The sequence below is a fragment of the Rhamphochromis sp. 'chilingali' genome, assembly GCF_963969265.1.
Source record: "Rhamphochromis sp. 'chilingali' genome assembly, chromosome: 17".
In the NCBI taxonomy this organism is placed as follows: domain Eukaryota; kingdom Metazoa; phylum Chordata; class Actinopteri; order Cichliformes; family Cichlidae; genus Rhamphochromis; species Rhamphochromis sp. 'chilingali'.
The window spans coordinates 31,411,529-31,555,707 of record NC_137944.1 but is presented as its reverse complement, the minus strand read 5'-3'; the positions used below and the strand labels follow the sequence as shown (position 1 = coordinate 31,555,707).

The 144,179-nt window shown below is 40.9% G+C and overlaps 4 protein-coding genes and 1 long non-coding RNA gene across 18 annotated transcripts; 2 read left to right on the top strand and 3 right to left on the bottom strand.

Annotated features, from left to right (window-relative positions):
* The first annotated feature begins 21,807 nt into the window (after nt 1–21,807).
* On the top strand, nt 21,808–49,076 carry rxrba (retinoid x receptor, beta a). 11 transcript variants are annotated; one of them, XM_080863668.1, is made up of 17 exons: nt 21,811–22,156; nt 22,937–23,085; nt 25,971–26,122; nt 26,546–26,686; nt 26,911–26,989; nt 27,516–27,689; nt 31,748–31,983; nt 32,504–32,657; nt 32,751–32,930; nt 35,692–35,712; nt 37,514–37,674; nt 37,916–38,045; nt 39,032–39,164; nt 41,776–41,811; nt 43,603–43,694; nt 43,830–43,935; nt 44,746–49,076. In XM_080863668.1, exons 7-17 carry the CDS (start codon nt 31,834–31,836, stop codon nt 44,891–44,893), a joined length of 1,311 nt encoding a protein of 436 aa, XP_080719794.1. In that variant the 5' UTR covers nt 21,811–22,156; nt 22,937–23,085; nt 25,971–26,122; nt 26,546–26,686; nt 26,911–26,989; nt 27,516–27,689; nt 31,748–31,833; the 3' UTR covers nt 44,894–49,076. The 11 variants fall into 11 exon arrangements, with proteins under 11 accessions (XP_080719787.1, XP_080719794.1, XP_080719791.1 ...); XM_080863665.1 differs by having other exon boundaries at nt 26,908–26,989; XM_080863667.1 differs by having other exon boundaries at nt 26,863–26,989.
* On the bottom strand, nt 27,825–29,763 carry LOC308384997. Its single transcript, XR_013969431.1, has 2 exons — nt 29,212–29,763; nt 27,825–28,422 (listed from the first exon to the last, which is right to left on the bottom strand). It is a non-coding gene; the product is annotated as an uncharacterized lncRNA (long non-coding RNA).
* Nucleotides 49,077–68,383: 19,307 nt separating the features above from the next.
* col11a2 (collagen, type XI, alpha 2) lies at nt 68,384–108,429 on the top strand. Of its 4 annotated transcripts, XM_080863650.1 has the most exons (66): nt 68,384–68,655; nt 68,776–68,924; nt 79,675–79,836; nt 81,840–82,050; nt 82,247–82,409; nt 82,546–82,668; nt 86,163–87,029; nt 88,262–88,381; nt 89,739–89,954; nt 90,823–90,876; nt 91,807–91,848; nt 91,937–91,999; nt 92,146–92,220; nt 92,570–92,656; nt 93,002–93,058; nt 93,161–93,214; nt 93,360–93,413; nt 93,653–93,706; nt 94,004–94,057; nt 94,162–94,215; nt 94,309–94,353; nt 94,851–94,904; nt 95,583–95,627; nt 95,811–95,864; nt 96,032–96,076; nt 96,866–96,919; nt 97,017–97,061; nt 97,220–97,273; nt 97,385–97,429; nt 97,595–97,648; nt 97,840–97,947; nt 98,345–98,398; nt 98,487–98,540; nt 98,667–98,711; nt 98,915–98,968; nt 99,256–99,300; nt 99,404–99,457; nt 99,600–99,653; nt 100,059–100,112; nt 100,277–100,474; nt 100,594–100,647; nt 100,935–101,042; nt 101,130–101,237; nt 101,379–101,432; nt 101,559–101,612; nt 101,836–101,943; nt 102,077–102,130; nt 102,232–102,285; nt 102,468–102,521; nt 102,605–102,658; nt 102,773–102,880; nt 102,986–103,039; nt 103,205–103,258; nt 103,475–103,528; nt 103,928–103,981; nt 104,222–104,329; nt 104,463–104,516; nt 104,664–104,825; nt 104,925–104,978; nt 105,087–105,122; nt 105,220–105,273; nt 105,355–105,640; nt 105,791–105,900; nt 106,208–106,276; nt 106,430–106,666; nt 108,156–108,429. In XM_080863650.1, exons 2-66 carry the CDS (start codon nt 68,807–68,809, stop codon nt 108,300–108,302), a joined length of 6,186 nt encoding a protein of 2,061 aa, XP_080719776.1. In that variant the 5' UTR covers nt 68,384–68,655; nt 68,776–68,806; the 3' UTR covers nt 108,303–108,429. The 4 variants fall into 4 exon arrangements, with proteins under 4 accessions (XP_080719776.1, XP_080719777.1, XP_080719778.1 ...); XM_080863651.1 differs by lacking the exon at nt 88,262–88,381 and having other exon boundaries at nt 68,384–68,924; XM_080863652.1 differs by lacking the exon at nt 86,163–87,029 and having other exon boundaries at nt 68,388–68,924.
* Nucleotides 108,430–111,601: 3,172 nt separating this feature from the next.
* On the bottom strand, nt 111,602–115,620 carry hsd17b8 (hydroxysteroid (17-beta) dehydrogenase 8). The gene is made up of 9 exons (XM_080863696.1): nt 115,541–115,620; nt 114,446–114,648; nt 114,253–114,369; nt 113,938–114,033; nt 113,081–113,166; nt 112,920–113,004; nt 112,618–112,660; nt 111,876–111,950; nt 111,602–111,782 (listed from the first exon to the last, which is right to left on the bottom strand). Exons 1-9 carry the CDS (start codon nt 115,584–115,586, stop codon nt 111,763–111,765), a joined length of 771 nt encoding a protein of 256 aa, XP_080719822.1. The 5' UTR covers nt 115,587–115,620; the 3' UTR covers nt 111,602–111,762.
* A 3,065-nt stretch (nt 115,621–118,685) lies between these two features.
* On the bottom strand, nt 118,686–127,348 carry brd2a (bromodomain containing 2a). Its single transcript, XM_080863656.1, has 12 exons — nt 126,095–127,348; nt 123,286–123,589; nt 123,062–123,199; nt 122,697–122,847; nt 122,408–122,607; nt 121,806–122,288; nt 121,587–121,715; nt 121,272–121,463; nt 120,918–121,177; nt 120,517–120,827; nt 120,286–120,411; nt 118,686–120,129 (listed from the first exon to the last, which is right to left on the bottom strand). Exons 1-12 carry the CDS (start codon nt 126,124–126,126, stop codon nt 120,002–120,004), a joined length of 2,454 nt encoding a protein of 817 aa, XP_080719782.1. The 5' UTR covers nt 126,127–127,348; the 3' UTR covers nt 118,686–120,001.
* Nucleotides 127,349–144,179: the final 16,831 nt, after the last annotated feature.

Below are 144,179 nucleotides of genomic sequence, written 5' to 3'. Positions count from 1 at the left end.
TGAAAAACTAAGTTTTGCAACAGAATTATTAATTGCAGTTCAATAGGGATGAAAGAACTGAGTATGACTTAAGGAGAAAAAAGAATTTGAGGAATAAGCAATTAGTCAATTAGACTCTATTGAAACAACATAGAAGCAACATAGATTCCCTACAATGAAAGAAATCAGGACAGGATTCCCTTGAGTCTACACACTGGTGGTAGTGAAGATGAAGAAGGGGGAGGCTTTGATAAGGCTGTTTAAGTGACCGTGATGAAGTGGAGATGCGGAGGATCACATGAGATGACAGTCTGAAAGGTGTAACGGTGACAGAAGAAACCTTACATTGAAACCACACAGAACAGAGGCTGATTGGCTCACCAAATGCAGTGAGAAAATGATTGGACTACAGTAGTGATGAGGGAGTTTGACTGCATGGAAAGTCATGAGGATGAACAAGTATGAAACACAAATGCCCAGGAATGCAGCCAGAAAAGTGACTAGAGATCTTCTTTGTTAAACCTGCAGATAAGTGTCATAAACAGGAAATAAAATTATCTTGAGCACATTCTGAAGAAAACAAGTAAATACCTGCCTTATTCTAGTTATTCTGGTTGAATGTGCTGCTTGGTTAGCCAGATGGGCATTTTTCCAAGTCTGCAGTGAAGAGGTGGAGATTATGGGGGTAGGTCATGTGATACCGTGCAAGCAAATGGTGACATTGTGGAAAAAGGTAAGACAATAAGGCTCTGGTATGTATATAAAGAAGAAGTGCACAAGAGAATAACAGGGGGCTGTGTTTCTACCAACCAATAAAATTATAATGAAATAAAAAAGTTGCGGAGGAAGCTGATGAATTAAAAACACATGTACAGCCACCAAAGATATATGGGATCATAAAGTTTATAATAATTCTGTGCAAGGATTAATGATACTTTGAATAAGAACAAGATAAAGAATGAAGTCATTATGTGATATTGTGTAATCATGACTGTGATAGTTTGAATTGTTTAGAAATGAGTCTTTATTCAGGTAAACATGCTTCACCTACCATATTTCATAAAACCAGGAAGCAGTCCTACATTCGAGACTCTTATCTTCAACGCCACACTTTTCCACAACAAAATGAAGACGTTTCTGTTACTCCTGGGTTGTTGTGTTAAATTTGCAGATATGATCACATTTTAGACATTTCATGTGCACTGTGTGTTTGTGTGTAAGTGAGTTTAAATGTCAGGAACACTAAAATCCTTAATTTAACACCTATTTTAATGGATGTAGCAGCACTGGCCACAGCAGTAGATTGTGCACCATTCCTTCACCCCCCCCACACAACTTGTGCATGTGTATGGATGTGCTCATATGTGTGCATGATCTTCTGTACAAGGCATCATTACTAGTGCATGTGGAAAGGTGTCAGTGAAAACAGGTGGTAAAGACCCTTTTAAGATGGAAGCCTTGAGTCAGTACGTGTGATGAGTGTTAAAACAATCTTGTCTTCAAAGGTTTGACATCAAAAACATCCTCCCCTGTAAACCTTTGCATCCCTTCTGTTAACAGATGTTCATGAGGAGATTGTACCAACAGCTATCTATTATTTGTTAGGGTTGAAAAGCCATGGATGGGAAATGTAGCAGGTTAGTATGGGACTTGTTTCAAAAGGGCTTGTCATCAAAATCACCCCTCCCGCAGGAACATGCAACAAACTCATGTTTTCTCTCTAAGGTAGATACCAAAGTACCAAAGCACCCACCACATGCAAAAATTGATAAAGTTGTTGAAATACTTTAAACAGTAGTCCTGTCATTATTTTTGTTAGAAATGTATGATTTATGAAGTTGCGTTAAATAAGTACATTTTTCTTCCCATGCCACCATGTAGTTTAACATTATAATTAAGATGCTCTGAGGCCAAATCAGAGGTGTGTGCATTTTATTATGTATTCTCTTTATAGAAAGCAATTTTCCTTAAAGGAAATCATTTTCAGGAAGGCCTGTAGTTTTGCCTGTGAAACAGAGATCACTGTCCTAAACATTGGGTTCAATGTGGTCTCACTTTCCATTATCCGTATTGCTCATGGTTTAACACTCATTTTCATAAGATGACTTTTATGTCTAGAAATTAAAGTATTTAATTTTCCTTTGTTTGTTTTTAGCATGATACATCAGTTTCCATCCCAAAAATCGAAAAACTCTAAGAGTACCTCTTTTGTTTTTCTTTTTCAAAGGTTTTAAATCATAGAGTGAGCTGTAATACAGTTTTTGAGCGCTGCAGTAGATTTTTCTAATGTACAGGTTGTGATCAGCTGATCTGGGCTACTGTTGCCCTGCTGTTTGTAAATGTCAGGGGTTGTGTGTGGAGGCGAGGAAGAGATGACCCAAGCGCTGGACTCACGGTGCAGGATAATGGTGTTTTATTGTAGGTAGGCTGGATGAACAGAACATCAACTGAAACGACTGACTGGGTGACTGAACTAACTGGCTGACTGGACTGGACTGGACCGGCTGGCTGATTGACTAAACTGAACACGCATGCGGAAAGTCAAATGAGTCATTGATGAACATGCTCTACACCAGCTGAACTTAATCAACAAGTGCAGCCACAAACTTGGGAATACTCTGAGCTCCAGAGGTTTCAGTGGAGAAATACTTCAACTAGTGTTTCACTGTAAAATTATAAAATCAATGTGACTTTGAATTAGGAACATTGTTTTTATACATACTTTCTTGTAGTATAATTAAGGAATATTTTTGTCATTAACTATTTAAATTAACTTGGCTTTTCACTCCAGACAGTTTTCAGTGAAACATTTGTTTTGGGTTATAATCATTAAAAATGAAATATTTCTGTATTATTCATTGTGGTAATCATTCAGTAACCCGCTAAATGCTTTTGATGAATTAAATGTGTCTCCATAACAATGGTGTAAATAAAGTTGCATTTTAATCAGTCACAAATTACAATACTAAAACAGGGCTCTATGTATACAGTCCACTCAAGTAAACCTGACTTTTCTGGGGCTGATTACATTTTCTCCACCTTGAGAATAGGTAAATACAATTTCAGCACCTCATAGTAAAACTCAAAGTCTTACAACAAAATTATTCATAGTAGTTCAGCATGGAGAGACCATTTAAAAAACTGAACGTGATTTAAAGAGAAACAGAATTTGAGAAAGGAGAAATTTGTTAATTAGACTCTAATGAAGCAGGACAGGATCACTCCAGGTGATCTGGGATTTCATTGTGCCTTTCTGCTTTACTCTGCTGGTCTCTCACGTGTCCATGTAGTTCAACAGATGGCAGGTTGGGAATGTAACGATGAGACCGGGGATATTATTGCTCATCAACAGTACAGTTATGATGGAGAAGCCTTCATATCTTTGGCCCTGAAGACTCTAACATGGATTACTCCAAGGCTGCAGGCTGTTGCCACCAAACATGACTGGGATGGAGATAAATGCAGATATGAATTTTAACTTTTTTGTGAAAAGCAGATTGTGTTTACAGTCACATGAATATTGAAATATAGGAAATTGGACTTTTTCTTGCAACTGTACGTACTGTAATTTGTTATAGACATGATTCAGAACCACAAACAAAGACTTTTTCAGATTTGCCAGTAGTTATTACCCCACTAAACACACAATATTAAACAATGACATTATATCTTGATCATATAAACACAAATATCTTTATTCTTTCAATTTCTCTGAATCTCCAGTTCCTCCCCCAGTGTCTCTCCTCCAGAATACTCCTTCCTCTCCAGTCAGCTGCCATGCTGTGTCAGGGGTTGCTGAGTGGATGTGGAGAGAAGGACTCAAACGCGGGACTCACGGTGAAGATGCAGGGTGTTTATTGTGAGGGAGGAATGACGAAAACAGGAGATGGCTTGCTGAACGGCTGACTGATCTGGACTTGGAAGGCAAACATGGGGCATAGACAGCAGTGACAACATTAATGACGCGACGCTGACCAGGAGAGAACTGAGGACTTAAATACACTGGCTGAACAATGACTGATAGGTGACAGGTGAGTGAGCAGCTGAACACAATTGAACTAACGATGCATGGAATAAGAACTAGAACATAATGCACACAGAGTAACGTAACACAAAACAGGAAGTGGAACGTACAGAGGATAAACAGTGGACATGAACTGAAAATACTGGGTCACCGACCCAGGAACCCTGACATGCTGCAGGTTTCTATCCTAACAGGGTCGTGATGTTCTGGAGGAAAGATGGTGAAGAGATTAATGATGGTGTGAAAAAAGGAGAAATAATCCCAAACCATGATGGGACCTTCTACACAAGTGTCGATCTGAATGTTTAATCGGTCACATCTGAAGACAGGAGAAGATACCACTGTGTGTTTCAGCGCTCTGATGACAACATCATAACCAGACTTGACAATGAAATGATCAGAACAAACTGAGGTAAGTCTAAAATGAGATTTAGCAGTCTTTAACAATGCCAATGTGTTGTTTTAGTTCAACAGAGATCCAAACATTATTATCCTCATCATTGTTGCTCTGGCTTTTCTTATTTTCATCATCATCACTTTCAGAGTCGAATTGACAAAAACAAAGAACAGTAGGAGACAGTTGTGTTTAATTATTTTAGAACTGTGTCTAAAACAGTCTACAAGAACTAAGTAAACTAACAACAGAGTACTTATGATGGAAGATGGGAAAATATTTTTTGCATTTCCCCAGTATTATCATTAGGCACTACTTAAAATGACTTATGTTGTACTTAAAATTATTTTCAGTATAATTTGTGTTTCCTTTCCTGTTAAAGTGGATGTGTTGCATTATTTAAAATTACTTACGCATGATTTAAATTTACCTATATACCTATATTATTTAGTTAGTTAGTTTTACCCCCATATTCTACTGTACTTACCTTCAGGTGTTTGTAAGTTAATAGAATTAGGTATAATTAGAGGGGACTTAATCCCTCAGTCACAGGCCACATTACCAAGTGTTACCATGAGGTCTCATCGTTGTTTATGATAATAATCATTTTTGATTAATATTGTTTTTAATATTGTCACCAGGGTCTCAGAACTTTCAAGCAAATCAAATACTTTAGTAATTTTAAAGTGAGTATCATCAGTATCTTTACAGAGGACAAAGAGGAGTGTCTTCACTAACACTGTGTTTCTGCCTTTACAGCTCCTCACAACAAGGCAAACGGACACTCCAGCCTGCATACCAATAATTAATGCATGCTGAGATACCAACTGTGTACACTTTTGTTAAACAACTTTCATAGTTAATTTGTCAAACTGTTACATTTTATGTGTTTTTTGGTGGGGGTTACGTTACCACAGCTCACACATCACAAACACAATATTCTAACATACTTCCCACCTTCATCTTTGAAGAAGAAAACTATAAATAGCCAGAGAGTCTGTGTTCACCCGTAACGAGTTATTCACAGGTGAATGTTGAGTGTGGAGATGTTTCCATCAGCTGCCTCTAGCTTTATTCCAGTTTTACTACATTTTTAAAACATTATTCATTTGTTTGTATTGAACAATGACATCTACTGACTTTTTTTAGATTTTAGACTTATTTTAAGCCCTGTAATTTTGACTATTGGACTTTTGGAGTCACTGTTTTCTAATGTGTAAGTGCAGTCTGGTTTTATATTATTTTAACTGAAATGTTAAACTTGCTATGTGGATTTCTGATACTTCTCTTTTACTCTTTGACTTCCCAATTATATTTTTCAAATTTCATCTTGTTCTAATATGATGCATAATCAGCTGATGAAAATAGATGTCATGAACAGAAACACACTAAATGTGTGAGAGTGAATGAAACCTGTAACAAACACATGCCACCCGACAATTTTCATTTAAATGAATCCTCAGGCTCAGTGTGTGTTTTTCCATGTTACCACCAGAGGGCAACACAAATCCGACATCTCTGCCATAGCGAAAGTCCCAACAGAGGAAACAGGCTGTCAGTGTGTTTCCACACCTCTGGCTTTTCAGAGGGTTTATGTTTTTTAAGGAAAACATTCAATGTGGCACTGAGATTAGTCTTTTATTGTTTTGTTGTGTTTTATTCTAGGGGAGTTATACCTATCAGAGGAAAGGTAGCTTCAGTCTTCTTGTTGTGAGAATAATGATCCAGTAAAATAATAAGTAGATATTCATCTATATTTGCTGATATATTTAGATTTAAAACTGGGGAAAGTAAATTATTTAAGTTAACATGATTCCGTATAAGTTGGAAAACTATCTCAATCAAACACAGACATTCATGTTTTCTTACTAGAAGAGCACAGATGTAGTTTTTTGTGCCTTTGAACAGTTATTTTGTTGCTTTGTTTTTTCCTATTGATTTGCATCAATCTGATGAGTTTATGTGCTGATAAACATCTTAATCAGTACAGCAGCTAAATACTTTCATTCCACAATTTTATACATTTTCTGGAACAAAAATATTACCAATTACATTGTGTTTGTAGATAGCTACATAGATAGAGATAGATTCTCTTCTCTCTGGTTGTACTCACACACTCGTAGTACTGTTATTAGTTTTAGGGCTATTTTAGTCAAATCCAAAGTGTAGTTCAAACACTAAAAAACAATAAATGTTTTTTTCATAGTTGGAGAAACACGGGAAAGACAGATGTCAGACGCACTCCCAGACAGACAGACCTTTGAATCAATCAATATCCTTGTCACTGAGTAAAGTCTACTTCAAGTTCACACGTTCTCAGGGGCGTCTGCAGCCGGCTGCTCATTTTGTCCAGGGGAACTCCGCTGACCCCTGAGCTGCTGCTGGGGATTGTCCTGATGCAAATCAGGAGGGAGAACCAATTCATCGCAGCACAATTCGATTAGACATCTGCATATTGAGCATCTGCACCCCTCGAAAATCTGCCAATACCTACCCTCCTCCCCCTCGCTGGCCCCCCATGAGGGTAGCCCCCACGACCCCGGGGCCAGCCTGTGTCCCTGCTCCCCACCCACCTCCCCTTGTCTCCCTCTCTTGTCCCCTCCTGACCCTGTCAGGCCCGGCTACAATACCTGACCCCGCCCCAGAGACGGGACAAGTGGAGTTCAAGGTAAATGTCCCTTTCTCTGCGTCCGTCTGCGGCCTGCCCTGTGTGGCCTCTGTCCGGCCGTTGTCCGATAATCACATGCACCGCGCTTTTTTTTTCATGCTTTCTCACACACAGACACACACACACTCTTTTTTTTTTTTAGAAGACATGACTTCATGACATGAAGGCTTTCCTTTCTCTGAAGCTCTTCCATTGTAATCATTTCTGGTTGCTGGCTCTTATTCAGACATTTCTGCTACTCTTTTTTTTTTTTTTTATTGATTCATCAGCCTCTTTCAATGCTGAGGAAAAAAAGAGTGAGGATGTCAAGAACTGAGCCTTACCACACACAACGCATACCTTAAAATCTATTAGACATTAAATTATAAGTTTAAGCTTTTAAAGAAAGCAAAGCCTCAGAATGCATTCAAAAGATGATCAGATTTATTCACATTTACTGTTTCACACACACAAAAAAGAAACTTTAGCTCTGTGGTGCAAACATGTCGCTACATGATGTGATACTCTGTGTCCACAACAAACTTTTACACTAAAAACGATAAATGAATCTCTGAAAAGTCCAAAAGCTAACCATCCACGTGATGGTAACTTACAGACTGTGTCTAGATTTTAAGGTGTCCACCCTGATAATAAATGACTTTTGACTACTGACATATGAAATCATGTATGTGGCCAACACGACAAGGATCAATTTGAAAATAATTTCCTTGATATTTAACAGGGATGTTTAGGTTTAGATCTTTTGAATTTTTTACTGATGAAAGTTTTATTCCATCTTTGAGTCTTTTATTCTGCAGTGCTGTAGGATGCTGTTGTTGTAGAGGGGAAGAGATGTATGGTGTGAGCCATGTGCAGCAGACAGTTGTTCAGTTCAGATATTCCTTCCCCTCCTTTGTGTCTCTGATATGGACGCTGGGGTCAGTGCTGACCTGTATGTATGTCTTGTGATTTTGACATTACATTTTAAAACTGAAGCTGGAACTTGACACCACAGGCAGTGACTCTTATGTAACCTACCAGAGACAGACAAATGTTTGCAGGTGCATCGTAACTCTCCCAGCAACCACAGCAGTCTCTGTGGGTATATAAGATAAAGTCTTTATTAACTCAGTCTAACAGCCAGTCCAAACAGACAGAGACATCTGAGAGGACTGACTCTGGTGTTTAAAAATATATTTAAGATAATGATAGTAAATTTACCTTTTGCCTCGACCAGAATCAGGACAGTAGAGTTACTTTCTTTGTATCTGCGCAAAATTAGTTTTTATTTCTCTGACTGTTCATTAGGTCTCAGACTTGTTAAGCTTTGATCAATACAAAGACTCAAAGGAGAGGAAAACTTCAGCCTTTCTTCTTAAAAAGTGGAAGTAAAGGTTGAATAAGCTCAAAAACTTGGGTTTTGTAACAGAAACATTTGTTCCTGTGTTTTAATTTACTTTTTACAAAGAAGAAATGTAGTGTGAAACATTTATGCTGACAACAGCGCTCCAAGTCAGCAGAGAGGAACTCCACAGCCAGCAACAAATGAGAACAGGAAAGTCACTCTGAAAACGTGTTTAGTTTTGGTCATAGAAGCATTAAACACCACTAATGAAACAAACACTTGAATTTATCATGCAGAATTCAAAGTTAAATGAATTGAATACAGATCCCAATGGATATTTAAAGGCACTGGTATCACCATATAAGGTATAACAATGTATTTTATTTTTTAAAATAACTGAATATTAATGACTTTCTGCAACTTTCACACTTTGCACATCCATCCAGCAGATGGATTGGAATGATTGGCAAACTGGTTTTAGGACTTTAGCCATAGGTTAGAGACATCACTGCTGCTGTTTTTAACCTACTCTACTCATTATAAATGATTTATTCCTTAATCAATGAATGTGTCCCTGTGACTGATGGGCTTTTGAAGACTCGGGACTCGCTTCTATAGGACCAAAGAGCAGGCATGGACTTGTTTCATCCACCTGTACTTCAGTGAAATTTCTCCAAACATTTATTGTAGGAATTATGGAAGTTTAGGCTGTAGGAAAAACAAGAATGAAGAGGTCGTGTAGCATGAACACATCCATCACTAAATTATAAACACATGAAACAAGTTTGTACGTGTGCGTCATTGCATGTCTGTTGGTATGTGTGCCTCAGATGACTTTGAACCTCCTCTTTCTTATTCTTGGCAGGAAGTGAGCGTCAGCAGCTCTTGGTTGTAAAACTGCTTTTGGTCGCTCTCCCAGAGCGCAGTGGCAGGAGAGAGGACAGAGAATCTCTGTGTCACCTCGCTGTGGCACGGGATGTGAGGAGATCGCCGGGAATGTCAATAATCGCTCAAACCGAGGACGAGCTGCTGCCTGCTCTCAGTGCAACACAACGACCTGAATATCAATATGAGAGAAATTAAAACAAAACATTTCAAAATAAGTTGATAAATCCTGTAAAGGTGAGTCACGTGCCCCAGATTTATTCATACATGACACTAGAGCAGGGGAGGGCAACTCCAGGCCTCGAGGGCCGGTGTCCTGCAGGTTTTAGATCTCACCCTGGGTCAACACACCTGAATCAAATGATTAGTTCATTACCAGGCCTCTGGAGAACTTTAAGACATGTTGAGGAGGTAATTTAGCAATTTGACTCAGCTGTGTTTGATCAAGGACACATCTAAAACCTGCAGGACACCAGTACTTGAGGCCTGGAGTTGCTTACCCCTGCACTGGAGGAAGATCCACCAGAGATCTGCATTCATATTTAAGGGTTGATGGCACCATTGCATTCTTTCTTAAACTTCAATGTACTCTCACAGTCAATGTGCTTGCATTCCTTTATTGAATTTGTGATATGACAAATAGTGACTTTTTTCATATTGATAAACATGAAACATTGTGTTACAATCATGTAACCATTGTGCCCATCCATTTATCCAACCAGGGTCATGGTTGGACTTGGTTAGACGAGCTGACGCTGGGTAAACGGTGGTGTAAACCCTGGACAGGTCACCAGTTTGTCACTGGATTAACAGAGACCTGCAGCAAGTTTAGGAAAACAGAAAACCTAAAATGGATGTGAAAGCACACAAGAACGTGCCATCTCTCCACCGACCAGCACATTCACACCAATATCTGCTGTCCTTCCCTAACTGAACACTGTGTATTTATGTTGCTCCACTCACTGTGGAGCTTTTTAACACATTAAGGTTGATTCTGAGACTGTGGCTGAGTCTATCTGCACATATTTACTCCCCTGGGCATGCAACTATAAATGGAGCAAAACCATATGGTGACTACACAGTATACCTCTTTCCTCGCCTCATATACAGATCACACCTTTATAATTTAAATAGCAAAATTTAACCATCAGACATGTCAGTGTCATTGTAAGCTGTGTGGCAGGCTGGGGTAGGACCCAAACGCAGCACTCGGAGACAGAAAGCTTAGCTAAAGGCAGCAGCTTTATTGCTGGAAAATAAAAACTAAAACTAAGTAAATGACTGATGATAGAAACAAACAAAAGATGAACGAGAACTAAAAATCTTGCACTTGACTACTAACAACTAGATGAGACTTGACATTACATGATGTAGTTTGAGAACATGAAGCTTACCAGGAACGCACAGCAAAAATGGAAAACATAACAACAAACAGAGGATGGGGAACAGATGGGAACACAACTGGGACAAATCTGACACAACGAGACAAAGGGGAAGCAAAAGCACACTGGACAAGGACTATCAAAATGAAACAAGAAGCATGACAAATAGGTAGACGCAGACAACACACGTGAGCTTGAAACTGTGACTGGGGGAATGAAACAGAGACAAGACTCACAACAAACAAGAAAACACTGGACAGTGAAGTAGAAGATAATCACCAAGAGCAAGAAAGTAACACAAGCACAAAAACCGAACCTGATACAAAACCAAGAAATATTACCCAAACTCAAAAACACACAAACCCTGAGTCACCAGGACTGTGACAGTCACTGCCCCAGCTTCCACCTGTGGTCTGCTGCAGGATATTTACTCATCACTCCTGAATTTTTAAAGCAAACATTTAAGGAGAATGATGAACTCAGACCATACATGCCAAAATATCCAAAAATTAAATTCTGTGTTTTTAATGAGCTTTTAAACACAACTATGTATTATGTGAGAGAGAAAAACTTCAAACCTGAAATTACACATTTATGACAGAATTTACTATTTTATACTGTATACTAGGTATCATGCATGCTGTCATTGTGATCCAGTATATGATGTATTTCCTGTGGTGCACAGGAAGTGGTTCTTCTAATGGTTTGGTTGGTTTGGTTGGCTTCTACTCCATACACAATGGAGTAGAAGCCACAAGACAAGAGAAGTACATGTTCCTACCAAAGGATCTGCTCTCACTTTTAAGTAAAGAACTCACATCTCAGAAACTTTCCAATACTTAATAATGTATAAACATCACTATCAGAATCAGGCCTTTGCCGGTGAAGGCATTGTATGGATTTAAATTGTGAAAACGTGTTTTCTCCATTTTGAAAATTGATTGAGTTGTCAAAATCGCCGTCTGTTCGTTTTATCTGCTGTGGACCTCGAGGCTCAGCGTTCTCCCATCAGGACATTTTTGTAGCTACAACACAATGTTCAAAAGCTTTTGTCTCTCATCCTATTGCTGTGATCTGCGTCTCAGGGCTTGTGGACAAAAGGTGTCAAACGGAGCAGTGGACTTGGCCTGCCACGTCCTCCCGAGCCTGCTCCTAATCCTATTAATGTGGGCTGCAGAGGAGTATGGATCCCGCACTCCTTTCATCCCGGCAACTATTAAAGTCTAAAGGGGCCCTATGTGTTTATTCTATGTATTTGTGTGTCTGTGTGTGTGTTCTTGTGTGTGTAATTGCATTGTAAGCGTCTTCTTATCCACGTTGTCATAATGTGTTATCCACTGATGCGGCTCGAGGTTGGCCGTCGATTTCGTTCGCTACGGGGCAGATGGACATTTCAATCTCTCGCTCTTTGCTGCTGCCATAGTTGAAAGCTTATGAGAGTCCAGTTCATGTAGTCCAATTTGACCTCACGTAGGCCCATCTATTTAAAACACTTCACAATGACCTATAAAAATTACAGATACATCCTGAAAATACCATGTTTCATGAATTTACAAACTGGGAATTCTAAGGAAAAAAAGAAAAAGAAAGAGCAATTCCAACTTGGACCTCAGGTTTTCTACAGTCTGCTTCAATAATTTTGAGCTAAGAGTGTCACACACACCTTCACATGACATGTAGAATATGTGTAATCTAAACTAAACAGTTTTTACATCTTCATGTGGAGCAGTAAAGATACTGCTCCTGTGTTAATCATGTTAGCAACACGAACGCCAGGAATAGCAGTGCATTTTATTGAAAAATTGGAGTTTTTAATGACTTGTGTGACCCATCGAGTGAACCAGACTGGAGCCTTTGGTGGGCCAGTTCTGACCTGTAGACTGTATGTTCACATCTTTCAGTCTGGCAGGTATGTGAGTGGGTATATTTTGCAAGAACAGCTGATTAGTTAGCTAGTTAGCTAGTACAATGTTTTATTTGTAGAAGCTAAACAATAAACGAGTTCATAAAAGTAACATAAGATCACAGACATCTCACACTGGGTTGAAGGCCAGGGGAGTAACAGTGTGTTTTTAAAAGAGCTGCAACTGCAAAAGCATCTCAACACATGCAAACCTTTTTGCTTCGTGTCTGCACTAAAACCAGTCTAATGCCTTATTTGTCCCTGGTTATGAACATGATTCAGTTTTAATAACAGTATTAGTGTATCCCTCTTGGTGTAGCTCTCATTTCATCATTACCAGCTTTATTATCAGACACCTTTTGTTGTGATACAGTCTCACTTTTACAAGATAAATAGTAATAAATACTATGATAAAGGCCTCAGTCTCACAAGGGTGTTTTTAGGTGTTACTTAAAATGTGTTAACTGTGACTTTAATCTATGAAATCAAACATTGAACTTTGATATTTTTCACACTCCAGCCTTTCATTTTAAAATCTTTTTAATGAGAAAATGGGGAAAAATATATTGTTTAAGGTATTTTCACACGTGAACGTCAGACATCATCAAAGTATTGTCCTTTCTGTCATGCAGGCAGCAGGAGAGGCTCCAGCTGAAAAGTTTTCTGACTGTTGAAGTACGGCATTTGGTGCAGGTGAGGGAGCTGCCTGGACAGAGTGAGCTGCCAAGTTAGAAACAACTTCATGACATTTTACTGAGTCGGATATTTGGATACCTGCCTGTTACAGAAAGAAAATCATGGGGTGAAGTTAAAGGTGAACTGTGTGCAGTGTCTATGAACAACTGAAGGTCAAATTATCTTCAGCACTTTCATTTTACATTTTAAATTTTGAGTTTTCCGCCAACACAAGCTCATATTTGAACATTACCAAAGGAAATACAAAAACTTCTGACTGAGCAGATTTTATTAGAAACACATGACATTTGCTAACAAACCAAATTCTCTGGTCTCAGGTTGTGCTTTTCATGTATGCCTTCCTTCAGTATTATTCTCTCACACACATATTTACTTTCTCACAGTTGATGCCAGTAAAATGAGGCTCCAACTGTGCAAACAGTCTTTAACAGATAGTCCTTCACTGCAAAGAAGCCTCCTCATTCGATTTTGATAAGCTTTAATCCATTTTTTTAACTTTTAAAGGTGCTGCTGGCCGCTCGCTGCAGTACATGGGCAGCAATTTGTGCATGAAAGAAAAGTTCTAGGTAATGATATGAGATGGGAAAAACATGTAGAAAATGGTTTTCCCATGCTGAGTGAAAGTTTGATTCATTACCTCCCTTCAGTTTGTCTCATTGTCTGCGAGCAGTTTTGAGGCCTAAAACGAAAGGAATGAAATGTTGTCCAAAGGGCCTTTTGTCTTTTTTGAGGTATCACTTATCCGGGTAAAGTGCAGACTGCGGCCACACAGACAGACACGCACTCACATGCAGCCGGCCACATCCTCTCAATAGTCGCATTTGCGTGTACATTGACCAGAGTCAATTGCCTGTCAAATGCAATGTGCGATTAGACACCAGTAAGGCCGAATGCAGCGCTGCCTCCCAGAGCCTGGACGCTGTGGGAGCCCTACTCTGTGAACCCCACAGCCCCTCTCACTCCCTTCATCCACAGCGACCCCCCACCCCTCCGCCTCCACCTTTTTATCTCACCACCCCAGTTCAATGTTAATGTCCACTGGTGTCCACTCTTCGGATGTCTCCTTCTAGAGTGAAAAAAAATGAGAGAAGAAAGGATGAAAAAGAAAACGAAAATCAAACCTTCGCTCCTTCTTTTCTCACCCTGGCCTCCTCTTGTGTGCTGTCCAGCTGGCTGTGACCCTTGACCTCCTGACCCTTACTCCTGACCCCTGGACTCGTTCCCACGCCACGCCTTTTTGTGTCCACCTCGCCATGGCAACACCTTGGTCACCACTGCTGCCACGGTAACAGATGGACAGGGGCCTGGAAATAACTTCATTCAGCCCCGCCCGGAGGGGTGAGTACCATGGACAATCTGCCCGCACCCCCTTCCTCCCCTCCCTCCCATGTCTGAAACACATACACATCCTCAGACACACTCACTCACACACACACACACTCACTCTCTCTCGCACACACACACACACACACACACACACACAGCGCGCCCCAACCCAACTCTGCCACCCTCTGTGCCACATTCTAACACCCCAATCCCTTTGGATCCTTTCCCTCAGCAGGGGCCTCTGGGTATCAGGGCCTGATAGAGTCATTAACACAGAGATCCCAGATTCACCCTGGCATGCACACAGGACATACATGAGAATAAGAATAAGTTTCCGCTGTTGGCACAGAAAAGCGTGTAAAAAGACATCCTAAAGTCACCCACATATCCGATTTTACACCGGCGGTATTTATGGTTTTGGGGCGTAGGAGCGCAAACTTCTTTGCCGTGCTGTAATTATCTCTGCTTCTTTTATTAGCCCCATTGTTTTCTCACATCCTTCGATGAGAAAAGGGGCTCGGGGAGAGTTGTAAAGACACAGAGCTGAGCAGCGGGGGATCTGTTTGCCAACCCAGAGACAAGCGACAAACTGAAAAGAATCGCTGAAGAGCTCAATAAGGTGCACCGGGAAAATGAACTGCAACAGTTTCTGTGCTAATCAGTAACTAACCTCTAAACAAGGTTGCATGTGTTGTGACTTCTTTTATTTTGGGGAGGAACATCTCTTGGAGAGAGACACTGAATAGATGTAAGAGGAACAGTGTAATTACTCGTGCTGAATGGGGCCTGCACTGTGCTGGAGAACAGAGAGTTTATGCTGCTGAAACACACTCTTTGTAAAGAGAGCTCTGATCCCAGCAAAGACACAAATAAACAAACAAAACGGAGACTACTGACACCGAGGTCTCCAATCTCATGGTTATCAAAATGGTATTCATCTGTGGCAATGGTGGCTTTGCAAAAAAAAAAAAAAAAACATTTAAGTGAGGTCAAACTTTAATTTCCCTTTAAAAAAAAAGAGCATTATATCATGTTAGGTTCATTTTTAATGTTTTTTGGTGGAAATTTAGCTTCAAACTTTTCAAATGAGTGTAGTTTGTTTTGTTTTTTTTGTGGTTAGACAAACTAGGCTGAGTGGAGAGCAGGTGAGGGGGGGGGGCATCACAGGCAACCAGCAAAGCACTGACCATTGAGGCGAAATCAAGCAAAGCCACTTATTCAGTTTTTGGGATTTCGTATCCCCCTTACATCCCTGCATAGATCTGCATCCCACTGTCCCTCTACTCTCACACCCCCAACTCTCCCTCCCCTCCTGTGTCCAGCACCCCCTCATTCTACCCAGTCCCCCCAGACCCTTCATTTCTCTCCCCTCCCCTCCTCTCTGCCTCTCACCCATTTCATTGTACCAAAGGAGATTTTCTCCATTGAGGCCCAGTCTCTTAGGTAACCCCAGCGCTGCATGAAATGAGGAGAGGGAGAGAGCGAGAGACAGAGAATGAGAGAAACAGAAAGAGAGAGAGAGAGGGCGGGGAAATTGAGAAAGACAGGGGCGAAGGAAATGTAAAGGCGGAGGGAGGGCCGGACAGAAAGGGTTGAAGAAGGAGAGGAAGAAGGACGCCGGATCAGAGGAGGCAGAGGCAGAGAGAGTGAAAGATGGAGAAGTGGGACAAGTGCGGTCAGACGTCGACAGCGATGCCGCTGAAATTCGGCCCAGAGCCGAGGGAGGAAGACTGACTGGCGGAGATGTCCATCGCACATGTAAGGATGAACGCTCTGTGGCTGTGAGGGACTTCATCATATGCTTTTTGCTGTAATTGGTCATCCAGATTTTAGGCCACGAAGGGTTCAAACACTGGGTGCTACTGCACTGTTGTCTTCTTGATTTTGTGTGCGTTTTGTTGTTGAGTTTTTGTATTTTTCCTTCTTTGTTTATTTGGGTTTTTTGCTGTTTCGTTCCCTTTTTTTCTTACAGCAGATTTAAACTGTTTTAAATTTACACCTGTAAGTAGCCTGTGTGCTAACAGGAGCTGAAGAGCAAAGTTTGGGCCTTCAGGCCTGTTTTAATACCAGCACTTCATGGAGATTTGAAGCACAGTATTTTATTTAAAAGTGTAGGACAAATATTTTAAATGTAGGTATTAGTCAAGGACGATAAACTTTATTGCAAAGTCAGTTTCATGGAAAAAGTTTCAGGCGCTCAGTCTGATGTTAATTCGTGACACAAATCATTTACTTTACAAACAAGACCAACGTCAAATGTTTTTAAGTTAAATATTGCAATATAAAACTCTCTTCCTCTTTATTTCAGCAGTTTAGACCATAATTAACACCTTTTTTTCACTTTTTTATAATTTTACTACATTTGTTGGATTTTCTGGTTTTGTGGTTTAACCACAAACTTTATCCTGAACAGAGACTTCAACTGTAAGGAGAGGACCTTCTGAAACGCTGCCATCCTTTGTGGCCATGCTACTCTGCACCTCAATGGTGGGCACACAGCACATGGGGTTCCCATGAATAGACCAGGCCTCACCAAAGACCACATCATTTGGATAAAGATGGGGTCCCACAGAAAGAGAAAACGCCTCACGGAGCGAATCAGATAAAGAGAAAATGTTGCGTACGGCAAATCAGATTAGAGCGGGTCAGAGCTTTAGTTTTTCGTTTGCAGGCCCTCCCACGTCCACCCGCCTGCATCGAACTCTGTGAAATTTACTACTGCTTCTGCTCATGTGTTTGATAATAATGTGCTCCACTGCTGTGCTGAGTTATCATCTCAGGCTTTTGTCTTCTTTGATCCGTGTGACCGTTGGGGGATTCACTTCTTCTTTTGTACAAGGTCACATCGCTGGCTCCCTTTGGACGGGCCTGCCCCCGGGTGGTGACCCCTTCGTTCATCATGGTGTCACCGGCACAGAGGACAAGCATGAGTTAAAGCTTTCTGTTTCTTTTCTCTTCTTTTTTTTTTCTCTTCGCCTTCCCGCTCATTCCTGTGTGATGGGCTCACAATCCTTTTAGTTTTTTTTGTTCATCCTCCATTATGAAAGTAAAGCTCAACAAGTGGAGAAAAGATTTTTTGGGTGGACCAACACCAATCAGTCTCTGGCCTTAGTGGACTGAAGCCTACTTTAAGTAGGCTATGCACCCGAGTGTCCAAGTGTGCACACTTACGGATGACCAAGAAAAGGATGGAGGTCCGGAGCTGATTGTCCAAACGCAATTCTTGCATGTGCTTTTGTGAAACCAGGAGTTGTGGATGGACATCACGCCCCTGACCTCTGAAAATCAGCGAGGGAGAAACCACCTTTAATGGGCTCTAACCCGGCGGCTTTGCGGGTGGACGAGTGAAAGACACTGAAAGACAAATAGAGAAAGGAGCAGAGTGTGTGTTTATGTAAATGTAAAGCCCGTAAGAACCTCTCTTGACATTTTTTGGAGGTCAGCTTAACTTTTTCCCCCCCACGGGAGCATTATTTAGAAAACTGCTCAAAGGTTTCACTTGTGACAAATGACAAGCTCTTAAATTGTAAATATTTCAGTCAATCTAGGTGTGCAGTGAAGAGAAGCTGGTGAATAATTAATATCATCACTGATTTGAAAAGCACTGGCACCAAACAGAGGCAGCAGGTGGAAAGCAGCCAAAGGAATAGTAAAGAGAAAGAACTTCATCTTGAATTAATCTGGCCATTTACAAAACGCAAATAATGTGCACAATTGCTAAATAATGCAAACTTTCTCGGAGATGTGATTAAATCAATGCCAGTTGGCTGCTGGTGACATTTGGTTTCACTAATATGTATTTTTCTTTCCGCACAGGTGCAAAGTCTAAATGCTTGGAGATGCCTGGCAGTGCAGATCAGGAGGGTCCCATTTTGGAAAGGAGGTAAGAGTCTGTCTGTGGAGCAGAAAAGACTGAATAGCTCTCACCGCGTTAAGTACAGTTGAATGTGTCCGGTTCGCACTTCAGCACCAGAGTCTAGAGAGGGTCCTGCTAAATTTGCACTGGAAGGGGTGAGAGTGACAGAAAAGTAGAATGAATGAGGGGAGGGAGTTTGTGTGTGTTACTCTGCGTGCGCATATGTGTGTGTGTGTGTGTGTGTGTGTGTGTGTGTGTGTGTGTGTGTGTGTGTGTGTGTGTGTGTGTGTGTGTGTAGTCTCCTCCTCTGTGTTTGCCCCTGTGAGTTTGCTTCTGTGTGTTTCCCTCTGTTTGACAAAGTTCGAGGGGCCAGGCTTGGAGAAAGAAGAGGGAAAATGAGTGAAAGTAAAGGATTTGAATGAGGTGGAGGGAGAGAGGGAGCAAGCTGGGGAGTGGGATGAAAAAAGAAGGCAGGGATCTGACGGAGAGAGGGAGGGAGAGAAGGACAAGAGGACAGTTTTTGGAGGGAAAAGAAGAGCAAGCACCTTGAAATCTCTGTGGCGAGTTTGCTCGCTGCTTCACAGCACGAGTGGCGTAAATTGATAAGATTTATAGATTGAAGCTGCAGGAAGCGACAACTCGGTCTGGAAATATGTACGGAGAAAGAGAAAGAGAGAGGGAGAGGCTGAGCGGGAGAGAGAGAGGGCGGGAGGGAGATCAAGAGCGAGGCTGCATTAATATGCTAATGGCCTGAGTGAATACACAACAGGCCCACTGACCAGGCTAATCACTGGTGGACACACACTGAGGCTAATCCCTCATGCAGCACTTACACACATGTGGTCACACGCATGCAGTTGCTCATGCAGATGTACTGTACAGTGCAGGTTAAAATACTGGGACAGTTCGTTTGCAGTGATTTGTCACAGGTTTGAAAGACTGAGCGTGAGGTCAAAGTTCAGGCTTTTATGAGTAATTTCAGGATCTTTTCTACCAGGTTGAATGCTCAGTGACAAAACACGAAATTCTGACTGCATTTAAACTGGAAATGGATTTCTTTTATTGCAGACTGAATGCACAGTCCAAACACAAAAACTGATGAATGTGAAGAGGACTGTGGGACGTAGACGAAGCAACTGAGTGCAGATGTTTTCCAGCTGGTGTTGTAAGTAGATTGACGTGATTTAATTTCATACTATCAGTATTAAATTTCAGATTACAGAGATATACTCAAAACATATTGTGTCACTGTGTTAGCAGACAAAAAAGGAAATCTCCTGAACCACTGAAATGCAGCTGTTGCTCTTATGTGTCTCGTCTGTGTTTTATCTTTGATATCACTGCCATGTGTGTAATTGTATTAAGAGCACCAATAATAAAACTACAATTTAAAAATTTGTCTTTGTGTTTCGATGTGTTTCTTCTTCTGGAGTTATGTGGTAAACTCTTGAGTTAAGTCTACATGTTATTGTATCAACCAATTAAGTTATTTTTCCTGTTGAAAACTGACAAATATATTACAATTTATCTTCACACATAAGTAAGGATAACAGGTTTTGCTGGTTGTTGGTTTTGTCTCATTATTTAAATCACTAAAATTATTTATAATGTTTATGAAGTTAATTTAACTTACAGACAGTAGAAAAGTTCCACAAAGTTTATGAGATAATGTGGCAAAACACATTATTCTCTTAAAAGTATTCAACTGGAAAACAGTATCTGTCAGTGTTGCAATAAAATCTGGAGCATATTTATCACATCATGCTTTTTGTTGTCATGTCATACCATTTTAGTCCCCTTGAGGGTGACAAAGCACCAACAAACTTAAAGAATTCAGCCACAGCAGATGGAAGGAAGAACCTGCTAAATTGGGAATCATGGGTTTTCCATTAGTTGTTTTTGAAACACAGTTTGTGAACACAGGAGCAGGCTTTTGTATAACACTGCTGTATAACACTGGGTTTGATCTCACTGCTGATTTCTGCATTAATAAAAACGGAAATTGTAAAAATGGAGGCAAAACATTCGGATCACACAGTTTAAGCCAGTTTAAACAGGGACTGATTCTCAGTAAATTTCCATATAAATGTACAATCCCCACTGACATCAGGTTAAACCGATGACGTGAAAGGTGAATTAAGAGTGTGTACTTTATATCCCTTCATGCTAAACAGACTTTATCAAATTTGCTGACTACTTTTATAATCCTCGTTAGTCATGCATTAAATACTATTCCAGTTTGATGCCTGTTCTCACCCATTGCTATCATTGCATTCTGATTTTATTTACATTAAGTACATAATGTTCCAACTATTTTGCACTAGAGTTTGTAAATTTGTAACATTCACACACATTCTGGCTCTAATATTTCAAAATGTAACGGATTATTTCTTATATTTTATGTCAAAATGTAAGCAATGTCAAAACTGCAGTTCATTGATGGTATAATTAATTAATCTAGGTAAAATGCACAGGCTGGCAGACCACATGAAAGCAAGAAAAGCATGACAGGGAACGTTTTTCACTCATTCTAAACTAATAAATCTGAACTCAGCCAGTTCAGCCAGCTAGTAATGTCGATACATCTCAGACACAAAAACTAAAAGCTGAGTAAGCTAACTAAACTAAGCTGTTACCTTGATAAACATTCCCAAAAGACTAATGTATGACAGATATATAAACATTAATTTTGGCAAAAGCAACAAAAACTGTGACAATTGTGAGTGCCAGCATTTCTTCACTGATGGATTTCTTCCATCAAGAAGAAATCTTGCATTTAACTAGTGTTAATGTATGAATAGAGGCATCTACGCTTGAGTCACCTTAGCACTGTGAAATCATTACAAATTATGTGACTTCTCCTCAGATCTCATTGCTGTTTCTTTTATGTTTATATAAACTGATTGTAGATGCTTCATCAAGTTCTAAATTTTACATAAAGCAACAGACTTTTCCAACATCCCTTTTTAAAAGGAAAATAGGAAAAAAGATCATCAATAACAGAAAACAAATCTGCTTGAACATTCTCTGTTGTTGCCAATGCAGCTGTTGAGAATATAAACTATTAATAACTTTCACAGCTGATATATTTACAATGAATAAAAAGTACATTTGTGGTAAACACAGCTGAATTTGCATTGTATTGGGACATGCATAGCTTTTTCTTGATAACACAAAGAAAAATCTTTTCTTTTTTACCTTTGCAGGTGCAAAGCAGCCACTAACATGTTTCTTTTTCAACCATCAGTCTCTTCTGTATGCCTTACATATCTGCACCTCCTGCAATAACAAAAGAATATTTTTGAATAATTAGGTAGTTAAGTGTTTTGAATACTGAATCTGACCACAAAGGCTATAAAGGATTATTATGATTAGCATTGATTTCTCAGTGTCTGCCAGTAACCTTTTCATCTATGCAGCTGACATACTGAGCTGAACTAGTCTTGACCTCTTGACCCTCTCGCTGGATGTTGTCTCCCTCACTCAGTGACATGTGGGGCACAACACTCCGCACAGTCCACGTCCTGCTTTAAGAAGCAAGGGAAGCCAGCGTTGAGCTGTGAGAGAGCACTAAGCCAAATCCTCCACCATCATCATCATGTTTTCATCCTTGCAGGGGGAGGGAGGGTTGACTACGAGGCAAAGTGGGGGGGAGAGACAGACACACACGAGGCCTAGTCGCCACATCTTTTCATGCGGAGAAGCTGAGCCGCTAAACCGTTAGTAACTTCCATTTATTTGCACGAAATATTTACTTAAAATATTCAGCATGTTTTTAAAAAGATTGCATAGTTAGGGGAAGAAGGACTGGGTGATGGGGTGGCTTGTTCTCGGTAGTTTCGCTCTCCTTCGAAGCTTTCGTGGTAACTAGCATGCTAGCCAAGTTACGTAGCTAAGTGTAGTTAGCTTTAGCGATAGGCTTGTTTTGCCAACTTAAACTATGCTTTTCACGCAATTTATTACCAGAGCTTGTTAGCTTTAACGGAAGTGTTAATCGGTCTAATGCCACTTGATTTTGATGTAATACAAGCCACTCTGCTTCTCGGTAGTCACAGACATTGCAAGTTAGCTAGGTTAGTTTACGAGCTTTGGCTAGCGTGGAGAAACGATGGGTTGTTGCCATCTGTCTGGGCTCCATCTCATTTGGTTTGGGGTGTTTTATTCACCTCGTTGAACCAAGATAAGATGAGCAGTGTTTTTGGGATCAGCATGCTGCTTATTTGCGGAATATAACACGGGTGTTTCGATCTGTACTGTAAAAGACAATCTTGGCATCAGCTGAGCAGCTGGCTGCTTTAAAACGTCCAGCTGTAACGTTACGTAAAATCACCTAAAATGCATCAAATACGCAAATATTTCTAATGCTAAGCACAGGTAGAATTCACAGCCGTGTAAAGATAGGAGCCACGATAGTTTTGTTTTGCATCTTTATGCCCAAATGGACCCTCTGTGTCACACTCCTGTTTTATACGGTGCTATTTCTTCTGTTGGAATTTCAGAGCCGTTTTTGGGTTCCCAAAAAAACTCCGGCCCGGGCCTCAGTCCGCGGTCTAGAGTTTGATATCGGGCTGTTAGAGACGGAAGCACGTCGGCTTGTAGCTGTCAGTCAGCCCCTGTGCCCCAACCACCATCATGGGAGACAGCAGAGGTAAGCAAAAGGAAGAACTAATGTGCAAAGATTAATCTTTCAGCACTGCAGACAGGATTATTGTCTAGATGACTTGCATCTGGAAACTAGTGTTAATAATAGATCAATGTTACATTATTATCTGTTGTAAAATCGTAGCTATGAAAGATATGTGGTATGAAGGAACAGAAACTAAAACAAGACTTGCTTAAACATCACAGTGCTAAAGCTTAAACAGATGTGTGTGTGCGTGTGTGTGTGTGTGTGTGCGCGTGTGTGTGTGTGTGTGTATGGGTGGATGACTGGATGTGTGAAGCGCTTTGGGGTCCTCAGGGACTAGTAAAGCCCTATACAAATACAGCCGTTTACCATTTATGTGTTACATCTGACACAGCTGACCAGGTAGAAGTGTTTTGTTTTTTGTTTTTTTAAATAAATCAGTGTGTGGTGTCCAAAATATCATCTGCCATTCTTCTAAAAGTAAGTAGGTTTTAATAATTGTTTTACTGTTAAAAATAAAATCTCCCATTTGATTGAATCGGTGTTCAACTTGCCGGTTCTAATGTAGGAATAGAATTAACCAATGTACTATAAAAACATGTCAAAGCTAAAAAATAAATTATGTATATAATTCACTGTGAGGCAATCATAAAGTTGTTACTGTGCTAAAAAGAAGGCACTCTTCACTCTTTGATTCTGTTTTTCATTAACCTCGATCCAAAACGTTTCAGACTATCAGCACTTTGAACCTTTATTCCCAAGCCAGGAAAGTAATAACAACTCGTGCCAGTAATGGGGATTTATTTATTTATTTTCCCCTGAAATACATGAACAGCTGAGAAAGTATGCACCACTTAAAATTAAACACACACACAAATCTGAGTAGGGCTGAACGATATATCGCATTTGCGATAATATCGCGACATGATCAAGTGCAATTTTCTAACCGCAAAGGCTGCGATTATACTCTGGACATGTCCAAATTCATGGGCTGCATCCTCCTGAGGCCGCATTTGTAGACCGATTACGTCACAGCGACGCGCCGAAGGCTGTCCAAATTACTACCATATCCCAGAATTCATAGCGCGGCCCAGCCAAACTCCAGTTTCCAGCAATGGCGGCCGCTACTAAGTTTTAAAATTACTCATACTAATCTTTCTGGGTCACAAAATAAACTTTTAACATATTTTCAGGCGAGAAAGTAGTTGTGTAAACATCGAATATCTGCTCGGTTTATCAAGATATCCCATATTTGCAAAAGTGCTTCGACGTTTTCAGAGGCGTCTGCTACCCACCAGCTCGACAGCTAGCCGGGAGCTCGAGGGTTACTGATGCGGCCGAGAACGGCACAACTCCCGGCACATCATTTTCAGATCACCGCGGAGTTTCGCTGCTCGGGTTAAACGTAATATATAAGTCACTTAGACAACCTAAAAATGTTATTGTTGGGCTTTTTTCAGTGTTTTGTTTGTTCGTGAGTAAATCGGTTTGGCTGAGATTAAAGTTATTAGATTAGATAAAATAAAACTTTATTAATCCCCCGGGTGGGTTCCTCCTTGGTTTTCACACAGCTGACTAAACGTCAAACAGAAAACTTATTAAACAGAAGTATGAGACAGTCGAGAATTTACACCAGTGTCTGGTTATATTTTAGATAGCAAGAAGCAGACGGCCGAGTTTATTAAACTCCACCGAGACAGCGGTGACGCTAATCAGAACTAGCCTTCTGATTAGCTAATCAGAAGGCTAGACCGTCCAATTTCACGCCTTTAAACTTTAAAGGCGTGTTTGTGTGTGTGTTTATACAATTGCTATTATGTTTGCACTTTATGTGTAATGTTACTGACTGCAGAGATCAGTAAGATGTGTGTATTTTTTATTTATTAGTTTTATTTATTTAATATTATTTTTTAATTGAATGACTGTCTAGTAGTTCACAGATGTCGAAAAACTGAGTGTGGTAAAGCCACTGATTTTTTTTATGTATATTTCTGCAATATGCACATTGTACTGACTTTCATTTTAATGTTTACACCAGGGTTCCTTGTCAGCACTTTATGCTCAGATGTTTGTAAGCTAAAAATAAACTATTGTGTATGTTCAAATATACTGTTGTGATTGAAGAAGTTAAATAAAAATGTCAGTCATCAATTCATGCATCACCTCATGTCATCATAACAGAGGTCTGTCTTCCAGGAAAGAACAGTTTAAAATTAATGTAATATAGTATTGGCCATACTATATGATGTATTGTATGGAACTCCAAAGTGTTCAAAATTAAATAAATAAATAGGTCAAGATGAAATAAATAACTATGTGAATAAATAAGACACAGATATGTAATGTGAGAATGATATTGTGAAATCATGGAACACATTTTGAAAACAATGCTCATTATTGTGAAATATATTACATTCTGCTATATAAATTTACTTATTATTGTGAAATATTATTTCATGGTCATTATTTTTCACAATAACAGAGATTATTCCTGAGGCATTTTATTTATTTCCAGCCGTTTTTATTCCAAAATGACCTTTTTTCAAAGTCAGTCTTTATTTCAAAATCCCGTTTTTCCCGATGGTCTATTTATTTCATAATGCGACTTTTCAGCAGAATGACTTTGTCTGTCAATCAAGAGAGACAGGGCGGAGCCAGTTGTGTGATTGGTTGCTCCTTTACTCAGACATAAGTAATAGCACATGAATTGTCGATTTAGGTTTAATGGTGCAATGCGTCTCCTATGCAGCTGGCGGCAGTATGCAGCTCAAAATAAACTTAAGGCACCGACAAATGCAAAACACTGGGCGCGAATAACGTTACAGGTGTATCAATTCTTGTGAAGGGCATGGCTGCAGGAAACAAGTCCGTTTCTGAGTTACTCAAAGAACTTGCTAACCGCTTAGATTGAACGTCTTCACCTCAGTCTGAGTATTGCAGCAGTGTACTGGAGATGAAGTGGTCCCTGGTCCAAGTTCTCATCACAACCGCACAGGGTTAACGTTAGCAAATGCTAACGCTATCACAGCTAGCTCCACTCCACGAAACGCTGTTCAGGGTAAGTAACGATATGTTATTATTGCTTGGTTAGTCTGTCTGTCTGCCAAATATGAGCTTTTTAAACAGTTTAGTCACAGATTTTTTTTAATACTGTTTTTTATCATAGCAAAGAATTCTATAAATTAGGTAAGAGAAAATAATTGTCTTCTGGGTTAATGTCTGTATTACTATTTACATTGTTGTAGGTAATAGTTATTCATGACTGTTTTAAAGTGGCTTATCTTCTGTGCTAATATGGAAGACAAGTAATCTATGTGAAAGAAAAGAAAGCAATTTTAGTTCAACGTAGTGATTTTGTAAGTGGGTATAATTTGAAAATGCTTTTACTAGTATAGTGGATGTTCTTTAAATATTTAACATTTAAAGTGTGTGTCACTTTACAGACTCCAACTTCAGTTTTGGTTTGGTCTCACCGTTGTAGGTCATAACACAAACAAGTCGTCAAGTCAAGCAGCTGAGGAAAGGGCTTAAGGAAACCATGGTATGGCCGCTTCTGACAGAAAGATCAGACATCATTCCTCCTTTCTTACCAAGGGAATCAGAGACTGCTCCCTGTTGTGAGGTAAGGTCAGGTCACATCTTTTAACATCTGAATAGTAAAGCTATTTGGTTAATTTATGAAGGATGAACATTAATTGTTGACACAAAACACCAATATACTGTTTTGTATGCTTGGGTTAGTTGAACAGCTGGGTTACATTTAATAAAAATACACCTAATGTTGCTGATGCTCTTAAGACTACAAGATAAGTAAAGCTATAAAATGACTGTGGCCTGCCACAGAAGATGAAGATGAGGAAGAAGAGGAATGCTCTCGAGGATAAATGCAGAGTGGCAGGTTACCTTCGGTCCTTCATTGAAAATGGTAAGTCTGCTGCGATAGGTATTTTGCCATTGGTTTTCTCTGATTATACTTTGGTAAATTACATACAGTCCAGTGATCTTGGGTCATTAACAAAGTACACTATAGTAGAGCTGGGTGATATGAGATTTTTTCATTTCACGATATATATATATTTTTTTTATAAAAGGACAAGAGCGGTGAGGTCTATCACAATAGTTTAATTTTTCTATTGAGAAAAAGTTATTTCGCAATACATATCGTTATCGTTCTATCGCCCAGTTCTACACTATAGTATAATTTTGTTTTGTTATTTGCTCCATGCAATACATAAGTGGTGGCATTATCAGTTGCACTAGAATTGTATGTAGACTACTTTTAGCTTTGTTAACATAAAAATATCTATAAAAGCTACAACAGCAATTTGAGTGGGGCAAAAATGTCTGGTGCCCTGTATGTAAGTGGTCATCTTTTATGGTATTTCTCTATAAAAGATTCAAAATAATGAATATAGGATGTCATTATAGTTTAAAACAATCTTCTGTTGCAGCATCTTGTGCACAACAAAAAGCCCTCATCAAGTTTTGGACAGGATGGGAAGTCTTGCCGAGAAATGACTGTGGAAGTGGTCAACAGCAATCTTCCAAAGTCTTCCACCGGTTTTGAAGTACTACGTCTTCCTGCACACTACTGTACCTATGAGTCATTTCTAATGGACATTCAGGTGTGTCTCAACTCTACTGACTCAGGTTTTGGTCTGGTTTATGATTGATTCCATAACCACATGGTAAAATTAGACCATTTCTTATTTCTTGCATCACATTACTGTACTCGGTGTTCAAAGAAACGGACAATCTAGTGAGTTCTAGTTCTTTTTAATACACTTGACAGTGAAAAATACACACTACAGGTGTGCATTTATGGCTTTTTTAATATAAACTGATGAAGAGTTCAGATATCAAAATCAGTTGTTCACTGTACATTATAAATTACACAATGTTTTGTTTATACTCGCTACTGATACAAAAAAAATTTCTAGAAAAAATTATTTGAATTAAGATGTTACACTACTGTACTGTGTTCATTGTATTAAATCTGCTCAGAGTTGACATGTACTGTATATCCAACCAAGAAATGAATATCATTAAAGTGACAGCTGTATAAAACAAATCCTGTTTTATAGCCACTCACTGTTTTGTTGAAAATGAAATTGGTTATGCTGTTTTGAGTCAGTATTAGCTACAAAGCTGTAAAAAAAAAAAAAAAAAAAAATCCTCCTGACATAGAAACTGATTAAATGTAATAATGTCTTTCTACAAGTGATTCTGAAGTATTGGTAGCACAGCAGGGTCTTGTTCATTCAGTGCATCTGGGAGCTGAATCTCAGGAATGGTGATCTCATTTGATGGGCGGCGATTATGTTGTCCTGTCCAGTCCACACCATAATCCTCATCAACCTGAAAGAGCATGCACATGTTTTAAATCTAAACTGAAGAGGTGTTTCCTGCAGCTGTTCCTAGATGGACTTATTGAGTCTGCCAGGGCCTATGTGAGTTGCTTAGGCATTGGCTACCAACTAATTATTCATTCACCCATTCTAGGTCAGGATTGGTTCTCTTCAGGTATAACAAATTTAACTTTGTTTAAAGTATTGCCATCTATACCTGACAGGTGGGATAAAAAAGAATGGCTTGGGAGACACACAGCAAATCTCAAAGTTTTCCAATTAATGCTGAAAGAACCAAGGATGTAAATGTATTCTTGTTTTAGCTTTGCCGAAGACACCAGAGAAAGTATATCTATAATGCTGCTGAAATAGACAAAACCATTTCAATAAACTCGCTATTTAACATCAACCTTGTTATGCATTATCAGAGAACAATCAACTGCAAACAGCAATGAAACATTCAACTATGTACTATTTAAAGCACTAATGACCCTGTTGTCTAACAAGATGTGATAAGTAAGTAGACTGTGGAAAGCTGGTGGGTCTACTCTCTGTGTAAAAGGTTCCTACAGGCTCCACTGACCCCAGTCTCCGAGTTAACACACTAACAGCTAACACTGCTAAACGTGTCTCAACGCCGAGATGGCGCCGATAGCTTTAGCCGTAGCTGCCCCACTTTAGACAGTAACAAAAAAAAGTAAGCGATAATAATTCATTGTCAAACGTCATAATTAAGGTCAACATCTAAACAATGCTGTGTACAGAATCACACAGGTGCTCAATTACAGCATAAACTTACCTTAGACCTTCCTCCGTCATTTCCCTCCTAATTGTGCTCGGAGACACAGAAAACGTATCGGCAATTACCCCGATGGTTATCCCGGACAGCACTAAAGTCCTGAGTGCTGCACCGGGATTTCTAGACGTGGACGGCCAACATTTGAAGACTGTTCTTCCTCGGCGTATTCCAAACGAACACGGTGCTGAATTGCTCTTAAACCTTCGACAATGCTGTCATCGATGCTAAGATTTTGAAGAGCAATTATCATCCAGACATTTCAGAAACATCATCTAAACGACTCAAAACAGTATCTACAGGTAAATGATCCCTCTCTGATTTGCTTAAATGAGCAGAACTGGCTGAAGTTCACACCAGTCCGCCATCCTCCGTGACTTTTGACCTAGCACGCTGTTGCTAGCTGTAGCAGCCGTCCGCGGAGCCGGTATCCAGGAAAACTAGTCGATGGTAAACGATAAGCCAATAGGTGCAAAGGTCCAGCCCACTTACATTGATTGACAGACAAAGTCATTCTGCTGAAAAGTCGCATTATGAAATAAATAGGCCATCGGGAAAAACGGGATTTTGAAATAAAGACTGACTTTGAAAAAAGGTCATTTTGGACTAAAAACAGCTGGAAATAAATAAAATGCCTCAGGAATAATCTCTGTTATTGTGAAAAATAATGACCATGAAATAATATTTCACAATAATAAGTAAATTTATATAGCAGAATGCAATATATTTCACAATAATGAGCATTGTTTTCAAAATGTGTTCCATGATTTCACAATATCATTCTCACATTACATATCTGTGTCTTATTTAGTCACATAGTTATTTATTTCATCTTGACCTATTTATTTATTTAATTTTGAACACTTTGGAGTTCCATAGTATTGCTTGTCTTTGTTTAATAATACAGAAGACAAAGACCTTAAAAAATAATCGCATATCGCATCGCAATCGCAATATTGGGGCAAAAAATCGCAATTAGATTATTTTCCATAATCGTTCAGCCCTAAATCTGAGTAATGTAAGGCACAATTCGTTGACTTTGTTGATTTGTTTTTGAAATAACTTTTCTTCCTGGCCTGCAGTAGATGATTTATGAGACAACGTGATTCCCTGATTTTTGTTCCTGGGGGGGAAAAAAAGGGGGGGGGAGTGATTACATCAGACGGCAGCCAGTACATCGCCCACAGCAGCAAGAATGCAGCACAGCCAGCTGTAGAAGGGACAGACTAGTTTAAGGAATGATGATGGGGAAGAACACAATTTACATATTATTTCCAACAATATTTTGTGTCATTGTTTTTTTTAAAATAAATCTGATTGAAATTGCACAGTCAAATAGGGTCTTCAGACAAATGAGGTACATTTATTCATATTAATATTCATATTTTTCACATATTGCACCAATAACATAGAACAAACACACATTTCTGCTAAAACTCATGCAAATTGCTGTAGTAAGAATTTTTATTTCCTTTAGAAATGTAAGGAATAACTACTGAGTTCGATTTGACTTAATTTCGCCCTAAAGTCAATGTTAAAAGCAAAGGGAAATTTATATCACCTCATCCACGATAACACAGGTATCTTTACGTATATAGAAATGGCATATCCTCCTGAGAACCAAAGAAAAAAAGTATCTTTCAGTTTAACGTTTTTTTTTTTTTTATAATTTCCTGCCTCTATGGAGCTAAAAGAGGCCACCCAGTCACACGAGATATCACTGGAAAGGTAAGGATGTCCTAAATTGAGCACATCAGGACTTAGTAGGGTAGCTTTAGTAATAAGTCAAAAGATATAGACCAAAAACAAATTTCCATTACAGAGGACATAAATGAATAGGCTGGGTCTCAGGAGGACATCATGATATAATTAAATGAGATGAGCCTGGGCACATCTGTTGTACGAGTAGGAGCCCCGTGTCTGCATCCAATGATAATTTACCGCTCAAAAAAGGAGCGTCTTCAGCAAGCTCCAACAAAGCACAGTGCTTTGCAAATTATGCAGGGAAGCTGTTCCTGATAACGGTGGAAACCACTTGAGGCCAAAACAAACTGTTGACTACAACCAAGCTGTGAAGGAGTCGATCCTACCTGCTGGTGACGTGTGACCCAAATGTAAACAAGTGACTCAACTGAGCTTTGCTGGGGCACTGATCCTTGCACTCCATATGACAGGAAGAGCAAACGGTGGATGGACATTACTGATGGGGTTGCATGGTTGTAAAGCAGCTTATAAAAAAGCTTGATCCACGTTGCAACATCCCTTTTTAGTTTTGTCATGTGACAATATTGTGGAGCTCCTGATGACTTAAAGGCTTAAGTTACTTTAGGTATTGTTGAACTAAAGTGTTAAGCAGTTGTTTTATATTTTCTTAGTGTAAGCTCTCACGTAATGCAGTTTGTTTTCCATACTTTTCACACACATCTAACTGATGAAACATCACAGAGAAAGCCATCCATAGACTTAGGCATTTTTGCTGTGTGCTGTTATTATGAATAATGAAATTTACTGTGTTGTTCATCTTGCTGTCTCTTATCAGATTCCCACAGCCCAGACAGTTCGTCTGTGTCCTCCCCACCTTCGGGCCAGCGCTCCCCTCCGCTGGTTCCCTCAGCTGCAGCTTCCATGACCTCCCTGCCTCCCATCACCACTGCCGGGGTCAATAGCCCCATCAGCAGCATTGGTTCCCCCTTTTCTGTTATCAGCTCTTCGCTGGGGTCTCCCTGCCTACCTGGCACACCGTCAGTGGGTTACGGCCCAATTAGCAGCCCCCAGGTGACATTTTGCTTTGTTTAGTATGGTTCAGTACATGTGGATGTATCCGTCATTTTGTAGGATTTAGAGCTTGCTCCAGCTAAAGTGATGGCTAAACCAACTTTACTCTGTAAATCAGTGTCATTCAAAATATTTCACGTTGTATATGCTCAACATTAAACACAAAGTATTTAAAAAATGCTGTTTTTGCTTTAGTGTTTGTCTTTGATATCAGGAATGTTTGTTCTTTGTTATGAGCCCATTTATATTGTTTTCTGTTTTTTGTTATTTACATGGAAGATTCTAATAGCTGTCTGTTTTCAACCATATGGCAGAGAGAGAAGAGTAAGTAGGTTAAAAAATTAGTTGCAAAGGGCCCATGTTTCATTTTCAGTGTCCTCTAAAGTTTATAGTGCAGTCTAGATCGTAATATTAAACACAGTCTTTGGATTCTTACAGAGATGAAAAGGGAATAGTGAATAATGTATCATAAAAAGCCTGGTTGTCATTGCATTCTGCATCTTTTCTGTTGCTTTCTCAGATCAACTCAACAGTGTCGATGTCGGGGCTTCATGCAGTGAGCAGCTCCGATGATGTGAAACCTCCACTGGGCTTGAAACAGCTGTCATCTCACAGCCCTGGGCCGATGCTTTCCCAGAAACGTCTTTGTTCCATCTGTGGAGATAGATCCTCTGGTGAGTAGACGTCTAAAATACAGCTACTTTCTTTGTGTTGCCTCTGAGTTAGTTTCATCTATGATTAAAAGCAATTTTTCCCCTTTCTCTTAGGTAAGCATTATGGAGTCTACAGCTGTGAGGGCTGCAAAGGTTTCTTCAAAAGAACTGTGCGAAAAGACTTGACCTACACCTGTCGGGACAATAAAGACTGTATTGTGGATAAGAGACAGAGGAATCGCTGCCAGTACTGCCGCTATCAGAAGTGCCTGGCCATGGGCATGAAGAGAGAAGGTGAGCCAGCAGGAAAAGGCCTTGTAATCGGCTTGTTCTTAATCTTCTCTGTGTTATTCCTGTTTATCCAAACAAGTTTAGGTTAAATACACAAAGAGCCAAATATTCACACACAACATACTTTCTGCATCCTTTACAACTTGCAGTGTCCTAAAATCCATTATAAAATCACCAATTTTTTTTTTTATTTTTTTTTTTAAAGGTTTAAAAGGTTTTTTACTGTTAATAGTTGAACAAGAGTGTTGCTGATTTAGCTTTGCAATCTATTCTTGTATAACAAAAGGCCAAGAGTAATGTCCTCAAAGGCGCTTTCAATTGGCCCAGTGTTGTGTTTCGGCCTTGGTGCCTTTGCTGCAGGAACCAGCATCTAAATTAAGTTCCATTTTAAACTTCCAAAAAAGTCCCTGCCTTGTACTTGTGAAAATGTAATGGGTGGGGTTTGCAGCAGTGATCATTTCTGACTGGTGGAGTAGCCAACATGAAGCAATTGAGCCAGCCCCTCACAGTCACACTGCGCAATAGTTTGTAAAAATCAGTTTGGTTACTTTAAAGTATGCCACAGAAATCTTTGGTTACTGTTTGTAAACACAGCATTGAATCTTGGCCCCTAATGTCCCCATTCAAAGGGTGAGAGAGAGAAATGGAGAGCAGCTTCAGTGAGCCGAAGCACGAGTGAAGGAACGGAGAGTGAAAACAAAGAAGTGAAAAGAGGAAATAAACGTTTTTCTGAAATACAAATAAATAAGCTCACATCTCGGTACAACCCTGCTCAAAACTGGTGCTTTGCCAGATTTTGTGTGAAGTTATCAAAGTGCGCATTTCTTCCATTGTGGTTGCTCTGCTGTGTTTTTGTGTGCATTGTAGTTCAGTCTGACACAGCCTGAACACTACCTCAGACTTCATGCCTTGTTAACAGTTATTAAACAATAACAATGTTAAAATGGATGACATGGCAATTAGCACGAAACATCAAACGCCATTCAGAATTCTCACTGCTGTCCTTAAGAAACCTTTACAAACATCTACTAATCTGTATCTTGCCTTGTACAAGTGTCTTAACACTGAAAGTTAAGTTATATCCATTTCAAGCCGGCCCATCTGAGATTATCTGCTGCTAAGCGTCTTAGAGTTGAGCAGTGTAAGTAAGCTAACCATATTGCACCCTGTGCTTTCTCGTGTCCTATTATTAGATTAGCACTGAATTCCTTAGCGTTGTACAATGCAAATTTTATGAACATTGATAATGACTTAATGCAAGTTAAATGTAAGGTATGTCACCACTGTTGTTGCTGATATTGTCACTGTGGTTGTGGAGTATTAAGACGGCACAGATTTAGGAATATTCGAGGCAGCATGCTTTCTGTGGGACCTAATGTCTGCATAATCTGCAGTTTCTGCAGCCTAACTCTGAGCCTAATTTTTTAACTTTACCCAACATTTTAAGAGCTATGATATACCATCCATCCGTCTTCATCCGCTTTATCCGAGGCCGGGTCGCGGCCTAAGCAGAGAGGCCCAGACCTCCCTCTCCCCAGCCACCTCCTCCAGCTTATCCGGGGGAACACCAAGGCGTTCCCAGGCCAGCCGAGAGATGATATACCATAAAAATACAATTAAACACATCTGCTTTCAAATATTCTTCCTTTAATTAAAGCTGTTTTCACACGTTAGCACTACTCCATGTGGTTTAGGGTGAGAATGCTGCTTAGTGTGTTCAGTAGGCAGCACTAATGACATCATTTCAGTAGAGGTAAATCTTCTGGACTATGTACCGGAGTTATTTGCACATCACCACAGTCCACCTTTTTACAAGGGAAGTGGCAAGCTAACGACAGTGAGTCACGCTCACTGTGTTTGTGGTTTGTGCTGTGAAATAACAATATAGAGAAGTTGAGGGCTGCAATACATGTGTAAAAACTATTTAAAAACACACTTCTGTCTTAATCTGATGACGGTTTAACAAATTGGTCTCGTGCCTGTATAAGAACGCAGGTCAGTTAACAGTAACAGACACGATGGCAACCCCACTAGATCTGTCCAATCAGAGCAATCAAAATGGAAGGCATGCAAAAAATCAGAACCAATTCATATGAGATAACTTTATTGTATATTTTCCTCACCAGTCATAACAACAAAATAAATTATTCTTAACAAGCTTCCATGTGATTCCAGGCATCATTCGGTCGCTGCAAATTTGAGTAAAGCTGCTGGAAATGTTGCTGACGCAAATGTTGTATTTCTATCTGCTGCAGCATGATTGTCCGCGTGACACAAATTTCAACATTAGAAGTTATACGCAAAGCTTTGTGTAGCTGTCAGCGCTCCTTCTAATTTGAATAGAAGTAACTATTCTTCCTCTGTCTGCAGCTGTTTGCATGTACTTCTGCAAGGGAGTGTAATCTCTGCCTGACACTCAGATTAGAGAGCTAATCTCAAATCGTGCTGATTATGGAAAAGACTTGTATCTTAAAGGGACTGTAATGATCTCTTAAATTATATGCAACTTCCTCTGCTTTCTATTCTTGCCTGTTAAATGTCACAAATCATCCAAATCTAATTGATGAGCTTGATAAAGCAGCAATGCTACATATTCCATGACTGGAAAGGCTTTAATATGTGTACGATGGAGGATAGAAAGAGCGAGTAAAGAGTGGTAGAGAGGGAGATGGGGGTGGGTAAGCCTTGTAAACACTAACCCCTTTCCCCCTCTCTTCCTCTTTTTGTTTCCTCTCGATCTCTCTCCCCCACCCTCCTTCTGTAGTGGCCAAGATGAACGACAGATGTAAGGAGAAGAGGGAGGGAGGGGTGTGTGTCTGTGCCTGTATGAGTGAGCAGGAAGCAGAGATATTACATTGCCTATCAATTAGGAGCAGCTAGTTTAAAATATTTTTCCACTGTTTCTTGCCAGTGCTGAGAGGAGGACCAGTGCCAGCCTTGAATTACTTCCCCATGTGTTTTTAACCTTCATGGTTACAGGGAAAGTTTGCTGAGTATGCCCACTCGTTCAGTCATCGTTACACTAGTTTAAGTTACCTATTCTTTGCTCTTAACCAGGTGCAGCCCAGTAGAGTCACACTTACAGAAGAGGTCCTCAACCGTGTGGAAACATTTATTTAAGAATAAACTGATGCTTGGTAGTACCGTAGTAAGAATACTGTGAGGATACGTATCCAGATTCTTTTAATTAGCCAACCAGCTGTTGTCTTGCACTGCAGACAGACGCCACTTCACTGTCTCATACTGGAGCTGGCACTGGTAGTCCCGGTTCTGTTCTGCTCTGCCGCCTTAGTGAGCTAGCCGTAGTGGCAGATAACCAGTCCTCCACCTGCTGCGGTTTCTGGTTTCAGTAGCCTTCCAGCTCACAGCAGATCTCCCAGCAAGCAGAACCAGAACTACTGTCGCCAGCTTTAGTCCAGGATGGTGGACAAGAGAATCACTGGAGTGGCAGCTGAATGGCTTTAGGACTGCCACAACAGCAACTGGTTGTCAGCTTGTACACTTATGAAACAGGCTTTATTTAAAAAAAATCATATTACAAAATTCAGGTCAATGGCATAAATCTGGTACTTTAAACAAACCAAAGCGGCCAAGTCACATAATCTGCATCTGCTGATGTCTGTAGGATATCAGACTGTCAAAACATTTGACTGCAAATCATTTGTAACGGACTATGAATTTGATTATTTTAACGTAATTGTGCATTTATTTCTTTTAAAAAAAATCTGGTTACTGTGTATATTAAAAAACTCCCACAGAAATGGGTCATCTAAAGTGAATATAAAACCATATTTTTATTAAACACAGCTTTTTAATACCTCATGAAAAGGGAAAGTAGAGTTCATGGAATTATATTGATTGTATTTACATGGGCACTGTCTGCAATAACTAGATTGCTTGAATTTTATGAAAATAGAAACCTAGTTTTATTACAGCAGGGATTTAATAGTTCCAAAAACTTTGTTCCAGCCATTAACTGTTAATTGCCTGGAATTGGAATTCAATCTAGGAAAAAGCGCTTACACTCTGAGTTTGATTTCACTGTAATTTCTTCCTTATTGTCTATAAAATGGTTTGTTAATAATTTATGTGGTATGTCTTAATTGGTCTATTTCTGCCTTAGTTGTGGACCTGAAAGAAGTATGAAAGACAGTATGAGAGACTTTTTATGAACTGTGTATACATGTGCCTCTCTCTCCCTGCTGTTTGTTTCTTTTCATATTTCCAAATTCATTTGAATCTTTCTGCTTCTTTCCTTTTGTATGCTCACCTCTTCCTACACCAATCTTTATCCCTCATTGTTCACACATTATCTGTTAATCTCCTTTTCTGCATCTCTCACTTTATTTACCTTGGCTCATTCTTTGTTTATTCTTGTTCTCCACATTTGCCTGCCTACCCAAATCATTTGCTTTCTCGGCCATTCCTCTGCTTGTGTACTTTTCCTCCTCTCATAATAACATACATTCACTCATTTTACCCACCTGCATTTTTTTCTCCTTTCTGCTCTTCCTACTTTTTCCTCCCTTCCAACCTTCTTGCCTTTTATTGTTTTCCCCTGTGTTCCTCTCTCCCTTGTCCTGCAGCTGTCCAAGAGGAGCGGCAGAGGAACAAGGATAGAGATGGTGACGTGGAGTCGACCAGTGCAGTCAACGAGGAGATGCCAGTAGAGAAGATTTTGGAAGCAGAGATGGCCGTAGAGCAGAAGACAGAGCTGCATGCAGATGGAAGTTCAGGCGGCAGCTCTGTGAGTAGCCTGGGGGTGGAAATAAACCCTTTAGATGTTTTTAACAATAGAAATAATTATCAAAGGAAGTCTGAGTTTAAACAAACTCTATAGCAGTTACACGTTTGTGTTTCTTGAGCTTTGCGTGATACAGTTACTGTTAGATGTCAGATTAGTTTTAATATTATTCACAGGCACATAGTAATGCATTAAAGCTGCAATGAAATCACTACCACTAATACTGTAAATCTGCTTATTTCAGCCCAACGATCCAGTCACCAACATCTGCCAGGCAGCAGACAAGCAGCTCTTCACGCTGGTGGAGTGGGCCAAGAGGATCCCTCATTTCTCAGAGCTGCCCCTGGATGACCAGGTCATCTTGCTACGTGCAGGTAAGTCAGACTGATTTGATCCGGTTTAATAACTCAGATGAGATTCTACTGGTTTTACTCTTAGTTAAAACTATCATGATATACTCCAACAGTTTTAAAAATGCACAAATAACAGGGCGGTTGTTGCAAACAATGAACATTTTTTGTGGTTCTTTGTAACAATGGCATTACAGTTTGATCTTCACCATGCATGGATTGATATAAAGTACACCATATGGTCTATCCATCAAAATGTAAACATTTTAATCTTACATAATCTTTAGTTCTCAGGATTTTCTATATTGTCCTGTAACCCGATCTTAAAACTTCCAGTGCAGCTTTTAGCCTCACTTGTGCATCAAAGAAGAATGCAAACATCACTTTTGCTTATTAAAGAAATTCAGGAAACAATTTAACAATGTTAAGTTTAACTCGTTGATGTTATTTTGATTTCATTATTTTGGTTTTCAAGATCCATTGTTACGTCTTGTTCTCAATAAATTTCACACTGTGTCAGTAAAGATTTTCAACTTGAATAATTATTTCATCAATCATGTTTCATTTAAGTGTTCCCATATTTATTTACTTATCTATTTATTGAGCAGTATATTTGATGCAGTTATTACAACAGCAGCCACTACAGCCAAGAAAAGCTAATCATAAACTTGCACACTATTTTTGCAAGGGTATTTGGCATTTTCTGCTTTTTGTGCTTTGTGAAGTACAGTAAATTTGGGTAATCTCTTGTTTCTGATGTGTTGTCACATTGAATGGATCCGTGTCTTTGATTTTGCACACATTTAATGATGAGTGTTCTGCCTGATCGCTCCCATTTTTCTGGGCTTTGCAGGAGCACAGTAGCTTGTGACCCACTGAGGCTGGGTTTGTGTGTCTTAGTCTTGAACTGGGGATCTGTCTCATGTATTAGCCACTGCAGTTTAATGTATTTGTTTTTTAAACATGAAATAAACCTCATTAAAGATACTGAGACACCAACTTTTCAACAGGCTGGAATGAGCTCCTGATTGCATCGTTCTCCCATCGCTCCATCTCGGTGAAGGACGGGATTTTACTTGCCACAGGCCTGCATGTCCACAGGAACAGTGCCCACAGTGCAGGTGTTGGAGCTATCTTTGACAGGTAATGCCACAATGTATGGAAACACAAATGGTGCAACTCTGATACACAAACAACATTTGGGACTCTCTGCAGCTTTAAGGAGAAGAAGGCATGAAACCAAAACATTGTGTTCACTAGAGGGTTTTAGCTTTGTTATATAAGTGCATTTTCAGAAGCCGTTCTACTTTGAATCTCAAGTGTACTACGTCTACATGTATGCAGTATAAAATCATGTACTACATAGTAAAATAAGCAGATCCTGGAAAGCCAAAATGAAATCCCTTTTGGTTTCTCTGGATAGTGAACAAGAATCGAGGTTACAGTGTTCATCTTTGGCTGGCTGCAGCTGCTGTGTTCTGCATTGGCTGTAATTGGCTGAGAGACTTTGCTTCTGTAGTGCTGCCTGTAGGATCACAGCGCATGCCAGGGAGGCTGGTGACTAATACTTAGCAATAGGCATGCATGCAAACTCCTGCACACTCAGTGGCATATCACTCATTGTATAATCTGGTAATGTGGTAATGGCTGGCAAATGTACAATCTTATGTGCAAATATGAAATGGAAATGTCTTTAAAAATATGTGACTATAATTTAATTACTGTGCAGAATGTTTTAGAGGCCGTAAGTATGTTAAAAGGTGTTAAATCTTCCCTTTTTATTATCCCCCCCCCACACACACACAATTTCAGTACGACTGGCTTAACATGCATAAACAGATTTAATTATAAGTTAAAGATGTCAAACTTTATGTTCTTTGAATTATCGGGCTTTAATATGGATGCAGATATACAAACGGACCCTTCTGGCACATTTATAAATGATTAAAGTTCTGGTGCAAACTCCAGTGTGTCTACAAGAAACCATCAGATCACAATCCACGTAGCGTTTATGACCGCAGGCCAAAGATTGAAAAGTTGCCAGCTTCATGAAGGAGGTATATTTCCCCGACTGACCGCCAAGTCGCACCCCAGGCATGTGTGGCTGCGCTGAGCGGGGGTTTTCCCCTCATAGCCGAGAGGTTTGCTGGACGAGGACCCAGAACAAAATGGTGCACTGTTTGTTTGCAGTTGATGCATTTAATACTTAGGTAAGGTGAAATAACGTGTTTCATGTCATGATGGGATGTCAGACGGCTTTTGCCTCGATTTTAAAAAACAGTATGCGTATTGCAGCTCTTGGTTAATCTTATCTAAAGTTTTGGCTTGATCACAGTGTTTTAATTCACAGTAGTTGCACATTAATAGATTACTAATTTGCTACAAATGGTTAATCCTGGCTTCAAATCCAGTTTAGTTCAAATCATGCTGGGCTTGTTGCAAATGGCTCAAAGGTCATTTTCTCATAGCACTGCTCTCTACTAGCAGCAGGCTTCTGTTTCCGCTTGGCATCAGCATCTGTTTGAGTCTACTGAACCATATTTTATGAAAGAGGATGTGGATATTTCTTTGTAACACATTACTCGCTGTAGACGTTTTGCTTTAATGGCCCTGAAGTGTAAAATACCACAAGCTCTTTAAAAAAAAAAGAAAAGAAAGAAACTCCACACAAAACTCAAACTGAAAAACACATCATTTAACTACACGAACTAACGGACAAATTTCAGCAAACACAAAAGCTGAGCAGGTCCAGATTAATACGATGTAGGTTTAAAAGATGTAAGTCTTAATAGTACCATGACTCTGGTGTCTTATTTTGAAAGGTACCATCTTTCTTTTGAGTTTGGACAGGCAGAAAGTAAATTGATTATTGCACATCCTTTCCTGTTTGCTTTCCTGGTCAATGACCCTTTCCTAGAGCAAGCAGACCCAGTCCTTGCCTAGCAGTGTTTCATTCAGTTGAATACTAAATTATGGTCATTGCTGACCTCATTCAAAGAAGCTACTGAACAGTTAAATTTAGTATATTATTATGCTGCTACTGACTAGATGGCCAAGAGGAAAGATGACGCAATGAGCACACACACAGAAAAGAAGCACACAGTGACCTTTTGCCTACATACACTCCACATTTATGTGAAAATAAATCGATGACAAAGGTAGAAAGCATCTCTGCTTTACTTTGTTGTTGTGTTTGTGCTGTTTTAAATGTGTTTTCTGTTTACTGATGTTTTATTTTCCTTTTTTGTGTGTGGTTAATTTGTTGTCCTAAATGTTGTATTCTGCTCGTCAAGCCTCTGTTCTTCATCCAACAGACACAGTTCAGTGACATTTACTCAGGTTACTTTGCAGATCTGTTAACATTTAGCTAGAAAAATCATTTAAACGTTGAAGGGCCCTTTCTGTAAGATGTTTTTCTGCTGTCCTGCATTTGGCTCATAAAATCTGTTACAGCCTGTGCTTGTTTTAATACATGTGCAAATCATTGAATACTATATACACACTATAATGTAATAAAGCACATCACATTTCTACCAGAGGTCCACATTTAGCAACATGTAACAGTACATGCACAATAAATTTTCAAATAAAGCAAACCTTAAACCAGACATCGCATTTAATACAACCATGTCACATCACATGTAAGCGTGGACTACCTGTGCACTACCTGTACAGCTGAAGGGCTCAGAACAGAAAGTACTGTACTGTAACTGTGTAATGACATTGTAATAACACATTGTGATTGAATACACAGGGCGCACAATGCCGAGGTTGGGGCCATATTTGACAGGTAATTACCCCACTACACAAACACTTTCCTTGAACCCCTCCTCTTTAAGTCTACCTTAAAACAAACAAACAAACGACGTGGAAACGTTGATGCTGTCAGACTTTCCTGCAGCCTTACAGCTGCAAGCCAGGTTCTTACAACAGGATACAAGTCTGAACATCACCTACTAAAATTGTAAATGATCGGCGTACTGTCAGACACCATGTGTTGTTTGTGGCTTTGAATGCATCCTGTCACTGAATGTTTTGCACTTTGGCACTTCATTTTCTTAGAACTTAAAGTATATTTAGGTTAGACGACTGCAGAGTGAAACTAAATGTGTGGAGTGCCTTTGTGAACAGCAAATACTGTATTACCGAAGTCCTCGGTTAAAGTTTAGAGCCCCTAATTTATAGTGGAGGTGTTGTTGGCTGTCATCAGATGGGAAATACCCGTAGTATAAAAATAATGACACATACTCTGGGTGTACCCCATAAATTACTCCTCATTTCCTCCACTTTCTCAAGTAAAAAGGGGGGGGAAAGGCATTTATCCAGAGCGCTGCCGTGCATAAAACAATTGATTTGGCAGTGCATCGTAATGTTGGTTAAGGTGGTGTCTGTTTAACAAAAACAACCCTGTCATTAAAAACAGATGTTCGTTTCTGATCAAGGACGATGGAGAAGCAAATAAGCAGTCTCTAACAGTCATCACTTCTTCCTCTTACTCTATAATTGTATCCCATTCCTCTTTCACTCAGTTCGTTTGCCTGGAGGGGAAACGCTTAATAGTTTAGATTGCAAAACGCAACATCTACTAAAGATTGATAAATGCATTGAATGAAATGTTTGAAAATGTTGTTATTGTGACATTTTCATGTTTAGGCGGTGTTTTTGTTAGTTGTTTGCATTTATTCATGCAGTTGTGAAAAATTAAAAATAGCCATTCTACTTTTAATTTTAAGAAATTATTTTAAAAGTGAGCATTTCATCAAAATGCTGGTGACAGTCCTAGAAAAGTAGTTTTTTTTTTTTACCTTAAATTATGTTAAAAGGATTACTGTTAGGAATTACAGGGGATTATTTCCACCTCGGCCTCTGTGCAGCTCCTCAGTCCATCCACTGCCTGAAGCGAGCTGTTTTACCTCCTCTCACTGGTTGTGCCTTTCAAACAGGAGGCTTTAACAGCAGATGGGTGGGTCTGCTGTCCCCACAGCCACAGCTTTGTACTTGAAATGAAGAGTTAAAAAAGAAAAAAAACTGTTTAACAGAGACAACAACCGGATATGTTCCCTTCACTAAATACATTTTGGGTTTATTCTCAAAAGCTTTGGTCCAAATTATGTGTCTGTGTTTGGTAAATGAAAAATATTTTTCTGACCCGAGTGTCTCTGCTCCATGAGCAGTTGAGGGAAAGACACAAATTAAAGTTTTAAACTAAACAAGAAATTACTAAAAACATTTTTATCTCCAGTCATTGTAGATTTTGACATTTGCCAGCCATTTTCATGACAGGACAGATTCAGTCACCGGTGCAGCTGCAGAACCAGCAGTGTTCAGCCATGGCCTAACTTACAGTCATTATATTAATAAGTAACCATAAATAGCAGTGGTTTTGCCATCTGGTCTCTCTGTTTCACTTAATATTGTCTTTTTCTCATGTATTTTCTCCTATTTTTATCGATTTCCCCTCTTTTTTTTTTATTCTTCACTGGCACAATCCTTTCTTTTTTCTCCCCCTCTCTCTCCCGGCTTTTTCCTACTGTCTCCATTTGGGACTTCTCTCTTTGCATATCTCTTGTCCTCTCTTCAGGGTTTTGACAGAGCTTGTTAGTAAAATGAGAGACATGCAAATGGACAAGACAGAGCTGGGCTGCCTTCGAGCAATCATTCTCTTCAATCCAGGTACATGGGCTGGTGCAATGTTGAAAATCATGTGAAAGTGTCATTGGGAAAACTAAAACAGACTCATTAAAGTCTGGAAAACTGAAGAAATTTTAAACTGTTGAAATAATGAAAATATTCTGTTTTTACCTGAAGATGCTAAGGGTTTGTCCAACTCCAGTGAGGTGGAGCTCCTAAGAGAGAGGGTGTACGCATCTCTGGAGTCTTACTGCAAACAGAAATATCCCGATCAGCAGGGAAGGTAAGATATTGCACATGTGACTACAGACAAGAGGTGAAGTCACTGTGGGCTCTGCTGTTTACACATACCCACGTACACTCATCACCGCTGCACAGAGCAGCTGATACAGTCTGCCTTTCTGAATTAGTCTCTGGGCTGTTACCAAACAAACTGAATGTTGTATCTTGATCAAATTTACTTGTGCTCATAGTGTGAAAACAGAAAAGTTATAAAACAGCCAAGAATCCTGGGCAGCATTTAATCAAGTCCTCTTAAATCCACTGACTTTGTTAAAATGAAACAACAATTTATAATTCATTTTTTTAGTTTAGTTGTATGAGATAACTCGGATTGGCATAAAGTAGTCGTATTGCTGATACCCCCAGGGATCAATAAAGTATTCTGATTCTGATCTTGTTACTTGAAACTCAATGCAAGAGTGGGGGCAGATTCTGTGTACTATAAGCATAACTTGAGCTGTACACTGTTAGATATTGTGATTATGGACAGATATTTTATGTATTCCAACTCGTGTTTTAAATGGTAAATGGTAAATGGCCTGTATTTATATAGCGCTTTACTAGTCCCTAAGGACCCCAAAGCGCTTTACATATCCAGTCATCCACCCATTCACACACTGGTGATGGCAAGCTACATTGTTTTCACAAACTGTTAGTTCTGCTTAAATACATTATATTAACAGATTATCCAGGATGCTTTCGTTCTGCAATCTGAAAAATTATTCACAATTTTTCGTGCATTTTAATTGATTTTAAGACATTACCAGGTCAGTGGCCATTTTTGTCCCTCATCGTTCCTTCTGTTATACAGGTTTGCAAAGCTCCTCCTCCGGCTCCCGGCACTGCGCTCCATCGGTCTGAAGTGCCTGGAGCACTTGTTCTTCTTTAAACTGATTGGTGATACGCCCATTGACACCTTCCTGATGGAGATGCTAGAGGCGCCTCACCAGCTCACCTAGAGGAGGAGCCAGCTTTGTTCCGGTCAGGATCCAGTGCACACCAGGATTACCAACACGACCCCTCTGTGTTGGGTCATTGGCTCTTCTTGTTCTTCCTCACTTAACTGCAGCACCTGCTGGTGGACACACAAGAACACACATTCACCCTGGCTAATTGTCTACACACACACACGCATGCAGATTGCAACCATGGATTGACCTATGATGTAACTAATACACAGATAATATGGCTGTGAAAATAAGTTTCCTAATACTGAGACACACAGATTTTCACTTGTTTTCCCATATCCAGTTTTCCTCCATAGGGGTTATGACTCAAGGAATACACGCCCTTTTTATCTTATATATACAGTAAATGTCTTAATTTTAAGTTAGCCTTCCGTTTTCCCATCTTCAACTCGCAGTGGGTTTTTGCTTCTGTGTAACTGGTGTACCTCCCCCGTTTTTACTTGGGTTACTGCCAGTTGCACCTCTGCATATTATATCCATCACTAGCCGGTTAGTTATTCATGTTTGATTTTAGCTTGAAATCAGGTGCATAGCATTTCAATCAACTGTCCATCATCAAAAGTTTTTTTTTTTTTGTCAGGAGGTGCCCTGTAATGGACAGGCAGAAACACCCTCCCAACAAGCTCATCCAATCTTGTAAAAATTGAAATGTTTAATGCTTTTTATTCATGCTGAAACTTGTTTAAGTTTCTATTTTGAAGTACTGTACTCATGAAATGAGAGCTTTTTCCAAGGCTTTGAAATCCAGGAAAAAGGGGGCTGGGAGGACTCTGAACAGCCAAACATGGTCCTTCCCGCCCTGGTGCGCACAGCGGGCTTTGTAAGAAGAATGACTTGAATTTCTTTTCTTTTTAAGTTTTATTTTATCCTTTTCTCTACTTTGGCAGATGGTTTAAACAGCTTGAGGCTCACAGGAAGTACAGCTTCATGCAAAAAAAAAAAAAAGAGTATTCATTTAACTTCCCATTCATTTAACGGCTCCTCTTGCTGGTGGTCATTTTTATGCACTTTTGTGAATTGTAACTGTGTAAATGTTTCTGTTTCCTAGAAATGACCATCTCAGACATCTAAGATGAACTTGAAGGTACTAAGTGTAGGATTTTCTTATTGTTGTGTTATTTTCAAATCCCATGTGGTGATTTGTTATAAAAGTTCGGTCACGTCCTGAACAAATAATAATCAGATTGGATGTTGGATTGGATGCTAACCTCTAATATACTGACTATATTACCGTTACTGTCTTGACGCAGCACAGCTGAACATCTCCATTTGTTATGGGTTTTTTTGGGTTTTTTGGGTTTTTTTTAAAAGCAAAAATATTTTTTTAATCGATTGTGTGTTGAACACAAAAGAGGAAGATGATTTGAATTTCTCCCTGAGCAGTTCTGCATGTAACTGAACGGTCTGTCTAAACTGAGTGGCCTGCAGCTCAGGGAGACTCTTCAGAAAATTAACCCAGCAGTTATTGTAGTTTGAGAGGCATGCTGTGCTGCACCCATACTCTCTGTTAAAGCAGGGTTTGTGCAATACAAAAAGCAGCAGCTGAGATTTGCATAATTTGTCCATTGGCATAATTTTGCAGCCCACAGCTCGTTATAGATCTCGTGTTGAGGATGGAGATCGGTGAAGATGCCCCCATGTTTACAAAGATCCTCGTGTATGTCATGTTTCTCCTGGAATTAACTTGTGATTATATATAATGGAAATCCTACACCTACTACCTACTCTTTCAAAACTTTATTCACTGTGTATGGGCTCGGTGCTTGCAACCTTTTGTACAGTAGATGTAAATAATAGAAAAAATGGAGTCATGTGAAAACAAAGGCCTGTTCACACTTGAGAACGTCAGAGATGTGGCTCCACCAAACAAATTATAAAGCTCTATTTTTAGCTGTTGAATCAACATTGGACTGGATTCCCATGTGACAACCATTAAACCTTCACCATTGAACCTTTTGGAGCCCAGGGCCAAACCACACCTCAATGCTGCTTTTGCACCAACTTCTGCCAATGTTTCCTGTAGTTCTTGGTAATTGGTTGGCTGGATTTTGTTGACAATGGCACTTGACATTTACTGTGATTGAAATTTGTGAGCAACTGAATCTGAGAATTACAGTGAAAAGTCAAATGCAGCTACCACACGATCAGGAGATATTAAAACTATGAATTAAACCGTCTACACGTGCTCAAAGGCGAGCAATACTGGGGTACACATAAAGATTTTCTGCCATTTTTGTTAGTATTTAAAAGAGTGTTGACATTCTGAAGTATGTTTAGCCTTCTTTTTAGTCACCACATTGAATAGAAATTAGATACACATTTTGCAGTATCATTCTACAGGGAAGAGGCACAAGTGTCCTCTACCAGGTGCTAAATAACGAATACGGTCTTTTCATTTAAGACTTGCACATTTACATCAATGCAATTACAGTATGCAAGTACACAGACAAATCAGACAGCCGTTCTCCACTCTAGCTTAAAACTGAATCTCCCACTTGAAGTTTTCGTTTTCATTTTTTTTTTTATGACCCCGGCCTTTATTTTAGTCTCCTTACTTTGGAAAATGAATACCAGCAAAGTGCTTGTACTTGTTGGCTGTGGCTGATAAGGCTCTGTGCTCTACCAGTCACAGCCAGAGTTAGTTTGTTTTGTAATTGTAGGAAGCAGTTTGCCTGGTGGAAGCAGTGGAAGTAGCTGTTGAATTTTGGGGTCTGCCAGCTACCAGAATGAGCAAAGAGCTTCCCGCCCTGCAAATAGTCCAAATACTACTTCTCAGAGAGGATCCGCGGCCTCCCCCATGTGATGTGGACATAGAGGCTGGCAGTTGACCTGTAAAACAGGTGTTGTGTTTAACATATAAGTTGGTCTAACCTTAGAGTTTGGTTTTGTTTCATTTCTTCTTTTTCCTTGCATACAAACGATCAACTCAACAAAGTAGTCTCCAGATGTCCATTAATTTCCTACATGCAGAGAAAGCTCATTCTCTTATGCACCATTGCTGACTCGTGTTATGTATTAGCAAGCAAAGCGGGATGGTGATAAGCTCATGATTTAGGTGAGATGCACGAGCATCTACCAGCATTCTTGTACTGTATAAGCTGTAGTATGGTCTCAGTGCTTTAGTGACTTGAGGTGGTTCAGATGAAATAATAGAGACTTGAGTGATTCTGCAGCCATTGAGCTTTGAAATCTGTGGTCTGGACACAGGTTTGGTTATCCTGAGACAGTTGGGCTGTGGATTAGGTTTTACCTTAAACAAGCTTTTTTTTTTCCCTCAGTGTGCCGCTCAGAGAGTATGCGGACTTCAGGATGTGTGATGGTGTGAATAATCTCCTCTTCTGGTTGGTTGATATCCTTGAAACTTTCTCTGCAGGATTTTAGCTTTGGAGCTTCCTCTGTTGAATGTTTAAGCCTGCTGCTACTGCACTGTGTTTATACCTTGGGATGGGAATCATTATACAGCCAGTCACAGTGCTGCAGGGTTCACTAGCTGACATTAAGTACTAGACACACATGCAGAGTTGACTGAACGGACGCCGATTTCTGTTGGTGATTCTTCAAAAGTCAAAATATGCAACTTGTATACTCATTGTGGTTCAACTTGTCATGCAATATATCTGTTGTGTTTCTGGCATTAGTTCATTTTAGCTTAGTCTGTTACATAACTTAATATTAATTGGCAGTAAAATCATTTAGGTATTCCCATCCCTCCATATAACAGCAATGTATTTAAGTTGTGCTATGCTATTTTTTACTTTACTTTTTGCTATGAGCTTAGCATTTAGAAGACAATAAACAGAAACAGTAAAACGGCGATACAGTCGTTGCAGGTTTTACGTGCTAAGACGTTTCAAGCTTTCAGGCTGTCTTGGCAAAAGCTGGTGGTTGGGTGTTTTTGTTTTTCAGCTTTTGTTTTAAGGTATGTGTGTAAGGTTTTATGCACATGTGTATGGAATCCTCTGCAGCTGCGCCTTTTGACTGGCAGAAACTGTAGCTTTGGCTGTGACTTGCTGAGCGCTGTTAAATAAATTAGTTGCGTGAAATAATAAAATGGTGCAGGAAAGGGAGCCAGGCTGGAGGGGTGATGAACTCGCTCATTGGCCCGATCCCTGTCAGTACAGCCCAGCCTCCTTCCTTCCTGTACTGCCCCATCTCCACTGCCTTTTTTTTTTTTTTAACTTAACATTCAGTCACCCACGTGGGCTGAAAATTGTTGGGCTTTCCATCTGAATGGACTCGGACCGTTTGAAAAGGATGTGAAGCTTATCGTGGGACAAAGTGTTGGAGAGCTATGGCGAAGGGATCCCGTGGTGTGTTGTCCTCTTTGCTTACTTTACTTGACGGCAGAGCTGCGGCGATCTGTGGTCTCCACCGAGGGGCCTCGGGATTGCACCGCACCGCCAAAAATGTTTGTCGTTGCAACCTTGTGCACTCAAGGCAGACGCATGCTGTGACCTTTTGACTGTGTAGCAGTATTGTTGTCGCCATCTTTGTTACATTTTGAAATGACTCGCTTTTGAGAATAAAGACGTTGATTATAAATATGCTTTTTCCCCCCTGCGGGCTGTGACTGAAGATTTGATCACCGTGTCTGATTGGACGTTTTAACCCAGGCGCCAAGGCCCCTCCTGTTTGATCAGTGAGTGCTAAAGAGTGTGCTGTGCAGCCTCAAAACCGCCACCACCTTCACTGGTTTATTTATCACTGCCAAGCTGTTTGCAGCCATTTTTAAATGCAGGGCCACTCAGTCCCCAGCGCTTGTCTGTCATGTCATATGTTGTGATGCCCACCTCGGCCTGTCTGTGATGCTTACTAACGGGGGCCCTAATAAGAGTTGAATGATAGCACGTGTGGAGAGGGGACGTGCTGGTCACAGGAGAGAGTGGATCAGTGTTGTGGACCCTTCTGGGTGCTCAAGCTGTGCATTGGTGCTTAATAGCCTGAAAAGATCTGCTTTGGTTTATAAAGGAGAGGGGAATGCATCGATGAGTGAAATTAGGATAAGGAACGATTTAAGAGGGCTAGCCTAGCCTAGTCCTCCACCTGCTCTTAAGCTGGGTTTGGTTTGGTATTTTTGCTGCTGGGTGTTACCTGTCTGGCTAAAAGTGGACGTTTGAAAAGCTTTTCAGAGTCTGTTTTAGATTATGAGGGAGAAAATAGGGTTCTAACTTTAGAGAAAACAGTGCATAGCCCACTAAAATGCATAGGTGTGGTGAGCAGGATCTGGTTGCATTAACTTGATAGGAAGGATCAGCTGAACTGGATTTCTCCACTGAAGGAGAAGGTGGTTGTGTTGGAGGAACCGCGAAGAGTAGGTCAGAGAGCCGAGGAGGGAGGAGAAGAAGGGCAGGGACTTAAAGAACCCAGATCAGGTGTTCGGTTGTTGATCAAGAAGAAAAGCAGGAAAACTATTTTCCAGTAGATCTAGAATCTTCCTTAATTGTTTACTCTTCACTTTAAAAACTTCACACACAGTTTCTTTGTCTCGTTTCTTGTATCAGTCTTTTTCAATCTATGCTATTCATCTTTTGTTTATTACAAAGTATTAAACAAATACGAGAAGTGTAAAATCAGAATGGAAGAATCTGTCACTCGTTATTAATTTCTCTCTTTCTCTTGTGTCTGTTCTTTGTCCTGTTTGTATCTTACTCCATCGTACATGTGGAGCTGATTGACTATTGTGTGCTTTGGGGACTGAAAGAAGAAAAAAAAATGAAACTTTTTTTTCAGTCATTAATTCTGAATCTCGTTTCTGTTTGTTGTATCATGAGTAAAGGTTTTAATACTGTACGAGTATAGTGTTTGTCTTTTTTTTTTAAGTCTATAAGATGATAAAAGTTACCAGAGTGCACTCAGTTTCTTTTAAAACACCGACTGACCACAGATGTAAGGGAACGTGCCGCCTCCGCTCCGACTGCCTCGGGAAACGATATCCTCCTCAGTCCAGCAGGACCCCAGGGCCCCGAGTGACCACTGGCACCGCACTCCCATCTTTCCACCTCTAGAGGGAGCACTGACCTTTTTGTCCTGTCCAATTTTCTGCCACCGTGGTAAAATTGCTTTGCATTTCTTTCCCGGCCTACTTTGCACACCTTGACCAATAAGGATGCAGCAGACCTAAGATCAGAGCATGCTTTGCTGATAGGTTTCACCCGACACTGGTGGCTCTGTTCTCTCTGCTGCATATTTAAATGTTAAGAAAAATGTGGGTGTGAGTTTGTCTCTTAGAGATGTAGCCAGGGGAATGCTCTTTCACTTTTGTGCCACCTCCTTTTTTCTGTCTCCTCCCTCGTCTGACAGTCCATCAAAAAAATCTCCTTTTCCTCCTGACTAAGAGAAGCTTTAGCTCACTATGCAGAACCATCAGGATTTGTTTTAGGTCATGGTCACAACAACTTTAATCCTGAATATGTTTATAATCAATAGAAGTTTGCAGGGAGTCAGATAAATCAACTATTTTAGACCACCTGTTTTTTATAAGCCTGTTCAGAAACGCTAGTTATTCATGGGCACTTTTCATACCTGTAACTACTCTCTCTCTGAGGGATCTGTAACATGGGAAACCACACATTACCATAGAAGCATAACAATAATACTGTAGCTGCTTCTGTGTTTTTCAATCTGGTTTATGCCAAAGATTACAGATTAGACTGGAGGTTTTTAAAAGCTGAAATATATGGGTCAGATTTTCAGAGTTTGTAACACTTTCCATCACTTCAGAGCAGAGAGGTGGTGAATAAGCTTCAAATCACTAGCTGGTCATGGTTATCCTGACTTGGATAAGTAAACTAAAACAGATTAGAAGGATGCCGAGCGTCACTTTGAATGCTACAGATGTTTGAGCCAAGTGTGCCACTCTGAGCGGCTCCTGAAGTACCACCTGCTGCCAGCAGAGGGCGCAGGCACAATAAGGTGTCTGTTCTGGGAGCTCAGTACAGCCAAGTCAGCAGCCTCTATTTAGAGAAGACCCTATAACCTCTCATCTTGGAGTGGTAGACAGTCAGTTTCCCAGTTTGATCCAGGAATATATTTGTCAAATGATGTTTATTTAGATTCCAAAAAAAGGTTTCCACCTGGTTAGAGTCACTATTTTCCCGTAAAGTTGTATTTTGACACTAAACACAGCATTTTGAAACTTCTGAAACATCACTTTTAGTGAATTAAAATAACAGCATTTAATTATAGCTGACCTTTAGCGTTGCGGTCTGTTTAAGTGTTTTGCAGCTATGCTGTTGCCTGGGCCTTTAACCTTTTCTAAGGCTCATTAGCATCTTCAGAGTTTGCTTTACTTCCTGCCTCACGTTTCCTTCCTCATCACAGTTTTGCCTCTGTTGTCTTGCTTTTCGTCCACTCTCTAATATTGACTGCCTGCATTTTGTCTCACTTTCTTTCCTGCTCTGTCCCCAATCTCCTCCTGGCTCTCCCGCCCTCTCACCCCTCCCCTCTCCTGTCTTCTATTTGAGGCTGAGGGCTGTAGAAAGACACCTTTATGCCAGGGGTCAGATTCCTCCTAATTCCTGCTTAGCGAATGTCGATTTTTCACCGGGTAAATGTTTTTTCCCTGTGCTGAATAAACATGATGTGTTTGAAGTCACTTTTTGTGGATCCCGTGTGGTAGAATACCCCACACATCGTCCACACACACACACACACCTGAGGAGGACAGAGCTTTATTGAGCCTGTGTACTCTTTGGAGAGGCAAATATTACGCAGGAGGAGTACATGTCAGTTGTGTTTTCTGCTCACTGTTATTTTCTGTTCGGCCTACACAGTAAAATAAACACTATAATCCCCTTTGAGCTTTTTTACATGGTTTTTGTTGTTTTCTTAAAATCCATCTTAAACTCTGTGTATTTTATGCTAAAGCTCCGTTTACTGCAGATTTGTTAAGCATTACTAATACTGGTGACTGCAGGGACAAATAATTAGTAGTTTTTGGGGGTTTGCACCAGCATACACACAAAAGCAATGACCCTGTTCTTCCTACACCACAGAACACAAGTAGGAAAAGATCATTTAAAGACATCATCTCTCTATTTATAAGACAAAGTAAAAACACTAGTAAACTAGAAGTGGATGAACTACTTTAGAAGCCAGTTAAAGTAAACATGTATTAGTGGGAAAGACTGTATATAGAAATAACATCACCACTGTGACGTCCATTGTTTGATTGACTCCACATCTTGAAGCCCCAGAATCATATTCACTCATGAAAACAGAAAAACACACGTGTCAGATAATCGCACGACAGAGACCTCAAAAAGCCCCAAGAGGCAAATCAAACCAGAAAGTTCCAGTTAACTCTGAGGTGAAGCTTTGCAGAGGAAACAAAACGGTATACGAGACGATCACCTAAAGATTTCTGAAGCTTTAGGCGTTTACGCCATCAAGATTTTGCTTGCAAAAACTTGGATGTGACGAGATGTGGCAGCTTTGACTGTCAAACCGTGTCCTCATTAGGTGTGTAGTTTCATACGCAAGACAGTCTGTCATCTGGAAACATGGTGCGACCGCAATTTGAAAAATATACTTAATTTTTAATTCATTATGACCCAGAATTAGTGAGAGAGCCCATAAATGGGAGGGAGAGCAGGTAGTGTACTAATCATAACGTCGATGGTTTGAAACCCTGGCTCCCCTACTCATGGTAACCTTGGGCAAGATGCTGAGCCCCAAGTTGCCCCTGATGCCTTCATCGAGCAGAAGACATCTCTTAAAACAGAAATGGCTTCATTTTTCAAACCTGGAAATGCATCTGTATACATACAGGTGTCAAGGAGAAGGAAATGTATTTACAGGGACTTAAACCTTCCACCTTTACTTGGATGTTAACAGGTTATTTTCCCTGTTAAAGTTCATTTTAACAGAAAAGTCTGTAACTGTAGTTACTGTTGGAGCCAACCTCGTGTGGCCTTTAGGATGAAGTTTTTAATATGTGCGTGATTGACAGCACATAAAAGAATGAACATGATTAGACGTGGGTAGTGGCATCTAATGTATTTTGCGGATTTTACTGTGTCCTCTTGTTTATTCACCAACTGTGAATGAACAAACAGAGGATGAATGTGTATGGATCTGCAAAGGAGTCTGGGAGAACGAGTGCTGAGTGTTTATTATCCTCACATATGAAGCTGTTACAAAACTGGTGGTCCTCGCACAGATCCTGCAGCACCACCTCCCTGCTGACAGAAGGGAAACCGGGTGGTGTGGATCATCGGGGTCCATTATGGTGCTGTAGAGGGCGGTCACATTTGGTAAGCTACCTACTCTGAAAAAGTAAAATAAATGAAAACAAAAACATTTATCTTGCTAAACCATCCGCTGAATATAGTCGTCACAGTTTATTGTGATTAAATTAAACTTTTCTGTTAGGGGGCACCGGGTGGTACATGTTAGATTCTTGGAAACACTATTTCTGTCTCGTTTCAAGCTTAAAGTCACGTTTCTGTCTTTTTTATGTTGTGTCTGTACAGTTCAGACTTTTGGGACGGGGAGAAACGTTGGAATGAGTGGTGACAACATTTATAAAAGCCAAATTACTGGTCAGCCACTGTCCCCATGTTCTTTCAGGCGTAATGATATGCTAGGTTTTGGGCATACACAGACCAGCTCTGAGCCAGCGTGCACTTAGATGCCTGAGAGCGCCTCCTGAGCAGAGCTAAATCTGGGTGAAACTGAGAACGGGTCCCACACAAAGTATATAATTCTACATTTGAGGATAGTTGGTTTTGCTTTCAAATCAAAGGAACATGGCAGATAAATATATGTCAGGCTGAGAGGAAGACATCGTGGTGGTGCCAACTGGGTACGTAATCAAGAAATGTGCCCCAAACGTTTTAAACAGCTACGTTTTACGTGCAATTTGTGGTGTATTCTCCATTTTACAGTAAAGGTAAAAAACCTAAACCAGGAGAGAAAATCAAATCTAATCCTTTAAGCGTAGTGACTGCCTGTTTTGTCCATCTCAGTTCAAGTAACTGGTTCTACTGGTTTTTGTGTCACTTTCCAAAATAATCTGTCTTATAAAAATCATTCAGCCTTAAATTTTTATATTAAGACATCTAAACACCAAAAAAGTGGGGAAATAGACATAAAATTTCAATAACACAAGATTTTCTTCCTACCTTTTTTTACATTTCTAGAAGTGCGACATGATTGGTCAGTGAAGGCAAACAAATGCAAGCAATGTTCATATTACCAAAGTATGGATCAGCTGTAGTAAATCTATTAAAGTCATGGACAAACTCCATCATCTTATTGATTTCAGTTAGAAATTGATCATTTTTTTCTAAAATATTAAAATTTAATAATAAAAATAATCTGTAGAGCTGCACATTTCAACCCACCAATCGAGGAGGACCCTCGATTGATGGGTTCCAGTGTGCATGGAAGATTTGAAGCATTTCTAATGGAAATAACATCACGAAGCTCCGCCTCTTAATTTCACTGTAATGATGAGAGAGTGGGAAGTCTGTGTGTGGGAAGATTAACGAGCTCCTGACTGTTTGCCTGAACGTGAGAGGGGCGCGATGTGTCAGCGAGGGGGAACCAGTAGATGGAAGGAGGGAAACGTGGATTGGAAGACAGAAGAAGGAAGAGGGAGGGTCGTTTTTCATTTATGCTGCATCCTCGGCTGTTTTGCTCGTACAGTAATGACCCGGATGGGACTGAGCTGCAGGCAAAGATGAAAAGCTCTTTGATGAACAGACAGACCGGAATGAGCTCAGATTGTTTTCATTGCAGGTTTTCCCTGACCTCATTAACTGTGTCTGTGCACCAATACTGTGCATCTGTATGCTCGGCCTCATGTTTTGGAAGTTAGTAATTTGTTTTCCTCTTTTTGATCTTTTGTCTGTAGGACAGCCAAGTCTCACCAACACACAGGGGCGGGAATCATAGTGTAATAGTTACAGTACTGTAACTGTGGGTTCATAATACATAACAACAGTACTGTGGTGCAGTGATGCTGCTATTATCAGTTTGTAAGCGTTCTGATTTACCTCTCACCTCTGTCCTCTATTTTCTCCCATCTAAGTTTGTCCTCAACACAAGTAGGATTAAATTAACTGACTGTTGCAATAAAAACATTTATTGTTGAAGTCAGTGTATCGATAATTGTATCACAAGAGGAAGTAATATGATAAATCACACTATGTAGGTTTTCTACCACCTTAGGTTCTCACTGTGTTCTCGTCTTCCGCCTCACTTGTTACACTTTGATCTGTTTTAATCTGCCGTTTTGTTGTCGTCTGTCCTCGATCTTATCTGCCTTCCTCGCTGCACCTCACCTTTGCTCTCGCCATCGTTCTCATATCCCAGATTTGTCTACTGTACCAGAGAGAAGGCCCTGGTCTCAGCAGCTTCCTGTCTCACAAAAGACCCTTCTGTTTCCCCCCTCTAGGTTTCCTCCTCTGCCTCCCCACCCACTCTTCAACACCCCTGTGGTACATTCCCCCCTCCTCGATGCATTCCTCGTTGACCTCGGCAGGCTGAGGAGTCCCTCTGTCAGTGAGCTCTGTGAGAGTGGGACTGAGCCTTCACTCGTCGGTGGAAGCAGCTGTTAAGTTCAGGTTAAGTAAATCTGCAGAGCGTGCCTTTAAAAGTGAGCCGAGTTATCTTTATTGTTGTTGCAACACAGGTTGTTGCAAACATGGGCCAATAGCACGATGATCACACTTACAATACTATAATATAATACTTAATTATCATATGCCAAACATGTCATAATAAAAGTTAAATTATATGCAGGTGTGTCTGCTTTAAATCAAAGCTTAATGGAAATGTTTTATTTTTACTTGAACACACAAATGTTCAAGTACATCGAAGCTTCGTGTCGAGATAACAACACGACCTGGTTGCTGTACTGACTTCACCTGGTTTACCGACGGGTGCATCTCAAGTCTGTTAGTTGTCTGTTCAATCCAGCATCAACTGCAATCTCCACAAACTGATTCTGTTTATTAATGTGTCAAATCCTGGTGAAACTGGCACTCGAAGCTTTCTGGGTTCCTCTTGTAGTCTAAGTCCTATTGACCACTCATGCTTAAATGTCTGTTCATTACATTCAGGTAAACAATTTATGTGGAGATTAAAAAAGGGATTATATTGGCCAGAACTGCACAAGATTAGCATCATCTACATACTGAGGATTGTAACAGAAATGGAAAATCTCGTCCCGGATGTCTGGAGGCCCCGAAAAATTAGCCTTTTTCCCCAGAGGCTAGACCCCCAGAGGCTAGCTGATGGTTTCCCACATTGTAGAAAAACAAATGAACTTTATCTTTCAATGTCTACTCAGAGTCTTTGATTGGATTCAGGAGACAGACACTCACTCTACTAAGATCAGGCTTAAAGATGAGGTGACCCTGAGCCCTCCTATAGCTATGCTTCACTAGGCCTTGGCTGCAGGGGCTTCCCATGATGCACTGAGGTTTTCATCTTCAATCTTTCATCTACAATTTAAATAATGACAGATGCACCAGTGAGAAACTTCTCTCTGCTGTCCTGCTAAGACTCAGCATGATGCTAATTTTCCAAACTAACTGTGCTTGGTTTATGTTGTTTTTATGTAATTGCTACCAAACCTGAAGCTAAATCCCTTAATATGCCAAATTATAACCAATATAACCAATCCCTTAATATAACCAAATTTTATTGTCTCCTCCATTTTTCACTCAGGGTGACTGTTTCTCTCATTTGCCATCTTGAAATTTTAACGCATTTCGTGGAGGAGTTGAGTTCAGCAGCTGGTGTGAAAGGAGCCTTTAAGCTCCGCGCTTCAGCTGCGGCTCCTCCATCGTTCTTTGAAATGCTCAGCTGGGTCAGGCACAGCAAAGTGTCGACCTAATGGCAAACTGACCTTCACCTCCACCTCGCAGAGTCCAGCTGACTAGTCAGGGGTTACAGCTGGGCTTCACTGCCCTCTGTCCCTTCAACCAACCAAATACTCCTAATGCCTCACATTCTTGGTGCTTCTCCTCTTTCATTCTTTACAATGAAGAAGACGAGCTTGTTTTCATCTTTAAAGTGCTCCCCTGTCTTTGTAGAGCCAGTCAGCAGCTCCGTCTTTCACAGGGAGCTGCAGCTTGTACTGCTGGAAGTGTAATACCTCACCAACCAGGTTCCTACACAGGTTTATTTGCACTGCTGTTAATTTTTATGATATTCATTCAGTCATTTTAGTTTTCTTTCTTTTTAGGGAGTTCTACATGGGTTTGACTTGGCTTTTAGAACATTTTTCAGGCAGCGCCGCCTCACCAAACCACCCCGAGTTCAACCCCAATCCCAAAGAAGTTGGAAAAATGTGAACGCAGAGTGCAATGATTTGGAAAATTCATAAACTGATACTTATTTACTCATTTTGAAATTTGGTGGCACCAATAAGTTTGGAGAAGTTTGTGTCTACCACTCTCATTTTAACAACAGTCTCTAAACATCTGGGAACAGAGGAGTCCAGCTGCAGGACTTCTGGGAAATGCATCCCATTCTTGTCTGAGAGAGGATTATAGCTGCTCAACAGTCCTGATCGGTCCTTCTCTTTAGTCTGGAGCAGGGGTCTCCAACTCCAGGCCTCAAGTGCCGGTGTCCTGCAGGTTTTAGATCACACCTCAATCACATGATTAGTTCATTACCAGGCCTCTGGAGAACTTCAAGACATGTTAAAGTCATTTAGCCATTTGAATCAGCTGTGTTGGATCAAGGACACATCTAAAACCTGCAGGACACCGGCCCTTGAGGCCTGGAGTTGGAGACCCCTGGTCTGGAGGATGCAGCGTCCACATTTTTCAAAAAGAATTTGAAGTTTAAGTTTGTCTGACTGTAGAACAATTTTTCACTTTTCCTCAGTCATTTCTAAATAGGTTCTCTAAGCCTTTTGATGATATCATGTTCTAGAGATGATAAGTTATTCAAAGACTTCACTATTTCATTTTGAGGATAATTATTCTGAAATTGTTCCACGATTTGTAGACAGATTTTTTTTTTGCCGGTTGATTAAATTTTTCCCATTTTCACTTCTTAGAAACTCTGCCTCTATACGATGCTCTTTTTATACCCAGTTTGTGACCAAATTACGCAGCTGTTGGGATGCTGTGAGAAATGTAAATAAACACAATGATGTGTAAATATCATAAACCTGCATTTTCTCCATCTGTGTCTTAGTACCACTTACTTTTCCAGCCTTTTGTTGCTCCCATCCCAAATTCTGTGAGATGTAAAATTTAAATGAGAAAATATTTTTCTCACTTTGTTTCATTGATTTTATTTACATTTTTCCAGCATCTTGAGGTTTTTATTTTCAGTAGCAATTCCAACAATGTTTGAAGCAGAACATTTATAACTGTATAAACATGTTGAGGTGGATCGTTTCCTGTTGAGTCACATGTGAGAAGGAAAATAGTGGAAAATATTCCAACCTGATTACTCAGAAATGTATGAAGTTGATATGTTGTTTTTAGCTTTAAAGTAAACATGGAAAAGGATTCTCCACTTTGTAAAATACTTTACGAACATTTAGCTCATTGTGGAAAAACAGGGAAACTTTACAACTACAGCATCTGCTCTCCTCAGTTACCAAAGGAGGTAAACATGGAGGTAAACCTGCATCTGTCCTAAACACCAAACTCAAAATAACCATAAAACGCTTACATTTTAACATTTAAAAGGTTTATCTTTTTTTTTATTTTTAAAGTTGCATTATGATTATATTTAAATCCAGCACAAAGCTCTAACTTTTCTCTGGAAACAGGTTTTACTTTAGTGGGAAAAAACACAGAAAATGCAGTTTGGGGCATCTGAAAGTCTCCTGGAGAGGCACTACATATCCACCACCTTCATAAAATATGTAATTGTATTTGTGCTCGAACAGTATAACCATGACCACACCGCAGGATTATTTGTGTTTTCATGGGAACTAGCACTTTAGGACTGACTGAGGTCACCTTTGTGCTCTCATTCTGAGGGAAACTCTTCTTTACTGAAGGCTTCTGTCTGCCGGCTGCTGGGGTGACTTCATTTGTGGAAAACGTGCAGCTTTAGCGACACAAAAATGTTGCTGTGTCAAAGTCGCCGAGGTTCCACCCTGTGTTTTAGTCAGTAGGTCAGATGCATCTGCCCATCCTTGCAGCCACCCTCTCCCTCAGTTTTATTCTGGAATCTCGATGTGTAAATACCTTTTGATCCCTCCTCCCTCCCTCTCTTTCTCCCTCCCCTCACCCTTGTCCGCGCTTTCCCTCTTTATCAATGGCCCTCATTCATTGCCTCTCACCCTCTGCATGCCTGTGTGCCCCTCACCACCAGCTCTCCCTCTCTATTCATTGCTGTGATTTTCTTCCCTGCCTGTACCTTTCCACGGCCCTAACGTCCCCTCCCAGGCACTAGTTTCCTCAGCCTTCATGTGAGTCCTATCGCTCGCCACCATCTCTGGCTCTGTTTCATTTTAGGGATTTTGGTATTTAGATGCAAATCTAGATGTGGTTATTTGAGGCTTAGGCAATATTCATTGGCATTTATGAGAGAAAAAATGAATCGCTGCTACTAATGTGCACGTTTTTCTGTGCCATTTCAGTGTTGGTTAGATGTGGATCTGTGGCCCCTGTGAAGCACAGTAAGGCTTGTAGTGGGCTGACTTTCAGCTCCTGACAATTTAATATTCCTTAGGTGAAACCGGCTGCTCAAATATAAATATAAATATATATATATATATATATATATATATATATATATATATATATGTATATATATGTATATATATGTATATATATATATATGTATATATATATATATGTATATATATATATATATATGTATATATATATAATTTTATGGCTCAGTATAGCATACCTTCTATTTCTTGTTCATGCTATAGCCACAGTTCTTTCAGTTGCCTTTTATTAGCACAACTATTATGCACCACCTGGGCAAATTACCTTCTAACAGTGAGTAATTGTGCTAAATTGACCAAATCCTGGAGTTCTCCTATTGCTATATTTAACGTCAAAGGCTAAAGAAGCTGCCTTCAAACTCCCAGAAAAGAATTGCTAAGTGTTGAAAGAAAGTAATGGAATAGAAATGCTTAGAAAGGCACACACACGCCTTTTGTATTTTTTATTTTCTTTACTGTTCAGTTTATCGAATATCATCAAAGGACTTGTGTACTTTATAAATATACAGTGTGCTCATATATAAACCGTCCCTCTGTGTTGCACACATATGTGCTCTGTTATACATCAGCTGGCACGCAAACACTCACCCCACAGAGAAAAACACACCCACTTGTGTGCACCCTCGCTGTACCTCCTTCTCCCTCGTCTGCCCCACCGTCACCCCTCGTTGTCCTCCCTCCTCCTCCCCTGCCTATTTCGAGGTATGCGGTTAGCTGGGTGTGTTTGGTGGCCAGATTCAAAATCACTGAGCCATTCTCCAAATAAATTTCCTCCTTTTTTTCCTTTTTACTGACCTGACTCAGCACACCTTCATACTGTTTTAGTAAGACGAGTGGAGTGTATTCAACACACACACACTCACACACACTCACTCACTCTTTGGAGCCACTGCTGGTACCGAGAGTATCAGTACACTCCCTTACTCTTTCCTCCCAGCGAGCCCCTGCTCTGATCTATTTCAGTGTGTTGTGGCCAACAGGGTGTGTGTGCATTTGCAGCCCTGCCCAGTAAAATACAGACTTTTCAAGGAAGTCAGCAATATAATATGGTCGCTTTATTGTAATTACAAGGTTCTCCTTTTGGAAATGGCAGAGCGGAGAGAGGGCGAGCTGCCCACAGCCACTTGCTGAGTCCATCTCCTGAGCTAATGCCATCTCTTGCTCTCCCTCTGCAGACTTCCCTGTCTTGGTTTCGTTTATCCTTGAAGTCTCCCTTGCTTGTCTTGACTCAGATGCTGCCACACCATGTGGCTTTATCAGCTGTATACCAGCATTACAGCCAGCAAAGACTTTTCTGCTGTCTGATTGGATGAATTGTGAGAAATCTGTTCAGTGGGTGGCCACATCTGATGGAGCGCACCCTCAGGGAAACCTTGTGGCCTCTGGGCTCTTAAAACCCTTAAATTTCTGTCTGGAAAATTAGAAGGCTTCATTAATCCCTGCTCAGCTGACATTGAAGCTTAATTGAGTAATTACAGGGTTTGCACTGACCTGCCTCACAGGTTATTTCCTTTTTCTGGACAGAACATTGTAAGCACCTGCCTTTGGATGTCAGGGTATTTTCGCAGCCTCACCTCTTGTTAAAGTGGTCACGGGGATTTGCCATAAGTCTGTTTGAGGATGATGAAGTCATGCTGCGAGTGAAGGAATACGTGCAGTCCTAGTTCTTTGGAATTTGTGGTCATTCCATAACATGGATGCTTAGCAGATTGTGCGGACTGTGCTTCTGCAAGGGAACGCTCGCTTCTGCTGTACTTGGTAAAGGGTGTGGTCACACTGGATAAAACACACTGTATACTAAAGCTGAACAAGACGTTTTAAAACCCAAATTTGCAATTTTTCATGCTCTAAAAGCAACAAAATAATGAGATGTTATTGAGCTGCCACAAGAAAGTAAAAGATAAAATGTGTTGATTATAATTTTGATGGTGAACCCACAAATCAAATGTCTGCTTGTAAACATATACACGCACATTATTACATTTATTTTGCCTTGTAAATAGAAATTTACTCCTACACGGGTAAACTGGCTGCTTTGTGCACCACATAACAAGACCGGGCAACACCACCCGCGGTGACCGAATGTCTGAGGCCATCAGTCTTTCTGTCACCCTGTAGTTCACATCACACTACTTTCATCATCAAACTCTGTGGTCGTGCTGGCCAGTGATTCAAATGTCCAGCAGCCCAGGCTCTGACTGTACGGGTAGTTAGTCTAGACAACTAGAGACAACTTTGTGATGATATCAGACCAACTGCAAACTCAGTAAGTTGTCTGCTCACACCTTTCACTGACCTCGACTTCAATTGTATCTCAGCGACGCACCTGTGAAAATTTCAGAGCTCCATTTGGACAGTTTCTATTGCCATGACAAAATCTATCCACCGACACTGGCCAAAGTACTCAAAACCACCTTTGTGGTAGTTTCCACAACTCCAGGTGTCTCCAGGACAACATTTTTCCATGTTGACACACATACAGACAAACTCTCACAAGGTGACGGCAACACCGGCTAACAACTAAAGCCACATTATGCTGATCTGTGTAAGAAATGTAACTAAACAACTTAATGAACTGCTTTTCTTTTATTTCCTGCTGTTGTCCTGGTTTTAGTGTTTCCTCCAGTTTACTCTTTAAATCCAAAACTGCCCTGCAGAGGTGCACAGTGCCTCTGTAAGCCTAAGCACCTGCTCAAGCACCTGCATTTAGTTGCAGATACATGCGGTCTTTGGTTTGGATGTCAGAATACAGCGTACATGTTCAGTGGTTAACAAAACTATTATAGCTTAACTTCCAAATTAACATGTAAGACCATATTTTGCTGTTTTTAATCTGTTAAATTTCTGTTCCTCGTCGTATTACTAATTTCCACATTTGGGATCTGTGTTTAATTCTTCAACATTAACCCAACCGACGAGTTATTGTTGTAAGTAAACTTTGTTATGATATCCTGTGCGGATGAGAATAGAAACTTTTGTTTTTAAGATGAGAAAACTGGCAACAAAAAGCAACACTTCAGTGAAAAACAAAGGGCAACAAACAAGAACACCACTTCTGTCTGTGATTCAGCCATGAATACAACAAAAGCTCTCCACTTGAATGCTTTAGGTTAAGTGAATCAAAGCTGTATGTACAGTTAAAAGCAAACACATACCACAGATGTCTCTTGGGGTGTCTCTTTTTACGGCCCGTGGCATCTACTTTCAGAGCACAAGGAAGCCAGAAACAAACAGTCTGTCCTCAAAAACACTCGATCCAGTGTGTCTAGAAAGCCAAAATAAAACCCAGAGCGGCCGCACTGAGGGAGCGTTTCCTGGACTTTCTGATTTAGTACAAATACTCTTACAGAGAAAATAACAGCTCAGTAAAGCTGGACTGTAGATGATAGAGTAACTTTTGAGTGTATGGTATTTAGATGCCATTTAAATGCATTCAATTTACTAATATTTTGTGCTCAACTCTTTCTGATTTTTCAGCCTTGCAGCTGTTCTGCTGACCTCGACTTTTATTCCAACAAAGAAAACTTTCATGTTCTTCTTCTGCATCTGTGAACATGGAAAGCTATATTTTCCTTGGTTTTCATGTAATAATATTTAGGTCTAAAAGTGCCCGGGCCCATTTTCCTCATGATTCTTGATGGATAATTGATGGATGCAGCAGGCTTATTGATGGTTTCACTGAGTGATCACAGAATGGCCAGCCCTTCTCATCAGAGCTCACCCCTGCAGTTTCTTATGAGAGGGCAGTGCGCTTTCTTCTTTTAGCAGTCATTACTGCTGCACACAGGCTCAAACACGGACACGGTACTTAAAGCGTGTCCTTTTTCTCTTCACGTGAAATTTAGTATCAGGGTTTTTTTCATCACTGAACAAGTTTGATGCCCTCAGAAGAATTTTAAGCCAGAGCCAAAAGTAAATTACCAGAACTGTGATTTTAAATTATTTTATGTTCTTTAACTCAAATGTAATAAATATTACTAAATGATCAGAAATAACAAGAGGATGCAGAAATTTATGTCACATAAAGTCGCCCAATATTCATTGAATGCAGAGCAAAGGCCTAATCTGAGCCAGGGAGAGTCCCGTTGCTATACATGTTTTTCAAATGTAGATGGTGGAGTTAATCATTGTTTAAACCCATGATTTAAAAAATAATAAATAGAATAAATAAATAAGACAAATCCAGCATTGTCCATGATATATAACCACTGCTACTGTGGCAGCATCCACCCTCAGAGTTTCTGTACTGCAGTGTCAGCCGTCACTGGTGATGACCCTGAAGTATGGTTGCCTTAAAGTTATAAATCAAGAATAAAACCTATAAACAGTGAATTTAAACTTGATTAAAGCTAAACTGCATTTTTTATTGTCCAACAAACCTCTTGGAACTCAGCTTAGACTTTTAGAAATAAACGTTCTTAAAAATGTATTCTCGATGCTGAGTGATTATAATGTCAAATGATGTTAACATTAATTCAGGTGCTTTAGCAACATGTGGATATCAGACTGTTAACATGAGCCCCGTGTTTTTCCATCTTATTGATTCTACATATTTAATGTACTGTATGTGGAAAGCTCAGGCTCTTCTGTAAATGATGTCAGTCTGAGTTGGGAGATGTTTTGAGGAGGGTTTGACTGCTCAGCACATTTTCTGGGTGATGTTTGCTCTTCTGTAAATGATCAGTATAAAATCGTAAAACATGTAAAAGAATAAACTGACACTTTCTAGTATTAATGTGCCCCAAACACAAGCATGAGGTTTACCCACCAACTGTAAAAATATGTGAGGAGTTTTTCAACTTGAAGAAAAGTTGGACCAACTTGACCTGATAGAAGTAAAAAGTGGAAACAAGATAGAAGTTTTGTCAACTTAACATTTTGAACCGTGTGCACATTGTGTTAGCTAAAGCGTTTTTAATGACTTTATTAAATTTAAGAAAAAGTTGTGCAACTCTTTACAGAACTTTGTGGAGCCTCATTGAGCCCCAGTGAGGCTCTACAAAGTCTGAAAACTGCAATGACACACTTTCATATTCTGCAGCGCTCTCATGCAGCTCACAGGCTGCTGGAATGTGATTGGTTGTGCTTTTACATTCTAACTTTATTTATAAAAGTTGTGGTAAAAACAAACCTTTTTACAACTTGTTTTTCACGACCCGGATCCGCATTCATCTTTTAATGTTACAGTAATGGTTTATGGTGTTAGGGCCACAGATACTTCCTGGGAAATGCCTTTGCTTCCAGACATCACCCTCACACTCAGCAAAGTTGCCACACTGACATAAATATTTAGTTTTTAATGTACACTCGTAGCATGCTTATGTTTAGTCTGCTGCCATAGTCCACTTCTTATCTGCACTGTAAGAAATACCTGAATCTCATTTTTCTTCAGTTGAGTCAGACTTACAGTGTTTTCAAATGAATAACGCAGACATTGTCATGCAGTTTGGGCCATGCTGCTCGCTGCTGCATTTGAAGTATTTTAGTAAAAAACTCAGGGGGAAGGGAAAAAGTCTGCACACCATTTAGCTCCAGTTTAGGAAGTGGAGTCCTAAAACAGACTTTTGCTACATGCCTGGTGACGATTTCATGATATAATTTTCCTGTAATTTAGGAATGGATCTGCTCACACTTCCTCTTTTTCTGCATTTAAATATAAACGTGCAATATTAAAACAGCGGGCAGTAGGTCACCTTGTGATTGGAAGTACGAGTATTTAATAAAGCAAAACCTTTATCATTCATTTGTCAACACACGTGACATCATATCAAACTGACTGAAAGTCACCTGAGCTGTGATGCTGCTCAGATCTAAAGCATTCTTTTCTATTTTAGGTTTAACATTAGCAGAACATCAAAAAGAATTACGACATTGTGGTGATGAAAAATTGTTTTGTTTGCATGTTAAGTAAATAACTTATACCCTATTTTTCCTTTGTGTGCTGCCATTTCCACCAGGCCCTTTGAACAGTTGGTAGTGACGCCAGTTATCTGGGATTTAGCAGAGAATGCAAACACACCCCTGTTTTGCCCTCAGAGAATCACACAGAAATAGGAGAGAAGAAATGAAAGGTGGTGAGAAAGAGCGAGCAGTATGGAACATCAAGAGATAATTACAGTTGATTACTGCTTTTTGGATGTGAAGTCTGCATTCAAAGAAAGTGAGTAAGCATGGCTGTGTGGAGCGTTTACAGCAGGGCACACAGGCAGCTTTGAAATATACGTATAGCACATGTAGGCCAATGAAAGCAGCTTTGATTTTATATGAAAGGAATGTGTGTTTGATATTACTGCTTAACAGGGTTTGTGTTTGTTAAAGAGACTATTTCAACCCCCGTGCATGTAAAAAAAAAAAAAAAGAAGAAGAAGAAGAAGCTGAGGTGTCTGAACACATATTTATTACTTTAGGTTTTTAATTTGAAATGTGAGAAGTGCTCGAGCAGTTTACACAGCAGCACGGGACGTCATAAACACCTGTTAGATACTGTAAAATATCTACTTCAGTGTCTTTGTACTACAATTTTTTAAAATTTATGATGTTCAGTTGCTCTTGACTCATCTCTGGTAATTTTGGAGATGACAGGTTGTGGTTTTGTTGGCAAAGAGTTCATTATGTCTTAAGGCAGCATTCCTTAGCCATTAAAAACATGCCAGTTATTTTCATCTTTGCATGATATTGTTAGTAAGGTACAAGAGTAAGGAGGGTAGCTACTAAAGATTCACTCAAACTGTGTTAACTTTGGTATTTAAATGTCCTGTGGTGACTCTTAAATCATCCTAAACCACATCAGCTTTTTGCACAGTTAAGGTCAAAATCTGCGATAATCAGATGTACAGTATTTACAAATATTAAAAGGCTGGAAATGTACATTAGTTCTTTCCATCCTCGTCTGGACCGCGCAGGAAAGGAGGGAGAGTGAATCATTCTTGAGCTTGAATCAAATCTGAGGAAGAAAGGCTGCCATCACATGGTGCCATCTACTGCAAGATGCACATGCAGGGCAGACAGATAGAGGTGGAGTCCTGACTGGCTGAAATCTGGATGGGAATTAATGGATAGTAATGAGTGATCCTCATTGGACATTTGTGCTGTTAAATAAATGGATGAGTACAATGTAAAACCATCAGGTTTACGTTCTTCAAGTGTCTCTGAAGCATAACTCAGAATTCTTCCAGTACTAAATTCATTTTTTGGGTTTATGCCTTGAGACTTTGGAGTCTCTGCATGTTTTCTTGCATGCAAGCATTTTTTCCTTTTAAGCATCAGGCTTCATCATACTCTTCAGTTTCCCATCGCCATCCAACACCTGCAAAACAAGGCCACGTGGGGCTGACCAATCAGAATAAGGGTAGAACTTCGAGGATTTAGCCGAGGGGGCGTGGCTAGTAGCGCGGACAGACGTTTGATTGGCTGACTCAACGTTCATTCAGTTACTCTGCACAGCAGCCGTCTCATCCTCAGTTTACCTGAACAGCCCTGCTTGCTCTACAAAGCCTGCATTTACCTGTCGCAGGTACAGACGCAGAAAGCAGGAAGTGGCAAAGATAAATACTCATCTCAGTAATTTGGGCTTTTCAGAGGGAATCGAGACGAAGACAAAAAGGTTTCACTGACACTGAGTTAATAACTCAGAGTTAACAGAAAAGCTGAAACATCTTTGCAGCTCGATCATAAGAAAAGACCCAGTTTCCACTCCCAGACTCTCCTCGTACACGTACTTCTACGTGCGCCCGGCGCGCTATTACGCACGCCCTCTCCCTCCCTCTCCACCTTTGCCATTCTCTCTCTCTCTCTCCCCCTCTGTCTCTCTCTCCACACACACACACACACACATACACAACCGCTCTCACTCTTCGTGGGAGAAAGTAAAGAAGGAGAGAGGCAAAGAGAGAGAAGGGAGAGAGAGCGTGATTCCAGGTCTCTCTCTGCTCTCTCCACTTTGGGTACTCGTACCCAATCTGAGTCAATGGGGCTTCAGTGCTAGGGATTAAACTTCAATATCAAATATATTTATTCACCCCAAACCCATTTTTAGTCTTTAGGTTTGGTGCATTAATATAGGTAACTCATTAAGGAAGGTTTCCGGAGAAAGGTAAAGACGTCTCCAGAGGCGTGCTTTTTTGTCTGTTTCCTCACAGAAGGGTCAGTCGGGCTCCTCTCGTCGGCTGGCTTTCTGTGAGAGGATAACTTCCCCCATATCCCACATTTACAGCTGACCCAGGCCGGAGAACTACTGCAACACTATGGATATTGGAGCTTGTCCCTTCCGGAAGAAACGGAGACCATGGCGCATGGACTTCTCCTCCTTCGCCTTGGTAACCGTGGCGCTCGCCCTGTGCCAAACAACTGTGGTTCAAGCAGGTAAGACAGATTTTCCACTTTTTATTGGTGATGTTATTTTTATTCTTTAAATAACATTTAAAATATGGTTTCCTGTTTTTTTCTGTCTGAAACGCCATCTGTTTGAATAAACTGTGGCCGTAATGAGTCTGTATCTCTCCGTTATGGGACGTTTGCGCACCTGACGTGCTTCTTTACTTATTCCCAGAAGAATGAGGGCAGTAGTGCCCCATCAGTGGGCCCCACGGTATCCAAATATCTAAATCTGTTTGGTATTTGCTGCATGCAAGAATTACGTCTTTAGACGTTTATATTTTGAGGACTTAAAGGACTTATTCCTAAAACGCTCTTTTGTGAGTTGTGTTTCTCTTTGGGGCCTGAATCTGAACCATACTAACGACTAACTGCTGATATCGAACTGATATTGGTCGGAAAATATTGATCAGGTGATAAAGAGGTGTCCGATTCTGAATCTGAAAAAAAGAACGTATATTCTCGGGCATTCTGTATTTCTCTATGACCATTAACGGCCTTTATCAATTTAAAAAAATAATGCCTTCAAAGAAGCTGTTAATTTCCCATTCGTGGAATCTGTCTTCCTCTCTGCATTCAGACTTCTGACAGGTGTCATCATCTGTTCCTGTTACGAAACATACAGATATTTTTTTATTTGTTTGTTTTAATCTGATCAGTTTCTTTGTGATTTTCCTCCGATCTGAACTCTATGTGCTCTGTATTAACCTGACCTTGTTATCTAGAGTTCCGAATAGTTCTGACAGGATGGTGCTCATTTCTGTGCCCCTACCCGGAGTGGGGCATGAGATAAAACGGTACAAAGTCCTGTTTAGTAGTTTCTGATGAGCTTTGTCGAATAAAACATTTGGTTTGTTGGATTCTAGTATTTTTAGGGTTTTTTTTCTTTTATTCTGACTAAATATTGGATTCAGTGTGCACTGGGCTACCAGCTGGAACCATATGAATGTGTTTACCAGTTCAGCCTGTGCACCAGTCCATCCATCACTGCCTCTGGTTGTTCAAAGAGGAGGGATTTCTGAGGGATCTCAATAAGACAAAGTGAACTTTATTCCCAGCCAACACCCGGCTGGTTTTCCAGGATTATTTTAGTTTGGGATTTTAAACTGTGGACTTCATGAAGGAATGATCCGTATGCGCTGCTGTTCCTTGATAGACCGCTAGTCGTCTCAAGTTATTTTTAACAGAATCCATTTATCCGCGTTTATAGTCTGGATTAGTTCAGCCAAAAATCGTGCATTTGATGCTTTTTAGTTTTACCTGAAAAGAAACTCTTTTTTTTTAAAGCGTGGCACAAAAAAGCTGTTTTAGCGCAAACTGCAACTATTTTCATAATAATAAAAAAATAGTTTTTCACTTTCTATTTGCGTTTTCATGAACTTTTATAATTTGAAGCAGTTGTTGCTTTGGACGTTAACAGGTTGGCTGTTGGCACAGTTGCAGCAGTTTACGGACCGCGGGGGCTTCTGTGGTATAACTCGCCTCCTCCACTGTATTCTTTGGCCGCGTTTCCAATTTCAGATTGCGAGAGGCGATTGCACCTTCCAGCCGTGTCCCGTGTGTATTTTGGAGGCGGGAGCCTGAGACATTTTTGCTTTTCATGAATAGGTTGTTATGCGGCGGAGCAGCTCGGTCGTCGGGGTTCGGAATTGAAAGCGAGCAGTATCTGCGCGTGTGTGCGCGCTTTGTGCACTTGTGTTTACGTATGTGCGTCTGCAAGCTATGGCTGTTTGTGTCCAGCTCAGGGTGTGGAAACGTATGCCTCATCTGCATGAATGTGCCTCTGTGTGCAGCAGCCCGGGTAGGCTGTGAGCGCTTATACACCAAATCACAGGGTTTCGTTTGCTGGTAGGAAAAAAGTTTTATAATCACCTGCTCTGTGATAATGTCAGCGTGACGCAAGTAAAACACTCACGCGACCTCTCAGGTCTGTGCTACGTGCGCGTGTGGGGGTTCCTGCTCGCACTGGCCCCGTGCACGGACTGTTGCGCGTTTCTGTGTGCGTGGTGTGGCTCAGCAGCAGATGTCAGAGTAAACTGTAACAGCGCCACACTGCGGCGGTGAAATGCAGATTCAGAGGGGTGAAGATGGTCTGAATCCCAGATGTTTGCTCTCAGATGTGTCCTGAGAGAATGAAGACGTCGCCATCACCCAGAGAGCAACACGCCCAGAAACACATGAAAGCAGAGTTTTGTTCAAAGAAGCAGAAATTCAGAGGCCAATATTTTCTTGACATGGATGTTCCTCAACCCCATTTCAAAGGCGACCGCTCCTCAAAGGGCAGTCTGTCTCACTCAGGCTAAACATAACATACTCTGCTCTCTCTCCTTCCCTCACTGCCAGTGAATAGAGCCACTATATGTGGCGGTGGAGCAGGAGCCTGACAGCTCATTCTTGTGATTGAATGGAAGTGTGTGGTATTTCAGCCGCACGTGACTCAGTTTAGCAGCATTAACCCCGTGCCCTTGGTTTTCTCCTGCCCTGTCATCATGTTCCCCTGGGCCCCTGATGTGACACATCTATCCTCTTTCCTCTGTTGTACTTTTTTTGCACACTTTTCTCAGAGTTTTTACACTTGGACATCAGGACCCTTCCCCCATCAAATATCTACATTTTACATCCAACAGCCATCACTTTAAAAATGAGATAACGAGCTCTGTCTAACCACAGTGGGGAAAAACTGGCAGTTACAATATCTGGTTTCGTTTTTTCTCAGAGACTTTGTAAAACAGTAAACTTTCAGCTGACTTGTGCCCTAAGTTGAGCCTTGCAGGCAGTTCTCATGCGCTCTCTCATTCCATGTCTGCTTTTGGGATGAATAAATCTCCACCAGTGCTTAAATCTAAACCTAACCATATGTAATGTAAAGTGTCTTTGGTGGTAGAACACGACGTGTGAGAGCAGTTTGCCTGAAATGCACAGTTCAGGGCAAACACAGCCCATGTTCTTAATGCCTGTCAGAATGCCATCTAATAGACAGCAGTTCAAAAACTATTAACAAAGTGGAAGCTGAACAGTGACACAGATATCACAGCGCAGCCTACACTGTGCACGGTTTCCTTTTCATCTTTAACACTTCCTGTGTTTCCTGGATTCGAGCCTCCACAGGTTGTCCTCACTCTTGGATTGATGCGTTATTGAATCCAGTATTGTAACAAAATGTGTGACACGCTGACCTACTCTCTCAGTCTAGACAAGATTAAAGCATGCATACGTCAAAGCTGAGATATGCTGAAACACTCTCAGGCCTCATTTCTAACTCACGACATCCCCTCAGACGGTGAATATTTGAAATCCTTTCTCAGACAAAACCACATTAGCACTGCAGACTGGAGCGAGCTGAAGATAGTTGGTCTCGTTTCCACAGTTTTATAGGTGATGATTTAGCGGTTTGTGCGTGGGGATAGTCGTTCTTGGGAGACATTCTGTTTGAGCAGAAGATGTGCAAGAACGACGTGAGAGCGTGCCAACTTTATAATGACAGGCTGTCTGTATAGGATGCTATTCCTAGTCACTGTTATTTTGCTGCTTCAAGGAAGTTGATGTGGGAGGGTATGGAGAGCAGCTGTGTGATTTTACATGTAATGTTAATGTACATCTTTTTTCCAGACATCAATGCTGTCTATGCATTTGAAAATAGTTTTAAATTGTGGCTTTAACCAGTTATGTTTTTAGACTTCACTGGAAAATGCTACCCTGAAGCATGAACGATGACAGAAAAGCACTTTGAAGGTTTTTGGGGCTTTACATTTTCTTAATGCAGTAACCACCAGCTGTCCCACTTAATCCTGCCTCTAAATCTGTTTGTCTTTATTGAGCTCACAGGTGGAGTGGCATTTATGGAGTTTATCCCAGCGTGTATTGTGTGGAAGACAGGGAAAGTCAGAGTTAGATCTTAATTCTATAATAACGACAGAATTTCTAGTATTCAGAGTCGGTGTTTTCAGATTTACAGAGGTGTCTTCAGACTTTATCCCCTTCTTTCTTGGAGTTCTGAGGGTTGAATGCTTTAAATGTTGCAGTCCTGAAGGAATAATCTTCCCGCATAAGTAAGAATCTCAACACAACTTTACAACGAGTCAAAGTTCTCACGCATTCCCCCTGAAGTGGTGTTTACCCGCCGACGCCTCACATGTGTTCCTGCAGCTAAATTGTTGCCACAGAACACACGATGAGGGTGTGTGTGTGTGTGTGTGTGTGTGTGTGTGTGTGTGTGTGTGTGTGTGTTTGTTAGGGGATTTCCAACTGCTTACTGCTCCCATTCCTCTCTTTCTTATCGCCTCTTTGTCTGGTTCATTCTTACTTAAAGTGTTTGATTTATGGTAAATATATTATCTCTACTGTGGATAATTTCAGATCTGTGTTAGTTTACAGCATTTAAATGGTAAAATATAGATTGTGGGTAATGTGCAGTAGCAGTTTTCAGAAGGTCTCTCTGTGAAATGATCCAGTTTATGTGTGTGGAGTCTACAAACAGCTTTTATAACGAGAGAATTGTGTGAACCCACATGGACTGGCACTGATGCTCATTTTTCTTTCTCTGTTATAAAAGTGTTCAGTGTAACGAGTGCTTTTCAGTTAAAAGTGTAGATTGTGATGTGCGCTGTTCAGACTTGTGAAGAACATCCAGAGCTCAGCTGTGAAGGCCTCTCATTCAGCACAGGGGCACCAACGGTCTTAAGACTGCTGTCTAATTTGTGCCTTTTCTCTCTGTCTGCTCTGTGTGATAGTAAGTTACAGGGACTCACTCGTGACTGCCTCCTGCTCCGGGGCCTTCTGGTCCCGGGTAGGCCTTGTGGTGTCAGTAGTCACCCTCAGATCCAAACTGAGACTGCGGCCTGCAGCTTTGAAACCACACAAGACTCTGCATGATACACGTTGGCATCATCGGGGACGCACACGCAGACTGGCACAGACCACATAATGGCACACGGGGAGCTGCCGTACAGTAAATGTTGGCACTGCCCTGCAGTTACTTATAAACCACACGGAGACTGTGATTCATTAGTGCAGATACTCTAAACTTAGAGGCAGGTATTAAAAGCTGAAAACAAAGTATATGAGCTTAAGTATAAAGACAAAGAGATGCTTTGTTTGTTTTCTCAAAGGAATGATTGGACTTATAGTACAGTTAACACTCACTGAGCGCTGACTTTAAAGGACCATCATAGATGACAGGATAAGCAAAGAAAGCAAAAGAGACGCCCTTTAAAATAAGACCAAGTTTAGTAGAAATGTTACGACCCGGCTCAAAAGCTGCAAAATAAAAAAAGGAGACGAATACCAGAGTGTTAGTGAGAAGAGGTTTTAGCTTAAAATGGCACAGCAGGCTGGCTGAACTGGCTGGTGCCACCAAGACAAAGACTAGTGAGCTCCTGGGAAGCTTGCCTCAGGTATGCTTTTATTCACACCTGAGTAGGCGTGGCCAATTATTACCAGCTGAACACATTGAGGAGATCAGGGGCTGCAGAGGGGCGTAACAACAAAGGTTTTTCTTATTTTCTTTCATATATGTACTGGTACAGTGGCAGATACTCATATTAAAAATAACATTATCATCTTCTACTTCAAATAACTTCACAAACTCGACTTGCTTTCTGGATCAGAGTAGGATGAATGGCAGTAACTTGTATGTTTTAAGGGGATTAATTGTTCTTATTGAATTATGATATTCTTAATCCATGTGTGTTACCTCCAGTGTTAGTTGCTGACAGCAGAACAGACAGCAGCAGTTATCTGCTACTGTCTGTTCAGTTTCTTCTCTTTTTGGCCTCCTTCAGGTTTTCAGGGAGGATTTACTGACATCCGTGTGGTACAAAGGCGAGTCCTGCTTTGGTTTTCTCTCTTTCAGTTACAGATTGTGTCACATGGTGTAACATTTATGTTGCAAACAGCCACACACTGACTTACACCAAATAAATCATGTCAATTCAAATAACTCCCTTTCTACGGCACGGCTTCTCATAATGGATTTTCTGTCTGTATACACAGGCATTATAAATAAATCATAACTATAGAGCAGCATGTTGGAAATTATAACCTGGAGCCTGAGCTGCAAGCCTCCGTGGTCAGCAGGCTGGATGGAGACACAGCTGGTGATCACAGAACAAATTTTATGAGACAGTTTTTGAAAGTAGTTTTAATTTTTAATTTTTTAAAGAATTTTCTTATATGAGTGACTCTAAAGTGCTTATCTGTGTACATGTGTGTGTGTGTGTGTGCGTGTGTGTGTGTGTGTGTGTGTGTGTGTGTGTGTGTGTGTGTGTGTGTGTGTGTGTGTGTGTGTGTGTCCATTGTCAATATAGCACTTTTCTTGCTCTTTGTGTCCGACAACGTTGTAGTTGTGTAAAGGTGAGAGGTGAGAGGTCATAGTGTCAGCTGGAGTGTGTGTCTGGTATTTGGCACAGCTGTACCAGAAATACAAAGGGCATGCACACACACAGGCACACACACAGGCACACACACAGGCACACACACAAATAATCTTAGGCACAAAGCAGTGGAGAGGGAAGCAAGTGAACTCAGTCACCTGGTAAACCAGTTTCAACAAACAAAGCTACTGTGATATTTAATTTAATATTGATATTTTAAATTTAACCCATAATTTTGTCTTTATTTCTTTTATTCTTTATTTTGATGTTTTAAACTTTTTAAACGTATCCAGAGTGTCCTTTGAGTCATTGTACGTCACGATAAACTCTAATCCAAGAAGCACTTGTACAGAATGAGTGGATGGATCGGACACGTGTCACTATGAGTTGCTTGTTACTAATGTTTAATATTTTTGGAGTTTTTTAAGGTCTTGTGCTCTTTATGAGGAACACAATGAGCTTAATTCCTTCTCTGTGCATGCTTTCCTCCCCAGTAATCCTCTTTCTGACGTTATGTGCAGACAGAGTTTAATCTGCGTGTCCAGCTGCTTTGTGTTTTCTGTTAAGTCAATGAAGCTGCTCGTTAGCAGAATGTACCGACTCCTGTTAGCAGTTTATCTCACACTCCTGTGAGTGTGTCTGTTTGCACTGAGTGTGTACATGTAAACACATATGTGTGCTGGTGTGGCATGTGGGACTTCAACAGGCCTGACTGTGCTCATGTCACAGTTAGTTAAGTCTCTTTCGGCTCCATCTAGTGGTGACTCTGGGGAATTGCAGCAGTTGAAACCATGGAGGAGCTTATTGCAGTTTTGTGTTTCCTATCACAGTGGAAGAAGCTTGTGGTCTGCGTGTTTGGTCAGTTGTGGTTTGTGTGTAACTGGGTGGCTCCCAGTGTAACAGGGACAGGATTGTTTCAGTCGTGGGGCACCTGTTCAAAAATACATCTACTCCATGCTCCAGGCTCATTATACACTGAACAGCAAACCATTATTCCAGACTCGATGGTTTAAGGATAAAACACACAGACCGAGTCTGATAATCTTTTTAAAATATATTGTGGCAGTTTTCAGTTTCACTTAATAGATGTTTTCAGTGTTTACACTTGCTGTGTTCAAGATAGATAGATAGATAGATAGATAGATAGATGTTCTCTAAAATTTCAGGCTGTCAGTAGATATAACTGTACAGGCTACTGTAATGTGCTCTCAGGTGGCTGGGAGCCCCGTTTCCCGTCTTAATGACAGCAGAGTAATTAGCCCACATTTACATCAAAAGGCTGCAGCCATCTGTTAGCGCTTATGGTATGAACGAGCAAGGAACTGGGAAGAGGAAGGAGAGAGAAGTGAAGAAGGAGAGCTTGTGCCCCTCGGCCGTCTGTTTTCTTACCTTGTCTAATTTCATTTTTGCCACTCCTCGTCTCACGTATAGGTGCAATTTTCTCTGTGTGTAGCTCTGTGGCCCAGCGTGTTATTTTTGTGGGTGCGTTTTTGTCCTGATTGTGGTCCTTTAGGCAGGAAGGGCCCCGTCTGCAAATGTGAGCTGGACAGGGAGTCGGGAACAGAGCGGCACATTGTACTGGGCGTACTGGGGGAGCTCGGGGTGCAATCCGATCCAGTATCCTGCCATCACAGAACCAAGCTGTCTGCTGTCACACACACACACACACACACACCACTTTTGCCTGAACCTCTTCTCTGTCTTTTTGCTGCAAAGATCTGCAAAAGACTTCAAAGTTATGCAGATAAACAGATCAGCATCCTCCAGGTCCTGGAAAGTTTTTTAATTAAGGAAACTCCATTGAAAGTCAGGGAAAGTATGGAGCCTAGTTTTCTCCAGTTCGTTCTTTACCTCTTTTTACTTTATTATATCATGTACAGCTAGTGCCGTCGAGACACCTATGTCTGGAAATGAAAAATTAGAAAAGGCTAGAATTTTTTTATATTATTGAAGGACTCTTCTTCATATGTGTTTTCTGTTTTAACCTGTCTCATGTTTCCACTTTCACTAACTTCAAGCAGAGTGACGTTAATGGGCTGTGGTTGAGGAGCCAATATTAATGCACCGTTTGCTCTGTCTGAATAAATATTACAGTTTGTGGGCACGATCTCATAAACTGTGCCCCTGATAAACTGGGTGTCACCTAAACATATGCACCTCTGATGGGACGAGTGTGATTTGAGGAAACCACAGTGTAAACCTCATAAATGGCTGATAAACACAATAAACAGCCTCACAGTGTCACAGTACGAGCCGACTGTGGATCTTTATGTTTGACAGCAGCAGACAGGTGACACTGAGGATCTGTGCCAACTTAAAGTCATTTATGATGCTGATGTAGTCAAACTGTTTCTTTTTTCTGACTCTCTCATTCACACTTTGAATGTGAAACTTTACTCCTGATTCTGTCTTCGGAAGTCTGATGAACTTTGTGCCTGATCGTTAGTTTAGGAAACACATGTCTCACACTGTGCGGTGATTTTTCACTTCTCTGCTGTTCACATGTTTGGCTGTGATGTCCACAGTGGCAACAGTGGTCCTGAGTGAGTGCCATGCTGTTATATGGTCCACTGTGCTTTTTAAACATGCTGAGGGTGGAATAATTACAGGTTGTCTATAAATAGGTCGTTATTTGAAGTACGTGGAAATGACGGTTTATTAATGTGGCTGCAGGGTGAAAAAAGTAAAAGAAACTTGTCATATAGAAGATGATACATCTCAAAAAAGTTTTTTTTTCTGTCATTTTTTTGTACCAGAGAAACGTGTCAGTGATGCTGTGAGTTTATTATGAGAGGTGCCACAGCAGGGCTGGCTGTAAATGAGTTTAATTGGTTGTTAACAGTAAAGTAAGCTCAAACACAGAGAGGCTCGCCAACACTGAGGGAGGATGGAACTGCCTCACTTTAAAACCTCTGTGAGATATGCTTTATAATTAGACTTCACTGGGTTTTTATGCAGGCCAGTTGTTTTCACGCCTTGGCAGCACTTGTGCCATGTGTATTTATTATTCTATCTAAGTGGACAGCAGAGTTCCCAGCAGCTCTGAGCATTTCATAAGAAACAAACTTCGCTGTTATTTTTTTAAGTCTTTAAATGAGAATCATGTACATTTGTATATAATAAAAAACTTCTGGACCTGCTACAGTGACAGTATAACGTCTCCCTGATGCTGCCAACAAGCAGCCTTTTTAGGATTCAACACCAAGTATTATAAATATCAAACTATCCAGCCTTAAAACATGCCAATAATACAAATCAATACTTCAAAGATTCTGGTTTTAAGCAGAAATATTCCTGATGTACAGGGAGCAGCACTTCTGCTTCAACCTGCTGTTACAGTTCTGTTTGTTAAAATTGATCATAAAGGGACTCACACCCTGAACCCCAGAGGTTCCTCAATGACACAGTGCCTTTGAGCAATGTGAGAAAGTCAGCCGCAGAAACAGACTGACTGACCTCCGATGTGGAGACGGGATGTGAGGCTGTGTGTGTGTGATTGTACGATGTTCAGGTATGTGTTGAATATTTGTCGAGCGAGCGCGTGCATTCCTGCGTGTACGTGTCAGGGGGGGACTGTGAAATGATTGTGTGGTGTCAGACAAATCTTCGTTTGACTCAGCGCGATCACGTCAACAGCCGCTTGTTTCAGCTGCTCGATAAGCGCGAGCAGAATAGACGCCACTGTCTGCGCTCTGCATTAAACTGAGCTTTCCTGTACCTGCCCTGCACTGCTTCATATATGCGGCTTGGACCGCCGCCCGCTCGCTCTGACACAGGGCCTCCTTTCTTACATTAAACCTAAATGTACAGTGGCGGCCATTGTGGGCATCTGCTGGACCTGATCCTATATCACATTAGTGATTCGAGAACATTTGAGATCGACCTTTTTGATTCTCTGGGGAAAATTGCAAAGAATGACTGCAATGAAAAATAAAACTGCCCTTTTTTGTAAAATATTTGGTAATATTAAAAAGGTCTTTTCAGTTATTTCTATACAGCTTACAGGATGGACAGCCTTCCAGAAAGCTATTAGAGGAAACAGCTGAACTTACAATATTTAGGTCTGCTGTGGAGTAATCGTTCAAGGTGTGAGGCTGTTTTTTTCTCACTCAAGAAAAAGAGTTAAGTACTCTGTGCAGAAAAAGCTGTAATTCAGATTTTATCTCTTTAGTTTCCATTGTTCTGAAAGCTCCACAGACCAGTTTGTGTTAATGATGACTGTGTGTAAGGTGCTGATTTAGAGTCATGTTGCAGTATTTCTAGCAACTAAACCATCAGCCTTAAGATTTTACTTGTTTACTTAGTGAACGTCACGTCTTAAAAATAACCGTAATGACTGTTTTCTTTGCTTGTTTCTTTGTCATTAGACCCGGTCGATGTGTTACGGGCTCTGCAGGTTCCCTCTCTCCCTGAGGGTGTGAAGAAGGTCCCTGGCTTCTGCACATCCCGTCGCTCCAGCAGCCCCGATCATGCTTTCCGCATCACCAAGAAGGCCCAGATCTCCGCACCCACCAAGCAGCTCTTCTCAGGTAGGCCTCCACCCGGCTGGGCGTCAAAGTGTTAGAGTCTTTGGGCTGACTGGTTTGTAAAGAGCCTCAAGAATTGTTTTTAACCTTATACACAACCTAATTGTTTTTTGTTGTTGTTTTACTTTACTTACTGAGGTGACTGACTTCTATAATATGATGTAAGAATAAAACGTAATGACATTATCAGAGGTATTCTCTCACACTTTTCTCAAGATGATTAAAGTAAAGCTGCAGAGTTCAGCCGTTCACGGGTGAATACACCTGATATGTCATCGATTCGGTTTACACGGTATTTTTCTTAAAAAATGCAAAATGGGTGCAACAATTTATTAAATGTGCAAACCTACATGCACAGTATGTATGAATATATGACACAAAAACAGCTTGAATATTTGATATGACTATCATTATTCTTCAACACAGTCTGAACTCTTAATTTAAGAAGTCTTTAGGACATTCAGAGCTCTCCTTCGGATGCTGTTCTCCGTTAAAGTGCATCCACGCTGCTTCGATAATGTTGAGTTCTGGGTTTATTCTGTCCAGGAATGCTTCACTGCTCCAGATAGTTTTCTTTTGACCGGTTACTTTCCTATTTTTTCACATCAAGGTTCACATCATGCAGTGATATATTTTTAGAAAGCAGCTCTTGTTGGTACAAAAATTTTAAGTCAAACTCTGTTATGTTTTTCAACTATTTCAAATGGGAACAAATTGAGTTTTGATGACAGTCTGGTGGTAACAAAGTGCCTGAGTTATTTTTAAACACAATTCTAGTTTATCCCACGAGTTTGGTGCCTTTTATACGCTTGAATGATTCACAGGTCAATTTAAAGTGGTTTAACAAACAAAAACATTCCTGTGAAAATGTTCGGATACAAGGACAGAAAAGGAGATAAAAAGCATGACTTCCTGAAATCGTGCAGAACTTTTACTGAAGACTAGAAACTGAACAAATATCTCTCTTTGGCAACATCTAAAGAAGTGAAGGGAGATTTTTGCACAGTCCTGCAGAACAACAGCTTTTATTGTAAAGCATTTAAGGAATCTTTTAAAGTATGAACATTATAATTATATGTGTAAGAACATTTTAGGCCGAGAGTTAAATGTTGTGAAGAGACTGTTTGTTTTTTGTAATTCCTCATAGGTGCCATCCAAAGAAACAAACCCAGTCTGCATGCAGACAGAAAAAAGTATTTTTCTTTCGTTCATAAATGTGCCATAAATCTGATCGTGTAGAAAGTAATTCATCCATGTCGTGAAGTTTTGCATCTTATACCCAATGTTAGGTCAGAACAGCTTCTGTTGTAATAATTATCTTTGCTAGCTGTATCAATATTGCACAGTATTACCGCCATATAGCAGATCTTATCTTATTTTAATATTTCAGATTGTTTGGGGGAAAGGAATTTAACATTTAAGGTAGTATTATTTAAACCTGTCCCACCTCACAGTGTAAAAACAGCTTTGCATTTAATATTTACCATGAATTCCAGACAGGAAACCTGTAATTATCCTTACTGGTTGGTATCTGTTTGCACTGAGCTGCGTGGAGCAGCTGAGCCCTCTGCGTGATGCTCGTGGATATTAAGTATAATTATGTGTTTTCAGTGCAGGAGCAGAGTTAAAGTATGTGGAAGACCCACAACAAATTAACTTTAGAAGCTGCCTGACACCCCGGAGTGAGGGCAGAAAGGAGACGGTAGCACTTATGTGGCTGTGAATAAATCCTCAAAAGTCAAAGCTGATGTTCAGCCTTCTTTCTCCAGCTGTCATTATGTGAAACACCATCTATGCCAGCTCCACATGGGATCAGAGCGTGACATTATGTAACCACTTCATGCTGACATGTGTATTTAATAAATTAAAGCTCTTCATTAGTGTTATTTTCACATTTCTACCACTTTCTGCCTCTATGTTTCTTTCCAGTCTGCACATCTGCTTCGTTCTTGTCATCTTTCCTCATCTACAAATATGGTTAATGCTTCCCTCGCTCTCATCCTCAGGTCGTTTCCCGGAGAATTTCTCCGTCATGGCTCTGGTTAAAGCCCAGGCTGGCCTCCAGGCCTTCCTCCTCTCCATCTACAGCGAGCAGGGCGTCCAGCAGCTGGGTATTGAACTGGGACGTTCACCTGTTTTCCTGTACGAGGACCAGAGCGGCAAGCCAGCTCCCGAGGACTACCCACTCTTCAAAGGCGTCAACCTGGCTGATGGCAAGTCAGTAACCAGCAACAACAACCAGTTTGTGACCAGTTGAAATGACATGATTGTGGTGGTGTAGGTGTGAATGGGACCAGTGTTTGCTGTGTGGAAACTCAATATTATTTTTTGTGGGGTTGCTGATGGCTGTTTATTTAGGGCTGTTCTCACGTTGCTCATTGAATTGCCTGTGGTTCCTCCTCGTCGTCTGTAGGTGGCATCGCATTGCTTTCTCTGTTTCCAAGAAGAATGTGACACTGCTGCTGGACTGCAAGAAGAAGATGACCCGCCCTCTGCCCAGGGGCAACAAAGCAGTGGTTGACACCAATGGCATCACAGTGTTTGGAGCCCGCCTGCTGGACGAGGAGGTGTTCCAGGTGAGGAGCTCGATCAAGATAAACTGTGATGTTACTGACTGGGTGGCAACAAAGTTTGAGCAGGAAAATCACACATTTGTTTGTGTTTTGGTCACAGGAACAAGTTCTAATTGTGTGTTTGTTTTTTCCTCCACAGGGAGACATCCAGCAGCTGATGATTGCCTCCAACCCTCAAGCTGCCTATGACTTCTGTGAACACTACAGCCCTGACTGTGACTCCCCTCTGCCCAAAACCCAAGCTCAGGACCCCAACACATACGTGAGTAACACCACAACAGAACAAGTCCAGAAACAGACATCAATTCATTAGTCATTTAATATCAAAGAATCTTCCCACAGTAACCTTTGTTAGAGTCGCATTCGTGGTGCTTTGTTAACACAAAGTAAATATAAATATATATTAAATATAAAGTCCTGAGGAGCATCAGTTACAGCTCATTCACAAAACGGAGGGCTCGTCTGTAGCGCCGGTAAAAGATGCCCAAACAGAATCTCAGACTTTGTTTTGGATTTCTGTGACACTTCCTGTAGAAAGAAAACTTTTCACCGAATCCCAGTAATTTAAATAAAAATGTATTTTGTAGCTATTGAAAGATAAAAAGCAGGAACAGGAGCTAAAACTGACCGGCCTGCTGAATGCTTACAATAAACTTTAAGCAGTCAGTGAATATCGCTGATCCTTGTGCAATATCCGCCTTAAGTGCAAAGTAGTCAAAATATCTCTGTTATATCCATCAGTTCCTCTGCCTATGCCATTGTTAAAGTTCTATCATTAGGATTATTAACTATTTATTGTTTTTATTTATGTTACAATACAACATATTGAAAACATCTTGAGATCAGAAAAAAAGTAAACAATATATTTTAAACCTTCTGGAAAAAGTTTTTAAGATTCTAAAAAGTCTAGCTGTCAAACTAAATCTACTAAAGTTCGTCTGAAAATGAAGTCCTCGGGTTCAGTTTGGGTCATCTGATGATGTCATCAAAGTGCTGCTCCCCCTTTCTGTCTTTCTCTCGCATCCTCGTCATCAGCAACAGTTTGTATCCATCCGCTTTCCTCCTCACCGCCACAGTCTGTGTCTCCCATTCGGTGACGTAAAGCAGAGGCGTTGTCATCGTCCCATCCCAGAGCTGTGATTTTACATTTTTTACACTTTTATGATTTTATGCTGTTGACTTTTTAGAGCAGTGGAACACAGAAAGGTAGGGGAATGAGGATGATACAAGCAAACATCAGTGTCTTTTGACATTTTTTATATATAATGAGTTGAAAGAAAAGGACCTGTTAGAACATAGAATTGTGTTAAATTCTGATTGGTTTTCAAGTATAAGAATTTGGCATCACGATGGCTTAAGGTGGAGCCTCTTTACTTACTGAGACTGGTTGTGCACGTTACATTAAGTACTATAGGCTTTGCAAGCTTACATTCATTAATTTCACTGTAAAACAAACTGATATTTGTGAGCTGGCAGTGACTGCATCGTCTGCATCCATCCAAAGTACACAGACTTTGTTTTAGAAGTTTGTCTGATGTTAAATCAGGATAAATTATCGGTCACTTCAGAGCTCCGACACTCCCAAACCCTGTCATGTTGATGCTGTTGAGATGACTTTTTCTTTTTTGGATGAATAGAAATCTCTGTGATTTTATTCATTGGCTTCCACTATTGCTTTGTTTTTGCTGTTTTCTCATTCATCCAGATTCTTGTGTACCGACATATGTAAACACTTTTTGACACAGATTCTGATGAGTGGGAAAAAAGTCAAAGATTTGTGTTTTCTCATCATCCTGTTTCTGTCTCCTACTGTTGTTTATTCCCCCCGTCCCCAATGCTGCATCACATACTCTTCATCTTAACCTTCATTTATCCCTACATGGCCTCTAAAACCTCTCTCAACCTCCCTGTGGAAATCTAAACTCCTCTTCATGCGTTCTTCCTCTCGCTTTCGCGTTCCTTCCATCTGTCTCAGTACTTTGATGAGGAGCAGGATGACCATGAATACCCTTATTATTATGAGGAAACAACAGGCATTGCCTCCTCCTCCGCGACCCCCTCTCCCCAACCTGGGGCCCCCAACCAACAGGTAAAGAGGGAGCGAGAGTGAAGGAAAACACGAGCAGGGTTTGTGGAAGGGAGGGAGAATGAGAGGGAGAGAGAGGCATTTAAACCATAACTGGCTCATAATCCATCCTGTATTATTAGGTTTACAAGTGCTGGGATGTAATCGAAATTTTCTTACACGATAAATTATTTGTTTTATTTTTGCCTCTCTCGCTCTGCGCTCATTACTCCACACCCCCTTTTTGTTTTATTACATCAGCTTCTCTCGTTAATGCAGACATGTGATTACCTCCATCCCCATCACACAGGATTATTTTTGTCATTTACATGTTGTCATATATGTTGTGTGTTCACATGTGGCCAGGTGGGGGCACTGGGGCAGTGAGGGTGCAGCTGTGTTGTTTTATTTAGGTTACAAATGATGTCAAACACCTTCAAAGGGAGATTTTTGAATGAATTGCTGTGAGATAAAGTTGATATTTATATGATTTCATAATCATATAAACTGGACTTTAAGAGAGCGTTAAGATATTTAAAATTCTTGGATTACAGTGATTACATGTTAGATTACAGATGCAGTGGATTTCATGTTTGTCATGTTACCAGATACTAGGTGTGGTTTGTCATACATTGGGTAATCAGCTTATTTCACTTACAGAAGCTTTCCTGTGATCGCTCACTACATGGGGTTTAATGACACACACAGTCTTTGATGTCCTGTTACTGTTTTGCATGATTACTTCATTGTCTGGGAGGATGTTACCGCATGCACCTACTGTGCTTCTGCACCAAAAGTTTCTACATCAACGTCTGTGTAAATACAAGAATGTCAGTGCACGTGATTGTGTTAGTAAATGCATTCATGGTTGTTCCCCTGACCTTTGTGAGGAGGGTATATTCCTCTGTTTTCTCTTCATAACGTATTTTTGTAGGCGATTGTTTGTGAATACAGTTTTGATTTGCATGTATTTTATTGTAGCAGCATGGTGGTTAGAGTCATTGATCTACACAACTTTACACATTGTGGTTTTATGTGACTAACACGCATTTGCATGCCAGACCGCCGTCCCTGCAACTTCTTTTGCATGACTAAACTGCAGCAGCCTTCTCTTACAGTTTGCTTGGTGCATTAATCACAACACAGCAGGTTTGGTATCAGCGTTATGTATGTTTGCGTGTACCTGTGTGTGTATGTGTGAGTGTTTTGCAGCCAGCTTTACCTGCCCCATCACGCTCTCAGTGCCTCTGCCAAACCACAGCCTCAGTTCTTATTAGCACGAAGATGCTGCTTTGTTATTTAGTATTGGGAATGGCATTATTGGAGAGATCAGCAAAAACAAACTCAAATAAATTGGTTCATAGACATGAAATATTTCATATTGTTTGGCCATCTTGGTGTAAATTCCATTTTTAATGCTTAAGTGGTGTCAGTGTACTTCTGTGCTGTATCCAGTAATGCCTGTACAGTCTCAGTAAATCATCCGAGCCTTAGCCATCTTTATGTCATTGTTTCTCAAAACATGCGTTCTTGTCTTTCTCTCTCCTTCTGTCATCCCTTGTTTGTGCTTTTCATCCCCCTCCCCATCTCCGTGTATCTTTGTCATCTTCTACTCTCTTTCATTGTCTTTGTCCATATTCACGTTTACATACAAAATAACATCTCAACCAAACAATAATCACGGCTATTAGAAGAAGGCAGTCACTGAAAAAACAGCACCTGCTAAACCCACACTTGTAAAATCCAAGCCCACTCCAGCTAAGCCCGTCAAGTCTGGATCATATAAACTCGTCATCAAGCCGCCTATTCCCACCAAAGCTTCCAAGTCCTCCAAAGCAAAGCCCACTGCAGCAAACGTCCTCCTGTCTAAAATCAAACCAACCAAATCTAAGCCCACAGCTGCCCCAGCGAAGAATGGCAATGGCAAAACTGGCGCTGTGAAGAAAGCAAATGGTAATGCAAAAGCTACAACTGGAGCCAAACCAACACCTCAGGTCAAAGTAAATGGAAATGGCAATGGTAAGGTTGTAGCTGAGAAGAAAGCTCCTGTTACCTCGAAGGCTAGCAGCAATGGAAAAGCCACAACAGAGAAGAAAGCCAATGGAAACGGCAAAACGGCCACCGATGTTAAAGCAAAAGGTAACAGCAATGGTGGGGCTAAGGCTAATGGCAACCACAAAACTACAACAAAAATTCAAACAACTGTGGTCAAAGCCACCAAGGCACCTAAACCCACCAAAGCATCAAAACCAGGACCTACAAAATCTGCAGCCACCAAAGCTCCAAAAGTAAAAACCCAAAGCAAGGTAGACGTCAAAGACGTTAAAGCTGTGACCAAAGTCCCCCCGGTGAGCAAACGGGGGAATAACTTCGTCAGGGATTCCCCCCCGACGAAGTCAGTGGCAACATCTGCCCCAGTCCGACCGACTCCAGCCAGACCCACAAGAGTCAACAAAGTGCCGGATATAAAATCGCACAAACCTTTCCCACCGTTTGGCAACACAGCGCTGAGCGGAACTGGAGTCCCACCGAAGAAAGTTACCAACCGTTATCAGCAGGTACAGCAGGAGGCCGATGTTTGGGTTGGAACAGCCCGGGTCGTATGTCCCATCTTTCCAATCTCTTTTCCAGATCTTTCCATCATCCAGGATCTGCAGCAAAAGTTTTATGAAACCTCTTTTTTTTCCTGCTTTCTTTTGTGAATTCTTTGAACTTTCAGTAATTTTGATGCAAATCCTCGATGATGCAAAATCTGGCCTTCAGAATGGAAGCTGGTTCATACCAAGCTGTCTGTTCATATATCATATGATCTCCATGATCACACCAGCTTCCACATATGATATGGTACAGCGGTGCAAAGGGAAGCATGGCTAATCGAACGGTTTCACTGTTCTTTACTTCACTCCTACCTTCAAGCTGCTGAAACTGGATGTCAGAACATAAACGCACTCCAGCCCTCTGTTTCTTTCTTTCCGGGGAAACCTTTAACATACGGGTCTAATGAATGAGCATGGATTGCTATGGCACATAAATGCAACACATACTATCATATTTTACACACTTGCAACACATCAGACCTCCCTGTCACTCTGTCCTCTCTATGTTTTGGTTGTTTTTTGCGTACCTGTGTTTTCTCCCTGATCTCCGTCTCCCTGTCTGCTGTCATATTTTGTATCTCATGTGAGTAAAGCAGCTTCACAGAACTTTCCATTATGCTTTGCTTAAAATCAGAATTTCAGTAAATGTTCCATGCTGTGGAAAGCAGTGATTGACTTCACTGAATCGTGTTCTGTGAGGCTGTTAAATGGGGTTGTTTCACTGTTGTCTCATCCTGAGGTGAAACTAGTTCATCCCAGAGCATCATGTTATGATGTTTTCACCTGATGGGATGGCTAGAAGCTCTCAGTTCTACCACCAATACGATCATATTTCACCCTTTCTTAAGTCTTGGCTTGTGAGCTTTAAAAAGCAAAAATGGTTCAGCGAAGAAACGAAAAGAAATCTCACTACAGTTATCTCAATGACTCTCTAAATCTTGCGTAAGGCAACATTTATAGTCACTGAGATTCTGAAACGACCTGAAATTTCTTTTCAAAAATGGTTCTTTAAACTTTAAAGATGTGAGTTGCAGCTAAAAAGCTCTTTGCCTTTGCCAACCACAGTTTCATGTCTCATTTCTTCTTTTAACTCATCATGAACCAGAAGCGGACTTTGAACTAACCACACTCTCTCAATCGAATTTGCTTACCTCCTCCCTGCTCCCCCACTTCCTGTCCACTTGACCAATTAGGATGTAGACACTGAATATTCTGAGGCTGGCCACACCCCTACAGAGACTGATTATTACTATGAGGAGACCTTCACACAGCCAGAGGGTGAGGTGGTTGGACAAGAAGAAAACGCTGTACAGGTAAAAAGAAGATGACACACTTATCAGAAACACACATCAGGTCAAGCTAGAGTCCACAGAACAGCTTAAACTTCACATATGAATTAGAAATCTACCAACAGCAAAGCTGAAAATAAACACGCAGAGACAAAAAGAAGACGAGTGGTTTTAATAAAACCTCTGAGGGAGAGGAGGATGTGATTTCTGTGTGGTGGTGAGCCCAGTCTTTGTAGTGTAACAAAGTAGTTTAAGCTCTTTGTTTCTCCGTTTACTTTTCTAACCACTCATCACTGTTTTGTTGGCATCGATGTCACGTGACAAGACATAAGAAAAACCTCTTTCAAAACAGAATGCACCGCAATCATCCGAGTGTACCGTCAGATATTTTTACGCGGTTCCCGTTTTTCCTAACAGCAAGAGTCCCGTTTTGTTCTCATCTCGAGATCCATCATTGTCATTATCTCGACATAAGAACAAGAATCTTGTGAAAACAGGATCCACATGAGAATATTTGATGTGTGCTTTGAACCTCAGCAAAAAAAGATGAATTAAATGCATTCTTGTTTGAGAGAAAATCTAACTGTACTAAAGATCTAGATGATTTGCAGATTCATCACATTTTTGATTTTGTTTTGTTTTCCAGTTTCTATTTTTGCTGCGTTTTTTACCAGGATATGATTTAGAAACCAAATACCGACATTATTCATAATTATCAGGGAGGGTGTGTCAGATATATTAATGCAATGTGGATTTTTTTATATTAGAAAACTGTGCAGTAAATTCACTGGATTCTTGTTTGTTATTAAACTTACATGGTAAGTAAAAAAAAAGAAAGAAATAACATAGTTTTTGCTTTGCGTAGCAGCTCGTCTTCACAAAGTGTTTAACATCAGTTCTGTGTGTGCACGTACGATGCAAACATCACCATTAAAAGTGTTTTTACTTCTCAAACTTTTACAATTGTGAGAACGTATTTGATCACCGGTCATCACGAGGGCTGATGTTAAAAAGCTTTGGTGAAATTATTCCAGAATAAACTAAACTTCAGATGATTAATGGAAGAGTTAGGGTTTCCAGGATAAACCCGATCGCCTGTAGCCTGTACGGTCTGCCAGATGTCTGTTTGTGTTCTCTCCCTCTGTGACTGTTTATTTATAAAAGGTAAGACTCACTTTTTTCTGTATGCTCCTCTTCCACCGCTGCTTTCCTCTCATTCTTTATTTCAATTCCACCCTGAACATTTCCCCGTCCTGCACACCTCTCCCCCTCTCTTTGACTATTCTCCTCGTTCTTTCTGCACCTTTTCTTTTCCTTTACTTGAATCATTCTCTCGTGCCCTTCCATCCATCCCGCTGTGGCTACGATAAACTCGTCGCAGCCTCAGGTGGAGCCAGCACTGGTGGGAGAAGAGGTAGACGCCGCCAAGGCGGGCGGTACTGGAGAAGAGCTCTTCACTGAGGAGTATGAGACTGGGGACGTGGGCCTTAAGGAGTACGACTATAACTACAGAGACTACAATGAACCATCACCAGAGACTGCAGAGGTTGATGGCAACATTGGCCCCGCCCTGTCCGCTGTGACAGACGAGGGAGGCGTAAGTCGCTTTGCTTCAGAGGCAAAAACACAAAAAACATTTCAACCAGCTCTACAAAGTATCGTGAAATTGCATTCAGTGTCCCGTCACGTGACTTGTTTGAGTTTGCACTGCAGAGAGAGATTATCTTACATTAAGCCTTACATTAATTCAGCTACTGATGTTTTGGTAGCTAATTTGCTAATTTGAATTCAAACACTGAACATTGCTTTGAGAACTGGCACAGAGATGATCCTCAAACATGGAGTTAAGGAGTTTAGAAATCTCAGCTATCCAGACTGGATGCATCAACCATCATTCACCAAACCGTGAATTCAGAGTGGACGACATTCATGTAAAATTTGTTCACAGTCTCCGTTTTATAGCTTGCAAACTCAGTCAGTCACAGAGAAACGGACAGCGAATGCATTTCAAGGCAAAGTTATCACAGCAGTGGTTGAAATGGGTTTTAATTTACAGTGTGTGTATTGAGCCTTACAGTAACTTATACTGTCACATATGCTCCATAAAGAGGCATTCAGAGGTGATCTTTTGCCCTGAATGTCGTTTTGAGTATATGTCTTTGTATTTTGGTGCCCAGCTCAGAGGATTCTGTATCTGTGCATAAATACGTCTGTAAGTCATGGACCAACAGTTTGGAGAGCTGCTGAATCAATGGTATTTGGATACAAACTTACACTTTAATCCAAGCAGAGCAGGTTTTCATTTTATTTTACTCTTTTATCAACTCTAGTACGATAATGTTTGACACATGTGTCAGTGCATGCAGTCAAAACACTGAAATCTGCTTTCAGTGACTTTGTGCACACTTTTTCTGCCTCGTGTGTGTGTACGTACTTGTTATTGACTGCATGTGTGTTTTCCTCAGGCTGCTGTTAGAGGCCAGAAAGGAGAAAAGGGCGAGCCTGCTGTCTTGGAGCCTGTGAGTCAATTCAACAGTTTTACCTGACCGGGTGTTTTGGGAGGGGGGGGGGGGGGGGGGGGGTTGTTTTACCAGAAGCTACAGGGAATTGCACTGGCAACCTTCCCCTTACTATCCTGCTCTTCACAGTAATCCAAGAAATACACTCACCAATTATTTTGTTAGGAGCTGCTTGTTACAGACAGTTTGGACTTCCTTAATTCTTTAGATTCAGCAAGGTGCTGGAAACATTCCTCAGAGACTCTGGTGATGATAGCGTCACACAGCTGCTGCAGATTTGCACATCTGTAATGCACATCCTCTGTGCTCTGTTGGACTGAGGTCTGGTGGCTGTGGAGATCATGTGAATACAGTAAACTCACTGTCTTATCCAAAAAAAAAAAACAGTTTGAGGAAATCTGAGCTCTGTGCTTCATCTTCCTGCATTGTCATCAGACCAGGCAACATTTTTCCAGTTGTCCAGTTTTGATTGTAGTTTCCTGTTAAAAGCTCACAGGAGCACAGCCTGGTCTGCTCATCTGTTCAGGGTTCAACACAGTTTGCATTCAGTGATGCTTTGGTTGTAACTGGTGATTAATTGAGTTTTCTGTGCCTGCTGTCAGTTTGAAGCAGTCCTTATCCTCTGACTTCTGACATCATTGAGGCATCTTCTCCCAGAGAACTGCGCTCGCTGGATATTTTCTCTTTTTCAGACCACTGATTTGATGTTTGTGTTAACAAGCAGCTGGACCTGTGTACCTAACAAAGTGGCCAGTTAACCTTGTAGTTATACACATTTACCTTTACAAAGATATTTGTGGCGCTGTAGCTTGTGAGGCCAGTTAAGAAACGTTCTGAAGTGTTGCTCATTAGAGGATTAATGGAGTAGACATTAAGAGGACGTCTGAGGCTTTGTCTGTCTGTCTTTTTACTTTATTTTGGATTTTGCAGGGGATGCTGATTGAAGGACCTCCAGGACCTGAGGGACCTGCTGTAAGTTAATATTATTTTTCTCCATCTTAAAAAATAAATCCTCACTTTCTGTCGACAAATATTTAAACTCTTAATTTTTATCTGGCAGGGTCCCACTGGACCTCCTGGATCTTCTGGACCTCCTGGTTCTGTCGGTGACCCCGGAGAGAGGGTGAGTATTTTTCCTTTATCTGAAGGTTTGTAGGCATGCATCTGAATCTGTGTGTTACACATGTGCTATACAAAAGGAGCTGAATTGATTATGTTTTTAAATTCTTATACTGGCCGACTCACCGTTGCCCCTCTGATATCCTGCAGGGCACTCCTGGTAGGCCTGGTCTTCCTGGAGCTGATGGGGTTCCTGGACCTCCTGGAACTTCACTCATGCTGCCTGTAAGTCACCTTTAACCTTTCAGCCTTTACTGATTATGGAAACTATCAGAATAGCTATAAATATGAGTCATATTTGGGCAAATGTTTTGTTTAAACCAGATCTGAATGTGTTTTAACTCTTTATTGTCGGTGTTGGTTTTTTATAAGCATTGAGATTTGGGTCTTTCAAAGTTGGATTATTTCGGGTTTTCCTCATTGAACACAGCTACAGTCTATAGGAATGCTCTCAGATGTTGAGTTGTTTGTTTATTCAAATGTTTATTCCTTGTTTTTTATATATATGTTAGAGTAATTCCTGCGTCACTGTCACAGATCAAGTCTGAGTCTGAATGTTTGTTTGTGTTTGCAGTTCCGCTTCGGGCAGAGTGGAGGAGACAAGGGGCCGGTCGTTTCTGCACAGGAGGCTCAGGCTGCAGCCATCTTATCCCAAGCCAGGGTCAGATATGAGTTTTTATTTCAGCTTTTCTATCTATGATGCTTTGTTTCGCCCTGGTATTGTCACCTTTTGTGAAATGACATTGTCTCCAATATTTTATTAAAACTGCACTTTGTTAATTATTTCGTTTTTCTATTTATGTTATGAAAACTCAGAATCAAAATAAGACTTTAATGTGGTCAGTAAGAGAACACAGAAAAGAGATGAGGTGTTATAAAAACACTGTGAACAGGACAGCAGGTATTCTGTGAACGTTAAGACGATGATCTTATCCAGGGAACATAAATATGCAAACAGAGTTTCTTCCTGAATCACTGCTATAAGCAGCTGTCGTGTTTTCTGTAGATGGCTCTGAAGGGGCCTCCTGGACCAATGGGATTCACCGGACGCCCTGGACCCCTGGTATGCTACCTTTCATTTGGATCATAATAATCGGTCTGTTCTCTAAGTGTATATGACATCGTCATTAGTAAAATGAGACTGAGACGATTGAGTCTCTTTCAGGGAAATCCAGGAAGTACTGGTTTGAAGGGAGAGCTTGGAGACCCCGGTCCTCAGGTAAATAACAACAGCTGTGTGTAAAATTATTAATGACTTTATTATTATTACTCCTGTATTGTGTTCTAAGTGAACCTTTTCAGCTCATGTCTGTGAGATCACAGTTATAACTGACACTTCTGACGGGCCGCTGGTTTATTTTCAGGGTCCAAGGGGACCCCACGGTATGATGGGCCCTCCAGGCAAAGCAGGAAGAAGAGTGAGTATGAACAGCTGACATTTTTATTAAGATGTGTGTATCACTTGTCGTTGTAAATTTTATTTTTTAAGTTTTATGAGAGTAGGTGTCGTTTCAGGCCTGCAGTTCAGGCTATCACCAGAAAGTTTTAAAACCTCTAAAAGCCAGTTTTTGTCCATCCAGACGCTCACCTGTGATCCTCTTTAAGCTGTATTTAAACGTAGGTTCACTTAAACATGTTCTTCCTCTGCTCCTCGCAGGGCCGTGCTGGAGCTGATGGTGCCAGAGGAATGCCAGGAGAGCCTGGAACTAAGGTACCCTCACTGCCTTTATTTAAACACCACCAGCCTGAAGCCTCCACCCTGTCTCTGTAGCTTTTTTATTGGTCCAATAAGAATTGATATTAAAATTTAAATACTGGTGTCATTTTGGTGCCAAAACCTCGACACAGTCAGTTTGTTCTCCCTGATTATTCAGCTGTATCAAAGTCTTTCTCATGGATCCTGAGGCCTCAGCTGTGTGCTCATTGTTATTGTATTGAGATCGTTTCTGATGCATTTCTACTTTCTACAGTGAGATAATAGTAATGTTTATGTCTGTGTCTATCACAGGGCGACCGTGGTTTCGATGGTCTTCCTGGTCTGCCTGGTGATAAAGGACACAGGGTACGTCCAACAAACTCAAAAACAATGATTGTTTTTCAGTTATAATCTTTATTACCGCTGGAGAATCATTTATTTACATCTGCTTCATCCTTATATTTTATTAGGGTGACTCTGGACCACTGGGACCACCAGGGGGCCCAGGAGAGGACGGAGAGCGGGTACGTAGATCTGCGAATATTATTACATCCAGATATTGTGTCACTGCTGATCAGCATCTTTTCATCCATAACGTGCTTCTTCTGTGTTTGCAGGGAGATGATGGAGACGTTGGACCCAGGGGTCTCCCAGGTGAACCAGTGAGTGTTTCAGTCACAGCCCAGCTGATTCTACACCTCCCACTATTTTCTATTTATATTCTACTCGTGCTTTTATTGTCTGTGTTTTAAATGGTCTCCCAAAATACATGCCTCTGTTTTTATATCTCACATAACAAGGTCACCTTTGCACCTGTTGTTTCATAATCATCACACCTTTATGATATTTTAGGGATCTTTACTGTAATTAATAATGTAGTGCAGTAACACAAAGATGGAGGAGGAGCCAACGTGCTTTTAGAATCACTGAAATAGGGAGTTGTGTTTTTTATGCAGCTAGTTGTGGGTCAGTCTTTTAGATTTGATAAAGAAGGAGAATGCAGATTACCTCTTTAAATAGCTCATTCTGTATTTATACTTTATATATTTATAAGTTCTCTTTCTTTATGTTTTTCCTTTCATTTCCATTAAAAACAATAGTATGTGTGAGTGAATGATCTTGGTTTGCATGACGCCTGTGTGTCCTTGTGTGTTTGCAGGGACCTCGTGGTTTGCTTGGACCCAAAGGTCCTCCAGGAATCCCCGGACCTCCTGTGAGTAGAAGCGATTTCACGCCCAGCCTTCTGCTGTTATTTTGGCTGCATTGTTTTACCCCACTCTGACCACTGAGCACCCACAGCACCACCTGAACCAACAGCCAGTAACCTGGTTTCATCCCAAATCTAAAAATGAACATGTGATGTTCCCACAGCCTCCTCAAAACATACCAACATGTAAAAAATGAATGCATGATATATTTAAACTTTCTGCTTGTTCTGCTAAAGTAAAGTTTTAGCTTTAGGGGAAGTTTACTCCATCAGTTTAATATGACAGAAGCAGGAACATCAGTGTTCTTGTTCCATGTATTTTTCTTACAGATTTTAAATATGTAATGTTAAACACAGTAAACACTTTTTATTACCTTACACTCTCACATTTGTTTTGAAATTTTATAACATGTTTAAGTACAAACCAGCGCTTTCAGACAAATACTCTGTGCACTTTTTTCCAAAGACTTGTGTAAAATTAGCCGACTGCACTTTAAATAGGAAGATGCCCACAAAGACAAACCTGCATCAACATCAAGATGTTTCGTTTTCTATGAGTGATGCTGAGCAAAGCACCAGAGATGATGTTTTCAGTTCCTGTTCCCTGAATGCTTTGACTAGAAGCTGACATTTAGACATTTATGGGGAATCGTTTTTAATTTCTTCCTCTCGATCTTCTCTCAGGGTGTTCGAGGAAACGATGGACCCCACGGTTCCAAAGGAAGCTTGGTCAGTAACAGTTTCCATGTTATCCTGTTATCGTGTGTATTTGAACATTTAAGATCAGAACTCAGAATGTTAACACAAAACTTTTCTTTTAGCTAGTTTCTGACAGATTCTCTCTTCCTCCTCTTTCCTTCACTTTGCCCTGTGCTGATCGTTATTCTCTCCTCTTCTGTTTCTGTCTCTCAGGGTCCCCAAGGTGAGCCAGGACCTCCAGGTCAGCAGGGAACCCCAGGAACTCAGGTGAGACAGAGAACACCTGGTCATTATCACGTACCTGACACGTGATAATGTATGGGAATAGCTATGCAGGAACATGCACAAAAAGATAAAAAGAAAGAGTAATGCTCAAATTGTAATAATTACATAAACTGATTAAAGGTCACGCGGTGTTTTGGGGTTTTTTGCAGGGAATGCCGGGACCTCAGGGGGCCATCGGACCCCCAGGAGAGAAAGTAAGACCTTAGATATTCATCATACTCTATTTAAAGTACATTTACATAATGAATGTTGGCTCTAAACAAGTATTCAACAATAAACAGTCATATAATAGTTGGAATATTATTAATTCATTGCATTATTCAACTCTATTCTCCAACTCTGACATTTAAATACTGCAGTGAAGACACTGAGAAAGTAAACAAAGGGAGTAGGATGTGCTGTTGTCAGGAAGAGATCTTTAAACACCTGTTACAGCAGGAGTCTATTGGATGCTTAAGAATTATAGTAACCAATCAAACTCACACATCTCACAAAGGTGAAAATATGATGGTTGTTGTCAGAGATGATGATCTTATGCTATTTCACTTAAAAATGAATCTTCTAAATTAAGTTTGATATGAAGTGCAGGGTTTACCTCTTGCACACGCAGTACAGCACACAGCTGACTGCATGAAGACTGCAGTCACTCTCATATAACCCGACAACCACATACAGCTGTGACCCACAGACACTGCAGCTGTGACAGTGACAGCATGAATATCTCTGAAACCAAAGTGAAATTATGCAGCCTTACCTCATTCACATCGACACTTTCCCCACCGAGCAGTGGTATCAGCACTCTGAGTCTCATAGAATAACACTCGTTCTCTGTATCAGTGCACTTTTCTGTCACTCACACTTCAACCATGTGAGTCTGTCGTACTCGTCAGCGACGAAGCAGAAAAGTGTGCTTCATTCAGATATGAGACGTTTCAAATAAGGAGCATTTATTGACCTTATATACACTTTGTCTCCTTCTCCAGGGTCCCACAGGAAAACCAGGTCTCCCAGGAATGCCTGGAGCTGATGGGCCTCCTGTATGTTTGTCTTTCTTTATATCGTTTATTAAGTTGAACCACCTAAAGCTGGGTGATGTCGTTTCTAAGCCTTAAACTCTCTGTTTTCATGTCACAGGGTCACCCAGGAAAGGAGGGGCCTCCTGGCACCAAGGGAAATCATGTGGGTGCCATAACGCCATCACTTTATATTACTTCATTCATATTACTATTATTATCCATCCTAACAGGAGACCTGTAACCTCTGTTAGGTTTGTCCTTGTGGTCGTAGTTACCACAGTGTGTGTGTTGTGCTGTAAACCTGCTTTCTTTGGTCTGCAGGGTCCTAACGGTCCTCAGGGAGCTATCGGCTATCCTGGTCCTCGGGGCGTCAAGGTCACTGCACTTAATTTTTAATGTGTCGTAAAACAAATTAGCAAAGACATTTTTTTAAATGCGATTTATTAGAATGCAAATGATTTGATTATGAAATTGTTGTGATCACAGGGAGAACAAGGCATCCGCGGCCTGAAAGGCCACAAAGGAGAGAAGGTAAATGAATAAATATCACGTTTACACAATAACATCGTGTTAATGTGAACATTTGGTGATTAAAAAAGGAAAACGGAGATTTCATGTGACTGCATTTTATAATTAAAAACAAGGTTGGTGTCATGTACATCTATTCATTGTGTTTTTATTTGTTTTTGTTGCCAGGGAGAAGACGGCTTCCCAGGAATTAAAGGAGATTTCGGTGTCAAGGGAGAGAGGGTAAAGTCTGAATAACGAAGCAGCTGATTGGTCAGTTGGCTGGTTCTTTAATGTAACACTAGATGGCTGAATGAAGGACTGGATGGTCCAGATTTTTAATCTAACCCATGTTAATATTTGCTCTGAGTTATTGCTTTGTGTACAGCACAGATTTAATCTCACAGCTGTGTTTCCACTCTGATCTCTTACAGGGAGAGATTGGAGTATCAGGGCCCAGAGGAGAGGACGGCCCGGAGGGGCCCAAGGGTCGTGTTGGACCCCCCGGTGAGGTTGGAGCTATTGGACTGATTGGTGAGAAGGTATGAACTGTTTCATTACAGCAAGACTGCATAAAAGTAATTATTTTTTATTATTCAGACCATCATTTAATACTTTTATGCAGTCTTGTGTAAGAATTATATTTCACCTGTACCTGGGATCTGAAACAAGTATTTATTTGAATTTTTCTAAATATTTGAGGAGTTTTTTATGTTTTATTGATGTGAATTTCTCCATTAAACCTGACATTTAACTTTATAACATGAACTTTATTACAAGATAATGTGACTGTTACACCTGTGCATCATGTTGAGTGCTTCTCAGGTTTCTCACCTACATGCCAGCATTAATCAGTCATAACCAGCTGGTTTGTAGTGGAGCAGGTTAGAAAACGCAGTCACACCTGCTGTGATTGATGATGTCATCGTTTGTTTCCAGGGTAAACTCGGTGTACCTGGAGTTCCTGGATATCCTGGAAGACAAGGACCAAAGGTAAGAGAAGCACAAGCCTTTCATTAGCACTGAATCAGTGGTTGATCCTGATGGAACAGCTGATCCTGACATGTTGGTTTATTTTTAGGGATCTCTAGGATTCCCAGGATTCCCTGGTTCAAACGGCGAGAAGGGAACAAGGGTAAGACGACGTCTCTGTGGAAGACTCAGACATTTAAACCTAACAAGGATAAAGTTTCTCAGGTTATAACAAAAGTTCTAATGTTAACTAATGTTTACTGTTAACTGTCTGTCTGATTCTCTTCAGGGTACTTCCGGCAAACCAGGTCCGAGAGGACAGAGAGGCCCGACGGTACTTTTTCTGTTTATTATGCTCAGGGTTTAGAAGCTGCTCTGCTCACAGCGTTAAAGAATAACCTATCAGTACATCACCCATCATCAGTGTAACCTCTGGTGATCAGCAGAAACACAGTTTTCAGAGTTGTTTAATTGTTGCTTCATATGATTTGAGTGCATCGTAGTAACTTAACTATACGTGCTGTTTTTGACCATCAGGGCCCCCGAGGGCAGAGAGGGCCGAGGGGGGCCACGGGGAAACCAGGAGCAAAGGTTCGTCTGCACACCTGAAACAAACTGCCCACACTGTGATTTACTGATGAATCCTGTTTTCACTTCATATTTTACATGAATGTGTGAAAGAAATTACTCGTATCTCATCTTTATATAAATATTTGAACAAAAAAGTCAGAGCTGGATTTTTTTTTTTTAAACAAGACTTGCCTAAAAACCCTCGATGCCATTTACATTTATTGCTTTTGATTTTTGCCTGTAAATAATTTAAATAAAGAAAAGAAGAGTTTGTATTTAATTCATTCTTCTTTTATTGCTCCTGTCAGGGAACCTCAGGAAGTGATGGACCTCATGGTCCTCTTGGAGAGAGGGTGAGTGTTGAAGTTCACAGAAGTGTGTCCTGCTTGGAAAAACTTACTTTTAAATTTGAGTCAAATATTTAATGTTCTTACTTTACCACATGTGATTTCTCAGGGATTGCCAGGACCTCAGGGAGCCAATGGTTTCCCCGGACCAAAGGGACCTCCTGTAAGTAAACGTTTTCATTTACGGTTCCTCACAGACTGATTTTAGTAATGATACAAATTCAGGGTGATATCACTGAGCTATTAATAAAAAAACTGAGGTACTTTGTACAGTTTGATAAAATTGGTTTATTGTTTTATTACAGGGACCACCAGGAAAGGATGGCCTGCCAGGACATCCCGGACAGAGAGGAGAAGTTGTAAGTTAAATTTGTATTTTTTATTAATTTATTTATTTATTTTTCTTTCTTAGAGGTGCCTCCACCTGAGCTCACTGAGTGGAGCAGGTGGCCCATAGGCCTTAATCCATAGATGTGGGTTTTAATCCAGACCACTGACTGCATGTCTTCCTCCCAGCTTTGCTGTCTTCTGTCTGTCTGAAGTAGTGATCTGTGAAATTTAATGCACAGAGATGCTTGAATCTGTATTTATGGAGAAGAATTATTTGTGTTTTGTGTCAAATAAACAAAAAAGTCATCACAGCAGATTTTTCTTCATCTCAGTCGCAGACTGTGATGATGGTTATCAGAGGACACGTCTTTGCCTTTCAGATCTGAGCGTCTGTGTTTTCTAGATAAACTGTTAACTGAGTTTGTGTCTTGCAGGGTTTCCAAGGTAAAATGGGTCCACCTGGGCCTCCTGGAGTTGTTGGACCTCAGGTGAGTTCATTCATCGTGGTGCACATACTGTTACTGCTACAGTAAATCACATCACGAGCCAACTTACACACTTCACTTCTCCATATTCACACCCTGCTGCTTTGCATTCTTCCTTCCATCATTGCTTTCTTCTTCTCTCAACCCTCTCCATGTCCATCTTCCAGGGCCCATCAGGAGAGACCGGCCCCATGGGCGAGCGTGGCCATCCCGGACCTCTAGGTCCACCTGGTGAGCAGGGGCTTCCTGGTCCCTCAGGGAAAGAGGGCACCAAGGGGGACCCTGGACCCACAGGACGGCCTGGAAAAGATGGTCCTCCAGGACTGAGAGGCTTCCCAGGAGAGAGAGGACTTCCTGGAACCCCTGTGAGTATAAATGATCCAGCATATGTCATCAAGCCAGGATCCAGGTGTTTAAGAAACATTTCTTATCTCAGTCATTAGAATAAGAGTCCTGATTATTCCTGCATGGTCATTTCTTCCAGGGTGGTGGAGGACTGAAGGGAGGCGAAGGACCTGCTGGACCTCCTGGACCTGCTGTAGGTTTCTGTTCATATTAAAAAACAACTCATTTAAAGAAATGTTCATAGTTCAGAAATAATGGATGCAAGTCTGGATCTTTCAGTTAAGTGAGGAGAGAACAGCGCGTACTCTGAGTTTGGATGTTAACCATCAATGTATTTGTTTAATTTTTCAAGTCTCTCACTAGGAGATAGAAATCTTTTAAAAACTTTTAAAATCTGTTACTCATTCTTCCAACTTAAGAATGAATTATTCACTTAATGAAAACCTGCTGTGGTTGGTGCTGACCTCATGTATTTCTTAGGGGTCTCCTGGTGAGCGGGGACCAGCTGGTACTGCTGGACCCATCGGACCTCCTGGCAGACCAGGCCCTCAGGGCCCACCTGGACCAGCTGGAGAGAAGGGAGTCCCTGTGAGTCTTCCGGATGTGTTAATCAAATTTAGTCTGTCCAGCTAATGATGAAAATCAATTATTGATTTCTCTCTTTCTCCTGCTCAGGGTGAGAAAGGGCCCATTGGCCCAGCAGGTCGGGACGGAGTGCAGGGTCCTGTGGGTCTGCCCGGCCCTGCTGGAACAGCTGGAGTTCCTGGCGAGGACGGAGACAAGGCCAGTAACTCTAAGTAACAGAGATCACATCTTAGCTTAAGATTCTTGGAAAGCTGCAGGGTGAATGTTTCACCTCAGAAGGTGTCAAGAGTCAAAATAGCTCAGAGCGTAAAATAAAATGAATTTTATTTATTGTTTCAGGGTGAGGTTGGAGAGCCTGGGCAGAAGGGCGCCAAAGGAGCCAAAGGAGAGCATGTGAGTGACTTAAATCAGGGGTTAATGTTTACCTCTGATGGTAACGATCAGGATCTAATAATGCTGTTTCTCCCCTAATGATTGTTGTTTCTCTGTGTTCATGTGCTTGTTTCTGGTTATTTGCAGGGTCCTCCTGGTCCACCCGGGCCGCTCGGTCCTGTAGGTCAGCCTGGTCCAGCTGTGAGTAGAAACTCCTTTTTATTTCAAGTGCATGCATTTGATGATAGCTGCAGTTTTTACTTTACAGATTTGATAAAGGTCTTGTTAAAATGAAAATGTAGTTATGTGATGAATATACAAGATTATTCCAGATTTTAGTTTAGATCCATCCAGTCAGGAGAACAGCACATTAACTGTTCTTATGTCCTGCTTTTGTCCTTGTTCTTCTTCTTCTGTGGTGCAGGGTGCTGATGGAGATCTTGGACCGAGGGGGCAGCAGGGTCCTTTCGGAGCTAAAGGTGATGAGGGAACCCGAGGCTTCCCAGGAGCCCCAGGTCCCATCGGACTCCAGGTAAAAACCTTAAAATGTCAAAAAACAGCAACACTTCCTTTCTTTACGTTGGATTTGATGTAAATACTCGTGCAGTTCGAGCATCGCTCTTGTGCAAAGCTCCTAATCCAGAACTTTGACCTTTGCTCTGCAGGGACTGCCAGGACCATCTGGGGAGAAAGGAGAGACGGGAGATGTTGGACCTATGGTGAGTTTCACAAACACATGAATATTGTAATAACTGGTAATGACGTATGCAACAAAATAAATAACATGATGATAATAACCAAATCCTCTTTATGTTTCCAGGGTCCTCCAGGCCCTCCAGGACCCCGTGGCCCTGCTGGACCCAGCGGAGCTGACGTGAGTGTTTGGAGCTTTTACTGAACCTCTGTGAAACTCGCTCCTTTTCTATCAAGTTAATTTTAGCAGATTAAATTCTCATGAAACTCATGTTCAGCATTAATTAAAGTAGATTATCTTATACTTTTTCCTCCGAGTAACTGTTGATGGAAATTATTTGATCAGTTTTTGTCTGTTTTCAGGGTCCTCAAGGTCCTCCTGGTGGTATTGGTAATCCTGGGGCTGTTGGAGAGAAGGTGCAGTACTGAAGGAATATTTTTACAGCTTTGTGTCCAAAAGCAGAAAAACTGGATTAAAATATGTGATATTTGTTCCACAGGGAGAGCCCGGTGAGGCCGGACCACCTGGAATCGTAGGAGAGGCTGGAAAGAAGGTGAACGATGTGATCTTAATGCTTTTTTGAGCCGATGCATCAGGAGGTCATGCTGTCACTGATATCTAAATATCATCCATGAGCAAACAAAGAGGTCTGTACTTCTGTGGACAGGGTCCTCGTGGAGAGCGCGGAGAGAAGGGAGAGGCGGGCCAACCTGGAACTGCTGGACCTGCCGGAGGACGAGGAGGACCAGGAGACGACGGGCCCAAAGGAAACCCAGTATGAGAACCGGACACACCAGAACATACACAGACTGCCGCACAGATCAGTGAGCACCGATCTCTTTACTGTGTTTAATCATTGATCTTTTTGTATTAATTTCAGGGTCCTGTTGGTTTCCCTGGTGATCCCGGCCCCCCTGGTGAGGTTGGACCCAGAGTAAGTGTCGTTTTTGAATGATTCACGTTTATTTATTTGCAGAGATGTTAAATGTGGCTCCACAGCTGCCAACAGTTCAGTTCAGCCTCTTCACTGCACGTTTGAGCTTCGTGCTGAACCGAACAACCCAAAGAAAACCTCTGACATCATCGTCTTTGTTTTTAGGGCCAGGATGGTGCCAAGGGAGAGAGAGGAGAGGACGGAGAAGCAGGAGAACCTGTGAGTAAAAAAGCAGAGATGCAGAAATGAAGGATTAGAAATGATCCAGCTCCTCACCCATATGGAAAAGAAATAGTAAAAACTTATAAAATACTCATGAAAGTGGCCACTTTCTCATTACTTTCATATATTGTTTTAGTAAATATCCAAAACAGACAAGTTTCATTTATATAATTTTTCAAGGGATCAATCTTTTCATTCTGCCTCCTATCGCAGGGCACGCCCGGACCTCCTGGTGAGAACGGACCTCCTGGACCCCCAGGAAAGAGGGTAAGATCACTCAGTCTGATGGCAACCTGCTGCTGTGAAAAATCACTTAAGTAACAAGTTTTTCATGCAGCCAATATTTTTTAATGCTTCCAGCTTTTGAAAAAGGGTGAAAACAATCACAGAGTTTTGCAGTTTGACCTTTTATTTACCTGAGCATATAAGGTTGTGTTTACTGACCAGTCATGTTTAGAGTATCATCACCCAAACACCCAACCTGAGCGCAGCATCCTGGACACCATCAAACATTTATTCTGTTTCTTTCCTGCAGTCGTATTTAAATGGCCTCTATTTAAAATACAATTCATTCCTATGATTTAGTGAAAGCTTATTAACTTTGAAGGAATACAGTGTTTTATCACTTGTGTTCACTGATGCACTGTTACCTCATTTACATGTCAGGGTCCTGCTGGTGCAAGAGGAGCAGAGGGACGTCAGGGAGAGAAGGGAACCAAGGTGAGTCCTTCAGTTACTAAATGATCTGCACAGATCACAGTGAGTATAAGCTCTCAGATGATAAGACAAAACTATGTTTACATCTGATTACTGACCCTTTATTTCTAATAATGATTCTACAATAAATGATTAACTCTGTTTTTCTCAGATTCTTATCAATCTTATTTTTGTGATGCATAACTTTTACTGATGCAAAGAAGGAATCTTTGAATCGCGTTTCTTTGGCGTCACCCTTCACAGGGAGATCCAGGTGCAGTCGGTCCCCCAGGAAAGACGGGTCCTGTCGGCCCTCAGGGTCAACCAGGAAAGCCAGGAACCGAAGGTCTTCGAGGACTCCCAGGATCAGTGGTCAGTTCAGTGTATCAGTCATTTTTGGGTTTATTCAAACAGCAACTAAACAAATTCACTGTGTGTGTGTGAGACACTTGTTGTTTGATGTGTTGCTGTTCACTCACTAAGTGTGTTAATAATTGTGTTTCAGGGTGGACAAGGATTACCAGGAGCTGCTGGAGAGAAAGGACCGCCTGGACCTTTGGTAAGAGCAAACACAAAGTTTGCACTTGATGCTCCGTCACGCTGCACTTTGCTCCTGCTGCCTTCTTTAATCCTCCATCTTTCCTCTTCTCGTCTGTCCTCCTGCTTTCGTCCTCTTCTTTTCTTTTCTCTGCTTCTCCTCCTGCAGGGACCGCCTGGTTTGCCCGGCCTGCGTGGAGACCCCGGAGCCAAGGGAGAGAAGGGTCACCAAGGTCTTATCGGTCTCATCGGACCTCCGGGAGAGCAGGGAGAGAAGGGAGACCGAGGCCTTCCTGGGCCTCAGGGATCCTCTGGACCCAAAGGAGAGACCGTAAGTTTGACCTCTGTCACACGATGAAGAGCAGGCAGTGAAACCTTTATTTTATTTGACTCTTTTTTATGGAAATGATTCTCATGTCTTGTAACACAGGGACTTCCTGGAGGCACCGGACCCCTCGGCCCTGCTGGTCCTCCTGGTCTTCCTGTAAGTATTTGTGCTGTTTTATTTCAGGAACATGACGTCATTCTTCCTCCTCCTGCTCCTCAAACCTGTCATTGAAGCCGTTTTATTAAAGTCTGACATCTTTTCCAGGGTCCTCAAGGTATCAAAGGAGCTAAGGGTTCATCTGTGAGTAACCACGCTAACATGAGTGCAGTGTCAGTAAAATTCAAAGATGAATCGATGTGATGATGTAATGCTTCTTTCCTTTTCCTGCTGGATTTAGGGAGGAGCTGGACCAAAGGGAGAAAAAGGAGTACAAGGACCTCCTGGACCTCCTGTTAGTACTCCACCTTTCTTCATTTAAATCTTCTCCATGTGCTCTCTGAACTGCAGTTAATGATGTAAACTTGCTTCCCAGGGCCCACCTGGTGAGGTCATTCAGCCGCTGCCCATCCAGAGGAGTCCCAAGTCCAAACGCTCCATCGATGCCAGCCAGCTGGCGCCGGAGTTTGACCCTGACATGCCGGCATCTGACACCGCCGGCACAGAGTTCCTGATGGGCAGCGAAGGCATGGAGGAGATCTTTGGCTCTCTCAACTCCCTCCGTCAAGAGATCGAGACGATGCGTTTCCCTATGGGCACTCAGGACAGCCCCGCGCGCACCTGCCAGGACCTGAACCTCAGCCAGCCCGACCTCAAAGACGGTAACGGAAACAAACCACAAAACCCAAAACAAACCTGGCAGCTGATCCTGGCACTTATATCAGTACCAGGACGATGATGAATGAACATCTTTAAGAGTCAAAGTCAGACTTTTACATTTTCCCACCTCTTTTCTCTGTCGCCCCCTGCAGGAGAGTACTGGATCGACCCCAATCAGGGCTGCTCCAGAGACTCCTTCAAGGTCTTCTGTAACTTTAGTGCTGGAGAGACGTGTTTGTACCCGAGCAAGGACGTCAACACGGTCAGTCCAGCAATCTGGAAAAAACAACAACTCTGCCAAAAAACATTATTATTAACTAAACTCATAATAATTTGGTTAAATCAACATGTTTGGGTTCCCGAAGCGTTTGTGGTGGTTTCTATTTTCTCATTTTATCTAAGAAAAAAAAATTATTTAACATTTATAACAAAACTAAGATGTCAGAGCAGTAATGTTGAGGAAATTTGCCGCCCAGGTTTAAAAAAAGGTGTTTTTATCTGTCTGTGTGAAAACAGAGTTTAAATGAAACTTTAACTACAATGTGTGACGTGGATCATTGTGGTCACAGGTGGAGATGAGCTCCTGGGACAAAGAGACTCCAGGATCGTGGTACAGTCAGTTTTCCACTGGTAGTAAGGTTAGTAATTAAGTTTAATAGTTTAGTTCTTGACCTGTTTAACCTTCTTTCCCTCGTTTGTTTGCATCCTTACACTCATCTTACACTTTTCCTCCTTGCTGCTTGTTGTCTTATCATTAAATCTTCTCCTCTCCTTTCTCATCCTCCTCCCAGTTCTCCTACGTCGACTCCAACGGTGATCCCGTGGGCGTGGTCCAGCTGGGCTTCCTGCGCCTCTTGAGCGTCCAGGCCCGTCAGAACCTCACCTACCACTGCCACCGCTCCGTGGCCTGGGCCGACCAAAGCGCCGAGAACAACTACCAAAGGGCGCTGCACTTCCTGGGTGCCAACGACGAGGAGCTGAGCTATGAGACCAACCCGTACATCAAAGCCGTGATCGATGGCTGCTCTGTGAGTTCACACACATAAAACTACATCCAGACCTGTTAAAGGCTCCGTGTTACTGAAGGTGACGGGGAGCTGTCACATCTTTCCTCTGGACCATCGTAACCATGTATGATGGACCAGAGTTAGTCTGACCCTCATCCAGTCCTAGTAAATTAAGCTGCCTCTTTTTCTGTGATGTTGCAGTCACATTAGAAAAAACAGTGTTTTTAAATGATTGCGCTCTCATTACCTTGGAAATGGTTGCTTTGCAGACAGAGAGCAGGACTACGACAACTCACAGTCAGTTGAAAACTTCTGTGCAACTTTGGTGCTGCTATAGTTTTTTTAGGACTTTTTAGCACCACTACTTTGATCTTGTCCAGTTTCCTCAGATTTTTTAAGGACACACTGCACAGCATGCTGAGATATGTTTTCAACTAGTCGCTCTTTGGGAATCACAAAATACGATTTTCTGTCTGTTAAAGTGTGTCATTTTTTAAATTTTTCATAGATTCAGCCAAAGAAATGGAACAAACTGTCTAGAGTTGTCTGTTTTCTGTAGACAGAACACTGATTCATGCTGAGTCAGGTGCCTTTTTTATTCTTGATTGAATGATTGAATGTTTAACTGGTTTAACACCGATCTATGAACTATGACCTGTTCCCTCTGAAAATGCTCAGGTACAAGGATGAACTGAAAGTAAATGAAAAAGTAGACGATGTGCAAAGAAAAACTTTGACCACTTAAAAAATGTAAAGATAGTCTGACTCCAAGCGAGACAAACATGAAGAAATAAGAGCAGACTCGAGACTTTTGCATAGTTTAAACCAGAAATGCAACCAGATAAGTCGAGTCTGCTGTTTGCAAAGAAACACAAAACAGACGAGCTGTGCTCATCGATGCAGACTGACTCAGGTTAATTGCAGCATCTGAGCAAATTGTGTTTGTAGATAAAGCAGAAATTATTGGCAAACCTTCACCAATCTGTCTGAGAGTGACTGCAGTCGGTCTAAGTTGGACTGTGATTGGTTGGAGACAGTTCGCCTTACACCAGGCGGTCGCCTTGAGATCAAAAACATTCACTCATAAGTTGAGAGCAGCCGCTTTTTTACTTATTGTCACAAAGAGGTTGGAGTTTTATGTCGTGTGACTGAGCTGTTGGAGAAAGCACAAGAGTTTAACCCCACACTGTGTCACGTTCCTCATCAATAACAGACAGTTTTCATTTTATGGGATCTTTGGGGTTGATTTAAATTTGAGAACGATCACTAATTACACTATGATGACAAACGGTTTCACATGTAGCTGCAAAACACAAGAGGAACATTTAGAGGATTTTATGAAGTGTTTAGCTGTTTGTTTTTGAGCGGGTGCAACGGGAGAGTTTGTTTTATATAAGGAGAAGAACCATGTCTGCTCTAACTTCAGCCTAATGTGCCAACTTACACAAACTTTATAAACCTTTTTCATTTTGTGGTTTCCTGACGTGTGTGTCTCTGTGTCTCTCCTCAGTATCGTAAGGGCTTCGACAGGACGGTCCTGGAGATCAGCACGCCACAGCTGGAGCATCTTCCTCTGCGGGATATCAAGGTGTCAGACTTTGGGGAGAAAAACCAGCAGTTTGGTTTTGAAGTGGGACCTGTTTGTTTCCAAGCCTAAGAACACAAACACACACAATACATGCAAACACACACACACTTAGAGACACACTTATATATGAAAAAAACATTCATGCCCAGTAATTTGTAAATTAATTTGTAAATGATATAAAACACACACACACACACTTACATATACATGCAGTTGTTGTGAGACAAACACGCGCTCACAGTAAAGTGCGTGCCCGGGGAAACCAACATCCTCCCAACAGTTAATGGACGTCACAAAAACAAAAAAAAGAGGAGAGAAATCTGAAAAACTCGCGGAGAGGAGACCTTCGACCCGCCGCGCGAGACGAAGATAAAGCCAGGAGGGAGCGTTCTTCAACATAAAACAGTGTTTTCTTTAACGTCACCGACCTGAGAGCGAGCCGGCAACCTGAGGTCTGATGCCCCTCTACCTCCCCATCCAACATCTCCTCCCAGAAACGGGTCACACTCATTCCCACTTCTCTAATCTACATTCACTCTGCAGGCAGCATGACTGACGGTCGTTCAGGCTGTGAGAGGCTCCCGTGCAGCCGCCTTTATCTGTGATGCAGTTAAAATCACATGAAAGCAAAACAGGAGACAAACGTGACCATAAAAGAACAGCCAGAGGTCAGAAACGTTCCCCTGAGCTGTAGATGAGGCTCTTTGTGAGGTCATCAGGGGCGACTCTTCAGCCATGCTGTTTACAGAGTAACATTCAGATCTTTTTACACTTTAAGGAACCAAAGAATTAACGACACCGGCAGAAACACAGGGAACTGAGCACCGAGGTTAACGTGTGGCGAGGTGCAGGACAATCCCTCCTCCACCCGAGAGGAGCGAGACCGCGCTGAGCCGATGTGATGCATGCACGAGGCAGGAGAGACGTGTGACCAGTGAAATCAAAGCCATTCATTTTGTAAACTGTGCTAAATGCAGTGCTGTTGTATTTGCATGCTGCTGGTGCCTTTTTTTTAAAGACCCGATTCTTTAAATCACTCCTCACCGAGGCCGCTAACACCACGCCGCTCCGGTGTTTGCTGAGTCTGGACTCTTTGTTGTTTTCCATCAGTGTTTAAACATGTCAGAGCTTCAGAGATTCCTCCTGTTTTTCCTGCAGCAGCAAATAAAAATGCACGCTTTTACTGACCTGTGTGGTAAGGTGCTAATTACACAAACGTGTCAAAGGTGTAGTGTCCACTCCGACTCCTTCCTGTAGTCTCTTCTAATTCATGAAGCTTGTACCTGGGGAAGATGTGCATTACATACCATTTGTACAGAAATAGTGATATTCTATTGTATTTATTTAAAACTAACAGGGTGCTTTGAGATTAAAAAAACAAGAACCAACCAATATTTCAGTCACATGTGGTTTGTATTTATTTCCTGCAGCTGACACTTGAAGGTCAAACTCACCGCGGTGCTCCGCCCTGTTCAAACTCCTTTTGTACGGAATAAAAATAAGAATCTGTGGCCACACGTTACTGTAAGATCCCGTCTTAGTGTTTGCATCGACTGTACTGTGCTGTTACATCCTGCTTCCACTGTAATGATTAAACGGTGACTCTCCACCTCTGTCACGTCCCTGTCCTTGCTGCTGTTTCACTTGTTGGCTTTTGCAGGTTTGCAATCGCGGAACAACTTTTTACTTAAAGTCTGCATCGATCTGAGCTGTGATGGTAAAGATACTGAACCACCACGGGGGAGAGAGAGGCTGTGAGAGAGGCAGGGGGGCGAAGGTCGTCTGCCTCCGTGGGATGGAAAGTGAAAAATGATGGGGCGATTTAATTCTGGGGTTCTGGTTTTATTTGTTTGTGCTTTTTTAAATATATATAGCAGGAAACCGGAGGATGGATGACCGAAAAAGCCAAAACCAAAAAAATCTGCCCTCCTCCAGAGAGAATGACCTCAACTATTTGTTTGTTTTTATTGTGTTGAAGCCGTTTCAACATAAAAATATGGTGCTGAAAAAAGAAAAAAGTATTTTATAATGTCTGTAAGTAATTTTTTTAAATTCTTGTTTCTGTAATATATAATCTTTTTAAAAAGAGCTGCTTGACTCTTGTTTTTCTTCCAAACTGCTGTCATGATTTTACTACACAGGGCCACAAGGTGTCGCTATTTGTCAAAGTACTTGTTCATAGGCAACAACGTAGGGAACGATGTCTATTAATAATGTATTTTAAATGCTTTATTATTTAGCAGTTTAAAGAGCTCTACAGGTTTTCTTGGTAATTATGTTTTTATTTCTGTGCGTTTTTTAATTAATTTATCTTCTGGATCAGCTTCATGTTTTGTTTTTTGACTTACTTTAATGTATTTTCCCCAAATCCTTAGTAGCATAATCTGCATTGGTGACAATATTAATTTATTTCTTGGTAATATAACAAAATATCCTTAACTTCAAATTATTTATGTGCTCTCCATTAAATATTTATTATGGTCTACTTTAGTGATTGCTGTTTCTATTTGTTACTAGAAGGTGAAACAGCGACATCTTGTGGCCATTCTGAAATTATGCCCCTGTTTTCCTCTAGATCAGCATCCGTTCGGTTTCATCACTAGTCACAGACTTTTAAAGAACTGGGATTAACTCGTTAACCTCGTTAGCGTAACTTTGTTCTCTGCAAGTAATTATTTCAAAATGCTTTCAGACATTTTATGCGTTTGTGAGTAAAAGACAGGCTGTTGGAGAGCTGCTAGCTTCACTTTTTATAAAGACAAAAACGGAAACCTCAGTTTTTCTTTGCTTGAGTGTTTTGCAGACAGATTTTGGCATCGTTATTGTTTTCTCCTCCTCTCAGCAGCTGTATTTAAACTTCTAAAACCAAGTCAAGCCCAGCTGTGTCACTCAGAGGGGGACGTAATGTGCTGGTACGTCGTCTTTGAGATTATGGGTCCTGTTTCCAAACTCACATGTTTAGCTGAGAAACAGCATCTGCTGAAGACGACTCAAAGTGGAAACTGCTGTGGTTTCAACAATAAAAGACAGAAAAACTGCAGCACAGATGGAGCAAAGATGCTTCCGATTATGAAACAAACAGCCCTGAAAGGCCTGCCAGCACCTCGGCTCGCAGCTCAGAGTTAAACACCTGCAACATCTGAGGACGCTCAGCCTTCAGGTTCAAACTGTGTGTGCTGACCTTTGACCTCCACCAATGTTTTTAAAGCCAGAGTTATTATGTAAACCTTCTCAGAGAAGACAGGAAGCCTGAGGAGGCTCTGGTGGTGATGATGGTGTGGAGACACTAAAAACTCAAAAGCAGCTGGTTCAAATCCCAGCTGTGCCCCAAAAACACACAAACATGTTAAAACTTTTTTAAAGCTTCATTCAGATTCAACATTACATTCTAGTGTTTATTAAGACAACATGTGACAGGTTCACATCAAAATTACAAAAACATTCACACAATCAAAATCAAGTCAAAAAATAATAATTACGTAGAAACTAGTCTCACAGTCTTCAGTCGCGCGCTCGCCGGACGGCTGATTTAACCCATGAAAAGTCCGCCTGACAAAGAAAGACGAGTCCTGATGTGTTGGTATTCTCGTTAAACTGAAAACATTTGTCATGTGAAATGAAAAGTTTATAGAGAAACTGCACCTGTCACTTCGATGCTGGCTCCGGTGATGTACTGAGAGTCGTCCGAGGCGAGGAAGGCGCAGACATCAGCGACCTCTGGAGGACACAAAGAGCCCATCAGCTGATCTTTTTAATAAATTAACTTTAGTTTGTTTTATGAGGCCATGCAAACGTTCACCTTCATGCCACCAACATTTTCTGAGTTACAGCTGTCAGAGAGCTGGGCTGAAATTATGCATTTTTTAAAATGCATTATTTGTTTCAGCATTTTTGAGCCCTCTAAACTTTTGTTTCAGAATTGAAAAACACATTTGTTTGAAAAAGTTCAACTCGTCAATCATTGTTTCCCGGCTGTGAGTGTCACAGTGTCAACTCTGAAACTGCATCATCCTAATGAAGCAGTGTAACAGAAACAGATGTTTGATCTGTTTCTCGTGATTCTCTGAGAAAAACGCAAAAAAGTGCATTTTGTCTGTATTTTGAACGGTTGTTTCACCGCGTGTGACACAGTTTCAGTGTGGCTCCTGTTTTCTAGCACAGTCCTATTTTAACACTCGTTAAAGTGGCTGATGACTCTAAAATGCAGAAACACTGATGTTCTCATGTTCCATATAGATGTTTGGACAAATCCCACTCATCCAACAGCTTTGTGTTCATTTAAACGCAGCTGGTGTCGGTGTGGCCGGAGCAGAACGACACATGTATGAATCTGATGTCCTGGATGAAGAGTGACAGTGAAAAGCATCAGTGATATGAAACTGACCCGCCGGCTCGCCCATCCTTCCCAGAGGCACCAAGGACTCGATCTGAAACACAAACATGGCTGCAGCTTCACTGAGGAGCAGGAAGTAAATGAATATGTTGGCAGCTTTGTTTCAGTCACAATATTTTTACGAGTTTTTATGATGTTTAACAGCTCGCTGCAGTGATCAGACTCCAGGAAATTGTTTTAAAAAAAGGAAAAAACTAAATTCACGTCACATTCAGCAGGTACCTGTTTGTGTGTGTCTGTGTGGATGTCTGTGTGCGTGTGTGCACCTGTGTGTGCGTGCGTGCGTGTTGTACCTTGCTAATAACCTTCTCTGGCACTTTATCTGTCATTGGAGTCGTAATGAACCCTGGCAGCACGCAGTTACAGCGAATCCCAAACCTGGAGGGAGAGAGAGGCGGAGACACAGGTGAGTTTCCGGTCAGCTCATGCGCGTCGCTGCATCACTTTGTTTTACCTGCTGAGCTCTTTGGCAGCGGTCCTTGTTAAACCCTCGACTCCAGCTTTAGAGGCAGCGTAGTTAGCCTGACCGATGTTTCCTACCTGCAAACAACAACCACAACAGACATGAGATAAAGGCCACATAAACCATAAAGGACCCGCAGAGAGAGGAACACCTGCAGTGGTTTTTAAAGCTGCTTCAGGAATACAATATCTTTCATGCATCTTTTACTTTGAAAACTTCAAGGCAACAAAAACTTCAGTAGACATCATCTGCAGGATGATGCACTGCACTTTTACCTGAAGCCAGCACAAACACAAGATCCAATTCTGAGTTGGAGCTTTTATTTACACAAATATATCAATTAAGATGTAAAAATAAAATGTAAATACAATTAATTTTAAACAGATGCGAAGAAACTCAAAGAAAAGTCAAGCAGGAAAATAAACTGACACTGAAACTGTCGTGACTCGATCGTCTCACAGGACACTGACTGCATCTCGACTAGAGTGGAGCTGCAGGACGAGTCACTGCTGAGACTTCAGTCTGCTGTCAGCTCAGCTTCATTCTCAGAGTAAAAAATCAGAGTTTTATTAATAATGTGCAGGTTTGGAACCAGAGACATAAACAGGGCAGTTTATACAGACTGTAAACTCAAAGCCTGCCTACAGGTTTATGTTCGGGTGTTTTTTTACTTCTGTGTGTGTAAACAGAATAATGACCAATGAGATTTTTTTTCTGTCTTTAATTCTTTTTGTTATTTTATTTTCTCCCTTTAAATTAAACTAAAGAACAAAAATCTCCAACTTTGACTCATTTTTTTATGTTTCTGTACAAAACTGTGACCCAAACCGCGCCTGCTCGTATCTCACCTTTCCCACGATGCTGCCCACAGTAATGATGGATCCTTTGGGCGCTCCACAGGCCACCAGAGCCTGAGCGACCGCCTGAGTGATCAAGAATGAACCCTGGGAGAGAACAATGAAAAATGAATCCTTTCACTCTGATCTAACACAGGATTCAAATATATTTTTACCTGTGAGCTCGAGTGGATTTAATCACTAACAGGAAACAAATAAACAGCCCGTCACTGTTCTGCTGTTCGCATCATTTTAAACTGTGTTCAGTCGTCTCTCAGCCTGCAGTGTGAGATGGAGGAGAAGCTGCCAGGTGTCAGCGCCGCCTACCTTCAGGTTGATCTGGATGACTTTATCAAACTGCTCCTCCTCCATGTTGAGCAGGAAGTCGTCCTGAGTGATGCCGGCTGCGTTCACGCACACCGAGGGAGGCTGGAAGTACCGAGTCTGCAGGAGGAACGAGCTTACGTTAAAGAAGGAGGAGGGAGAAAAGACGAACGCGCAGCAGGAGCGTTGTTCTCACCTGCACGCTCGTTACCAGCTTCTTGATGCTCTCTTTAGACGACACGTCCACTACAGCCGCCGTGTGGACCTGCCCTCTGAGGTTGCTCTGCAGACTCCCCAGCGTCTCATTGGCCGACTCCTCGCTGATGTCAGCGACCACCACGGAGGCGCCCTCAGAGGCCAAACGCTGGCACACCGCCCGCCCGATCCCACTCCCTCCACCTGGGTGGGAAGAGAGGAGCGTGAAGTCAGAGCAGGAGCAGAGAGGAGGAAACAGCAGCGTCTGAGGCGTCAGGAGCTCAGGATGTTTCTGAAATGAAAACAAAAGCCCCCACAAAAACATCTGGACTAGAGTTAGTCGTGAAAACACGACTGCAGGGCTCTCAGGTCCACTCAAAGCTTCCTGCTCTGATTAAACATCCACATTTAATAGTTTAGGAGCTGCCTGCCTGGAAATGAACGTTTCTGATGTTTGCGTTTCCTGTTTTAAAATGAAAGGTTGCGATTTACTACAAATGACTTAAACACGAGGAGCAAATGACAGGAAACTAACCTGAGCTACAATAAGAAACATTATCTCCACTAAAACACAATATGAACTCACATTTTCTCCACAGGTGAAATTTATTATGCATCAGATGTTGAGCTGGAGCCTAAATTTTAATCTCTTTATAACCTGAAAGCAGCCTAAACTCTGAATAATTAATTAGTGTGCATTAAAAATAATGTATTGTTATCTTTGGGAATATTTGCTAGAGAAACTGACCGGAAGAAGGAGTGGGCTATATGAACGATCCTTTCCTGTCGTCAGTTTATTCCACGGCAACAATAACCGAGCTGCACAGATGCGTCTAATTATATATGAATCAGCTGCTGCTGAATACTTTGAACAGCTTCACATGATACAAAATAAATCTCCTTAGTCTGAACGTCAGTCTGAAACTTCACAGCTCCTCTGAACTCGCAGAGAAGTTTAATGAAGCGCGAGTTTCCTTCAGCTGCGGAGATAACGGAGAAAACCTCTCCCGGTTTAACGGAGCAAAAACATCTGAGACAAAAAGAAACGGTCGGGTTTATTTCTCTGTGAAGGATCCGTAATAAAACATAAACTAACCGGTGACCAGCGTCAACCTTGAGATGAGCCTTGTGGCAGCCGCCATGACAGTTTGCTGTTGTTGTAGTTTCAGGTTTGTCCATCAGGCGGCGATAAAAAAACGGTGAAAAAAGGTAAACAGTGTTTAATGTAAAGAAAACCCAACATCATCAGTAAAAAAAATAAAAGCCAATACAGGCATTTTATTTTGAAATCGATACCGGTGTTGGGCCAAAAAGTGACCGTCTACCAAAAATGTTGTGTATGTTTTTATGTGTAACGTCTTTACCTAAAATGTCAAATAGACTGTAGTGAACAGGATTTACACAAAACAAATAAATGCCCTGTTTTTAGGCAACTTTATGACTGTATGATTATTGTTTCTACATTATAATCAATCCAAACTTTTGGCCACTTTTATGTTATATTTTGTTGTTATTTCACTCTTAACAAAGAAATTTCCTTCATAACATGTTTCACGGATTATAGTCTAACATGTCATTTACAGCTGTTTAAATACCAGCGCAGCCACTGTGGAGCGCCACAGTAAGCGGAAACACGTCACCACCACAGTAGGCAGAAACACGTGACTTGCAAACCGCGCAAGTGGATCGTAAAGGTTGGAACAGAGTCATTCACCGTTAGTAGGAATCAACAAGTCCGCTTACACTGATCATGCGTTACAACATGGGAATATTTAAGTAAGAGAGCTGGAGTCTTTAAACCACATTTTGCATTAAAATATGATTTATTGTTGGCATCAGAGATGGAAAGAAACGAAGTAGAAATACTTTGTTACTGTACTTTAGTAGTAGACTTTTGGGGTATCTGTCCTTTACTTTGCTACTTTTTTGTTTCTACTTTTACTTTACCTTACTTTATACTTTTGTACTTTACGTATGTTTTGGAGCCTGTACTTTTTACTTCCACTTGAGTAAAAACATGAGTCAATAGTTTTACTAGAGTCTTTTTTTTAAACAGAGGTATCTATACTTTTACTTGAGTAAAGAAAAATGTGTTCTTTTGACACCTATGTAGCGGTCACTTTCAAATGTATTTGTTTTTTGCTTCTTATTGAACAAATTCACTTCACTACTTTTCACTGTCTGTAACATCAATGTAAATTGTTCCATTTACTGCACATTGCACTTTATTCATGTCTTTTATTGCCCAGTTAGTTAGTTTAGTTAGCCTTTATTAAATTGTATGTCAATACATACAATTTACAAAAGTATCTTGTAAAGTATCTTTTTGTAAAGACTTTTCTCCCCAAATCTATAACATGCAAAGTGTAACGTGTTGTTTCTGCTGAAACCTAAACTGTTTTTTTTTTTTTTACATGCAAAATGTTTTTATCTCATAATTTCAACTTAATCTGTTGTCTAGTATATTTTCTCTGCTCTGTCAATGTGGTCAAAACGCAATTTAATTTTCGCTATTAAAGTCGAAGTCACACGTTTCCGCCTACTGTGGCGCTCCTCACCTTACAGTGGCTAAAGCCAGGTGCTCTTGTGGTTGCCACAATACCGGAAGTATTTACATGTGGCAGGATACCAGTGGTGTAAATACGTATTGTGGCCACTGGAGGGCAGTCAATCTCTGTTATCAGTCTGTTCAATTCAATTTTATTTATACAGCACCAAATCACAACAACAGTCACCTTAAGGCGCTTTATATTGTAACGTAGACCCTACAATCATATGACCCCCTATGAGCAAGCACTTTGGCGACAGTGGGAAGGAAAAACTCCCTTTTAACAGGAAGAAACCTCTGACAGAACCAGGCTCAGGGAGGGGCAGAGCCATCTGCTACGACTGGTTGGAGTGAGAGAAGGAAGACAGGATAAAGACATGCTGTGGAAGAGAGACAGAGGTTAATAACAGGTATGATTCAATGCAGAGAGGTCTATTAACACATAGTGAGTGAGAAAGATGACTGAAGAAGAAACACTCAACGCATCAGTCTACACCGCAGTGAGAACTCAGAAACGTTTATAGTTTAGAATATAGTTAATTTTCCTCATTTACTGGGTAGATTTATTTCAATATTCTCATTAAATATCTTATGATCAGTAAATCTGACACTGATGTGCTGCAGAAACCTTTAGAGGAACATTTATATATTTAGCCACACGTGGTTTTGATTTACAATCGTCTCCGTCATAATTCTGTTGTCTGTTTTTACTCTTGCACTTTTAAGTGTCTGTAAAAACTCTAGTCCAGCTTTTTCCTGAGAAATGAAAAAGAAATTTATCAGCAGCGTCAGCGATGTGCTGAAGTCCAGTTCACTGTGTCCTCTTTGCTCTATTTATTTTCCAAGAAGAGATCCTGTTGCCTGGTAACTTCTGACTGCTTCATCTGGTTTTCACTTTCATCTTTCAAGGAGCTTTCATGAAAAATGAGCCAAACTAGACTAAGAGCAAAAACTAATTCGGCTGCAACAGATAAAACACCTTAATTTACATAAAATCCAATTAAAATATCACAAAAATATCTTTACATGTTTTTGTCCCAGCTGTCAGCATCATTACTGAATACATTTAAAGGCTGATATAAATATATCATTAATAAAATGTTAATAAAAGGTTCAGTTTAATATTATTAAGACTCCCAAGTTAAGAATAGATTTTAAATGTGACACCAAATACTTAAATGATCTTCTGTGTTATTCTGGACTTTTATCTGTTGTCAAAAAACTCATGTTTGGAAGTTTCAGCTGGTCTGTGGGGTTACACAGTGCAGCAGGACTGTTTTGGAGTATTAAATGGATTTTGTCTTCTTGTTCCCTTTTATTTATTATTAGTAATAATTATTAATAATCAATATAAACATGTCAGAGAATCTCAGGATTTTTAATATGCAGGAAAACTGCTTGCAGCAGGATGCAGGCTGCACATGTGAGGATACATGAAGTCAGGCACTGTGAGAACGTCATTCAGAGGAACTCGATTTTAATGCTCAGTTCCAGTTGTGTGTTGTTCCCCTCTGTGATGAGAGCGTTTGTTTTAAAAAGTCCAGATTAGGGTTAAAAAGTTCTTTCAGCAAAAGAATAAAACTGCAGTTAATACTTTAATCTGCGCCTCTCTTTGATCGCCAAACTGAAAACTTTGATGTATTTTTTATGTCGTGTTGTTTGAACTCAGGATGTCAATAAAACGTTGCCAAAGTCGGTGAAAAGACGTCTCAGTTTATTTATGTACAGATGTTCAGGTGAAGCGATGGAGTACACAGGCTTCAGGGTTCTGACAAACTTCAGACTGAAAATACTTTAAAAAAGGAATCAAAGGGAAACAAAAACATGCTCAGAGGCTGTAGGTTATCTACACCTCCACAATCCCGACACGTAACCTGTCCACAAACGTTTGCTTTCAGTATGAAAAGTTTCTCCTTTTTAAAATTCCTCCTAAATAAATAATCCGCTGCAGAAGAACAGAAAACACACCTTACCCTAAAAATCACAAACTGGTTTAGTAGTACAAACAAAACGAAACAGTGCATCATCACAACAACACGAATCCATCGTCGGCGTCTACTCGATCAAAACAAACTCGCCGTCTCTAACCTGCTGTACTAAAATTTAATCACACAAAGTAAAGTCAAATAAAACTGAAACTTTCAGCTGCCGTCGATCTCGAAGGCCGATTGTTTAAAGACAAACTTCTGGATTTAAAACCTCTCTGATCCGATGTTTTTGTGACTGAATTAAAGAAATCAGAGGAACAGATGTTATTGAGCACAGGACGAAACGCCCCCACAATTTATTAGCAGATTGGTCACATTAGAAAAAGCAACACGTTTACAGAGAAAAGGATGAGAAAACAGCCGACACAGAAACATTCATGCCCCTCCAACAGATGTGTGCAGATGTTCGTCAGCTCCTCTGTATCTCATGCGTTCTGAAGGTGCTTCTGTGTGCAGACCCACTTTTTCAACGCCTGCGTCAAAACTATGAAGAACGTCACGACGTCATTCGCACAGAAACACACACACAAATATTTCCCCTCTTTATCCACTCGGAAAAAAAAGAAAGAAACACAAACAAAAACGACTTCGCTCATGCCAGTTTCATTGTTCCCACAATGAGGGAATAAATTAGCTCCATAAAATGCTTCTTTATAAAAGAAATGTATTGAGTACTGTACACCTCGTCTATACAGCATAAAGACAGGGAGCACGGTGAGAAGGGAAAATTATCTCCAGAAATTAGACACATTCTGGCTCTAGCACCCTTATCCCTCCAACGCACGCCTCAATCTTCTTTATGTGCAGGAGATAGAGCGTCCCTCACTCCACCCGCCGAGGCCGGTTCTTCAGGGAGGAGAGCAGGAACCTCCTTCATGTCGGAGCTGAGCGCCGGGAACGCTCCATCTCTGCCGGGCTCGCCAGCCCTTCCTGCAGCTCCGTCAGCAGCTTTAAATAAGTTCAGTCCACTCGGGGGGAAAAGAGTCCAACGGGACATCTTTTCATATGAAGAGTCTGTCTCTCAGCCGGAGTCTGACTCACTTGTGTCTGAGGACGAGGACGAAGAGGATGATGAAGAAGAGTCAGAGGAGGAGCTACTGGCGCTGAGACGCGACGGCTGGGTGTGGGTGTCGGCTGCAGGCTTCTCGGCTGGAGGAAGAAAACAAAACAACATCAAGATGTGTTCAGAGGAAAACAAGAAAACTACATTATGCTCCATGGCTGTAGTTTTTGGTCATTTTTCAACACCGGGACCAGTTTAGTCGTTGTTGATAAAGTTTCACTCTTCAACCATGGACGACTTACGTTTGGTCTTCATCGGCTTCTTTCCAGAGTTGAGCTGACCGCTGACGTCCATCAGCCTTCTCTCCAGCTCCATCTGCTTCTCCAGAGCGAGCTCTTCCCGCGACTTTCCAGCACTGTTCTTACTCGCTGCAGACAGAAGACGAGAACATCAATGAGCTGGAGAACTTTAACCAAAGATCAACTAACCCAGCTTATTCATTTTCTTCCCAATGTTTTATGAGGTTCACTAACTGTAAGGCTTTCGGGGTTTCTTCCTCAGACACGTCATGACGTATCGCTCCAGCTCCCGCAGCGTCGACGGCTTCAGCGTCTCGAAGTCTATCTCAATCTCCTCGGGGTTGGTGTCTCGGAGCGACGGCTCACGGGACTGGATGATGTAAACGACACGGCCGAGCTTTTCGCCGGGCAGCTTGTTGATGTCCAGGCTGAGCTGGCGCTTCTCGTCGTACGACATAGGCGCCGTCTCCTCCTCTTCGTCTGAGTCAAAATGGCTCACGAGGGGATCGTGGGCCACCTGCGGGATGACGTTGGCCTTTTTGGATCTGTTGGAGGAAAGCAGGGAGTGTTTAACAAAATAAAAATGTGCACAATGCAGTCACCTCATAAACTGTCCAGTAGGTGGCAGCACTCACTTGCTCTTGTTGTTTTTCTTGCTCGGTGCCTTCTTCATCGGCATCACGGGGCAGGGCACACTCTTGCTCTTAGATTTTGGAGTTTTGGTCATTTTCGGGGTCTTGGGCGGCCTGACAGGTGTCACATCCTCCTCTATCCTCCGGTGCTTCTCTTTCTCAACCTTTTTCTTCTTCTTTTTGTCCTTCTTGTCTTTCTTCTTCTTGGGTTTGGCGATGGGGCCCTGTGAGAGTGCGGTGAGCTGCTCATGAACAGCTTTTAGCTGAAAGATCAAAAAAATAAAAAGATAAAATGGCATCAGTGCTGCGAACAACCGGTGTGTGAACATGTGTTTACAGACATGCTGCTGTACACACCTGCTCCTGCAGCTCTGCCAGACGGTTCGCCCTCTCCTCCTCAGAGTCGGAGCTTGGGCTGCTGTCGCTTTCCTCACTCTCGCTGCTGAGCTCACTCTCAGAGGAGGATGAAGAGGATGAGGAAGACGAGGAAGAGCTCGGTGGTGCTGGAGGTTCATCTGGCATTTTAGCAATACAGAACTCAAAAACATCCTGGAGAGAGAAAATGGTTTGGTTTAAAAAAAATGCAACTGAAAATGAGAAGTAGAAGTTTCAAATTGCGAGAATTTAAAAGTTCCAATTAATTTTTTTAATCATTGAAATAAAGAAAATCACCTGGAGTTTTCTGGCCATGGCCACCACATCGTGGTCAGGAGGGTTGTACTTGTAGCAGTTGGAGAACATCAGTCTAACATCAGCGGAGAACTGGTGCGCCTCACGGTACTCTCTGCCGTCCATCTTTCGCTAAAACAACAAAAGAAAAGATTTTAGATAAACAGTCTCTGAACTTCAGTTTCAGAAGTGATAAATTCAGTCTGTGGAACGAATGCGTACTTTGATGGTGCTGAGGTCCATGGGCTGTTTAATGATGTCGTGGTAGTCGTGAAGACCGAGCGACGAGGCATCGACAGGCTTGTAAAACGGCCAGGCGTACGCGGCGTGCTTCTTCGACAGCAGCTCCTTCAGGACGCCGCTGCAGTAACGCATCTGAGGGCTCAGCTTGCTGCGGCGCACCGGCGGCGGCAGGATAGAATCTGGTAAGTCCTTCTTAGGAGGTTTGATGGGTCGTCCGCTCACTCCCCTCCTGTTCCCTCCTGCTCCTTTGGTGCCTACAACCACTGCTGGTCGGCCCATATTCATGTTGATATTCATTCCCATCCCCATGCCCATGCCGCTGTTGTGGTCCACCCTCAGAGAGGTCAGGGTTAGCGGTGAGTTGTGCCCCAGCCCCATGCCACTAACGCCCATCGTGCTCATTATAGGCATGGGTACGGTGGTCGGAGTGGTTGTGTCCGCTTTCCGCTTCACACCTTTTTTCTGTAGATGAGAAAAGAAGAACAGAGGAAGTCAGAGGAATCCCGTTTCATGTCTAGTCTCCATGAATTTTAGAACACATTCCAAAAATATAAATACAAGAAGTCAAGCGTTACAGTTACCTTAGCCGTGGGCTGGGTGGGCAGGAGACCTGTGATTGTGGGCATGGTCTGCTCAGTCTGAAAGGCGTGGGGCATGCTCTTGGACAAAATGGTTTGTGGTGGGGTGGAGAGGATTGAGTCGGGCGTTTCTGGAGTGGGAGGCGAGTATGCTGACTGAGAGACAGCTGGGACTTGATGAGCTGTTGTCACGCCTCCAGAGACTGAAAGAGTGAAAGAGGAGAATCAGGCTGTGAAGTGACTGATCTTGTCCTGAGTGTACTACAGCTGCTGGCCTGACACATCTGCTCACCTGCATTGTTTTTCCCTTTTTTGCCATTTTTTGCAGACTTGCTGCGTGGAGGTGGGGGAGGCAGCTCCAACTCTTCCTGAGGCATCTGAGCCACCTTCTGCAGGAACGCCTTTTCCAGAGACTGAGCCATCAGCACGATGTCATCTGTCGGCTGCAGTGAAGGAAATTCACACAAAATGGTTTTAAAACAATGATATTAACACACTTTATACATAATACATTCATTAACTATAGTTAATAACTATAGGCAACATCTAAAGACATAATTATATACAGATACATAATATACAAGGGTAGTATTGCTCTAAATATTTTATACTATATATTTTTACAATTTTTGGTTATATTGACCAGGGCAGATTTACCTTGTTATAAATGTAGCAGTTGGTAAACATGGTGTTGAAGTCCTGCATGCACTCACTGGCACTGCGGTAGTAGTTATTTTCTAATCTCTTCTTAATTGTGCCCATGTCCATTGGATTTTTTATGATCTTGTGATAGTCCTGGAGGAAGAGAGGCATTTTCAGGGTAGGAAACATTCAAACTTCACTCTTTAAACAAGAACTGAAACCTGAAACTATACACTCACCGGCAGGCTGAGCTTGACAGCATCCACGGGTTCGTGAAAGGGCCAGGCAAAGTGGTGCCTCCACAAAGATTTGAGCAGGACTTTCTGCAGGAACTGCAGTTGGTTGGTCATCCTCCCCTGGCGGTTGGGGTCCTTCACCGGGGGCTGCGGGGGCCCGGAAGGGGTCATCTGGCTGTGGGGGGGCATTCCAGGACTCTCAAAGCCCTCGTAGAGCAGTGAAGGTTTTCGGATGCGTTTTCCAGCTGTGCCACAGTTCTGATCCATCATTATTCCCAACATACTGGCATCGGGCCCAACATGGGAGCTGCAGAGAGCACAGTTACAAAGGAACTGAGTATTTTGGTTTGAGCTGTGATGATGAAATTCTATTAAGTTTTTCTTCTCATTATAGAAAGGTTACAATGAATATTCTGTGCTGTACATCCTGGGATTACCATGTAAGCTAATCAACTTTCATAATAAATAAGTGTTCCCTTGTTGACGTATGCTTCCTGTTATCATGTCAAATTTGATACAAAGTCAAAAAGGATACTACACGTTTGTTAGCAAGCACCCATCTGCCTGACCCTGAGCGCTCACACTGGGTGAACTGGTACAAGCACTTCCTCTTCTACACGTCTCACTCAGACTTAAACCCAACACCCATTTCCATGCTTTTAAAAAAACAAAACAACTTAGATTGTGGGAGGAGTTTAAGCTGCCATGTTACTGTAATGACTGGAATAGTGTAGAAAATTTACACACAAATTCTAATTCCTAACCTTGTCTACCATAAGCCACCCATTAGTCATTAACACAGGATTGTGATTATATATAAACAGAGCTTAGGGTACACATTAACTTGTCACAGTATTAACACTAAGCCACTCCTACTTCTTGTTGTTCTGTGTTTGACAGGTGCGAGACACCGACTATCTAAACTCGTTCTCTGCAACCATGACTGTACCTATGAGCGCCTGGTGACTTCAGAGTTATGTTTAGATGACAGGAGAAAACAGTTCTATACAAAAGTCACATTACCAATACGTAACACGACACTATGCACCAGCGAAGGAAGACCATCTCTGTTGAACTCTGGTGTTGACCTGACTTACCATTGTGCCTCCATGTGTACCTTTAATAACACTAAGGTGTAAAGAAAGCATATCCTTATACACTCTAGAGCCAAACAGCATAGTTACGGGTACTGGATATAAGGTAACAGTAGTTGTATTTTATGTCATTAACTGTGCAGTATTTTCAGAGTCTGGTTACTTGGATGGGGACTGTTGGTGGCATTAGCATCAAATCTACAGTGACACTAATGCTAGTATTTTTAATTTAAAAAGAAAAATGTAAAAACCAGCAATTCTGTTTATTCAGTTGTCCTCTTTCAGTGCTGCAAAGTATTGACTCACCATGATCCACCTTCACTGGCCCACCATCTGAACCACAAGACTTACAAGACTAACCAAGGCCAGAGGGGGTATTTAAGGTCACCCGCCTGAAAACTGGTTTCTACCAAAAGCCTGAAACAGCTGGTGTTGTATTATTGGATGCTGCACCATTACCATTAAGTCAAAACAGAAAATTGGTTTTTTTAAGTTCCACATTTAAGCAAACAGTGCAAGTAATATAACCATGGGGTTAGTAGCTTAAGTCTCCTATGCATAGCCTAAAGGTATGTTTGCACTGATCCACCCTACACACAAAATGTAAGAAGAATTAGCAACATGATACAACAAAAGGAGTGCAAAGCTATTGTAAACCAGTCATTTTAAATGATACAACTGTTGGAAACACATTTGACAGTTAGTGTACTTTATTATTAAAAAGGGAAATAATCATGTACAAAATATAACAGCACTACACAAAAAACATGTTGGCCCAAAAAATATTTAACAAATTAAGAGACAAAAAATAGATTCTCCATTAAAGTATTAAAAATTTATCATATTTAGAGACAGTTTTTTGGCATTATCGGATTAGTTCAAAATGATAGCAGCTGCTAACTACTGGGGCTAGTGTGCGCTGTAACCAGGCAACCAAGGGAAACACCCAACATATATACTAATAACCCTACATTAAAAATAACATTTACCAGAGACATTGACAGGCTCTCTGTATGTGTGACAATACTACTTTAATAATACATAAATAACTGGTAGTGGTGCTACTGATAACGGAGCGTTAGCCGTTATGCTACAATGGAGTCGTTACACCGGCGATCACAACAACCCCATGACCGCCACATGGCTACAACAACAAACCAGCGAAACACGCAGTGACTCTGCCGTGGCGGTGCGCCCGACCCCCCTACGTATGTACTTGCACAACGATCAAGTTTAACTATGGTTTTGTGCTACACAAATGCCACATTTATACATTAGATAAAGCCTTCTTAAAAGATGCCAGGTCAGCATTGTCAATTGTCACTGTCAATAAACGCAGACATACAGCACCAAACGTGATACTTACGCGTCTCATGAGCAACCCTTCGGGCTCAGGCTAGAGCTAGTAATGCTAACTGCTAGACAGTGTGAGAGAGCGGCCAACGGCAGCCGAAAATGGCGCCGGCACAGCGCTCAACAGTCGCAGTTTGTTATGTTAAAAAGCCCAAAACAACCTTACTTCTTCCACATGAAAGTCACTTCTAATGCCTGTAACGACACGATAAAGTCCTTCCTGTAGCATACTCAGCGTCCACCTCTCTTCAACTGGCATTACAGCAAACAGGGTGCCCGTTCCGTTATATTTAAAATAAATAACCATAAATGTTCACAATATTCCGACTGATGGAAAGCTGAGAGTCGGTTATGCCGGTAGATACCTGTCAATGGGCGGGTTAACAGCCATTTCCATCGGGATGGATCCGGATTCTGTTTTTAGCTACACTCAAACCAGGATCCGTCTCCAGTCGTCAGATCTCTCCGTTCCCCGCCACGGAGCTCTCTTTCAAATCTGCTTCGCTGAAATGGCGACTATGCGACTACACCCGGCTTTTTATAGACCCGTCGCAAAACCCATTGGACACACCACCCCAAAACGTCCCCGCCCCTTGGATTTCTACTGGCTGTTCACGACGTCAGTTAAAATGACCACACCCCTGGATACTGAAACTCTCCAACCTGCAATTCAGGTCAGCCTATTCGCAAGATTTTCCTGTCCGTCAAATAAGTTGCACAACACTATTGGTCCATCCTTCTACAGCCTTTAAGATATACTGTATGCAACTGGCTCCGCCATATTATCCCCCACAGAAAGCGAGGGCAAGGAAGCCAGCCTGCTCCATATCATATTACATTACGTCAACGTGTTGAGAGCGACGACGGGTATTGGTTAAAGCTGCTGTAACGCGGGCTTTCAGGGTAAATACCATGAAGCCTATTGGTTGTTGCATCCAGTCACGCGTACCCTCGAAGAGCCAAGGGCTTCTTCCCACGAGCGTTGTACTAAACAGTACATCCGCATTTTTTTTTATCTAAGGGAAACGAAGCACAGCCGCCATCTTTAAGCACGTTGAGAGACAGTAATATGATCAAATAACCCTCAACTCAAAACACACAATGTCAAGAAAAACCTGTAAAACGCCGTATATTCGATTTACACGCGCAAACGGTGTAAGATCCCAACACTTGGTGAAGAAAGCGCCACAATTTTAACAGTCAGACCAGCCAAGCCTGTAAAACGAGGCCTCCACGACCCGCAGTTACACGCTGTGAAAGGGCGCAGATCAGGCCTTACACATAATTTAACTAAACGATGTTTGTGCTGAAGCCATCATTTACATCTTTCATCAGCAATAAAAACCTAACACGAACACCTATAAGAAGGTCACAGAAACCAACGCCTGAATGACACAGCAGTTTTCATTAACAACCTCATCCAAAGCCTGATTAAATCAAGCTCCAACCGAAATATTTACAACTACGTTAACCAATACAGTCCAAGGGAATAATTAAATTAAAGATTGGACTATTGTTTTAAAGATTAAACCATCAAACCACACCTTTGTGGTTCAACCAAACAATAAAAGACCAAATAACATCAAGATAATAGTACAAAAATCGTACTTAATAAACCTATATAAGCGGCTTCTTTTTTTTAAAAAAAAAAACGACTTAAACTCATTGAAACGACGACACACAAAAGGTTACCTAACCACTGCGCCCATCCCCCACACCAAGGTTACAAATTCTGAAATACACGATACAGCACTGGCACATATTAATACAGATTCAAATATTTCTAACGTTTTCATAACATTGTGCTGTAAAAACAAACATTAAACTAAACATTTTTAAAAATATATATAAAAAATATAAAATGAATGTTGAGTATAAGTCAATAAAGTCTGGAATGTAAAGTAAGTAAGAAATTCCAATGATAAATCCCAAAATAATGCGAAACCTTTCTTCAAATTATCTTCTTGTCTTCCACCTCGATACTTTTTAACCAACACATTTCCCTCAAACATGTCCGCCTTCTTCCCCCATTCCCTGCGCAGGGTGGGGCGTCATGTGACGACTCGTGCCCGTTCATCAAATCTGGACACGTGGCATTCTGCAAACACCGCGATAAAATGTGTTCAACGCGAGCCCGAGCTCATAAAAACACCGTGTACATATCCAGAGAGACGCGCAGATTATTCGCCACAATTAGGCGAATAAAGTTGTCGAAATATCCGAACAAAGGACATACTTTCCGTAGGATTTGGCTCATTCTGATTGGCCAGGCGTGACCACGTGACTAAAAAACGATTGCAGTTTTATTGATTGCGCTGTTTGCCGAACTCTTGCACCTGTAATCCGTTTATGATCGCCGTAATAATCCACATCTCATTTGTCGGAGTTTGTCAAAGAAAAATACTGACATCTGTTTTTTTCTTCTGATCGTGATTGCTGTCGATCTGCGTCTGCGTTGCACCATGAAACATGGCGCATGCGCTTATCCCACGTAGACGCCTTGCCAACAATGCCCCCAGTGTGCGAGAGCGACGCTGATCCAGGAGCAGTTTTACCCATAAAATACGTTCTTGTGTTCTGCATTTAGTGTTCCCTGGAAGGAGGTGGGATTCAGCTGGAAGTGATGAGTGTTATTTTACAGATTAAAGCAGGAAAAGGGGATAAACTGGGGATTTTATATAAATAGTTTTTTAACAACAATTTAACTTGTTCTGACATTAAACTACAATCTATTCCTTCCCCTACCCTGTCCTATCTAGTATGTATGTCTCTTTAGACGCATATCCATCATCTCCGCTTTTGTCTCTATTTTTTAATGTAATTTTGAAAAATGTTTTTGGTATTTCTCTAGTCTTGTTATTTTTCAGGTATTATGTGCCTGTGGAGTGTTATGTGCACCTTAGTATTTGTATTTCAAATAAGATTTGAAAATGGACAATAAGCTTCACTGAAGTAGTCCCTGATGAGTCGAGACTTTTGCATCACGTTAAAGTGGAGTTATCATTTCACTGCTGGATTCCAATGAGATTATCAGACACGTAACTGTGTTATCAAAATAATAAAAGCAACATCTTTTGATCCCAGATTTCAGTTAGCAGGTAATTCATTTAGACAGCAGTTATTCAAAACCATGTTCCCCCAGGCACACTCAGGGAACAGCCGGTGATCTGTTGGATGTTAGATAAAAACTCAATCTGCACAATAAGGGTGTGATTATTGTGCAACCGGCCTGAAAATGTTGCACAGTGGATGGAAACTGAACTGCACATCCTGTATGTGATCATATCTTTGTATCGACTGACTGTTTATTGTTAAACAAATATTTTTACTGGTGAGCTTATAGAGGCAATATTGATAACGACAACAAAGATGCACATTTCATAAATTTGTTTACATAATTTTTCTTTATCAGTCTTGCAACTTTTGTAAATCACATTTTAAAAGTAAACACTTGCATTCACCAGTGCAAGCTGAAATTTGATAGGTGGTGTATATGTACTGCAGTATTTGTTGATAAGTATCTCATAGAAAATACAGATACTCTATTTATAGTACAGTTACTGACTTTGTCTTTCTTGGTTCTCACTATAAAGAATATAATTTTGACTGAGACACATGTTGTTGTTGATGTCATAAGTTTAATAGTCAGTGGAGCTTTTTAATCCTCTGTCCACTGCTAAACATTTATACATATTTGCAACTTTATCTTAAAAAGTTTTACTTTTAATTTTAAACATCTGAAGTGAAACTTTTACCTGTTAAAATCTAATTTGTATCTGAAATTATCTGAAAAATTATAAAAGAAAACCATTTGAACCGTAGGATTTTTTTCAAGAATGAAAAAGTGAAACTGTATTTAGTGAAAGTGAAAGCCTCATGAACGACTCGTGAGTCATTTTTGTTCATGGACAAATAACATGGATGTGTAAGTATAACCACTGTGGATGTGGAAATAATGTCCCTGTGGATATCTGAAATGTTTTTTTTAACTAAAAAGAACTGAATTACCAAATAATCAACAATCCACAGGCCTGTACACTTAAACTAGGTGTACTTCTAGATATCATAGCATTAGATTTAGGTAGAGTGTACGTCTAAAGTTGGAGATATCTTGAAATAATCTCCCAAATGTAATGCATAAGACTAATGCTCAGGCTCATATAATGATAACCTGAAGAAATACTGTGAAGTATATCCAGAATTACATAACATATGGAATCAGCGATGGTAAAGAGTAGGTCAGTTACATTAATGCCTTTATGTTTGTTTCTTGCAGGGGAAGAAGGATCAGCCTTCAAGAAGCAGTAATGTAGGCAGAGGAAGAGGAGGGAGGATTGCGTCAGAATCAGCCTCCTCTGACTCATCAGCCCTGCTCTCTCCCTGACAAACACACACTCCCCCCTCTGTTTCCATGTTTGACTGCGTAATCTTGTCACATGAGAGCAATCAGTCCAGAAACAGTTGCCAGGGAAGCTTTTTCATTCCTTACAAAAAGACAGACTCGGGGATCTTAGATGTTGTTAAATTGATTGCACTACAATAAACGCTTTCTGAGTGCCTGGGTTTTGTCCTCGTGTTTGCGTAACCTTGTATGTGCAGCTCTCTGCTTCAGTCCATTCACTCATTATGGCTGACAAGCCTTCCCTAGCAACAACAGTTCCTTTTACTGCTGATGTGAGGAGCAGTGTTCGGATACAGAAGCTCACTGTGCAGTTCAGGTTCCCGTTCAGCAGCGTTTCTGTGCTGATATCGCTTAAACATCCTTCTCCCTGCAAACGCTCATGTCACCCACATGCTAACTCATGCTTACTATGTCAACAGCTCACATGTGCTCACATGTGCAGAATCACATGACTTGCTGATTTTCCATTCGCTGCTTTTTTCATTTGCATCCCAATGTGCCACTGTTTGCTTTGCAAAGCTGAACACATTTGCACTGTTTCCATTGGGCTGATTGTGTTATTGATGCACATGCCTCTATTATTTCATTTTTCACTTTGCTAACATGCACTCACAGAAACTGTCATGGTGCTGGGTCGTTGACCCAGCGTTTTGTGTTTTATGGTTATTTTCTTCTGTTCTAGTTATTCTGATTTTGGTGTTCTGTGTCCTCCCCTTGTGCCCTGTTCGTGTTCTGGATTTCCTGTTTTATTTTGAAGGTCTGTGTCTGTTGTCATTGTGTTCAGCTTGTATCCTCCAGATCGTCTTTGTGTACTGGGATCAGCTGTTCTTCCCTCCTGTGTGTGATTACCTGATTTGCTTGTGTGTGAGTGGGTGTCGGTCTGTGCTTGTCTGTGTTCCATGGCGTTTCGTTCCTCTCTCTGCGCCACACCCCGTTTCTTATGTTCTCAGGTTTGTTAATTAGTTTTTCCAGTTTAGGTTTCTTTAGTCATTTCTCACTGTCAGCTCTGTCACCCTATTACATGTAAATAAACGTCACTTGCATTATCAGTCAACTGCCTGCATTTTGGGTCCTTTTCCCCTCCAACACCACACGGCTTGCCTCAACAGCCGTGACAGAAACACAGAACCTGGGGTTCAGCAGAAGTCTGTTTCTGTCCCTACAGCACGGGTGCCCAATCCCGGTCCTCGAGAGCTACCGTCCTGCAGCTTTTAGATGCATCCCTACTCCAACACAGCTGAATCAAATGAATGGCTTGTTATCAGGCCTTTGCCAAACACGATGGCATGCTGAAGAGGTAATCAAACCATTTGATTCAGCTGTGTTGGAGTAGGGATTCATCTAAAAGCTGCAGGACGGTAGCTCTCGAGGACCGGGATTGGGCAGCCCTGCCCTACAGGTACCGTCTACACAAATGTGGGCTTAATGCACCTCAAGACAACAATGCACCTTTTCAAGGACCACAAAGGTGTATGTAAGTTTCCATATTAGCACCATTTTAAGGTGTGGAGATATTGAGGTAAAAGATACATAAGATACATCAATATAGAGCATATTATATTTTGCAGTTTTTAGGTTTTCACAGTTTTCTATGTTTTTAAGTTACAGGACAAACTTTAAATACATTCTGTCAGTCTTGTATGTCAGTGTTGGGTTAGCAAAGACTGGATGGATGCAGGCTGTTTGCCTTTGTTCTTCTTGTTCCTGCTGTTTTTTTTCCAGGTGCTCCAGATAAGCTTCATATAACACATTTTAGCTTAACTGGTCTTATAAACTGGAAATAGTTTTCTAAGACTAGAAAAGTGTTGTAAATGCTTCACTTTCAGTGTGAGTGTATAATTGAATGGAAATATCTGAAATGAATGGGTAGGCCTACTCATGCATGCAGCTGTGAAGATTTTTGCACTGCTGTATTAGGTACAAAATCCCCACCAGAGGTTCAAAAGGGTCTCATTGTTAGAAGATACAAATCAGGAGGATACAAACGAGCGCAATCCTGTCGAGGCAGCAACAGGAGGATATTAGGATGATGATCACAGCCCTAAAGGTGTAATATGAATATTGATTCTTCTCTCTCTCTCTCTCTCTCTCTCTCTCTCTCTCTCTCACACACGTTGAGTGTCATTTACATTTTCATTTAGAGCAGCTTTTACACTTTCTCTAACATCCCTTTCACTTTTGCTGTCACAGATACAGAAAGTCCTCTAAGCTTCTTATTGTATCACATTCACGTTGAGATTTACTCATTGATACTTTCAGCAGTTTAAAGAGCAGAGATCCTGAAACTGAAAGACTCACAGGCTGGACTCCTGCAAGAAGTAATGACTAGGAAGACAGCAGTAGCTTAATTAGGCATTCATGCAATGGGAGTTGTGTGAAACTGAGTAGGACACTTCACAAAAAAACAAAAGGGTAGTCGTGACTAGAGAGGTGAGACATTTCCAAATGAATAGAGATGGTCTCTCTCTTGAGGAAGGTTTACTGGGTGGAGATAAAGACGGGAGTCTATGAAATGAAAGTGCTCTGATCAATGTGTTTAGAACAGTTTTCACTGCACTCTGCTCACTGTTCAGCTCATAAACCAGCTACACCAAAGCAAAATCAACAAAGATAATCATGAACAAGAGATGAGATTATCATGCTTAATCCTACACGAGTAATCTCTTTTGGAGCATATGCCTCTGAGGCTGCTAGTTTTGTTTGAAGGGTGGAGCTGTGAACTGCTGCTGGACACTCTTTAAGGCTGCAGCAGAAAGTTACAATATACAAAGTACAGAGAAAGAAGAAAGTGAAAGACAACATAGAGACAGAACTGTTTCAGTCTGTTTAACAGCCAGAAAAACGGTTGTCCTCAGGTGTGAAGGCAGGCTTATCATCCCTTTGTGCCTCCTCTCCTCGTCTGTTTACCTCTCACAGGAATATGCAAAACAGTGCAATTGTTAAACCTTTGAAACTCTCCAACGGCGGTTTGGTAGAAAGTTTAACTGGCTTGTTTATTCAGTCCTGCAGGAAAGAACAGAGTAAGGCTGAGTGTCATCATCTATGCTGTTGCATGCTGGGGTAGCAGGCTGAGGGTCGCAGATATCAGCAGACTCAAGGCTAGTAATGTTGTGGGAATGAAGCTGGACTCCCTTAAGGTGGTGTCAGAGAGGCGGATGTTGTCCAAAATGAGGACAACATCCTCTGATCCTCTGATTCTAATGTATGCTGTACAATCATTTCACCGTGGAAAAAAACCCAGTTCAAATAAGTTATTAAAAGGCTAAATTACTGACTTTATGCCCACAATGGGTGAATGTAAACTTCTGACCACAGTCGTAAATCAAAATGATGGAGATTCAGTTTTAGGGAGAGCTTTCAGACTTGAGACACTTGAGTTGTGTTTTTGTTTACTTTATTTAAAGCGACAGTGCACATTAATCTGCACAAGCCCTTAAGTTCATAAATATATCAGCTTTAATCATCCAAGCTAATGTTCATCTGCAGATTGATGGCATTTACAGACAATAAAGAAAGATATTGTCTGTAAATGAGATACAGATTCATCTAAACATGTTTAAGAAACTAAGCACAGGAATGGTGAAACAAAAACATTAGCACTATAACGTTACATGTCAAACATTAAAAAGCACTGAAAAACTGGCACACAACACACAATGTCTAAAACACAGAAAATTATTAAAACAGAGACTTACAGTTATGACATGTTTGATTAACCACTGCTTTACAGAGTGGAAAAGGAACGCTACGGTAGCCTTCAACAAGCTCTCCTCTGGGGTGGATATATTTTTATTTTGTGCATTGAAGTCATTAAGAGGGGAAATATCTGCAAGTCTAATCATGTTTCCAAGTTTAACAAACAAGATCTTTATTTAGAATTTTACACAGATATTAATTTGACCTTTTATCTGTTTTTGAACTTAAGCATTCAGTGTATAAATTGCTGTGTGGTCGAGTCTGTCTGTGTCCAACCTGTAAAACAGGAGCTCGTATAACAGATCTGATCTACATCTTTGAGAGCTCAGTTATCTAAATCCTAAACTTTTCTGAATTGTGTTTTAAAACTAAGTTATGAATGTTTTTATGTCAGTACATTTATATTTATTAACAACTGTCTTCTCCCCGCTGTAGTTCCATCTGGATATGAGTCTATTTGCAGGCCTTACAAGCAGATCTTGTAGTTCACAGCTGCAGTCTGTAGAATATCAAATAACTACACTTACTGAACCCTTTTTACCTTGCTTTTAATCTGGCATTCAGTTATGTATGTTGCTCATATTCTGAGGTATGCTTGGGTAGCATGGGGGGGGCAAGCCTCATGACCCCTGCTGGATGCAAAATTTGAACCTTGACCTGTTGTTCCAAAGACAATAGTGTTGCCATTGAAACCCTACTACATCACTCATTGTGTTACAGCCTAATGATGATTTTGCAATTATTACCCCACAAACACAAACCAGAGTTTCTCCTTCATTGCAGCTTAGTTTCATTTATGGCCTACTTCTCATTTTTAGACATATAAGTTCTTTACTAAACACTCGAAGGGGCTTAGCTGCCTACAAAATCGGACGGATCATCCCCACATATATTGAGGCTTAACTTTTCGTTCGGGGCTTCCATTGTGGCTGCAGAGGCCTGATGCATCTTCATAGTCTGTATATACACAGCAGCAAGAAAAGCTCTGAATGGAGAAGTCGCACGAGCTACCAACAAAAGGCTAAGATGTAGATAATGAGAGAGAAATTAGACAAGTATCTGCGTTTGTTTATGGACCCTTAAATTAAACATTTTATTATCCTTATAAAAACATGAGTCTGTCTGCTTTATTTTTCAAAGCTTTTAGTGAATCATGTGGAGCTGCATGATGTGGCGCCCTCTTGTGAATGAGCCATGTGAAGCTTTGTTTTGATGTTTACATTCACAGTCTCTCCATTTAGAGCTCATCTGTGTGCACGTGTTCTCACATTTACGATATTCTGATTACTGAAAAAGCCTGAACCTGAAACTTGATGTGGGCATGACCGACTAACCTGTTTAGGAAAAACATATGGCGCCATCTACTGACCACAAGTCACACTTGGTATTTAAATTGTATTATGTCTCCATCTGATGGCGACTATGTGAAACTTTAAAATAAACATATTTTATGCTCCTGGTTTCCTGCATACTGTCACTCCAAAAGTGCAAACTGTATTTATTTATTTTAAATAAGCTCAGGCATTATGGAAAATGAAATAAAAGTAGTTTTTATACTAGTTTTCTATTTTTTTTTTATTCCAAACAATTTGGCTTTGACAGACTAATAATAGCAAAATAATATTATGTTCTAGAATCAGCATATTTTCTCAAAACTAATTAAAATCTTTATTATTGGTCAAATTACAGCTCAGAATAAAATGAGATAAATTAAAAAGGTATTATCTTATTCTTTAGTATTATGCTCTTTTTTTTCTTTATTTACCGCTCCAGTGCATCTCAGCCATTGTTTTTTTTTTTTTTAAGTTAACCACCTGATTTCATAAACTTTGCTGATGCTTCAAATCAGCTTCAGTTAAACTGAGAGAAAACATTTTTAAACTAAATGAGGACAAATGATTTTCCTTCCCAAATGGCTGAAAGTCGGCAGAAAGGCAGACTGTGATGGAATTTTGAATGAACATTAGGAGAAGAAAAAGAAAACATTTCTGCTTATGAGAACTTTGTTGTTCTAAACAAACTTAAATAATTGCAGACTTAAGATATAAAATGCTGTAAATATACATCTTAAGATTGGTGTAGCCTAAGTTAATGTCTGGCTGACTGTAAATGTGGCTGGGTTTTCATACATATTTGTTCACACAGACATTTCTAAACAATTAAAGCTGAAAAAAGGAAAAATAATGTTCTGTAGATCCAGTTCTATTGAGCTTGTAAATCGCTCATAGATTCCCTTAACTTCAACAAGCAAGTGTCTCCCCTCTAATTTGTGCGCCACTGCTGTGCTCAGTGAAGCACCAATGAACTTGCAACTCCTAAAATGTACATATTAAATGCATAACAGTGGAAATTATTATTATGATTCATTTGTTTTCTTTTCTTTTCACTGTTTATTTTAAACAGTAAGCATGCCCATGGCAGGAAAAAGAAAGAAATCAAAAGTGCCACCACTTCCTGTGTAGGGCTCTGCAGGGCTTTCTTAAACTTGTCACTTCTCTGTTATGTGGATGATGTGGTCTGATGGTTCAGTAAGCTTTTCAACACTTACCACCGTGTGGTTTTCCCTGAAAAACCTCATACTGTTCCACCCTTCTGCTCAATACAAACTGCAGTGAGGTGTGTAATGCGAATTGAAGTTACTGTTGTTATGATTTGGGGCTGTATAAATAAAATTGAATGGAATATTCTTGTTGTTGTTGAGCCAAGATAGCTTTTTTTTTATTGACGTAACTTCCGGACCGCTTTGTCCATCTTACCGGTTTCGTGCCAAAGTATCCCCGACAGAATTTGTTTCCCCTGTGCTGGGAGCACGCAGGAAGTACTGATGTTTTCATTTTGTGAAAAAGTGAAAAATTAGTATCGTTACATTACCATTCAGTTTGAGGGTTACAACAGAAAATTATATATTTATTGCTCATGGGGTATCAGATGGGATTGTTTTAATAAACCATTACCTTTTTGGCTGATAACTATTTTTATTCTCCTGTAACTTTACCAGAGGTGGGACCAAGTCATTGTTTTGCAAGTCTCAAGTAAGTCTCAAGTCTTTATCCTCAAGTCTCAAGTCAAGTCTCAAGTAATGTCAGGCAAGTCCGAGTCGAGTCTCAAGTCACTGGTGTAAAAGTCAGAGTCAAGTCACAAGTCTGAAACTTTGAATTTCAAGTCCTTTCGAGTCTTTAAAAAAAATAATGAAAAAATAATGTTGCAGTTATATGCTAAATGTAAATATTAGACCATGTAATTTTAAAATCTGTGTTTTTCTCAACACATGACAAAATAGTGAACTTAGAAAATATACACAAATTGTGAAATTGCACCTCTATAAAATGCAGCTCAATTAAACTTAGCTCCAAGAATAATTTTCACCGACAGTTCTGAGATAAGCTGCATGTTATTCTTGGATGCGGTTGTAGGACCAGCTTTAAAATCGCATGACAAAAATATCATACACATTAAAAAAACTGTATCACCAACGTAGCCTGGACAACATTTGCTAGTTAGATGAAGTCAGCTATCTCATCGTAGCATATTTATATGCATATTTATAATCATACGGTTCTTGGAGTGAGTGCACACACTCATGAAGTTTAGTAACTTCCGGTCACTGCAACAAGCCCAGGTACAGTTTACCGACGGATGGGTGCAGGACCTTGAAATGCACCGTGTAGAACGAAAGACCATCATACGTATCATAAGTTTACCAGTCTCACAAATCGTCGTCATAAATACACATTCGTTAACCGTTTATTAATAGGACCTTTGAGCTCAACGGTAATTAATTAGTAGTGGAAATAATTTCTGGTACCCATCACAGAAATGTAGCAGTGACAATAATACTGTATGCTGTAATCGCACTGGGCAATTAGTGATACAAAAACCTGTTTTATCCTGTGAATAAAAGTATATGTTTTTGTCAATGTACCATAATAACAGAGGCGAAACGCAATATTGTGTCAGGACAATTCACTATTTATGCACAATAAATAAAGGAGCATAGCGCGACAATTTCTGTTCAGCGCCAGACTTGCTTGTAACCTATATCACCAATTATGTTATGAAAATGACGTATTAACTACTAAAAAACACTGACCTTCGTGTAAATGCTTGGAGCAGACTAACCTGTGAGCTGGAGTGTTCTGGGACGTTATATTTGATCTTTGAATGGCTGCAATCCAGGCCACCCGTCGCGTCTTTGTTACTTCGGAAACATGGCTCGAACAATTTCTCTTCAACGACGTAATCCGATAACAACCGATCTCTTTACCCGTCGGCTTCCCGTGGCTGTCATGCGACCGGCTATTGCAGTTAATAATACAACAGCTTCTTGACATTTTTGTGTTTCTTTTTATCGCTGTGTAACTGATTTCAATTGAAAGCCTGCGTGCGCTAGTACCTCTTGCCACGAGTTCCCAGAATCCTTTGCGGTTTTACCCCTGAATGACATCACATTTTCAATCTCTATATAATATGCATGTTAAGTTTTATATTTGGGGTAAAATATCAAGTCTTTTCAAGTAAACCGGTTCAAGTCCAATTCAAGTCCCAGGTCATTGGTGTAAAAGTCCAAGTCAAGTCACAAGTCTTAGAACATTTTTTCAAGTCAAGTCTAAAGTCATAAAATTAATGACTCGAGTCTGACTCGAGTCCAAGTCATGTGACTCGAGTCCACACCTCTGAACTTTACTATATAAAGAGCTAAATCCTCCAAAGTTTCAGGAGTAATGCTTCATAATAAGAAGTGTTTGTGAACTAAAAATCAGCAATGTGGGATACTGTTTGTTCGTGATTTACACAGGGGGAACAAATTGTGGCAGGATCAGCCTGGTATTATTTGTATCCCACTATAACTTCGTTGTATAAAGAGCTAACATCTCAAAAATGTCAGGAGTAGTTAGTCATTATAAGAAGTGTTTGTAAACTAAAAACCAACAATGTGGGATACTGTTTGTCCGTGATTTGGACAGTCCAGCGTGTGCTCCCGACGCAGGGGAAACAAATTCTGTCGGGGATACCTAGTTTGTCCGGCTTTTAACGTTTTTTCTGGATTTACTAAATCTTGGGTCGTGGTGAGACTAACATCTTCTACAGCTCTGTCACGGCTGCTGCCCAGCACGCCCCTTTAGGCTGGTTTCCTGACGTTGTCTGCTACGTAGGCTACCCTGGTTTGCTTTGTTTTTAGCCTGTCTGCTAGCAGCTTGCTAACCTCAAGCGATGCTGTGTGTGGACATTACTCAGTGTTACAGGACGATACCCGTCTGAAGCTGGACTTCAGGAATAACAACGAGTTTATCATGGAGTTTTCGCCCGTGGCCACCACACAAGCTAAGGACCTACGTGTTTTCTCAACATCGGTACTTGTTCCTCCAATTAGTCAGTCTTAATTATTATGCGTAATTAGTCTGCCTGGACCTGGTCCCTGGACGGCTGCTGTTCCACCAACTGCACAAACCACTGTTATTCCGCCTGACTTCCCAGTCTCAAGGTCAGCCACCTCATCTTTACCAGTTCCAGTTTATTATCACCTCACATTGACCATATTTCACACCCAGGCTTAATAATCTAATTACTGTGCGGTGTAAGCCTCTGAGACCCGTCTGTCCTGCAGTTATTGCCCTGCTTAACAGTATAGCCTTATATCTAACAAATCATTTATGCTTAGCAGTTTTGTAACCTCTCAAAAGTTAGATTCATGGATTATCCGACTAATGTTACCCGAAGAGGTTTGTGCATCAGTTTTAATGAGTGAAATTACATTATTTTATTAGTGTATTACTTGGCACTGATTAGCTGATATGTGTGGCTGTGCGTTGCACCCCTGTAATTTATAATGATGATAATGATGTAGTTATATTTATCATGATAGTTTGTAATGATGTGTGTCAAAGCTGGAGTTGTAACTAAATGAATCATTAAATTCGCTCTTTAACCTTTCATCTGTTTGCGCTAACTTCTGGTTCCAAAAACACAACATTGCAAAATGCTAAAATATTTTAGTCCATCTTTTATACTCTCTGTGCTGTAGACTTATGTGTAAATGGGTAAAATATAGTTACAATGAAGAGCAGTAGAAGACAAACTGTACCCCAATTTCAAAGCTCAGGCATTTTTACCATAAAACTATGTAATCATATGATTTCCTGTAGTTCAGTCATCCTTCTGAACCATTAACAGCACACTCATTGGATACAGGGTAAATCTAGAAAAAGAATTAGAGTGACAGATCTGAAATATATTACAAAAAAATCTAGAAACTTCTCCTAAACTTTAGCATCCAAACTTGGCACACAGGTATATCTTGTTCCTGAAGTCTAGAGGATCTATATCACATATTATGGCTCCATCATGTTACCTGGCATCCACCTACCAATGAGCTACAACAACACAGCGCTTGTAGCATTCATGCACCTATAACACCTTATAAAACCATGGTATCAGTTTAATTCCATGACATCTATCCAGTTTCTATCCTCAATACTTCAAAAGTTCAGTTTTCCTACTCTAAATCTATTTTATACACTGAACAGTTGACGTGGTCCCCTAATTATACATAGATGTAATATGTGTATATATATATATATATATATATATATATATATATATATATATATATATATATATCAGAAAGCAGGAGACCACATGCTCTGCTGTCCTGTCACAATCACAAAGTTGCAGACAGTTGTCTTCAGAGCTTTGATTTAGTGCATTAGCTCTGTGATTAATGAGTAAATAACTCATTCCTCATTAGGTGCAGCAGTAAAAATGAAAGTGCATGAAAATGAAGGTGGGCGACATCTAGTGGCAACAGTGGTTGTTGCACTGCCACATAAAGCCTCACATATCGTTAGCTTCATAGCATAAGTGCCTAAGTCATTGACTTAGTCAAATGACTTAGGCAATTATGCTATGAAGCTAACGATATGTGATTCACCTTTCAAACATTTTCTAGAATTGTAACTAATGTTGCAAGAATCACTCAAATGTCCTCCCAATCTGACTTAATTTTATAATTTTATATATTTGTTATTTGTATTCCATATAAAAAAACCACCTGCCTGAATAATTCCATCTAGAAAATAATAATTTTATAAAAGCATTGAGAAATGGATTTGTCATTGATTATACATTACATATTGGACAGGGAAGATGTTGTTAATGAAGCAGTGGGTGTGACTGATGTGCTGTGATGTGTTTATATGGAAAGTCTGTACTCGTGTCATTATTTTCGCTTTCACTCCAGATTTCTGTCTTATTTCCCTACATTATCTTCATCTTTTATTTATTTACAGTCAGTAAGAAAGGAACCCCTTGATAATATAACACTGTGAATAAGAATAAATGTATAGATCCCAAAGGGAAATTGATATGTCTGACACAGCTCGCGTATTATTGTATGAAAACTGAAAAGTCTGAAGGCAGTGAATGATTTTTTTATATCTCAGTTTTACAAAGGAGAGAGCAGAGCCTACAAGTACTGATGTTTGTTTTTTATTTTTTCTACAATAAAAATGTTAAAATGGGTCATCAGAGTTGTTTAGGATGTCTTTAGTGTGCACGAGTATATTTGACTAAACACTGAGAGTAAATGTATTTCATCTTATTCGGTGTCGCCAACTCAAAATATTCCCACATTTGCGAACGCTTCCTTGATGGGTCCAAAATACACTAAAGCAACACTTTTTTACTAACGCACAGTGCAAATGGTACAATACGTGAAAAGGTGTTTCAGTCATCTTAAAAACAGTCTTGTGCCAAAGTTTCAAAGCTCTGCCCGTCATGTTGAACCAGCCGACATATTCAGTGTGAATGAAGCAGCGACGTGGACGTGAACTGAAGCAAACTCCGGCCCGCTGCTTCACAATAAATAACTTATTGAGTTCCAGGAATCTGTGTTGGTAGCAACAAAGCTGCTAGCTAGTTATCTATCATAAACAATCTGATCGCTATGCTGTGATCAATGTTAGCTTGAATATTTGACAGACATGGCTGGGGGTAGGAAAGGGAGAAAGAAAGATGAAGGAAAAGAAAAACAGAGGGGAAGAGGGACAGTGAGAAAGGACACTTGAAAAGAAAAAACCTCCCGGATCACCTGTTGAGAGGAAAAAAGAGAAAACAAGCAAAAAGAGAGAGAAACATAATAAACACAGCACCATCACATTAATCCATCTGAGTGTAAATAACAGTAAATACTAAATATTGAATGTTGTTGTGCAGCACGCAGGACCGACAGCGCACAATGTGCTTTGAGGTAGCAGCCAAGAGAGGTGTGGTTTGTGTCTGTGAACACCTGTGTGTACACCTGTGTGTACACCTGTGTGTACACCTGTTTGGATCAGCGCGCTTGTTTTCAAAAGGTTTCTCCATCTGCTGGAAGGTGTGGGGAGCCGTAGCCCCGGCTCTGCCTGCATGGATTCTCAGCAGGGCTGAAGATTCGGGTTTGCTCGGTGGGACTCGGCTCTTGTTGTTCGCTATGAAGAATCACCTCATTCACAAACAACGCTTCACTAAAAAAACAGCTGGAATTACAAAGTGTTTTCATTTAAAGATTTTAAGCATGTTTAGCGCCATCTTGTGCCAGTACACAATGTGGCATCACTGGGTTGGTTAGTTTGTTGCTCGCAGTTTATAGACTTGAGCTTGATTTAGGCTTTTGCGGGAAAACAGGCCTCATCCATAAAGTGGATAACGAATGGATTTTCATGTTTCAGTGCAGCCAGCAGTAACAAAAAAAGAACCCTGAAAAATTCTATTTTTTTCAGAGTTAGGCTCCATGGTGTAGATCGCATCAGAGCATCGGGCCGTATAGTGTGAGCCTCTGCATCGTGACCTACGAACTTCTAACCCCTGTGAGTCAATCGTACAGTTTGAGCAGAAGCTGAATAACGCGACTGAAAAAAATGGCACAGTGTCTGCCCAGCTTTACCTGGTTAAATCACTGTGGTAACTTATGCTGGACAGTTGGGAGCAGTCTGTTTAAAACTTTCGACCTCGACTGGCTCCTTTCGATGTGGAGGACTAGTGTTGCGCCTCTCAAATGACTGAACTCCTCACCCCTTCTCTAAGAAAGAGGCCACCCTTCCCAGGAAGCTTATTTCTGCCGCTTGTATCACGATCCTGGTTTTTTGGTTACTAAAGCTCATGGACATACTGGTCCCTTGTGGCTTTTTACCTTGAGGGACCGGTGCACCATCCGTATCACTGCAGCAGCAGCCTAGATTCATCTGCTGATTTAGACACATTCTATGACACCTTATCATCTCATCTTATCGTATACTAAATGTTCTTGTCTCTCATTAAAATTATGTTGTCACTTATGGTGTAATTTCTGGCACTGTCCCATTGATGCTGGAGAATTTTAATTTATTTTTTCATTGCAGTGAGTTCCTCATCATATGGCCCTTGTAATCACCCAGTTTTCTTTTTCTTGTAGTCCGTTAGTCTTTTTAAAACTTTTTTCACCAGAGCTTTAATGAGTGTCTCAGGAGAAATGATATTGAGCACTCCCATTATTTTAGCCTGAGTGTTGTTTACTCCCATCTACAGGGAGTGCAGAATTATTAGGCAAGTTGTATTTTTGAGGAATAATGTTATTATTGAACAACAACCATGTTCTCAGTGAACCCAAAAAACTCATTAATATCAAAGCTGAATGTTTTTGGAAGTAGTTTTTAGCTTGTTTTTAGTTTCAGCTATTTTAGGGGGATATCTGTGTGTGCAGGTGACTATTACTGTGCATAATTATTAGGCAACTTAACAAAAAACAAATATATACCCATTTCAATTATTTATTTTTGCCAGTGAAACCAATATAACATCTCCACATTCACAAATATACATTTCTGACATTCAAAAACCAAACAAAAACAAATCAGCGACCAATATAGTCACCTTTCTTTGCAAGGACACTCAAAAGCCTGCCATCCATGGATTCTGTCAGTGTTTTGATCTGTTCACCATCAACATTGCGTGCAGCAGCAACCACGGCCTCCCAGACACTGTTCAGAGAGGTGTACTGTTTTCCCTCCTTGTAAATCTCACATTTGATGATGGACCACAGGTTCTCAATGGGGTTCAGATCAGGTGAACAAGGAGGCCATGTCATTAGTTTTTCTTCTTTTATACCCTTTCTTGCCAGCCACGCTGTGGAGTACTTGGACGCGTGTGATGGAGCATTGTCCTGCATGAAAATCATGTTTTTCTTGAAGGATGCAGACTTCTTCCTGTACCACTGCTTGAAGAAGGTGTCTTCCAGAAACTGGCAGTAGGACTGGGAGTTGAGCTTGACTCCATCCTCAACCCGAAAAGGCCCCACAAGCTCATCTTTGATGATACCAGCCCAAACCAGTACTCCACCT

Bases quoted from the DNA above. Each gene is read 5' to 3' on its own strand.
- rxrba (XM_080863659.1), top strand. The intron at 35,713-37,513 runs GTAAGGAGAAGA...CTTGTCCTGCAG, and splicing joins GGCCAAGATGAACGACAGAT to CTGTCCAAGAGGAGCGGCAG. The intron at 39,165-41,775 runs GTAATGCCACAA...TTGAATACACAG, and splicing joins GTTGGAGCTATCTTTGACAG to GGCGCACAATGCCGAGGTTG.
- col11a2 (XM_080863650.1), top strand. From the start codon at position 68,807: ATGGATATTGGAGCTTGTCCCTTCCGGAAGAAACGGAGACCATGGCGC. The intron at 97,062-97,219 runs GTGGGTGCCATA...TTTGGTCTGCAG, and splicing joins CTGGCACCAAGGGAAATCAT to GGTCCTAACGGTCCTCAGGG. The intron at 98,541-98,666 runs GTAAGACGACGT...GATTCTCTTCAG, and splicing joins ACGGCGAGAAGGGAACAAGG to GGTACTTCCGGCAAACCAGG.
- hsd17b8 (XM_080863696.1), bottom strand. From the start codon at position 115,586: ATGGCGGCTGCCACAAGGCTCATCTCAAGGTTGACGCTGGTCACCG. The intron at 112,661-112,919 runs GTACAACACGCA...TTTGTGTTTCAG, and splicing joins CAGAGAAGGTTATTAGCAAG to ATCGAGTCCTTGGTGCCTCT. The intron at 111,783-111,875 runs GTGCAGTTTCTC...TTTCTTTGTCAG, and splicing joins AGCCAGCATCGAAGTGACAG to GCGGACTTTTCATGGGTTAA.
- brd2a (XM_080863656.1), bottom strand. From the start codon at position 126,126: ATGGAAATGGCTGTTAACCCGCCCATTGACAG. The intron at 121,464-121,586 runs GTGATTTTCTTT...TTCTCTCTCCAG, and splicing joins CCATGGCCAGAAAACTCCAG to GATGTTTTTGAGTTCTGTAT. The intron at 120,130-120,285 runs GTAAGTCGTCCA...TTCTTCCTCCAG, and splicing joins GAAGCCGATGAAGACCAAAC to CCGAGAAGCCTGCAGCCGAC.